The sequence below is a fragment of the Adiantum capillus-veneris genome, chromosome 15, assembly GCF_014529385.1.
Source record: "Adiantum capillus-veneris isolate H3 chromosome 15, ASM1452938v2, whole genome shotgun sequence".
In the NCBI taxonomy this organism is placed as follows: Eukaryota; Viridiplantae; Streptophyta; class Polypodiopsida; order Polypodiales; family Pteridaceae; genus Adiantum; species Adiantum capillus-veneris.
In genome coordinates, this window is record NC_140945.1 from 117,925,120 (window position 1) to 118,069,298 (window position 144,179).

A 144,179-nucleotide genomic window follows, 5' to 3' on the forward strand; every position below is an offset into this window, starting at 1 on the left:
ACAAACACATCCGTGTTCTTATATTGTTGAAAATAAATAAGTGGGATTGATTATCATTTGCATGCTACAATTATTTCCCATTTCTCTTTTTTGAACTTATATTATCGTGGTGTAAATAGCAGTCAATTATCTAAATCTACACTCTCTTCTCTTTGTTTTCCTCCTCTTAGAATTCTCTCATAGCCAAAGGCCCGGTGCCTAAAGGCATCAACTTGATTAAATTATCAAGCTTGCTTGATATTCATCCAAGGATCCTTTATGATGCTATGCATAAATTTGATGGTGATGTGGGATCTTCAAGCATTGTGGTAAGATATTGATATTTTATTAAGCTCTATGCATGACTTGTAGATGCCTTTTACCCTTGATGTGCTCTAGAGTAGTTTTTTAGAGCTATAGCTAGGTACTATGCTATAGCTTGGGTACTATGCCTAGTTTAAGCTATATAGTGTGAACATAATATGAAGCATGTATTGCAAGGTATTGTTAAGATTTCTAGCTCTATGCATGACTTATATAAGCCTTCTTTCCTATGTATGCTATTAGTAGCATGTATTTTTAAGAGGTCTAGCTCTATGCATGACTTATACAAACATTTTTTCCTATGTATGTTGTATAGTAGTGCGTTACCTATAGAAATCATCCCATGTCTATTGGAGATGTATATCATATGAAGAATAAGTTATATTTTTCTATCACATTAGTTTAACTAGTACATGCCACATAACACCCTGATTTTTCTATATAGAATATACTATGAGATATTGTTGAGAAGTATAGCCATGAGCGTAACTTATAATAGGCTCTTTCCCAGGCGTGCTATATAGTGTGCTATATAGTGATGTGCATGTTATACATCACATACAATCTGTTTTGTGTAACTTATATAGCTAGTGACATTACAATAACTTTTCTTTTACAATTGTACACACTACATGTTGGCTAGCGGTTATTTATACTATATAACATGGATGTAAGGTATTGTAGAGTTGTTTATTTGTATGCATGACTTTCCTAGGTGTGTTATATAGTACGTACTTAATTTAATATATGGATTAGCTATTAAGATCTATGTATGCCTTGTAGATGCTATGGAGTAGTTTTTCAGCTATATAGCTTAGTGACTATTCTAAGCTTACACTATATTGCTCCCACTATGAGTTCGTTTACATATATGACATAGTATATGTGCTACATAGTAAGTATTCCATCTATATAGCTTATTCAATCCATTTTGTTTGAGTTATACATCTTAATCATACCTATTTTATTTGTCTAATTGATAACTTTACATGGTTATACGTGCTACATGTCTATTGTTTGTGCTATATAATATGTGCTCCAAGGTTTTGTTTATAACATACTAGAAAATGTATTCTATTATAGTAATATAGCACACTAACACCTGCTTTTGTTTATAGACATAGTATTTTTTGAGGTCAAGAGACACTCATCAAGAAGTGGAGATTGGCTAGAAATCCTTTCAGAAGTTAAAACCATGGTTTGTGAGAAAGCTTAAAGATTGACACATGTTTCTCTATGTATTACATTCAACCATTTCTCTTCAAAGATGCATTCAATAAAAAGAACTTGGATGTTGTTGGCTTGCATGGGAGGTCATGTTTATGTTCTTGTGAGATTTTCAATTCATATAAGTGGTTTCTTGCAAATGTATAGCCTCAAATCACACTCTATCATATATAACACAATTGTGGGAATCATGTGTATGTGTAAAGAAGGAGGTTTATCTTTTCACTAATACAAATTTCTTATAGGCCAATGCCAAAGATGTAATGTCAAAAAGATCAGGCTCTATTACAAGGAGCAATTGGAGATAGCAAAGACAATCCTAGTTTAAGTGTATGAGGCTATTAGAGTCTAGAACAAACATGGACAGAGTAGGCAACAGAAAGTCTCCCTCAATAATTTGGTTGTCACTTTCCTAGGGATACCATCATATCACTTGTTGATTTTTCTAAGAACTACTCATTTGAGTAACAAAATGAAATACAACCCATGCATTGTCACATAGATTAGTGTACAATTCTAGTTCACATCACATATCATGAAAGCAACAAGGATGAGATCATAAGCAGAGAGATGCATTTTTATTGTTCTAATGAGAATCATTACGATACCCTTTTTGTCCAATATTGTTCCTTATGCATAATCAGTTGCTCAAAAATTAGGGTTTGAAATTAATAAGCACTAGGTATGGTTTGATGGAGCACCTTCACAAATAAAGCTACAAGGCCATTTCATTTTTTGGAAGATTTTACAAAATGATGTTGGGTTCCAATCCAAGTGGCCGGCCGGCCGCCCGCTCACCCATCTACTAACCCTGATCTTATTCTTTCTTATACAAAAGAATAAGGGGTAGTGAGTAGTTACTCACTCTTTACTCCACCAAAGACTGTGTTGGCTCTCCCTCTTCTCTTGCACACTCACACTCACGCTCTTGCACTTGCACTCTTAAACTTGTATCATATCTAGCGGGTGTCAATGCTAAACTAAGAGTAAAAGTAGATAAAAAAAAGAACAGTATTTCGCACCATAAAATTTGAAGATCATCAAAAGGCAAAAACGTGCAACAGGTTGGGTGGACACAAATTGGCTGTGGGCTTGCAACAGATCTGAGGCCCAACTTTTAGGACCTTGCTTGTCTCACATCACGTGACTCATCACCTGAGAGCTTTAACTCCACATCAGAAGCTATCTAGCACTTTTCTTGCCCAAGTTGCACTAGCAAGCTCCTTTCATCCTGGATATTGGCCATAGAGAGAGAAACAAAGCCAATTCGTTTATGCCTTCACATCAGATTATGCGCGTCTGTCGAACGTGTCAATGCAAGGGACTTGCCGATACACTGTGTGCGAGCCACAAATGGCTACAAGCACACAACCATACTAATATAGCAAGATCAAGAGAGCAAGGGTGTATCACTCACCGCCCTACGCTCGCCTTCGTGGAGGATTCCTTGCCGCGAAGAAGAAGGAGCTACCGCCGTGCCGCACTCAACCGCCTCACCGCCACCGTGCCATCTTGCAATGCTCGATCGCACTCTCTCTCTCTCCTCTCTCTCTCTCTCTCTCTCTCTCTCTCACACACACACACACACACACACACACATACACACATATACACACACACAAGGAGATGAAGAAAAAGAAGATGGAGATGGAGCAAGAGCACTCTTCAATTGCACAAATGAGAGAATGGATGGATTTTAGGTTTAGGTGACTTTTATATGAGCTCGACCCATTCACGCTTGGACGCCCATACTTAGCCAACTAACCCTTGAATGTTCCTGTTAGAGTGCACCTCTCATCAGCGATCACTCTTACTCTTTTCCTATTGGACCGACAAGCCCCGGAAAGGGTGCCAAAAATGTGTGCATCTGTCGCACGTGTCAATGCAAGGGACTTTTCGATACACTATGTGCGAGCCACAAATGGCTACAAGCACACAACCAGACTAATCTAGCAAGCTCAAGAGAGCAAGGGTGTGTCACTCAGCACCCGATGCTGGCCTTTGTGGAGGATTCCTTGCCGCGAAGAAGAAGGAGCTACCATCGTGCCACACTCAACCGCCTCGCCGCCGCTGCCATGCCGTCGTCGCAATGCTCTCTCTCTCTCTCTCTCTCTCTCTCTCTCTCTCTCTCACTCATACACACATACACGCACAAGGAGATGAAGAAGAAAAAGATGGAGATGGAGCAACAGCACTCTTCAATTGCACAAATGAGAGAACGAATGAATTTTAGGTTTAGGTGACTTTTATATGCGCTCGGGACCTCTTTGCTCGGAGCATCCATAAAGCAATCAAAACCTCGGGCCCCCGAATCAAGAAAGTTAGGGAGGCACACCTTCTGCATCTTACAACAGAGGTACATTTGCTTACCTCCAAAAAAGCCAAGGGGCTTGCTACTGAGGAAGAGCACAAACGATGGCTCGAAGCCAAATCTGACCTTGCTGATGAGCAGTTAGAAGATATCAGAAAGGCAAGGTTTTTCTCCAAGGAGACTGCCCTTCAACCTAAAGCCTCTAATCAAGTGCATTTTTTAAAGGCTTTAAAAATCAAGCATTAGGAAGGGAATGGGGTATAGGAGGGCCTCTTTATTTGACAGTTTAAGGAAATGCTTAAAGCTTAAGTCAAGTTTGACCAAGCATAAAAGAGAGGGCAAAAAGACCTATGCTGAGATTTAAAAAAAAACCATTTGTATATTTTGTATTTTGAAAATAAGCTACTTTAACACAAAAGAAAGGTGGGTAACTGAATTTTAAAATGTCTTTCCCCATCTCTCTCCTCTCTCTAACATATAAAACACACTCTCTCTCACTTAGTTTTCATTAAAAGAAGCACTTTTCAAACCCCCCCCCCCCCCCCCCTTTCCAAAAAAGAAGATTTTGCATATTCTCTCACTGCATTCTCTCTCCTAAAACGTGAGCCAACTCTTTCTCTTTCCCCTCCTTTTCTCTCTGGTCACTTCCACCTCCCAATCATCAAGAGGACATTCTATGCTGCCTACATCAGACAGAAAGTGCAGATCCTCCAAGGCTGCACATCTACTCTCTCTCACACTCTCTTCCTCTCTCTCTCTCTCTCTCTCTCTCTCTCTCTCTCTCTCTCTCTCCAGCTTCATGTGAGAGCAATGGAGAACTACATTACCCCTGTGTGCAATTACATTTATCTCTCTAAAGCCCTCATGATCAATATATTGAATTCAAAAGAGATTGAGCTACACTCCCTCTCTTTCTTCTCTCCACAACATAATCCTTCTCTACTATCTCTGAGTACCTTCCACTTTTTCCCTCCATAGCCAGATTTTCCTGCTTGCAGCAGTCACCATTACACATTTTCTCACTATTTTTCTTGATTAGCTAACAAACATGTCATTCAATCTCCCTCCACTGCAAGACATTACTAACAAGCAAAAACGATATCGATTAAATGCTGATTTGGAGCAGGAGTATGCTATTGTGCGACTTGGCACATTGAATCCCAATGCTGCAGATCAGCTACGAAGCATTGGGTACAAGGCAATCAACTTATGGGTTGATGGCCACATTTACCCAGGTGATCCAACGACTAATGCACCACTACCCTTTCGTAATGTCATTGAGCTTCTGCATTTTATTGGAGATGGAACAGGCGGACTGTTTGGCTACTGTTGGAGATTGTATTCAGCTTTTGTCAATGAAAGGGAAGTAAGTAAACATCTCTTGGCTGCCTATTTATCACTACAAGATAGGCCTGCAAAAGATCTATAGCAAGTTAGAGAGGAAGTCAACAAGAAGATGAAGCAACTGAACGATGAGATTGCGAATTTCAATGAAAAATTACAGCAACAAAAAAAAGAGTAGGAGCGTCAAGTAGACAATTATGTTCAACTACAACACACTTCACGCAATATGCGTCGGGAATCGATCATCTCACACACATTCCCCTCGGCTACCACATTCGTAAGCGCAAGAGACAAGCAATGTCCTTGCTATCCTCAAGTGGTGGAGCTCGAAAGAAACGTGTCCGTCAAACTCGGTAAGAATACTGATGCAAGATTCTGATTTCCTATATGTTCTATAGGTTTGTGTAACGGTAATTCAATATGCAGAAACTTGGCTCGAATGATGATAGGAATTGATCCTGATGCTCAAACAATCGGACGTGCTCTGCTGCAGCATATCATCAAGCCAAAGGAGTTGGTTGAGCTACTAGATGATGCATCCAACGCTGACATTGCTAATGTTTTGCGGTAGAAGTATTTCAGTGAGCTAAAGAACATTGTGTCGCCTCAAGAGATGATGAGGTGTGTGACAACGCAAGAATAAGTTTCAAGGCCTATGAAGCTTTGTATAAAAGTGTCACACTTGATCATCAAACAAAAGGTTTGTTTCGGTTTCTGCAAACGCCTTACAGTGTCAGTGTGCAAAAAAGTGTGCCAATAATGATGTTGCAAGCTTGTTGGACGGATTTCAGTATGTGAAGGATGACATGCCATTAGAAGACAACAAATTATTCCTCTACAACGAGTTTAACAATGTGTATGTTGACTTGTTGAAGCTCCAAGAGTCAATGATAAGATTTTATGGGTTGACACAAGAAGAGTGTGATGGGAAAGTGATATTTGCTATGAAGCTTGATGAGTGCCAAGTTGTTAAAGGTCAATGACTCGAAAGGGTAAGTGTTACGTTGATGAGCAGGGCCTTGGTGGGTGTCGATGTGGAGCTAAATGCCAATGAGAAGGGAAACACTTGTTTAGGTGTTCAGTTAGAGAAAAATATTTGGTGGTTGGGAGATTTTCATCTCCCACATGAGACACATGAGACTCTCGAATGGTATTTCAATCGCACAGCAATCGTTGATGTCATTCGACAACAACAAGAAGGACAAAGATTGCATGTTTCAGGTCTTAGAACGTTTCAAGTTGAGTGGCATTTGGCAGGAGACTTGAAAACACTCAAGTGTATGTTAGGGTTCAAGCAAGGTGCAATGACCCTCTTTCCATGCATTTATTGCTGCCACAATAAAGTCTCAATGGGAACTGATGGCAAGGGTGCAAAGGCCAGCAAGTCGAAAGGTGGTAAGGGTAAGGGAGGCAAAGTTACAGTCAACTCTGTAAAAGGTGTACACATTATACAAGCAGTGGGTAAAGCACTACAACAATGGTTTCAAGGTATCCTCAGTTGTGACCAGTAAGTACCCCTTAATCGAAACATGGATGATCCAAATTGGGATCCTATTCTTTCAATACCACTGATAAATGTGCATGTGTACACCCTTCATGCCCATCTATGAATTCTTGACAAGTTGCTTATGCTCCATATTAATTATATTTGGAATATGGAGCCTGCAGAAAGAAGAGAAGAGTGTATACGAGAACTAGAATCTATTCTATCGAGCGTTGGTTTACATAGGAATGCAGTTGAGCTACCAAAAGACAAGAAGACGTCTGGAAGTACACAAGATCGCCCTAATAAAGTTTGTACAGGTGGTAGTAAAGCTAGATATTTGCTTTCAAATTATTCAAACTCCCAAAGTCCCAATGAGTTTCAATTGTGGAGAAAGGTGTGTGACATTACCACCTACAAAGGTAATGAAGCAGCCTTAGGAATTAAGCGTGCTCGTGTGTGGCAGTCTACTGATGATATTTTTCGTCTTCTCGAAAAAGCAAAGCTAACCGATGATGAGATATCCACCCTAAAGTCATCAATAGTTTTACAAGACAAATAGTGGATGCTTGGGAGGAGACACACATAACACGTTGTCGAGAAATTTGCGGTCTTGCCAGGAAAGCACCGGGCTTATGGCTGTGAGAGTTTGTGAGAGAACTCGACAAAAACTATATGAAGGAGTTAAACCATAGATGCCATGAAGACTAGGGTTTGGAAAGAAGTGCAATCAAAGAAGACTCACCCTTTCTCTCTTGCACTCACACACACACAAAGAAAGAACGCAAAAGAGAATGTCAAAACAATACGAAGATGAAAACATCAAGGCTATGGTCATATCGTATCATGGGTAATATGAAAGGGTTAATGGATGAGTTAATGGCATTCAATCTTGGCTGACCAAATAGGCTACGAATTGTTCTTTGGAATTGTAGTTTTGTGCTTACCATAATATATATATTTTGTCTAGTGATTGGAATTAATTGTGTGTACAAATCCTCTTGGTTCATAGCAAGATAACTACGCTTACATCAAAAGAAAAATTATAGTCTATGAGAGGTAGTATGATGGGATCCGGTGATAGAAGTATTTCATTGAGCCTTTCAGGGCCAAAGAGAAACACTATACGTTGTTGAAAGTGTATTTTACGGCTAATCCATACGTTAATTCTAATAGATTGTACAGAGTGAAAGCGATAGAAATGATCATCATGTGGGTTATTCATCTAGGATAGTATGTGAGAAATGTAGATATGAGAGAAGTGAAGAGATGAGAAGTTTCCCTCCCAAGCCCTATTCTTGCCCGTAGGCAATAAGGATACTGCGGGGAGAGATGTACCTGTAGAAAAGAGAACCTAGAATTTGCAGAGAGGATGAATTACTAAGAATGAGAGAGATAGGTTTGCTTTAGGAGATGAGATTAGATACATATATATATGTTGGATTAGAGATGAAAAAGAAAACAACAACAAATCAAGAAAACATAAATGTAGAACACATCTTACTTGACAAACCCTTTGGCACCATTATTGATGGAGAGAGAAGAAGAGTGGATAATTCCACTTTGATTGATACACCAAGTGCAAGACCTTCTTTGATTAGAGTTGATCTTCCAAGGTTAGCTTGTTGCAAGAATGGCTAGTCTCCCTCTAGGAGAAAGTGTAGGCTTGGGCTTATGTTAATGGCTAAGTACAATTAGGCATTACTACTCGCTCCCTCGAGAATTCCTCTCATCAATGGCTTGAATGCTTGAGTTCCCTCCAAGGAAGAAGAGGTCCCCTTTTATAGGTGAAGGGAACCCACAAGGGTTTACACAAGAAGAGAGGAGCCAGTGTGAACAGGAATTGGAAAAGTTGGAAATGAGCTGTCCCTGCATGATGTGGACAGACTGGGGTCCAGTATTTTAATCATATCTCCTCAACCGTAGCTCCAAATAAAAAAGTAAAAATATGGACAGAAACTTCAGCTCATTGGCTACGATTTTCATTTTAAAATCATTCTCCAATTCGGATTGGAACCTTGTGTAAAAAATTCATCAAAATAGGGTCCATTTATGGCAGCAAAAGTCTTCATGTGGTCTCCTTAGCCTTGACTTTCATTTAATTCCCAAGGACACCTCATGCCATATGAAAGCATGACATTTCTCCTTGACAAAGTTTTGTAACCATGCTTGCAATAATGCATTAAAATAAGTGTATCTTTGAAATCATGCCACCTAGTGTCCCACTAGGACTTGATTCTCTCCTAATAGCTTATTTAAAAAGAAATATAAGAAAAGTATAAAAAATACATAGAATATATATATATTGGAGTTTACCCTAGATATAGGATCTAGATAGGGTGTGAGATGATAATGAAATAGTAGAAATAAAGAATCAATACTTTTTGCCCCAAGTTAAAGAGGCGGAGCTATTGACACTTTTCCCATAGTATTTTTTTATGGTAAAGTAAGAATATATTACCCTTGAGATAAATAATAAGATGAGATAGAAAGCTTATTTTTATACTTACATATGCATATGTACATTATAGGAAATATAATTATGTATTTAAAAAGTTACAAGATAACTCTTGTAGCATGTGTTCCCACTATGTACATGTCACAGCACGACAACGTTACATGGTGTGTTGAACATTTGATATTTTCAATCAAAATACATTTGTTGCGAAACTAAAGTTTGTTTTGTTTTCAACACGTTCTTTTTACACATAGTGCTTTTTTCCTCGACACTTATGATTCATTAGGCATTTGGAGAAGCCAAGGGATGGAACGCTCACACTATCAAGCAAAAGCAGTGTATTTTAAAAATCACGACATGGAGGTGGAAGAAAAAAGAGCAATGCCCTTCACGAGATGTTCAATTGGTTCTACAGAGTTTTAGCACGGAGAGAGAGAAAGAAGACAAGAGAACAAAGAAGTTTAAAATGTAAAATAGAAAAAGTGGTTAGCTTGAGGCGATCACAACCATATCATGCTTCGAGTGCAAAAGATCGATTCCGACGCTAGTTGGAGACAAGGCGGCGTGATTACAGGCGTTAGGTGGAAATTTAATTTCCTTTTGACACTAATCATTTTTATTGTAAACATGCATTGTCATGCAAATTGATTTGATGCAAAGTAATTTGTAAAGGCGACAATTATTAGTCCCATGGCTCAAGTTTCATCTATTTTAGAGTCTTTTTTAATGTTTAGTGATTTTATTGAGTTTTTAATTATTTTTTTAAAGTTTAAGTACTATATAAGTCAAAACTCACAACTTAAAGTTTATTTCTTGTTTGCACATTTTAGAAGATCCTCTCAAGCCCAAACATACACACACTCATATCTTGCACAACATGGACAATACACAAGAGCACACCACCACGCACAACGATGACACCACTGTCATTGACAACACTACAAATCTGCAACCAGTACCTCATACATAATCTACCGCTTCAAATCCACAGCCTCAACCACAAGAACCAGCTCCAAACACCCAACTGCTCCCCTAACCTTCAGCTACAGAGGATCAAAACACCATGCGACATATTTTTGGTGATCTCCAACCACTACAGCATGCGAATCGCACACCTCTACCAGAGCTCGGACCATTTGCAAGTATTAACAGACCAACACAGGAAATAGGACCTGGAGCTCATGCAACGGCAGCAACTGAAGATCAAGCAACGACAGCAATTGGAGATCAAGCAACAGAAACACCTGAAGATTAAGTAACTGCAACTATGCCGCGAAAATCACCCCCGCGAATCAAACAAAAGGTGATCAAAGTAATACTCGGTGATCATGTTTCAATAGCACGAGATGCCAAGAGGAGGAAGAGAATGAGAGAGTTAGAAAAGAAAGAGGCAGCAGATAGAAAAGCACAGAAATTGTATGAAGAACAAAGAAGGCAGAGAGAGCAGGAAGAATGACAGAGAGCCGAGGCTGAGAGAGCCCACTTGGCTAATTTACAAGCACGATCAAAGGCCAAGAAGAGAGCGGAAGAGGATAGGGCTCAGGCCGCCCAACAAGCAAAGGCTGGGAGCTCCAGACCTTCAAAAATTCCTTAGAGAGCAAAACAATGTGCGAAAAAGAAAAAAGACAAGCTCACACTTGAAGAGCAACAAGCCCAAGAAGAGAGGAGGAAGAAGTACAAAAATGACCCTCCTCAATGGGCCAAACAAGCGGCTCCTCCACCACCGCCAACAGCGCAGAAGAAAAGGCGATGAAAGCTTGGAACAGTTGCTCTACGTGAGATCTACAAATATCAAAAGAGCACGGAGCCAATAATACCAAAGGCAGCTTTTTCTCGAGTGGTAAGAGAAATTATGGACGAATATTCAGATTCAGTTACACGTATCCAGCGTACAGCTCTTTTGGCTTTAGAGAATCTCGCTGAGGACATTTTGGTGCAGTGTTCCCAGATGGTGTATCTTGTATGTTGCATGTCAAAAACACGATTAGGAATCGACACGCCCAAGCGAACCTGGGTTCGTGCGACCGCAACAAGCAAAAAAAAAATCTTGTGATTCTTGTGGTTCTTTCCTTGAGTGATACAGAACACTGCCAAAGCTCTGATACCAATGTTAAGTGCAACGAAATGAATGTCGTTTTTCTCAAGATGAGTGATCCATATTTACTCAAGGTTCCTTTTAGTTCTTATGGAAGGGAGAGCCTTCCGTTCTTAATGGAGAGTGCTATGATCACAAACAAAGTGAGTGGACATTGTGCGTGCAAGTGTATGAGACTGAGGGAAAGAGAGAAGAGAGATACGACACCCGAGAGGTTGTAAAACCCTCCTCCGAAGGCCCCACTCTCGTCGGCGAGAGTGGTCTCCTTATTGATTGCACAAAGTGGTACAATGATGATGCAATTTGGGACTATGCCGATGACGACGACGGTGATGATGACGATGACTTTAGGGCTGAAATCTATGGTCTTCTAATTGCTGAAATCTGCAAATCTTGGAGGCTGTTTTTGTTGGCTGAAAATGACTGTTTTGGCTGCGTTTTTTAGGGCTGAAAATGGGGTGTATCTGCAACCAACTAGGGCTGAATCTGCTGTTGTTCTTCACTGCTGAAAGCGTTGACTTTCTACTGCCAAAGGGACCGAAACCAAAACGCTGGCTGTTCTTCTAGCGTTAGTGAAAAACACTGGGCTATCTGAGTGCTGGCGATCATGAAATGATGCAAAGCTGTAGGATACTGTGGCGATCATAGAAGGCTGAAAAACGCCAAGTAATGGGAGTGTCTAGCGATGGTGAAGACCCAAACTGAAAACGCTAGACTCGTGGAGAGGAAAACGCCAGGCTTGGGGGGTACTGTGGATTCTTGCTGAGAAGATGCTTGTTGAGCATGTGCTCCTGCTGCCTCTTCTGCCATTGAGTGCTAATTTGGGTTTGCTTATATATTAACTTACCCAATTTGCCCTACTCAGTTCCCAACAAAAGTCACTTAATAATAAGTGAAAAATGTCAAAAATAGGCTAAAGTCACTTGAAAATTTTCCAAGCTGACTCTGATGGAATCTGATGTAAATGCTTATGCTTATGTTGTGTGCAACCAGAGGATATGAATCTACATTAAGTGACTGGGCATGCACGGTCTACGAATAGACTCACAAAAGTGCTAGATCACTTCTAATCTAGACTGACTGGACTTGACGGAAACCCTGTTATGGTGTGGCTTGTCCATGGACACATAGGGTTGGATGTGTCACATGACATTACAGGAGGTTTCTGGTCGGCCTTTTCCTTTGATTTTCCCTTCTCCATGCCCTCAAGCACAAGAAATACTTGAACCATGTCCCAAGACATGAATTGGGTGCCTATGCACCCCATGCTCAAGTCTATGAGGTCATCCTCATCCTCTGTCCTATAGTCCCGCTCAGTAAGCCCTTTTATAAACCTCAACAAGCGATAGCGAAAGTTTTTTTTGGCCGCATAGAATTGTTTGATCGCACTTCCCCCTTTGCAAATCCACATTGTTGGTGTCCTGTGAACACTCTACAGTCGAAAGATAATTACGAACACATGAAGGGACATAAACCAAGTTAGGGAAGCTTTATGGGAACCATAGGTGCACTCCATTTGCTGAATACACATCTGCCTCGATTCTCCTTTTGGTTGCTGTGATCAAGACACTATCAGACTTAGGTCATTCCATACTCTGCAAGGTTGGTGGATGAACCGAAGAAAGATTACCATACCTAGTTTGCCTAGGCGTTACATAAGTATAGTTATAAAAAAAATGTCCCTTGAGACAAGCCCCGCGGATGGACAACCCCCATAGAGCAGCTTGCCAAGGTCAACATGGATGGCCTCATAAGTTCCTGTGAAAGACTCTATTGGCTCCCACTCTACAAAATCGGATGGGAATACATCTGCAAACATGAACAAGCAATGAAAGCCTTATAGACATCAAAGTAAAATATACAACAGAAGTACAAAATATACAATCTAAAAACTTGACAAAGGAGTGAAATTACAGTTTGCAGGAAACCTCAATGGAGCCATTGTTGTCTCTAGCTTCAGTTGTGAAGCAACATACACATGTTGCACCTTTGCAAGACGCTTGCCGTCATGGGTTTGCTTGAACTCCATGATCCTTCCCTTCCAATGGTGTGCTTGAGAAGCCATGTGTCTCCTTGAGACCTTATGTGCACCTCTTGAGTTGGGTTGCATTGTCACCCACATCAATCGTTTGAACTCCATCGTCACCCAACATCCACTGTCGTCTTGTACATTGCTGCATGAAATGGAGTCAATGACACTCCTAGGTCGTTGAGTACCTGATGATGCCATGGAGAATAGTGGCACAACCTGCAAACAAACACTTATGATTAGAGATTGCACATCCATGTTCTCAGTTGTATAGAGCAAGATTCTTGATGGTACATCAAACGAAGGATGCCACTTACTGCTATACTGCTCCACCTGCTTGTTGGCTTAATAGGAAAGATAATGTTGCAAAGCTTGAGAGGAAAGTAGATCCTCTCTAGAGAGCACAATGAAGAAGGAGTAGGAAACTTGTCGAGGAAAGAAAGAGGGATGATCTAGCAGAAGAATATGTAGCAGATCTTCAGCTTCAGGTAGAGGTGTTTAGTGAGGCTCATGGAGAAATGGAGAACTTCAGCTTGAGAAGAGTGCAGTAAGCTTGAGGAGGGAAAGGAGGTTCAAACTTCTGTTGCAGAGCTTTTGGGAGGGAAAACTGAAAGGAAGGAAAGAGAAGCAACTCTTACAAGGTGAAGTGAAGAGAAGTGAGAGATGGTACAGTAGAGAGAGAGAGAGAGAGAGAGAGAGAGAGAGAGAGAGAGAGAGAATGATCAACACGTTTTTGGAGGGACCCCTTTTTAGGAGAGAGAGAGGGGGAGAAATTGATAGCCACTAGAGAGAGAAAGTATTGGTTTTTACTCAACTATTTAGAGAAAAGTTTATTTTTTTGAATTTATAAGAGATTTTCTCTTTGTATTTTATAAAAGAGCACAAGATTGACCACTTACTTTTAGGACCTGCCATACCCACCATTTCAGTCCACATGGCATCCACCCATTTGCCCCTTCCATAATCTCCGTTTTAATCCCATGGCAAATAAAGAGACCCCCTTAGACCCCATTCCCTTCCTAATGAAGAGTCGAGGCCACGTCCGCTTGCTCGGTGATGAGAAAGGGACAGCATTTCATAACCAGGATGAGGTGGCTAGTCTGATACTCAGCTATCTTAATCAAATCATTGGACGACCAGAGATCAAGTCCCAAGAAGTGGAATTACTTCAGAGTGTCAAGAAGAACATTCCCCACTCAGAAGCTAATTTCTTGGAAAGGGCATTTTTCGAAGATGAATGTTCACTAGCATTACGAGCCCTTGGCAAGGAAAAGTCCCCTGGTTGGGATGGGATGACGGTAGAATTCTATAGAGAATTTTGGGACAATCTCAAGGTCCCAATCACAAGGTTGGCCAATAAAGCCATTTTCGAAGGGTCGTTGGAGATAAATGTAAAGAGAGGGCTTATCAAACCCATCCCCAAACAGATCTGTTGTTCTCAACTGAAACAATGGTGCCCTATAACGATGATGTTGGTGGCCTACAAAATTATTGCTAAAGTTGTAGGCCTCAGATTAGTCCCCTTACTAACCAAGATCGTCTCTCCCCATTAGCATGGGTTCATCAAAGGAAGGTCCATTTACGATAACATCTTGGCAGCAATGGTGGGCATCGAGTACGCAACTGTCACGAAGCAAGTGTGTGTTGTTACAATTGCACCTGGATAAGGCTTATGACAGAATAACATGGACATATATAGAAGCCGTCATGGAAGCTTTGGGCTTTGGGCCACGCCTATGTCGTCTGGTAAGTGTACTGGGAGCTGGAAGCCAATCAGAGCTCCTATTCAACGATAGAATTGTGGGCTCTTTTGAGGTCAAAAGGTCTATTAAGCAGGAATGCCCTCTGACCCCCCTGCTTTTCGCCATAGGATCACATCCTTTAATCACGACGCTCGAAGCTAGTGTGGAACGAGGGGAGTTGCACGGCTTGGATTTGCCAGAAAATAGCCAACTCCTAGCAAAACTTTTTGCAGACAATTCTCTACTCTTCTTGAAGGCATGCCCCCAGGTCATCAGGAAAGATCTGGAGATTGTACAAATATTCTCAGTAGCTTCGGGGTCCCAATGTAATATACAGAAGTCAAGGCTGATCTCCCTATCGGAAAATGACTCATTTGACCCTTCTGACTGGTCAGGGGAGATTGTCACAAAAGGGAATATCTTCAGACATTTGGGAGCCCCCTTGGGGGTGGACGTAACTCACAAGCAAAGATTTGAGTGGGTGCTTGAAAAAATCAAAACAAAAATGAGTAGGTGGCAGTATGCTCTTCTCCCATTCCTAAGCCGGATAAAAGTGATAAATGCCTTTATGATTCCTTATATTGCCTTCACTAGCCCGCCTCTCAAGATGGCTAAGTGTCACTAGAAAGAGTTCTTAAAACTAGTGAAAAGGTTTTTATGGAAAAACAACACAAAATCCTCCAGGCCATGGCAATGGGCCCGTTGGGAATCAGTTGCTCGATTGGGGAATCAAGGAGGCCTCGGAATTCTGGACCTTGTGGCCCATGCAGAAGCTTGCTGTGCCAAATTTGTTGTTTCCTTGGCTAAACAGGATCAAGTTTGGGCTGTCATGATCAAAGATATGATAGAAGCAGCTCAACTTGGCTCGAAAGGTGGAAACTGGAGAGGGATGGAGGTTCATGACAAGTTGTTAGCCCCGACGTGGACTACCCTAAGACTAGGGGGCAGCTCAAGAGAATTGATAAGAAAATGCAGAGCAACAGGAGTCTTAAAGTGGGGGGGAAAAACTAGGTACTTCAAGAACTCATTTTGCATTGGCCCCCCTGGCTTTCCAAAGTTGTAGATCCGCCACAAATTCCCTATTGGATAGAGACAGCCAGGAAGCTGAATAATAAGGGTTTGAATCGACTGGGGCACTTCTGGGATAGTGACAACAAGAGTTGGAAAATCATTGATCTTCTCATTACCCAGTACCAACTGAATAGCTTGGAGGTCTTGCTGGTCCACAAAGTGAGGAAAGAGCTTGACAATATAATAATGCCTATCTATGATTCGGAGTTTGACTGGAACGCCTGGAAATGGCCTGGAAGCAGTCTCTTAGGGAAATCCCATCCTAAAGACATTTACCATACAATGATGCATAAGAAGAATTGGTCTAGTCCCCTTAACAAGATATGGAAAAAACAATGGCCGGAGGAAAGGTGGGAGCAAGTAATAAAGAACATCTGGAAGCCAAAGGTTCCGCAACACGTGAAGGTATTTTTATGGAAGGTAATTTGGGGTGCTCTACCGACGGGGGTGAAGACTTAGGAAAGAGGGATTGGGTCAGATCGATGCTTGGGGTGCAAGTTGGCTAGTGAAGATCTGGCCCACCTCTTCATGGATTTCCCAACTATCAAAGGCCTCGCAGGAAAAATATGCAAGTGGGTCCAAAGAACATGGAAAATTGGTTTTTACAAGAATGATCTATTCCTTGGAGGGAAGAATTCAGGTGGTTCAACCATCCTCATCAGCACTCAAATCGTCAGGTACTTCTTCTTGCATAATGTATGGCAGACAAGGAACGGCCGTGTGTTTGAAGGAGGTCTTGAGGTGGCAAGCTTCGCAGAAATTATACAAGAAAGCAAAGTGCTAATTAGGACGCTCGGACGCAAGCAACACTCGGAGGATTGGTCTAGGACTACTTGTGCCTTGTTGTCAGTAGAGGGTATGCCTAGGATGGGGAAAAATCTTGGCTATCGGTAATTAAAAGATCTCAGAAGAACATGATAATGGACCTTATGTATCAAGGATAAGGAGGCGAGTTGGTTGGGATGGCTGGCGATGTAATTATGGTCCCTGGATGATGTCATGGCTCAACACGAGCATGACAAGACCTTGTAATTTTTTCGGTTGATTAATATAATTCACTCACAATTGTGAGTTTTGCTATAAAAAAAATTGTAGCCTAAGTAGGAAGTACCCGATTACATTAAATCATAAATAATAGGAATCAAAGAAAGAAGAAGAAGAGAGTTTTAACGTCGTAAGAAACTATCCCAGGCGACCTTAAAGATCAAATAACCAATCTATCAAGCAACGATGGTCCTAAGAACAAGGCTGCGGGTAGACGAGGAGATGCACAGGACTGAGGACGGTGGTCGTGTGCACGAGGCTACGGGTAGACGAGGGGATGCGCGAGGAGATGAGCAAGACTGAGGCGGAGGTGATGCACAGAGAGGTGGACTTGCGAGCGCTTTTTTGTGGTGTCTGGCGCTACCAATCCGCAACAGCTTAGTCTGGCTGCTTGCTTGGTTACGGGAGACAAGCTGATAGAATACATAGCAATTGTGATGGGTTCGACTCTGCCTTGTCCCTTTTATGTCACGTCAAAAGCGGAATCAAGAGGTACGAGAGCCTTCGCCCGAGTGGTAAGAAACGGAATCAAGAAGAATCTTGGAAGTAATTGAATAAAGTTGTTAGATGCAGCGGAATGAATGTTTGAACTTTGCTCGAGATGAGTGCTCCGAACTGTGCTCAAGGTTCCTTTTTACTTACGGAAGGAAGAGCATTCCGTTCCTTTAGTGAGAAAGTGCAATGGACACAAACAAAGTGGACACTATGAATGGAAGTGCATGAGACTGAAGAGAATACGACACCAGAGACGTTGTAAAACACTCCTCCGAAGGCCCCACTCTCTATCGCGAGAGCCATCTACTTATGATTGCACAAATCTCTACAATGCTTGGACTTGCCGACGATGTCGACGACGACGAGATGGCTGAAATCTGAAAACTCTAAGGGTTGAAATCTGCAAATCTTTATCTGCTGAATTTTGACTCTATGTCGATGATGACGTTGCAACGACGACGCGTTGAAAACGCAGATGCTAAAATCTACGTTTTCCGGGCTGAAACTGCAAACTTCCATGGATCTGACCGTGTGGCGAGGATCTGCTGCGGGAAGGTGAGATCTGCGAGGTTTGGGAGTTCTACTGAAGAGTCTGACTGCTGAAAACTGAAAACGCTGGTCTATGGGCTAGTTCCCTCGCGGTAGATCTGCAAAACGTTGAAATGCCTGGCAAATGCAAAAACGCTAGGGCTGAAAATCTGACTTGCGATGGAAATTTGCTAACGCTAGGACTGTTCTACTGTCGTTGTGCAAATCTGCTAACGCTAGGAGTCTTCTGCTTCTTGCTATCGCCAAGTTGTTGCCAATGCAAAAATGTTGGCTGATCTGGTCCAAAAACGCCAGCCTTCTGCTGTGGTGCAAAAACGCTAGGCCTCTTGGGGGTTCTACTGAGAAGCTGTCTGTTGAACGTGTGCTCCTGCTACCTCTTCTACCCAAAAGCGCTAGCGCTAGGTTTCTATTTATACAAACTTAGTAAATTTTCCCTATGTACTTTCCAACAAAAGTCACTTAAAAATAATAAGTTAAAAAACGTCAAAAATAGGGAAAATAGGTCTATGCATTGTAAAAATGCTACTGATGGGATCTGACTGGAATCTGATGGTCATGCTGTGTGCAACTAGAGGATATGCATCTACACTAAGTGTCTGGACATGCACGATCTGTGAACAGACTCACAAAAATACCAGATCACTTCCTATTCTAGACTGACTGAACTGACGAAACCCTTGTTATAAAGTAGCTTGTCCACAGACACATAGGGTTGGATGTGTCACGTGACATCCCCTCCTTTTCAAAGTGAGGTACTGGTACCAAACTGTATGGCGTCGAGGGAGATCGCCAATAGTATCCAGAATCCTAGAAGGGACTCTTCGCCGGTCCACTTTGATGTGTGGGTGGTGCGGTACTTGAACTTCATAAAGGTCTGCAACGCTTGCTTCCTTGGGCCGCGCCGAAAGCGAGACAAAGTCTTCTGAGGCTCCTTCAATGGTTCAACTGCATCTAGAGTCATGCTTCTTTCTTCTTCAAGAATCTCCATGGCTGAAAATTCTTGAAACCACTTCCAACACAAAAACATGAACATACCTATTCCATATAAAGTGACTGGAAAAAATCTCGTCTTCTTTAAAGACTGTGCATGCAATGTAGATGAGCAAAGAGACGGAGTGCCAAACCGTTCACCACACATACGCAAACAATGAGATCGAATCTTGTCTTTTTTATCTAAATCAATCAACTGTGGCAATTCACAACAGAAATGCCCATGCTTGGTGCTCGTGCTCTTTCTACGACCGTGTCGTGCCAAGGAAGAGACATGGAATGTGACTCCCTTGAATGCATACTTTTCAGCTTTTCATGAATAATCTGCATACATATGTGCTCATTCATGAGTGAAACGTGCTCAACGTAAAATATGTCATGCCTAGGAAAAGGGATCACATAAAGACGCTGATGAAAATACAGGAAACGATCACGAATGAAACACTCGAACAATGCATGCTGACTAATCATGCGAACACATAGTACTTCCTGTAAGGGTTCTTTGGACCTAGGCTCGAGAGCCAAGATCGGTTCTTCCGAATGTATCGAATCTTCTATTGGAGGTTCTATAGACCTCAACTTGAAAGACAAGATCGGTTCTTCGTGAATGATCGAATCCGCAATGAGGTTAGCTCATTCATGAGTAAAACGTGCTCAACGTACAATATGTCATGCCTAGGAAAAGGGATCACATAAAGACGCTGACGAAAATACAGGAAACGATCACGAATGAAACACTCGAACAATGCGTGCTGACTAATCATGCCAACACATAGTACTTCCTGTAAGGGTTCTTTGGACCTAAGCTCGAGAGCCAAGATCGGTTCTTCCGAATGTATCGAATCTTCTATTGGGGGTTCTATAGACCTCAACTCGAAAGCCAAGATCGGTTCTTCGTGAATGATCGAATCTGCAATGAGGTTAGCTGCACTAGAGAAAGTATCAACTAACACATCATCCTTGTGAACACTCACATCATCTTCATGCAAATCATCATGCTTGCGAGAAATCCCATCTTGATCATCATGCAAATCATCATGCTTGGGAGAAATCACATCTTGATCATCATGTGAATCCTGTGTGTCATACTTTGGAGAAAAAGAGAATGAGAGTCTCCTTTTCCCGAATCTCTTGCATCTGCACCTGCACCTGAGAAAAGAGTCGCATCAAGGCGGCCTTCCTTTCGTTGTGCTCACGCTCTATGGCTGCCATTCTTTCTTCGTTTTCACGGGCTATGGCTGCCATTCTTTCTTCGTGTTCGCGGGCTATTTCTGCATCTCTTTCTTGGTGTTCGTGCTCCATTTCGGCTCTTCTTTCATTGTGCTTGCGATCCATTTCTGCTCTGCTTTCTTCGCGTTCTAACTTCTTGTCCATAAACAATTGCTTCAACTCCTCCATAGGAGTTAGTGCAATCCTTGGCGTAGATGGGGAAAGGGGAGGGTCGGAAAAACCTCCTAGTAGGGAAAATTCTTCTTCGCCTCTCTCATGCTCATCACTTCCAAGCGAAGTATCCATTCGGCTTCGAGTGATGACGATCCACTGAAGTCGGGGGTTCTTGTGGTCTTTGGTTCTTAAGTTCACGAGGAACTTGGGTTCGTGGGGATATTGGTTCTTGGGATTCTTGAGGGTCTTGGTTCTTGAGGTTCTTGAGTTCTTGAGGTTCTTCTTTCGCTTGCAATCTGCGTTAGAGAAGGATCTTCTCTTCACCCGAGTTTAGCTCTTTTCCGCGGGCGCACCCCTTGGCGGCCTTGCGCTCACACCAATGTTGCTTTTTCCCACCTCACGTCGAGTGGCCGGCCGCTAAGTGCACGGTCCGCTCTCAATGAGCGAAAAGAGGCACAAGGGAAGGTTGAAAAAACCCTTCTTTCTTGGGTTTCCTGTCATTCTTCAAAAACACGATTAGGAATTGACACGCCCAAGTGAACTTGGGTTACGTGCGACCGCAACAAGCAAAAAAAAATTATGTGGTTCTTGTGGTTCTTTCCTTGAGTGATATAGAACACTGCCAAAGCTCTGATACCAAAGTTAGATGTAGCGGAATGAATGTTTGAACTTTGCTCAAGATGAGTGCTCCGAACTGTGTTCAAGTTTCCTTTTTACTTACGGAAGAGAGAGCCTTCCGTTCCTTTAGTGAGAGAGTGCAATGGACACAAACAAAGTGAATGGAAGTGCATGAGAATGAGAGATAGAGAAGAGAATACAACACTAGAGACGTTGTAAAACCCTCCTCCGAAGGCCCCACTCTCTATGGTGAGAGCGGTCTACTTATGATTGCACAAATCTCTACAATGCTTGGACTTGCCGACGATGTCGACGACGATGAGGACGACGACGAGACGATTGAAATCTGAAAACTCTAAGGGCTGAAATCTGCAAATCTTTATCTGTTGAATTCTGACTCTATGTCGGTGACGACGATGCGACGACGACGCGCTGAAAACGCAGATGCTGAAATCTGCGTTTTCCGGGCTGAAACTGCACACTTCGATGGATCTGACCGTGCGGGGAGGATCTACTGTGGGAAGGTGAGATCTACGAAGTTTGGGAGTTCTACGACGGAGTCTGACTGCTGAAAACTGAAAACGCTGGTCTATGGGCTGTTTTCGTCACGGTAGATCTGCAAAACGCTGAAATGCCTGGCAGATGCAAAAATGTTGGGGCTGAAAATTTGACTTGCGGTGGAAATCTGCCAATGCTAGGGTTGATCTGCTGTCGTTGTGCAAATCTGCTAACGCTAGGAGTCTTCTGCTTCTTGTTGTCGCCAAGTTGTTGCCAATGCAAAAACGTTGGCTGATCTGGTCCAAAAACGCAAACCTTCTGCTGTGATGCAAAAACGCTAGGTCTCTTGGGGGTTCTGCTGAGAAGTTATCTATTGAGCGTGTGCTCCTGCTACCTCTTCTGCCAGAAAGTGCTAGCGCTAGGTTTCTATTTATACAAACTTAGTAAATTTGCCCTACCTACTTTCCAACAAAAGTCACTTAAAAATAATAAGTGAAAAATGTCAAAAATAGGAAAAATAGGTCTATGCACTGTAAAAATGCTACTGATGGGATCTGACTGGGATCTGATGGTCATGCTCTGTGCAACCAGAGGATATGCATCTACACTAAGTGTCTCGACATGCACGGTCTGCGAACAGACTCACAAAAGTACCATATCACTTCCTATTCTAAACTGACTGGACTGACGGAACCCTTGTTATGAAGTAGCTTGTCCACAGACACATAGGGTTGGATGTGTCACGTAACAAAAGCAATGAACTTTCCAGTAAGTAGGGGGTACCCATTGGAATAAATTCAAAAAATAGTGAGTATCTCATCGAGATACTTGGCTGGAAAGCAGAGCGTGGACGAAGGTGTTGAAAGTGAAGGAACTAGGCGATGTGTTGTTTGGGCAAAGGCAGCATACGTGTAGGTAGGTCACAAACGTCGCAGGAGCTGACAAGAGGTGGGCGTAGGTTGTTGATATGGCGGGGGCTTTATGGGCCTTTTTTTTTTGAGATATGAAAGTGATGTGTACAACGTCGTGGGCGCTCGTCATCGTGGTGTAGCCTAGCGCTCATTGAGTTCAATTCCTTCGATATGAAAGTGATGTGTACAACATCATGGACGCTCGTCATCGTGGTGTAGCCTGGCGCTCGTTGAATTCAATTCCTTCGCTGTCTGGGTTCGAATACAGTGAGCCTGCTATTTTGTGTCCTTAAATAGAAGCTCTCGGTGAAATAGTGCAAGCTACACTATTAACAGCGCTCTTGAACGGATTCGCCTGCAGTGTTAATCAGCCTGGTTCAGACGATAGCAGTCGTGCGTTGTCCATGCATTCATAAATCGATTGAGCTAAAAATAAGTCTTGCATTCCTTCCCAAAAAAAAACCGCATTGAACCCACCATCAGGTACTTTTCAGCGCCATTTGTAGGCGAGAAGGCTCAACCAACATGAGTCGAACTCGCATGTTTGCATAAAACTCCGTCTCTTGCGAACCGACAGGATGGAGGCAAGTAAAACTCTCCGATGTTGTCCACCGATTCGTCTGAGCCCAACCAAATACGTTAATCATCTCAGGGATTTTTTTAGCGCTATTTTTTATTTTAAATAAATTGGGGATACTAGAGAGAGAGAGAGAGAGAGAGAGAGAGAGAGAGAGAGAGAGAGAGAGAGAGAGAGAAAACCTTGGCTGCCCCGATTGCCCTCATCCTTGTTGCCCGCATCGCCCTCTCCCACATTGCCCATAGCCTCTGTCCTCATCATTGCATGCACCATAGCTGCTCGTGTATGGGCGTGCACGTACGCGCGCACACACACAGAGTAGCAGCTCCCCTTGTCTGGCCTACATCAATCACAGTTTCCAGATCAGCATTACTCCAGCCACCTGTAGGGAGCATGGTTTCCTCTGCCTTGCAAGCATTCTCCAAAACTTAGACGTTTCAAATGCATATAAATATACACATGAATGAGACATTTCCAATGTCTAGTTGAAGACCTAAAACATGGCCGCCCTCACAGTTTCCTAGCTTAATCTTTCAACCAACAAGAAGGGTACATCCCTTTGTATCATGTACTGCAGAATCTGCAATATATTCACAACCCATGACAGAGAAAATACCGTCTCCTAACTCGCTCTTCTGAGGATGTCAATCCTCTCTTCTCTTAACAAGGGCTTCACATAGCTCTATCCATCATACCCTTACAATCCAAGGTGCTACGTTAAGACCTCGAGTCTCTTTTGTCCCTGCTTCAAGTCTCAAAGGCCTTTGCTCTTCCTTGAGAGACCAGTCAATTGTCAGATGGTCAATGGACGAAGAGATCCAATACAGCCTTGCAAAGTGCTAAATCATATAAAAGCTACTACAAAGCCAGGGGTTTAAACAGGGAAGATATGACCACTGCCAATCTCAATTGACATCCTTATGCAGGCTTGTTGCGGGCTCTCTTCTCTTCTGAATAAAGTGGGTCCTCTTCCCTTGAAAATCAAACATTACATAAGCTATGGCATGGAGTTCATGGAATGGACTCCAGTTCTTTGAACAAAATATGATAGGGGAGAGAATGTGTGGAGTATAGCTCCTTCAGCAAGAAAGTCTACCAATAACTGCACCATCCAAGAAACACCACGCCCTAAGCTAAAAGAGGGGGAGTTGCACTAAGGAATTCATCCCATCAAGCCAAGCATGTCCATGAGTTAAATCTAAATGTTGGATCTAACACTTCCTGTCAAAGTGGCCAAACTCTAATTGTTGGATAAGAAGTAGATGAAAATCAACCGGGGAAGGAGAACATACAAGGCCTATACATCCATTCGCACAATGATTGCCCTTTGACTCACACTATCCTTACAACCAATGCCCATGATAAGAGACACACAATACTCTTTCTAAAAGCATTAAATTTCAGGTCTTTATTATCAAGCTCTCCTTCCTTCAGAAGGTTTTGGGTTCAAGTAACTCTGAGGAAAAAAGGCTATACTACATCAACAACCTTAAGATCACCATGTGAACTAAAAGGTCTATCAGCCATCATTAAACATAAAATCACACTATCTGAGTTTGACTCATGGCGGTCAAGGTTCACCTTCTGGGCAGTGCTTGTCACACACCCATGCAACTGCTGAATCAGCATATCGGATACGACTGAGCCTGAAATGTTCATAGATCAGCTTACTCGTTGTGCAACCGCAAGCAGAGAGGACTTTAAAAAGCCAGTGCTGGATGCTGCTTAAATCGATCCTGCAGCATGGTAACATTTTCACCCTTGAAATAAGTTCTCAACACAGTACTTTGAATCCAAAAGGTTGAAATAAGTACCTAGAGGAAGGATTCCCAACATCTGTGAAACCAGAGAATGGTTGTGAAGGGCCGAACTCTGGAGCATCTACAATATTTGCGAGTACTTCAGTGAAGTCAGGAATGAGATCATTACAGCCAACAGCCACATGGGCAGCAATCTTGGTTGCTGCATATGCAACCTTTAAGAATCCATGGATGTAAGGTAGACCACTCTTGACAAGCCCTTCATCGAGTGTTGTTATGCTTATGCCGCTCTGCCCATTCACCAAGTGGGCTCGTTCATTATGGCATTCGCACAGAAGCTCCAGACGCAACTTGTGAAGACCAGGAACCATTCTGCATACCACTCTGCGCACACGCCCCTCCTCTTCTGTCAAAACAAACATCCTTGGGAGCTTGCCTGCTTCTCCCTCCTTTGCAAAAGTGACCAGCTCATACAGTCTCAGCAGTACAGCACCACGCAGGTCTTCAACTTGCTGAGACAGCCGCTTCATGCCCGCCTTTCCCTCCTTTACATCCTTTCTTATTTCACGAGTCACTGCATAGTTGGCCTCCATCAAGTGGAACAAGGCTTTTATCTGCTTCTGGGATTCGGTGGTACCAAACTCGGGCCTCTTTTGCTTGCTGCTTTTCTTTTCAACAGATAGATCCAGGACATCTTTTGCAGTTTCTTTCAAGCTATTCATGTATGCTTCGATAATCTTGACGACTTCGGCTTCCCCCAACAGCATCACCACATTATCGTCTGCCAAGGGCTCCGTCTGCCAAGTGTAGATTATTCCATTTGGAGTACCATCAACTAGAAGCTTTGCCCCTTTCTTCTGTATATGTTCCCTCAGATTATCTCTCAAAATCTGTATGGGAACGGCTTGTCTTTGGCTTCATCCACAAGTCCTCTGATACAGGCTGGCTGTATCACAAAATGTGTGAGGTCAACTCCCGGAATTCCTCTGGGATCTGCAAACACCTTCATCATTTCAGCTATCACCTTCTCATGGACCCACTCCAGAGCTTCATCTGACGTGTGCCGAGAGCAAACCAAAATGTCTATAAAGTTTTCTCTTCCTTCCAATGCACAGAACTCCAAGAGAACTCTTGAACCAGCATCGGCAAACGCTAGGACGTCCTGCTCAAGTTCCACATTTACACCTCGAGTGGTGAGCATGTTGTGAAGTGTTACCTGCAAAACTTGAAATTCTTATTGAGAGAGACTTGTTGATCCAACAGCTCTCTCTCTCTCTCTCTCTCTCTCTCTCTCTCTCTCTCTCTCTCTCTCACACACACACACACAGAGTACACACACGCACAAACAGAAAAATAAGATCCTCATGAATTGCACCTGGAGCCGGGGAAAAATTCCTGGGGTAAGGAATGTGCGCTTGGAATCTCACATTCAGTCTCCTCCCCACATGTGATGCGTTGCGATCATTAAGCCTGAGATATTTACCTGGCAAAAGGCTCTCCCTAGCCTTCCCACAAAGACTTGCTGGAAGGAAAATGTCAGAGTCTTTTTGAGTATTATCTCTGGGGCAAGCTAATTGCAAACCGATTAGCAGCTTCACTAGATCGCTTCCAGCAACCTCTATAGATTCCTTGGAGTTGGGTGCATCCCTAAAATGTCAAGGTATAATTATAAATTATCATCTTCATGAACTATATAGGGGGAGACATTAAGAAATTGATACATGTACCTGGTCCTTGAAATCTCCACTTGCTACCCTGTCTCGAGATTATCAACTCCTCCTTTAAAAGCCTCTCCAGGTAATGGGGCGTGAAAAATCCGTTGGAGGAGTGTTGAGTAAATGAGCCAATAGACTTCACATCGAAGTGTAAGATATCTCCCATGATATTTTGGCAGAACCATTTTGTATCCATGACCACAAGCTCAAGGGTTGGCAAAAAAATCCATCCCCAGAACTGTTAAGAGAGCGTGCAACTGCCTCACACATCTCTTCATGAATGCCTAGCTTCTCCTGGGTTAGGCAAAAGAACCTCTCTTTTGTAATCAAAGGAGGGATCTTCCCTTTTCGAGTCCAACATGCAAAGAGGTTCCTTGCCTCATCACAAATACTGAAATCATCAATTGCCACCTCAAGGATAGCTTTTGTGCACTTTAACAGATGAGATCCTAGGATTGACACCTTATTGGGATTCATTGCATTCACCTGAAAGAACCCTTCCATGTCCAAATGGATATAGTCTTCAAACTCCACTCGTAGTGACTCAAAAATAGTATGTAACTCTACTTTCATGTCTGGGAGACCAAGGTCTTCCCTAGTCACAACAACCACCACATTGGGTTTGAGGACATTGGATTTGGGAGTCTTGGAAGCTAAAAACTTAAGCCAATACTTGAAATCGTCCCTGAAGTCGTTCGGGTGCTTCACAACGAATTTACCACCCACTGCATCTCGCAAAAATTCGCCTTGATCATTCATCTTGAAGGGATTCCAGATAAACAAGAACAAAGAGGGAATGGCAAGGTCACCAAGATCAGGAAGCATGCTGTCATGAAAAGAGTGATACTCCAACTGACCAGCCATGTCCCACACTGATATCCTCTGGCGATCTAGCTGGCTTTCAATGATGGTTACCTCAATACCACGCGTTCGATCAGATAATTTGGTACCTTTGAGGCGTGACCATATAGGAAGTGAGCCTTTGCTCCATTTGAAAAGTGACCGAGATATTGAAGTCTTTCCTACAAGACCGCATATGAAATGACAAAACGTGGTCATATGAACAAAGTGAAGTACACAAGGATGTTAAGAAGGAAGCATTGAGCAAGGCATGTCAAGCAAATAGATCCTTGTAGATACTTTGGGTGTGATGAATACCTGAGAGGGGAAGGCCACACAGATAGAGTCGAACGGTGGAACGGGGCACTAGTTTGAAACCCTCTGCCTTGAACAACTTGATTTGATCGGCATGTTCTGCGTTCTTCTTGAGTTGTGCAGCAATTACAGGGTCACCGTCTAGAGGTGGTGTGCCATCAAAGCTTACTTGGTGAAGAGTGCCATGTCGTCTGAGGCCATCAAGCACTGCCTTCAGGGAGTTATCAAGCGACTGATTACTATAGAACTTCTGGGACTGAAGTTCAAGGACTGGTATCCAGATTCATTCAACCTTTTGGTGGAGAGAAAAGACAAGGAAGTTAAGTGAGGGTTATTCTGGATCAAAGCAGAGCAGAAAAGTTTGGTGATAATTTTTAAGAACGAAGGCTGCGTCAGTCCGAAGAGAGTAAAGGAACTGAGGGAAGGGTGAGATGCAAGAGCTGTGGCTGGAGCTTCCCAGGCCAAATTTCCTGGGGAAAGAGTCACGCTCCCAATGAAGAGCGAGTGGAGCTTGGAAGTGCTGGTTTGAAAGGCCTCTTGTGTATCCATCTTCAGCGTACAATACGGATGATTAATCAGGGCTGTTGTTACAAAGAGATGAGTGAAGTTGCACGAGGCGAGTGAAACTTTGCAGAGATCTATTTCACCTGACAAAGCATTAGTGAAAGAGGAGAGGCAGAGAGCGGTAACAGGCGGAATGGTGGCGAGAAGGCGGAGGTTCACGATCTGCTCAAATTGAGCTTGGGAAAGGAAGAAAAACAGAGCATCGACGCCCCATTGGAGACTGGGATCCTCAACCGCATGGATAAGATTAGGTATGACTGCGTCGCCCCCATGAGTTCCCCATGATGAATACCCCCTTGCCCGGATGTAATCCACAGAATCAGGATTCCACCTTAGAGCTGAGAAAATAGTGCGTCCATCCGATCTCAAACTGGGCAAGAATGATGAGCTTAAATCGAGCAGAACTGGTAGCAGTACTACTACGAGAGAGAAGGGAAAAGAAGTCCAGCACAGCGGAGCAGTCATCCTCCCGCTTTAAGGCAGCCATTGACGCAGGTAATCGAAAGTGATGATTTCCTAGTATAGCTATTGCGACCTCTCTTGGATCCATGGAACCTGTACTGTACTTCTGAATCGGCCAGAGAGAGAGAGAGAGAGAGAGAAGGTGCAGGCTTTGCGGCAGGATCTCTACGCGTCAGGAATCAGCCGGCCAGCGAGCCCTTGTGTTCAGTATATTTACAAGAGAGTATATCACAAGAAGTTTTGGACAGATTCTCACAACAATTCCCACATTATGACTTAGGCTGGATACACACTGCCAATGCGGGTGCCCATCACTTTTGATGATGGGCGTTGATGATGGGCGGGCATGCATTACACACTGGCTACATTATTTTATCATAAAGCAAAATCATTTCCTGCAGCTGTGTCCATCGCATTGGTTCGTCGCCTGATTTTGGCTGACCTGGCAAAAGCTCAACCCCCGCCCGAGCTTGAGCAGGGGGTATCGTTTGTCCAAGACCTTGTCCTCTGCCCTTTCTGCTATGCGTATCAGCAAACGCCGCCTAGCCTCCACATTTGCGCGCCCAAGCTTGGGCACGCGGTGTGTAACCAGCCTTACCTCAACATCTTGACCTTTTGTGAGGGAGCCACATCATACCTAGCTAGGTACGATTGGGGGTAGGGGACCGCCAACCCGAGTGGGGGGCCGGTAATCCCCTGCCCACAATCATAACTAGCTAGGTATGCGGTGCCTCCCAAGTAGAAGCTCATGATTTTATGCATTGTATGAAAAACATTGAAAAAGGCTCCCTTTTCCTACATGAGAAAATTTCTAAATCTTCTTGTGGTAGGTCTAGGCACTAGACAATTCACATATAAGAAAAGGGAGCCTTTTTCAGTGTGTTTCATAAAATACACAACATCACGAGCTTCTGTTTGGGAGGCACGGCATACCTAGCTAGGTATGATTGGGGGCAAGGGACCGTCGGCCCACCCAATCGTACCTAGCTAGGTATGTCGTGCCTCTCGAACAGAAGCTCGTGATGTTGAGGTAAGTCATAATGTGGGAATTATTGTGAGAATCTATCCAAAACTTCTTGTGCAAGTTCTCATGAAGAGAAAAGAGGATAGAAATTCCATTTTTGCATATTCCACCACCCATTAGAAAACTCACTATGAATATCTAAGGCCCGTGTCACATACGGGCGCCTCACCATCTCAAAAGGGCATTTTGACCAATCAAAATATGCGCCTCAATTTTAAGCTGTCACACAGAGCGGTGGAAACTCGGGCAACAAACAGACATGGCTTGCCTCTTCATGGTCGCGATAAACTGCAGATCGTCCAAGGCGTCAAGCCCGCCTACGCGTGCACCTTTCGGAGTTGTCCAATGGTTTTCAAGCACAGCCAGCATTGCAATTCTTTTATGAAACTCCCACCATTGCGGTGCTCCACCATTACACTTGCTCGCATTGTGCAATCGACAAGAGACAAACAACACAACTCACAGGTAAACTCTCATCTACTCTTCTCCTCTCTCCTCTCTGTAGTCAATTTTAGGAAGTATGCAGTATTCTATTCCCTTCGTATTATTAGACCTGTTGCACTTCGAATTGTCCTATAACACTAATCATCTGGGAGTACGCTGAATTCTTATGTTCAACATTTAATCCCTGTCATGTTCAGCTCATGATGTTCAACAGAAAATCTGTGTGACGAATGGCAGCACTAGGCATTTTCATTCATGTTCATGCCCATATAGCATTTATGAGTGGCAAGAAGACTTGGGGGTGCTGGATTCTTGGGTTGTGGACAGCTCCACTTCTTCTTCTCCTGACCACTGCAAGGATAGGTTCCTGTTTATTGATCGATCAAGTTTTACCATACACTAACCATACACACAGCTGGGAAAGAATGTTTCTCCTCATAATTTTCTCGGCTTTGGTTAGTGCTTTATTTGTAATGAAGAAAAAATTGATTATGAAGATTGTATGCTTTATATGCTTGGACATCTTCGTAGGCGGCTGATGTTGATGCATGTCATGCGTCGGTTTTAGTGGATTGTGCAACTTCATTGATTGGAATGCAAGATTCAATATGAGTTTAATGAAAAGAGAAGTTGGTTGTTTTGTCTTGATGTCTTGCTGGAGTATTTAGGGTTTGTTTCTTGTAGGTCCTTGCCACTATGGACTCCCAAGCATTCTTCTAGCGTGACAATGAAGCTTATGTGGCGTCTCAGGGCGGACAAGATCAATCGTCATACTTCTTTGGGACACCTCCAAGCGCACCCATAGGAGGAATGGTACCTCTTGGAGAATATCACGTAATGTTGTCTTCACCTGGCTCCCCAATGTACCTCCAACCGCATTTTCCTCATGCTAGTCCAAGGGTGGGATGCTTATCCTCGTCAATGTCTACACAATCAGGCAAACTTCAAGCTACTCTCGGCACTCAGATACCAATTTCACACAGAGCCCCCCCTTCTCCTCTCCAAGCTAGCAAAACACAACAAGCTTCGACTCCAACACCTCCCCCTAGAGGTCCGCCATCGGTCCCGACAAAGCCACCCAAGCCTCGTAGAGCCTAAGTAAGACAAAGAAACCTGCTACTACTGGGGAGGAAAGGATGGTTCATTGCAAGGAGCTGCACCGAAGCGGGGCAAGAAGGTGCTAAATACAACCGATGATGGCGATTCGAATGAGGTGACGACTGCTAAGGATTCAAAGTCAAAGTGGCAAGACTATTGGGTCGAGCACTTGGTTCATATTAAAGTTGCCATGCACGAGGACTTCAACAAGCCATCTAAGCAGGGAGTCAACCTCTGGAGCAAGGTTGCCTTGAAGCTCGCCTCTATGTTCATTGACTTTGACAAGGACAGTGAAGCATGTAGAAAGAAGTGGGGACGTGTTTACGATGACTACAAGGCAGACAAGGCCCACAACAACATCTACGGTAATGATAGGCGGAGGACTTGTTAATGGTACGACATCGTTGATGAGTACATGCATAGCAGGGCTCACGTGTCTTGCATGAGCCACACATATGCTTTACCAAAAAATTCGAATGGTACAGGTGAAGAGCCTAATCTCACAAGCAATGAAGCGGGCTCCTCGTCGGCCTTACGCCCAGGCAGACTTCGGAAAGCTCCGGAAAACTCTTTGGTACAACTAGTTGAGTGTGGTAAGGACTTGGTCAAGGAGCTCGTACTGTCTAGGGAGAAGATGGAAGCAATTGAAACACGAAAGCTGGACATTTTTTCGGCATTGCAAAAGAATCTAGTGTTATGGAATGGATTCTGAGAAGTGAGATACTAACAATTATGGTCATGTGTGCGTGATGTAGCAGGTCAAGGTAGCTGAGTCGTGGGCAGGTGGCTGACAGCAGATAGCAGGACATGGAATAAGTCAATAAGAGTTTAGTTATTTCAATAAAGTCTTTATCCCCAAAGTGGAATGTAAATAGCCTCATTTCTTAGCTGTCCCTTTTTGGAAATAATATAAATACATGCCTAGAGGAAGCCAGCTCACTCTAGGCATGGGGGGATGATTACACCCATTGCAGCGTTCTCTCTCTCTCTCTCTCTCTCTCTCTCTCTCTCTCTCTCTCTCTCTCTCTCTCTCTCTCTCTCTCTCTATCGATCTATCTATCTATCTCAGCATGGCATCCTCATTTTAGAGGAGCATGCAAAGGCTTATCCAGTGTGTTCTCGGTATCACGACTTCCAACACCACAACAGTGGTATCAGAGCCAGTGGATACGCTCCAACCGATTTTCACACCATGGAAACTACGCATGCAAAGCTAAGTGAATTTTAAAGCTTAATTAGTATAAATGTGATTAGTTCTTATTTAATTATCATTAACAATATAACAATTGATTCATTAGTTTCTCTAAATTGTGAGTTTTGAAGAAGACAGAAGAATCATGACTTCCAATGGAATTCGAATTAGTTGTACTATGGAAGTGTGCACAAGCAAACAAGCAATGGAGCTACTCGCAACTACAGTCTTCACACGACATCATATTTGAAGATGCCGATGGCCAAACGTTGCACCTTACTGCGATCAAGGCAATGAGAAGTTGAACGACTACTTCGGCCAATGATAACACCACTCTTTGAATGGGCCACATAAGACTGCAATGCTGCAAGGAAGCGGGCACCACGCCACACACAGACGACACATCGAGAAGGCGAATACATCTCAACCGCCGCATACGATGCATACGACTGGTGTTGCCTTCCACTTTCCCTTCCTTGTATGGCTTTGGCAGCGCCACTCATTCCTTCTCTCTTGTCCTGGTCTCCGCCTTATTTTTCCCTTTTGCCACCTTGGCGCACACACACACGTACCTACTCCACTTTTCTCTTTCTCCCTCCCGTTTCCACTGGCCATGCCCCTACCACCCTTCCCCACTTGCTACAGTTCGCCGCCACCCCTTTCTAGATTGACTCCTAGCGCCGCCCGCCATGCAAACCTGTCCCGAGTTGTACTTGATGGCCCACTTGCTTCAACACAACCACCACACACACATGCTGCAACGTGAACTTCATGCGTCGGCCTCCTTCTCAGACTCCATGCACAGAACCATGTCCAGCTTGTGCTGAATTGGACGCAGCACTGGAGTGAAACCCCATCATTTCAATTCTTGATGCTATGTCAAATATGACCTATGGGACCAAAGTTACATGTGATGTAGTATGTGTATGGCTGACGAGTGACTCTCGATGCTCCAAAATTGTGGTGATGAGAGTTGCAATGGAGAGCCCACACTGTGGCTGGGAGAGGAAAGTGTGTAGGTCTACGTTATGGCTGAAAATGAGAAGCAAGTTCGGATGTGACCAAAAGCTGAGCACTCTAGTAGTGTGTGGTACTCAGACTCTCGAACTTGGAGTGAGCATAGTGTGCACATTTGATTTGACTCTTCTCCATTGCCCCAACGCCCTATCTCGCATCGAAAGAAATGGGAGCTAAGCCGAATGGCTGCGATAGTGCATATCGTTGACAAGGGAATAGGCTCAAGCATGTAAGTGTGAGTACAGTTTCCTCTCTCAGCGAAGAACATGGTTTTGTAGTTGGGGGCAATATGGGTGGTGTAATGTATGAAGCGTGACCCACCGGATTTCTCCCAAGCCGTAATACATTGGCGTTGTAGAAAAGCTTCATACACTTGGGAGTCAATTGAAGCATCATGTAGCAAGTGTAATGCATCCCATCTCCCAAACCACTTCTTTATGTCTTGCATCTATCCCGTGCTCAAGATCTTGCTTTTATGCGTCTTTTGAACTTTTTTGCTTGCTTCCCATGCAATTGTAGGAAGTCGATGTGAGGGGTTTTGACGCATCTTTATCATGTACTCCATAGCACAACCCTTTTCATGTCCATAACCTCAATTGGAAGAGATCCCGACTCAAGAAGTAGGAGCATATATGGTGTTTGTGTCTTAACTTAGAGAATGTTTGTAAGAAAACGCTTTTGGACATTCTCAAACTCTTTCCAAGTAGACTTTGAGATGCTCCCGCCCCACACTTCAACTCCATAAAGAAGAACCGGTGTCACCAATGCATCAAAAAGATACTTGTTGAGAACCCAACACTTGATGTTTCCCGCATCACACATGTTCTCAAATGCATAATATGCTCTCTTTCTCGCTTCCAAACGACGCATAGCACATTCATGCCACTTGTGATTGGACGGAACCTCAAGGCCAAGGTACTTAAAGCTCTCAACAACTTCAAGTGTCTCAATGTTGTACACAATGTATGGCTTCTCCTTATGGTTGGTTTTCACAAGCATAACCTTTGTTTTGGATTCATTTACAGACCACGTAGTCGAAAATGGCCTGCGCAGACCTTTGTCGAAGCCGAACGGTGGCAGAGATGACCTCAGAATGATTTGGGGCTCTCCCACAGGATTTGGGGCCGTGTCTTCGCCTGTCGAATTTCACTCCAATCTGAGATGGTGACTCTAGCCTCCTGCAGTGTTGCCCCGAGCCTCGATCTGAGCTCTGATACCAGTTGAAGGAGTACGAGCGGAAGTGCGACGCGAGAGAGAGTGAGAGAAGAAGAGCACAACGATATGGTGAACTCACTCTACTGTAATGTGTAGAGCATAGTGAGTTCTTATTAGGTTTTTACAAAAGAATATGTGTACATACCTGGCGGCCCGCCCACTTACTTGGGCGGTCGACCACATTGGGCTTTATACCCCAACAGTTTTCGGCAACCATGTCCATGTGAGGTGTTTTTTCTTGCTTCAAAGTCTTTTTTTTTCTTGAACGAGAGTTTTTTTAATAAGAAAATGACACCATAAGTAGTTGGGTGAGGCTACAAGCACACCATATACCTCACTTTGTTATGGATTCTACCTCAACCTCCAGCCTGCCAATGCAACCTTCCTCCATTGGCAATGACTCGCTTCTTGGAAGGCGTGCCTCCTCAAGTACTTCTTCGACCACTTTGCCTAGGGTAGAAACGACATCATCTACCCGGGTCAATAGCTTTGGAGCACCTTCTCCTTCAAGTTTGCTGCTTAATTCCCCACCATTTTCCCCTTCAAATCTTCCATTTTGGTGAACTCGAAGGGGGGATCACTATGTATAAATTGTGTGTATCGCGTATGTTCAAGGACTATTTTCCCCTTATCTGTGAATTTTTGACAAATAAAGTACACCCTTCTCCATTTTATGGTACCCTTCTATATGTGAAAATGTGAGAGAAAGTGAAACTTAATAACGTCTACTATTCCATTCACGTGATAACTGACCCCTAGGAATTAGTGAACTACCGGGTTTTGTTTCGAGAAAAATGTACTAAAACCTTTTTCCCTTATCAAAGGAGCTAGTTCTTTCGGTGCTTCTACCTTGTCTACAGCTTTTTTGAAAGAAGACCCTTTTTAGTCCCGAGAAGATACAAGGGCTTACTACACTCTTCCTTTTGAAGAGCTTGATTTCTCCATCAATTCTACTAATATAGCTAGCTATCTGAAAGCCACGGGTGGTTCACCCTAGGGGAATTCTCCCTCAACCACCCCTCATATGCCCTTCCTCATTTCAGTCCTCTCCTCCTCCTTTATAGGTGCCCTTTCTCCTTGTCCCTCCACCTTATTGTCCACCCCGTCTTTAACCATAATTCCTTCACCCTCTCCATCCAAACCCCCTATATTGCCCACCGAACCCATGGAGTTTGAAAAGATCATCACCCGCTCATTGGAGGAATTTAAAATGCTTAATCTCAATCTTGGCAAGGTTGTCCCACCTCCTTCATCTCCGAAGCCTTCAAGCCAACCAAAAAGCTCCTCTTAGACTTTGGATGAAACCTCATCATCTTGTAGTGAAGTTGTAGAGGCACAAGCACTTATCAAAGCTAAGCTTGTTGCTCTTAATATTCAATATCAAGTAGATTGCATCGATTTTTGCATTCAACCAAACACTCCTTGTCTCCAATCTTCAAAAAAAGTTTGATTCATACCATGATTGTGTAACAAAGGTTCTCCAATCTCACTAACAAGCTCTCTCCCGTTTCTATCCCAAGGGTTTTTCCTTCATTGAGGAAGAACCCATTGCTCATTTGCAAGAAGCCTCCCTACCCTCAACCAACAGTCGATTTCACCCATAGCGAGAAAGGCTAAGAGCCTTCTACACAACCTCCCTCCATGATTTTCATGACAACACTCAAAACTTAATCCTTTAAACCTACTTAGCCTCTTCCTTGGAATTGGAAGCGCAGAAGGCTAGGAAGAGGTCTCTAAAAGCTCCTTTGGAAGAGATAGAAACCATGTCAAAAGAAGAGATGGTAAGCAAGGTTGTCCAACATGAAGTCACGGTTCAAATGAGTAATCTCCTTTCCTCCCCACGTAAGGTTGTTTTTAGTCCCAAGGATCTACCATGTAGAGGCTTTGCAAAGCCACCTCCTTTGGGTGTAAAAGCTAAAAATACTATAGATAAAAGATCCCTTCAACTCTTTAAAAATCCCAAAATTTATCCCTCTTCATCCTCAACCTTGGCTTCTAATCCTTGTAACCCTCCTCTTACCTCCAATTCTAAAATCCTCACTAATTCCTAAGTAATGCCTCAATTGTTAAGAATGTCTAGCTACCCTCTTAACTCCCATTCCTATCCTCAGTCAAAATATCCCCTATCTAAGCCTTCCCCTAATCCTTCCCATACTCCAAAGTCTTTGGTTACCTGTTCGTCCCAAATTTAGTCTCTCTAAATATCCCAAAGCTTCCAAAAACTTGAAATGGAGGAAGAATTAGGCTGGGGGTACCCTTCTTCTTGGGTTCACTTGCACGTCACTAGACCGCCCCTCTTCCCTCACATGCGGATTGCTCCCAATTACCAATCTATACTCAATTAAGTCATGTTTATGGGAAAGCAATATGTTTTCTCTTTGGATCATAAGAAAAAATATTTTCCATAATCTCTTCCGAAAAGAAAATTTGTGGGTCATGGGCTTGATTAGATCCCTCCCCTTGCCCCTCCTCAACCTCCTTTATTGATTTTAGAGGCTTATTCTAAGTTGAAAAGAAGCTATGAACTCCAAATGATCAATTGGCGCAAGACAGTGGCCTTTTGGATCAGTAGCTCCCCCACTCCAGCATGGAGCCCAAACCCCGGCTTCAGATTGATCCCCCCTGGCACTGCGGTGCAATATTTGGGATGTCAGATCGGCCTGGATTTGTCACCCGAGCAGCAGGTTGCCCCTCTTCTTCTGAGCATTCAGAGGAAGCTACTCTATTGGAGCACCGCTCGGCTCTCTCTAGCAGGGTGGGTGGTGGTGGCAAACCAGGTTCTACTGGCGACTATGTGGTATATCACTTCTTGTTGGATTTTTTCTAGTTCTTGTATCAGCCAGGTCCAACGGCTAATCAGGAACTTTCTTTGGTCTGGGCGCGATGGACAGTCACGGCCCGGGCGAAGGTAGCCTGGACAGTTATTACCCTTCCCCTGGCCAAGGGAGGGTTAGGTATCATAGATCCAGTGGATCAGAGCAGAGAGCTGCTGGGAAAGCTTATTGTACATGGACTCCTTCCGGGCTCCGAGCCGTGGAAGGAATTGCTTTTCCAGAGGCTTCAGGCTCGAGCTCCCCTAGCAGGCGGCACTTGGGCCCCAGAGATCAGCTGGATTTTCACAGAGATGAGGAGGACAGGCTTGAGCAGAGGCTGGGAGGACCGTTTTTCATTGGGCATTCTTCGAGCTTGGGAGTTCCTCCGCCCTGGCTTATCTCAGCGCCCACCCTCATGCGACGAGGAGAGGGTGAGACAGCCCTTGATATGGAGTCCTGCAGTTCGCACAGGGCATGGGTATATGCTGGGCACGCGCCCTCGACTGGCATGGGGCCCCCTAGCAGCTGGCCCAGCACGCAGTTTTGGTGAGTGGCAGGCCTTCAGTAGTTTACCAGAGGAGCTACTTCTTGAGCAGCTGAGCCTAGTTAGAGGAGGATAGACTATGAGAGATGATATACAGGCTGCGCTCACGGAGGAGTGATATACGCCTTTTGCACCAGCGGCATCGCGTTGGATGGGAGCATTCACGCACCATGAGATCTTGATTACAGCTAGAGCATGCACAGAGGATGGTAGATGCCTCTACTTTGAGGTCCAGACAGAGGGCATACTATATAGGGTGATGGAGGAGTCCCCTCTGGTTGCTGATTGTATTTTCCAGCGCGTTCGGATCGTGGCAGCTGCTTCGCAGAAGTGGCACATTGACCCGGACCCTGCAGAGATTGACACAGACTGGCGCATCTAGGTTTATGGAGCTCGGCCCTTAGCGCCTCTTCAGTGGGACCCGGGGGAGTGGATATGGCATGATCCTTATGAGACAGATACCCCTGGATACTCTTTTTTCCAGTACACTGTCAAATTAGGCCGGCACATCTTGACAGTGAGGCATAGCTATCCCAGCAGCAGCTGCTGAGCACTGGCGATTGCAGGGATTGATGCATGAGTTCCTAGCAGATTTTTGGACCCGCCTTTGGGCTAGTCGTCAGGCTCGCAGGATATCTACATTTCAATGGCTAGTTGCACACAGGGGCTGTGCAGTGGGCAGTTGGCTGATCTACAATGGTTTTTCGCAGGTCTGCAGAGCGGCTGCGGACATCAGCTAGAGACACAGCGACACTACTTATGGGACTGTCCACAAGCACAGCAGATCTGGGTAAGGATTCTTCGCATCATGTCCTCTCTCTCACCGGAGGGGGTATACACCTGGGGAGCAGCAACTTGGTCCACCACCATGGGGCCTGCTCTGAGCTACGAGACGGAGCCCACTAGCCAGGCCATCCATTTCACACGGAGATAGCCTCGCAGGTTCCCTCCACCTGACTTCATGACAGCCGCATGGACACATGAGAGAGATTTATGCCGGGAGCTGCTGAGCAGTCTTACCTTATGGTTCATCTGGAGAGCTAAGTGCTTCAGATCTTTCGAGGGACGTCAGGAGCCCCCAGCAGGGACAGTTCGAGCTATTTGGCAGGAGATTATCCACACCCTGCGCGGTCAGTATGATCGCATACAGGGCGATTCTGAACGCGTGACTCTGCGCCGGCAGGCCTTTTATTCTACCTGGAGCAGGGGTCCTTTCTACACTCTACGTGCTGGACACCCCCATTGGCACTATAGGCCACGTGTATGGCCCCCCCCCCCCCCCCCCCCCCCCCAAGTGTATGATGTAGCCCTTCTTGTATCCGCTCAGCTTCACATTTTCACCAAGGGAGAGTCTCCCTTGCTACTATCTCTATTTGTAGACTCCTACACATAGGAGGATGTCCATTGTAGCCCTTTGGGCAATTTTTTCTCATAACTAATGAAAGGATCTTTTGTTGAAAAAAAAAAAAACTTCCACCCTTTGTTTCCCCTTTCTACATCACCAAACCCTCTTGGTCGCCTCCTTCTCTTTCCATAGAATTACGCAAATTTTTTGACCATCTCTCCTCTCTTGGAATCTCTTCTTCTCACCTCCTCTAGCTCTCTCTCCTTTCATCCTCAACCCCTGCTAACTAGTGCCCTTCAATCTCTCAAGAAGAATGGAAGCATTATTATTAAGTTGGTGGTCAAGAACCTTCGGCCCGGCATTCTCTCAAGGGATTGGTACATCAACAAAGCATATTGCCACCTCTAGGATTCTCTTACCTACTCTCCTATTATCGAGATATCACCTTTGAACCTCTCTCTTTTGTACAATCTCTCCTCACCTCTATCCTATCCAAGTTTCTATCCTTCCCACTGATGAAGAAAATCACCCCCAAAAGCAACCCCAAACCATGTCCTTTCTCCCAAGTAAGGCATTTCATTTTAGTAGCAGCTCAAGGCTAGAAAAATACATTTTTCCTAACCATTGAAAATAAGGGAAATTTTGAAACTCTCCCGATTTTGAGGTCGAAATAGAAAAATAAATTTTTCCTAGCGTGTGAAAATTAGGGAAAACTTGAAACTCTCTCAATTTTGAGGTCAAATTTTAAAGCTTTTGCCGATACTTACACTAAGACTTGTGAAAACTTCTCGGTTTTCTTAAAGGCAAGCTCAAAATCTAACAGAGATTTTACAATTTCAACCGGTTAAAATAGACTCGACCCTGGTTTTTTTCTAACACTATTTTCAACTTATGTGGCTTTTCCACATAATGACAAGAATGAAACTTGCTTTTTATATTTATGTTTCCTGTGGCCAATAAATATTTATTGGCCTTCTAAAGTTTTTATAAATTTTTTTTCTTAATTTCTCTGAATTTTGTAGGTTTTCTCATCTTCTAATTTAAAGTTTGGACATAGCTCTGAAATTTTTTGTGGGTGGGATTACACTAAATCTAGGTAGAGACTAATTAAAGGCTTTGAAGAGTAGGAAATTGTGTCCTTGAGAATTCATCATTGCACTAGGCTAAGACACTCTTTATTTGTTTCTTGTAAATTGTGGTTGTTTCCATTAAGATTGATGCGAAGTCGTATTTCCTTGCGTGGCTCTTGGAGCTTTCGGTTCTAGTTGTGGATTTAAGTGAGTTGTAGATTGTAAAAGAAACCTAGGTTTAGGTATTGAAGATAAATGTTCAAAAAACATTTTCTATAAAAATGTTTTGTAATGTGTTTTGATTTGATAAGTGAAGTTTTTCATGGTTGTTTATGAGCATACCATTATTTGTTATTTAGGGAAAAATCCATTTTATATGTGCGCCTTAATTCCATGTGGGAAACCTCCTGAGTAGGTGGCTAGTATCATTTGTTTTGAGATTAAGATTTTTATGAGTTTACAAGGGAAATGCTATTCATTTTTTGACAAATTACATTGAATTGATTGGTTTATTTTAATCTAGTATTCATTTTTATTTGTTGCTTTTCATGGTGGTTTGTTCTCTCAAATGAAAGCACACTACAATCTATACTTCTATTCATTTGCAATTCAACATGTATTTTCGCAAAAGCATGTGCATCTAAAATTGTCATGTTACTATTATACATAAAATAGTGGGCCATTACATTCCGTACGAAATCCGTATGAGGGGGGGTTGCTCATTGCAAGAATGTCCATATCTTATTCGTATGTAGGGGGTAGGTTAGCATGTAAGATAGCGTACATAGGGGAGTTTCTCTAATTTGGATGCACGCAGGTGACATACCCCCATTACTAATAGAGAATCCCTCGGGACTCAACCTCATCCTTGCTTTGGCCTCTCTTATCCTCAATCACCAATACATTTATTTCAATGGACAAGTTTGGCACCAAGTTAAAGGCACTGCAATGGGATCCAATTTTGCCGTTTGATAGTATAAACTTGAAGATGTTCCATCTCTTCTTTACTACAAGAGAATTTTGGATGATGCTTTCAATATTTGGAATGGATCTTACCACAACTTACTAAACCTCTTAGCTCATACCCACTTCAAGAGAACATTAAGATCACTTCAAATATATCAAACCAAGATGCCATTATCTTAGATATCCACTTCTTTAACGGGAATTCTATCTCTAGGCTTGTTATCCTTAACTCTCATTGCCACCAAAAACCTCTCAACTCTTACAATTACATACCTTGGCGATCTTCACACCACCCAACATGCTAAAAGATTTCCTTCATTATTTTGAAACTCAAGAGATACATTGTTAGAGAAATACCTCTCTTGATAGATATACAAAATCGATTCTTCTCTGGCTTGAGAGCTAAAGGATGTCCTTTATCCCTCCTAAAATCTTGTTTGGAGTTTGTGTCATATAACCCTAGGTCCTCTCTCCTTCTAAGAAAATCAACCACCAAACCCTACCCTAGCATTGTCAAAATACCCTTCACTCGTTGAGTTGGGATTATCACATTCATGACTATTGACCAAGCTCTTTCCTGAACGTACCTATCTCCATGGGACCTCCATAAGCCCACCATTTTTTGGATTAATGCTCCAAATTTGAGTATAATCCTCGCATCTAATATTTCCCCTTAATTCATACCACCCATCCCCCCCCCCCCAAAAAAAAAAAAAAATGTACCTCTCCTAATTTGTTCTCTAAATCTTCATGACAAAAGAAGATACCTCCCTGAACATGGTTGAGAACAACTTTGGTTTATGCTCCTTCTTTAGCTTTGTCTTCCTATATAACTAGACTTCATACAATGAGGGTAAGGGTTGACTTGGAAGCAGCCTTTGCTAAGCCACTTGGTTTTGCCACCATGAATGCCCTTTTGATGGAGTCTTGGAATTTGTAACAACGTAAGAATTTTTACCTTTGGGTAGCTCATTGTTTTGGTCCATCTTTCTTTCTTCTTCATATAAAGAGTCGATGATATCCTTCAATATTGGATGTGGAGCCTTCTCTTTGAGGATTGTGACAATTTGGTCATGCTATAGGAAGAGTACTCAATAGAACAACTTTATCTTCTTCATTAACTTGTGCTTGGAGGTAGAGAAGATGGTTGTTCAAACTCTTCAACCTATTGATGAGGCTTGAGGGACTCACCTTCCTCCATTTTGATTTCCTATGAGTTCATATTCAATGACACCTTAGAACTCCTGTGCTCCAGACTCCCTCTCTAGGATTGCCCATGCATTGTAGGTTGTGGTAGCTTCATCAAGAAAGTGGTCATAACTTTTATAAAAGGAGGTGACAAGAAGACCCAAACCTTATTCATCTTTTGCTTGGAATTGGGGAAAAGCTTCCCTAGGTGCAACACTATCCCTTTCTCGAGGTGTGGATCGAATGATGCCACATAAGCCCTTCCTCATAAGATAACCCTAAAAAACCTTGACTCGGCATGTGTGAAAACCATAGAATTGATCTTGTCAACAGCATGCTCTCATTGAGGGTGAGTGGGGAGGAGTCTAGCGAACTACAGAGCAAGATAATAGCATACATGGGATGGAGAGGGAATTGGTGAATAAAATGAGAGAATGGGACTGTATGACTGTGGAATGAGCTCTACATTTTTTTACATTACAAAGGGATATAGCCTATTCCCACTTGAAGGATTCTGCCTTTTCCAATTTTCTATTTCGAAGATTGAACAAAGTAACCACTATATTGTCGTGTTCTTTTGGCGTACTTTAAAGCAAGAGGACCTCTCTCTCAATCGTCACTAATTGCGTGAATTCAAGACAATTGTTCCAGCTCGCTCTTAAACTAACTTAGTTAATTAAAGAAGTAATGGACCTCGTGTTGAGCCGGCTTGACAATGATTCAAACTTGGCTCATTTTTCCCTGGAATTCTCCATGATTTCTATGCTGTATCTTTACCAGCCCCCTTTCTCGCACAAACAGAAACACAGACATACAAACACAATTATTGAACTTCTATGCTAAATGGGATTTACAACTTATGAAAGTAAAACCAGCAGGCAATGTAGCTATAAATAGATGTTCATTTAGATGTTAAGAAGCCACTCATTTTGCACCTTCATGAGTTAGTAGCAACAACATGATGTGTCATAAGTCCTTGAGCATGCTTCGCCTCGTTAGAGATGACTTTCTGAAGGTTGTGTAAATGACGCCGCCTAGTCATTTGGATTCTCTTAGCTGAGTAAAACATGTGGAGCTCCATTTTCTATCCCGACAGCATAAAATTTAGTAGCCCTCAATAATCATGGCTTCTCAGCAAGGAAGCACAAAATAATTGTACAACATGCTGACACCTAGATTTCAAGTTTTGTACAGTTAAAAAAGGGGAGTCCTGTGGCATGTCCAATTTCAAAGCTCCCAAATATAAGTCACTACTGCCAAAAATTTACATGAAAAGGGAAACTTGACAATTATGCATGTGTGCTTCATGAGCGCATCAAATCAAATGCCCAACTGAATGCCTCATTCACTAATATTCAGCACTGTCAACTTCCCTTATTGCCCGTATATTTGACAAGTTCGGATCAGCAACCCCGATGACATGATACGAAGTCACATGGGTGATGAAATATTTGAACTTTGAATTTGGACCGGCGTATACTCGGCGACAGAAGTTAAATAAGGGGCCAAAACTGCCAATTTGGACCAGTTGCTAATAGTTGCTTGTGTATTGTAGAATAAGAATGATTTTGGGTAATTAGGATTAGACCAAATGCAAGGTCTTAACTAACAATTGGGAAATAATTCAATGGTCATCCCAAATGCCGAGCTGCACAGTACCTTTGATAAGCCTCAATAACGTTTGTGATCCCAACCAGTTAGCATTTCTGCAGACGCTACCTCCGGAACTCAGCTTCTAGGCCCGTTCATATTTTCAACATTTTCTTTGTCTTCGTCCTGTGTGGTTGTTTGTACCAGGTGGTCTCTTGCTGAAACATCCCATGGTGTGGACTCTGCATTGTAGCAATCGGCTGACGTGTCATTGTACCGGTCAGCTGACGTGTCAGACATGATTGGGAGCGGTTCGACAGATTCAGAAATGACCTCTTTTCTTGATTTCTCTGTGATAGCTGGAGGTGTATCTTTATGTGCTTGTAGACCAGTAAACCGGGCAAGATCCACCCATTGCTGAAAGAGCAACAACCACACATTTCTTTTATAGCAATACTGTGCAAAACACTGGAAGCAACATGGACTAAAACTCCAAAGCAATTACCTGAGTGCCCCAATAGGAATTGGCTGTACGTGCCACAAATGACAATACATTCCCTGCAAGAGGGTTAGAGGCAAGGTAAAAGTCTGCAATCCAATGCTCCACAACTCCCGCGATAGCCTAAAGAAACAAGCTCCACTCAGTTCAGCTGCTGCTTCATCTCGCCAAATTTCAACACTCTTACAGGTACCAGCTTTACCTGATACCGTAGATTTGCCGAGGTTCCAAGAAAACAACTGTACACAAATGCTGTCTTAAGAATAGGGGATCTCTTGTTCTGCCTTTTCTGTAATTTATTTGGCTTCAAGCGCTGCCTTATGCCCAACACTGTATTCGTAAAAGCCACGGTCCCAATACTTGCAATAAAACCCACAGAAAAAAGCTTCATTCCGCTCACTACAACACCCAGTAATCTAGCTTGCAAATCCCATTTTGCATTAGCCGTCGGCCTTTGGAAGGCATTATCTGGCAGTGAACCTAGTAGTCCCTTCAATCCTTCAAGAACTCCTGATGCATGTGCTTGTGTGTCGGATGAACGAAATGATAATGTAGGGGCAGGCAGCCACACAGTAAAAAAGTCGACCACAGCACCCCTGACTGTGTCAGTTATGACGTAATCCAGTTCCTGAAAGAAACGTCCTTTCCTCCGTTCGTACTGAGCAATTAATGTTGTGGTTATTGATATAGCCTCTTCAATTCCAAGTCTTTGAAGAAAACGAGGATCTGCTAACCATCTTTCGCGCAAACCCTGCTCGAGTGGCAGTCACAATCTAAAGGATGAAAATTTTGAGCACCAACTCCAGAAGCAACCATATCAAAAGTTCACACTCATTAAATACTTTGCAGCAATCCCATGCATACACATCTGATGCACCTAAAGAACATCTTTTTATACAGTTAATACACCTAGTTGTGTGTTGAAAGTAACCTGGAAATGCTTAGTTAACTCTGCAATAAATGGCTGTTTGTCCAAATCAAAGAAGTCCTTCAGCACTTCCGGAGGAACCAGACCAAGATCTAATCCTGCTTGAAGGTCCTGCAAGTAGAATTTACTATTAGACATCTAATTGCAAGAGACTGGTTAATTTTGAATTAGAAAAGATGTGACACCTTTGGCAAAGCATCTCGTCTTCTCCCGGCTGCATCCATTACTCGGGCAATCTCAGCTCGGTCGAAGCAATTCCTGGAGCACTCTTTTGCAGCAGAATACCACAAGAAGTCAGCCTCAGGTAATTCTCCTTCTTTGCGAATTCGTTGCCTTTCGGGGTTAAGCAGAATAACTGCTTGTGTACGCTTTTGCAGATTTTTTGAAATTCTGGCAGGAACTCCAGTTCCTTTAGATCCAAACAAGACATGGGTGGCTCCAACCACCACAAGCAATATACCAACTGAGCCTCCATCCGCCATGCCTTGCAGAACTACTTGTGACATTGTATGATCCTCAACAACACGTGCTTGCGCAAAACGGTATGGACCAGGACCAAAGGGTGTTGAAGCATTCGGTAAGACATCATACAACGAAAGTTGTTGAACCATGGAGGCAGTATTCACACCGATTCCAGTTCCCATGGGAGGAACATACTTGCGTCTGTCAGCATCCTTCAGCCCTTGCACACCTTTGGCTTGGACTGTTCTCAACACCTGGTAAACAAAGAAAGCTGGTTGTTTTCTTTGCAAAGCCTTTGAGAATGCATGACAGAGACTACACAGCATGACTAAATCTGATTGGGCTGCTATAAAAAGGAAGAATTTCTTTGATGGAAAGTAGCAGTGTACATAAAGAATGGTGAGTCCTATAATTTTCCCTGCACCTAAGCGGTACTCCAGTCTATTTGCCAGATTTTTTTCCTTTTTTGGGTTCTGACTTCTCATTTATTATGGCGTGTCAGTTCCAGCAAGGGCAGGTTTGGCACATCAGAATTATTGAACGTTTGGCATTTGAATGATGTTAGAGAAAATAGTTAGAAAACCTTAGAAACATTTGGCACTCGGCACATGTGGCCTGGCAGCTTCTGTTCTGCTCAAACATCAGCCATCTTTTGCCTAGCCTCTCTACAAAGGCCACTATTTTCTCTACTCGGCACATGTGGCCTGGCAGCTTCTGTTCTGCTCAAACATCAGCCATCTTTTGCCTAGCCTCTCTACAAAGGCCACTATTTTCCATTATTTATTTTGGCTTTTACGTATTTATTTTACGTATGCAACTTATTGCCCCCATTGTACAAGTATCAGTTTTCATTGCCAGGGTTGATTGGTTCAGGAGACTCACTCTCTCGTTCTCTCTCGGATGATTTGGGCTAAGGCCTCGGCGCCACATGAGATTATTCGAGCCGCGCTAGCTGCCCCCCCTCTCGTGGTCGAGGAACTTACTAGATCAGTATCCTTCATGCATAGACCTCCCCAAAGACGGATATGCTCGACTAGCAGTATGGGCAGATGTCATCATGGTTTCAGCATGGATAGGCTGCCTCCGTTCCAATACTCCTTGGATGCACCCTCCCTATATCTCACACGGACAGAGATCTATAGACTCATACGTCAGGATTTCATTCAGCTTGATACCACAAGCACATGGATACAGCCGACACAGGAGTTGGGCACGAAGATGGCTTTCTATAGAGAGCATCTTCTCCAACTAGCCGAGGATGGATATGTGATCAGAGCGGCCTATATGGACACTCATTTATCCTATGGGAAACGATGTGCTATTGGTCTCATGCGCACATCATCGCATCGGCTAGAGATTGAGACTGGAAGATTTAGGAGAGTACCAGTAGAGGCCAGGATATGCCAGTTGTGTCATATATTGCCAGAGATAAGAGTTACATCACATTTGTCATTGTCCGGTATACTATGAGATACGAGGCTGCTTTCATTGTCTATTCAAAGAGGGCTTTGGACCGTTGGCTAGAGTCATGAGATATAAGGATCAGAGATGCCTCGGGTTGTTTTTGCGAGAGCTGCGCAGACACAGGGAGAGTCTCTTGAGGAGATCAGGCAGTGGGAGACATTCACAGAGGAAGATCACAATCTTCTTTAGAGCAGAGACTCGGCAGCCAGACGAACATGCTTCACAACAGACTTTAGAGCCCACCCATACCAGAGGTATATTAGTTGATAGAGTGAGCTCGGGCGAGCTAGACACCCACGTCTACAAGGGCGACCACGACATCGATGAAGGCTCCTTCAGAGGATCAGGACTATTCTAGCATGACATGGGAGACGTCCAGTACGACTATTTACAGAGGTGGACATTGACGAGGCTCTTCAGCGACCAATGTAATTCTTTCTCGTCGGACAACGCCCGATAATGAAATGCATCGTCGAGGCAGGGAATTATGTTGTTTATAGCGATGCGAGATTAATCATCGCAGAAAAGCGGAACATATGACGATGTATGAACTAAGGGACCATGCTAAGGTTTGCATTATGGAGACTTGTAGGAGAGAGTTTTTATCGATATAATGAAACCACAAATTTCTGGAATTCCAAACTTAAAGATAACTACCTCCTCTTATTTTATATCTAAAGCTTGTACCAACCAGGAACCGTTTTACATGGTAAGTCTTGAAAACAAAATGATATATAGCCACACTAGGTTCTGTTCACATAGAAGGCAAAGTAAAGGTGGAAATAAGGAAGGCCACAATAGTCTCGCTATGTATAAACATCACAAACCACCACCCTATCTTCTCTTTGCGAAATTAAATCAACACCCAAGAAATATTTATAAAATAACTCATCATACGATCAATGATATAACGATCCTGATAGTGCAATAAATCAGAAAAAAGGTGAAAATTTTGCAAAGGCGATTCAACACACCTCCAGGGGAGTTCCTCCAGCCATAAGTCGAACACCATTATTCCGACAATACTGCAGAAGTGGTAGGTACTCTTTCCACCGTTCATCAGACCAATGGGGAACCAAGGCTCTTAATTGCTTGTCAGAAAGCCTGCATTAATTTTACCAATGATTAAATCCACATTGCTCAACAGGTTTGTAGGATGAGTGAGATCCTTGTGACTAGCTGTGTGCTTGCATTGAGCTATGAGTACCTCAAAAGACTAAACGAACACATCAAATGCACCAATCAGTTTACATACCTTCATAAGTTCAGAATAGTCTGAACTCACAAATTATAAGAGGGAATAAAGCACTCATAAAACTATAAAAGCAAGGGACACAAGAAAAGAAAAGAAAAACCAAAAACAAACAAACAAGCAAACTTTGTTTGCTACGAAACAAAACATTATTAACTTAAAAATGTTTTTAGAAAAGGAATGCATAAACGCGACTTACTTGGCTTAAAACAAGTACTCAATTTTAAGCAAAAAAGATAAGACATCTTAAAAACTTAACCCTAGAAATCAAACTTCACACAACAACTTCTAAAGGAACACATTCTTAAATCCTCAGGTAAGCTAAATACGAAATCGAAAAATGAATACTACTACAAACCTACGAAGAGCAAAGATCCAAACTTGACAATATGTGACCTCAACGTCGCTGCTTGTCCAAACAGGAAGAATAAGATTATCACCTTTATCATGCATAGCTTGGTCAACAGCTATGACATCCCTACTCACGTCGTCAGTGCCCAAGAGTAGGTGCAGGTTTGTATAGAGGTCATTCATGCTTTGAACGTACTCTTCAAAACCAACGAGTTGAGTTTCTATCACCCTCCGGAGGTGATGGGCATACTCAGCCATGATAAAGGCTAGCATTTGTCAAGCTATAGTAAAAATACTAGAAGCGCTAGAGATCAAAACAACAACATAAGGTGTTATCAAGTCAAACAATAAGTGTGCTTTTTAGCTCCCCACTTCTATTGAATTTACTACTGATTATCTTGAACATTCCAAAGAAAGAAACATTAAAAATAAACTTACTACGATGCAAAAATGAACGAACGTTTTTCATAATTCTTTTGAATGAGTATCCTTTTTCAACTAGTAAAGAAATAAGATGGCAAGATTGAACACCAAAAGCAGATTTACTAGAACAAAGACAAGAAAATATAAATAGTTGAGAGCAAATGACACTGTACTTAGCTAAAAGAGAAATGTTCGAAGAAATGTGAGGCATACGGATGATATTTAGATTGGCATATTCTGGTTCAAGGCGCTTATCATAAATATCTACTTCTAATCCCAAGGGAGTCTGAAAAATCGTAAGGTCTAAAAAGGCACAACAATCACTATTAGTAGTACAGTTAAGTTCACAAAACTCCTTAGGATAAATTCCTCCGCCTACAGAACTTGAATTCAAGTACATAAAGTCTTGAAAAGAAGAAACGTCAAGAACAAAAAGATCATCTACAAAACGTCTTACATTGCAAGGACAAGACGCTCCATAAAATCGAACTCATAAGTAAAAAGATAGAAATTAGCAAGAAAAACAGCACAATTGGTGCCCATAGGGATACCAATTGTTTGCTTGAAAAGAGAGTCGCCGATGGTTATATATAAACTATCGAAAAGAAAATCTAACCAAGATATGATGTCAATATCATCTACAATCCTGGTGAATCTCTTTCTTCCTTTGTCTACCTCTACGTTCTTACTTTTCAGCCATAAGAAGTCAAAGTTCAAGGCTGACTTTTCTACTAGCAATGCCTTGTGCCTATCCTTCTCAAGCTTGTGCGCAAAAACTTTTGAAATAAGAGACTTGACTCTAAATTTAAGGTCCTCCAAATTTAGCTTCGTGTAAAGCGTTGTAAAGTCAAAAGTTTGGAGACATAAAGGAGAAGATTTCTCCGTAAGGCTTCTTGAAGAGTTCAAAAATAACAGGAATCACACCTACTGAATCATTTAAAATCCAACTTGAATCGGTAGGTACGTCTGCTTCCTTTAGCATATTTTTCCACAATTCATTTACGCTAGGTAAAATGGCTTTAAAACAATAACTAAGCCATTTGGAAACCTCGGTCAAAGAGGTGTTACAAGAAGCAGCTATAAATCTAGGCTTTGTAGGGTTCTTGTGGAACTTCCAAACGGTATATAAAAAAGGTAATTTAAGCTGGCTATCACGAGGACGTGGCAGTTATTAACCATGTCACAGAGATGTGGCAACTGCTAACCTTGGTTGTTGGTTTCTTTCCAATGGGGTTTATTTTATTTGTTTTGAGACTCTCTTTTTGAAGTAGCAAACGGTCGGACATTGTATGGCCAATGTGAACGGTAGATTCACCCGCAGACGGGAAGTGGTCGGCACTGGAATTCGTATGGTAAGAGGATGTCTAGGCTCAGAGCAAGATCATATAGGTCCCCCCGTCGCACTTAGCAAGTTGGTGGATACTAAGAAGTGAACTCAATTAAGGCGTAAAGTCAAGGTGGGACTACCAACAAAAAGTATCCGACAGTTGGGCCACATTGCACTTTTGGATGCGGTCCCAATGAGGATAGATGGTCACAAGACCAGTGGGAGCCCAACGGAAGCATCTCCTAAAATTTAGGGAACTGCTATTTTGGGCCGTGAAATGTGTTCGCGTCATTACCTCCGGTATGACTAGGGGAACATTTTATAACTCTGCCGCGAAGTCAACTGGGCAACCGGTCAGGATATTTTTAAGCGGCGAACCCGAAACGGGCAAATGCTTGTAAATGCGCCAAGTGTCGAATTTTCATGCACTTTCCTCTTGCAGAAGAAGTGGCGCTGAATTTTATGCTGGGAGAGGCCTCATTTCAGCTTTTGTCACAGGTTAAGAGCTATGGAGTGCTTCCTTTCCCTCTCATGTACAATGTGGTGCTAGGAGTGATGCCCTGCACACTACACACTTCTCTCTCTCTCCCCTACGTGCAGTTATGTGATGCCCCACAAGAGGGCTACTCATTTGACTGATGTACAGTTGTGTGGGTTCATGCTTTTGTGCTGAGGCAAGAGCCTCCTTGAGCAGGAACAGGGGTAGCTAGCTGCTACTCCAAAGCAGGCACTGGTGAGGGTCATAACCTCACCGTACAGGTGCAAAATCAGCGCTGTGTATGCGCTGTAATTTTACTGTTTTTCAGCCATACGGATGCCAGGACCATTGGGAATCGTGCCCCACTGGCAGAGGACAGTTAGGGGACTGTTTGGGGCTGAAAACAGGGCAAAAACCAGTAAATACAGCGTGCTGAATTTACTGTTTGTGGACAGGAATCAGAGGGTATACGCCAGTAGAAGCGAGTTCCAGCAGGGGAATTGGTTTCGCGCAAGTTTTGGGGCTGTTTTGCTACCGAAATTTGGCCAAAACAAGCGGTATCTAGTGGGATACAGTCAAAGGATTCCCAGGACTCTTCTTTGTACTTTACCCTCCTAAAGAATAAAGAAATACCGAAAGGGGCGCCAATTTTGGGACCTACAGGTTGTCGGCGTCTACTCGGAGCATTCTAGCTTCTGAGCCGTGTGTGTAATTAAGTGTTAATTCCCGTTACAGGTCTCCTTTGCAAAGTGCTCTGTGTGTGTGTTTAAAGTAAAGAATTTCAGGCGAAAGCCAACGCCTACCGCCCTACGGGCCGGTTTCACTGGCACTTGAAACCAAAAGACTTACAAAAGTCTTGAAGTTTCAAGATAACCTCTTGCATCGAAAGATCACAATCATTGTAAGTCTGAGAGTTTACTTCACCTAACAAGCATTCTAAATAGAACTTTTTGCACGTAACAACAAAGTTATTAGAGCACTTATCTACGTAAGAGATTACAAAATCACGATGAAATTTCCTAAGAGCATCACAATCAGAAGAAGATAAGCTATTCCTTCCCGAAGAAACGTTCCTAGAGCAAGATGCTAATTTCAAAGAAGTTTTCTTGAGGACTACAGACTTCCAATGGGTAAAAACACCCTGAACTCCTAAAGACTCAAACTTTACTACGAAACTAGAAATTCCTTTCTCTATGGCTTTGAGAAGGAAAGAGTCATTTGAGGAAGGGAGCCTATATTTAGTACCTCTTGAGAAAAGATCTTTCAAGGAATCAGAAGGAAGAATAGAACAATCGACAGTAACTACATGACCCAAAGCTCCATTTACGTATGAAGAAAAGGCACTTTTACTACGAGGGCAATCAATATTTGAGATTGCTAGCCTTTCTTGCTTTTTAAGATTACGTCCGATGTCACTATAGTTGAAAGCTTTTTGTCCTAAAGTTTTCACATATTTGAAAGCTACGATGGGATGGTTCCATACCTTTCTCACACAAGGAGGGAGAGCATCCAAAGCTTCTTGAGATCGCAAAATAGAGCTTAATCCAATCTTGTCTAAGTCAGGGGAGGTAAAGATAGTTATCAATAAATCTTTCTTTCCAACCAAGGGATTTTTCAGACTAGGACACTTGGACTTCAGAAATTTGCCTAAGAGTACTCGAAGTTGAGTACTATGAGACTCTCTTAGCTCCAAATCTTCATAAGAGTAGTTCTAAGGGTATACAAGAGCTTAAATAGGATCCTTATATTATACCTTTCAAATAATTTATAGGAAAAAGAACCCAACTCCATGGCTCTAGATAGGTAAATCAATCTCCGTTTGAAATCCCTATAAGCAAAAATTATATGGTTAGAAGGGCCATCACTCTCAATTTTAGAGATTGAAGCCCTAGGGAGACCTTGTACTCTACTAGAAATAGTGTTGTGCAAGACAACTGGATTGATTTCAGGGATAGAAGGTGGATCTGAACAAGAACCTTTATGAATCTAAGTTCTTTTAAACTGACTTGAAGGGATTGGGATGCCTTCGGCAAAGCATAGGTTTCTTATGGTAAATTGTCTTATTTTTATGTAAAGAAGACTTTCTTTCCAAGTTGAAACCTTTAGGGAAAAAAGTATGCAAAGTTCTCATCCAAAACAACTCGAGGCCACGCTGATTTATAGAACTCTTTAGAGTTTCTAAAATTACCCTCTATGTGCTCAATGGGAAAACAACGGAAAGACTCAAAGCCATGTTTTTCTATTGCCGCATACAAGGGTTTCACACTTTCACGTACGGTGCTCTTACTTTGAACTTTTCTCGCTTCTCTTACATGTTTCTGAAAACGGACAAAAGCTGTTCGAAAGGTTTGGTCAACATACATCATAGAATTGGTATGAACCGGACTTAAAGGACCACAATATGTTTTTTCCTTAAACGCCTCAACGATTGAGGGCTTTTATGGAAGAACTTGTGTAATGAGTACTAACTAAGACATTCTTGAAAGAAGCCCAACGAATAGGACCATCACCAAAAACATGCAGATTCTTCAAATTCGACTTAGCTAAAAACTTAAATCTTTCTTGATACAGATTATAACTACTTCTAGATACTGAAAAGAAAGAAGGGTCGAAAAGACGTACCTGAGAGTCATCAACATTGCTGGTTGAAGTTGAAGAAGAAGTAAAAGTGTTTTTCATTTTTGTAGTAAGGTCAGTATTTCAAATCAACGCCCGCCTCAAGGCTAAAAATCCTAAGGCTAATCCAAAGAAGTTTGGCAAATCCAAAGAGACTAAGTTTCCTCCGTGCCACCATTATGCAGTATCTGGTTTGCACAGCAGATTTTAGCTGGCTACAAATTTGGGCATCTGCACATCTAGTGGAATTGCAGAAAATCTATAAAATGTAAGCGAAGTCCTTCCCTTCACCATACCATCTAGACATGGCTCATAACTGCTTCGATAAAGATGTGTCATATGTACTTTAACACAGTAGTCTGACATCTCTGATGATTTTAAGCCCCAAGTGTGTTGATAGACTCCCCTCCCTGTAAGAATATCTATTTCCCAGCCAGTCACCCGCTTTGTAACCACTTATGTCACACCCCGGTAAGAACATCTATCAATGCTTAACTTGAGCCACATTATCTTGCATCAATATCACCGTGCACAACACGACCCGATATGTCTATCCTCTTTTAGCACTACCTTGCCCATGGGAGTGTACCTCCGCCACACACTCTCTCTCTTTCTAGAGTCATGAGATACCAGGATCAGAGATGCCTCGGATTATACTTACTAGAGATTCGCAAACACAGAGAGGACCTCTTGAAGAGGGGCACAATGAGAGAGATCCAGCGACAGCGAAAGATTACAGATTTCTTTCAGTCACAGACAGAGGAGTCCGAGAAGCCCCCACAGCATAACAACACCAGAGGCAACAGAGGCATACTGCTTGATCGGGCGATAGAGTTGGGGCCGTCCCGTTGCCCACGGATGAGGGGGCCCTCTCGATATCGACGCAGATTGCGACAGAGGATCCATAGCATACTGGCGCGACATAGGAGCCGTCCCGGATACTGATGTATATGTATACGATACCTCGATTGTCAGAGAGCTCCATTGTATCAGCTAACCCTTTATATTTCCAATTCCCTTTGTATTAGCTTTCACCCCACCCCTACCCACTATTTTCTTTTCAATTCTTTGTACTTTTTGTACCCAGACCTGGTATTAGATTCACCACATGTAACCTTTTGGTCTCATAGGTCATTTTGGCCTTTTGAAGACGTTAATATTACATTTCTGTGTGTGTGTGTGTGTGTGTGTGTGTGTGTGTGGAGGATACAGATTGTTGCACGGGACCCACAGGCCCATTACCTTTGGATCCACTTTGAGCTATCACGGGACAGAATCATCTACACTGCCCTTTGCTACTTCGCCCCCTCACGCTCCAGATTTGCTACTGCAGAGACGGAGAGGGATGGGGAGGAGAGACCATCCCCATACACATGCTTGTCAGATGAGATTATGGAGTACTCTATCATGCCCTTTTGTCGATGACCATCTCTTTTCGGTTTAATGTAGCACACACTCCATGGGTAGCAGCACCTACTCGCTACACGTTCACGCGGGAGACGCGGACTCTGTATATATAGATGGGATCTACAGAAGTCTATGCACTGAGGAGCTAGGGCGACCTCTTGAGGAGCTTACTACTACATTGACACATACATTACATGAGGCAGCAACAGAGGCATACCCACACACTCAGCCTGAGCAACGACGCTTCATCTTTGTACACAGTTCCTGGACAGCCGCCCCTTCCCGACCCCCCCGATCCATGCCCACAAGCATGTGCTTTTTTCACCGCTGAGATGGTAAAGAAGGCCATTGACAGGATGAGGACTGGGAGAGCATATGATCATGATGGCTTAGTGGTTGAGCATTTCGTGCATGCCAGAGATATACTAGCAAAGCTTCTAGCAATTATGTTTAACCGTGCCATGTGTGAAGACTTGTGATACTTGGAACCTATCTACTATTATACCTATCTTCAAGTCAGGAGACCCTATGGAGCCTGGGAATTATCGCACTATCATGATTGGACACACATTGGCAAGGTTGTACGCATCCATTCTTGAACAGCAGCTCAGTAGATGGGCAGAGAGGAAGAGGATACGCACAGCCAGGCAAGCAGGGTTCAAGAGAGGCTTTTCTACTCTTGATCATATCTTGACACTAAGAGCCATCATTCAGGAGGGCAGATCACATGGGAGACAGATCTACTGTAGCTTTGTGGACTTCCGCAAAGCATTTGACACAGTACCCAGTGTCACAAACGGGAGCGCATAGCAATATAAAATATATTCGGATAAATAAAATTTATCACTTAATATTGAAGCCAGAGGATATAGAGAGAAATAGTGTCACCAGCGTGTGACTACTATCTATCCTTTTTGTTGATTTCTTTCTTATTATCTATTTACTTTCACTTTTTGGAAACACCCCTCAGGAAATCTAACTGCCCTGCATTGCATAGCTAGTGTGGAACTGTCCAGAGGGAGTCCAGGCCTGAGGGCAAGAGAGCACTACGGTTGGACAAGGACTATGGTTAGCCAAGTGGGGTCATTGACTAGCCAAAGTGGAATCCTTTGCTACAAAGGCTATATTCAGTTCTGGATGTGGCCGTAGTGTACAAAGAGGGTCGGATGACCTAGAAAGATACAATGGCAGCATCTCCTAAAATTTAGGGAACTGCTATTTTGGGACCTGAAAATGTGTTGGCGTCATTACCTCCGGAATGACAAAGGGAACATTTTCTTACTCTGCCGTGAAGTCAACTGGGCAACCGGCTGGGATATTTTTAGGCGGCAACCCCGAAACGGGAAAATGCTTGTAAATGTGCCAAGTGGCACCTTCTGGTGCACTTGCCTCATGCAACAAGAAGTGGCGCTGAATTTGAAGAGGAGAGAGCCTCATTTTCAGTTTTGTCACAGGTTAAGAGCTATGGAGTGCTTGCTTTCCCTCTTATGCACAGTGCGGTGCCAGGAGTGATGCCCTGCACGCTACGCACTGCCCTCTCTCTCCCCTTTGGCAGTATGTTATGCCCCTCTAGTGGGCTCTTCATTTGACCAATGTACAGTTGTGTGGGTTCATGCGCGATTGCCGAGGCAAGAGCCTCTTGCACAGGTACTGGATTAGCTAGCGGCTAATCCCCCCGCAGGTACAGGTGAATTCGGAGAGGTTTCACGCCAGAAATCTCGTCCGATTCAAAGGGCAAGTAGCCCTACAGGTGCGGGAGCTCGAGGACTTGCTAAGGATGCGACCGGCACGCGAAACGGAGCCCGAAACAGTGAATTACAGCCTGCTGTGTATTTTTGCAGGTTTAGGGTTTTGGCCCTAAACGGACCCTAATACCCCCAGGAGGTTCGGGGACGCAAGGGGACCGCTGTACAGGTGATCTGGCGCATTTTCAGGGCTGAAAACAGAATTCAGCGTGCTGCAGATTCTCGCCAGGTTTTGCAAAGTGCCCGTATGCGTCGGGAAAGTCAGTCAATGCGTGGGAATACTGACTGTGAAGGGTTCTAGTACAATTATGCTGTCAAAATCGCGCTGGAACAGTGGAAATTCAGCCGAGTTTGTGCGGGGCAGCTTGTAGGAACCACATCGTTTATTCCTTCTTTTGAACAATAAAGAAATACCGAAAGGGGCGCCTAAGTTAGGGGCCAATCTGGTGTCTGTCTACTCATACAGGTGCAATCTAGCAGCTTGTATCCCTCTCCCCCTTTGTTGTGTCTTGAAAGTACAGGTAAAATAGACGACTAATAATGGGTGAAAGCTAAATCAAGGTTTGAAGTAAAGTCTACCGCCCTTTTCGGATTGAACAGGCCGGTTTCATGGTTCCATCGACGGGATTAAATCACTTTTTCCCATAGAAGTGAGCCTTGGTCAGTTTTGGGCTTGAAGACACAGGGGATCATAGACCAGACACAGGAAATTGCAATTATGGCTGACAGACCAGATGATGTGACTGAAGAGGTTTCCTCTTCATAGGGTCAACAGACACAGGAAGTGGGTGAGTCCTCAAGACCACCACAGACAGATGACGATATATTCAGGACCCAGTTGGCTACTGCTGTGGCTATGTTCACACAAGTAATGCAGAATCCAAGGTTTTTAGCCTTTCTGCAACCTCTTGTTCCATCTCAGCAAGTTGGGTCACTGGATCATATTCAAAAGCCTATTAAGGCTCGAGCACAGGTGATTCATACCGCACAGTCAATGGAAACACCTGTACACTTGACGGAGAACATGCAGTCTCCACAACCTATGCCTAAGGTGCAAGAACAGGTGGTTGAGATGCCAGTCTTTCAAGCTGTACCAGTTCAGCCCGCCACCTTTCAGCGGCCCATAGCTGGTTCTAATGGGCAGGGAAGCAACCTACAGGCTATGCAACAGGTCTTCCCACCACCTTCAGTACACCCTGGCTATTTTGGAGGTGGATCGGTATTCCAGAGCATGGCTGGTCATGCACCTGGAAATCAGTTTTACACGCCAGGAACAGTGTTCGGGGGTGCTCAAACGATGATGCCTAACCCCATGTATGGTGTCACGGGCATGCTACCAGGGTTTCAGAGCACTCAGGGCCAATTTGGGATGCCACAGGCAAATTTTGGTATGGCTGGAATTACAAATCAGCAGCCAAATATGGCATTTCCAGGTCAAGTTAATAGCGGCCAAGGAACACAGATGAACCCTAATAGTGTTCCCATGTTTCAGTCACTTCCATATGACAATTTGACGCCGCTGGAGAGGCCAACTCCGTACAAAGAAGGTGGCAAAGGTGTGTCATTCACGACCTTTACAGGGTTTGATGACAGGAAGAAGGCTCTCTCATTCCTCCTGCAGTTTGACAAGGCCTATGCAGGGGGAAACTTTACAGAGGCTTCAAAGGTCCGCAAGGCAGCCACTTTCTTGACAGGGAATGCGGGACAATGGTGGACAACTTTATTGCTTCAAGGGCAAGCTCCGTCCACATGGATTTACTTCAAGCAGATTTTTGCAGCAGCATGGTTATCTGATGATTTCGAAGCAGATGTCATGACAGAATGGCACCAGCTAAATGCTGCCACTTGCAGAAATCTGGATGATTACAATCGGAAGTTTTGGAAAGCTCTACTTCCAGTAACTTCCTATAGGTTTGTGCCATTGACAGAACAGATTGAAAAATACTGTTGTGGCCTACCCAAAGGATTGAGAAAATACTGCACGAAGACAAAAGTCACTACTTTGACGCAGCTCATCGAGGTAGCAAACACTGGCAATGGTTTGCTCAAGGGAGAAGATTGTGAATTTAACACTGGCGTCAAGGCAGGATCAGGCAAGAAAAATTCAGCCAAGAAGCACGTTCCCAATGAGGCTCCTAAAGGGACTCAGGAGTCAGCCAACGCAGGGAAAGACAAAGCTACGGCTGAATCAAAAAAAGGACCAGCAAAGAAATGGAAAAGATGTTTTCCTCGCAAGTCAGAAGAGCAAAAGAAGGTCCTGAGGACAGAAAACAAATGCTTTATATGTGAGCAGCCTGGCCACATTGCTTACAACTGTCCTACAAAGAAAAGGCCAGCTGATTTTGATGACAAGGAGGACAGGAAAGGAAAGAAGCCCATGGCTGGTCTAGTGCCAGATATGGTGGGCGACAAGCCAAATTCAGATGCAAGTGAGCTTTGCAGAGCATGGGGAAAGGTCAGGGATCAAACAGTGCTTATCTTCTTTGATCCAGGTGCCAAAGCCAACTTCATTTCCCCAGAATTGGCTTCAAAGTTGGGAATCAGACTTGAAGAGATGGGGTATACAGCAGAGGCAGGTTTGGCATGTCCTGGCCATACAGAGGCTGTGACACCCATCATTGGAAAGTTGCGTCTACATATCCAGTCCTATGTAGATGCTGAAGAATTTTACATCATGCCACTGGACGGATGTGATGTGTTGTTAGGTATTCCTTGGTTGTTTCGTGTACAGGGAATCCTGGATGCCTACAACAAAAAGATCACTGTACAGAGCAGGGGAAAGACTCACATTCTGGATGTAAAGCTTAAAGGGGAGTCTATTCCTACTGTATCAGCTTCTGCTATTACTTCTGTAATGAAAAAGCATCTTTCTGCGCACTTGGTTTTTGCACGTGAAGTGTCAGATTGTGATGAATCAAATTTATCAGTGCTAGATAAAGAAAGGTCAATGTTTTTACAACAGTATAGTGACTGTTTTTCTGATTCATTACCGTCTCAATTACCGCCAGAGAGACCCGAGGACCATGCGATAGATTTGGTGCCAGGCAGTAGCCCACCAAATAAGCCTCCGTACAGGGTTAGTGCGGCTCAGCAGAAAGAGATAATGGGCCAAGTACAGGAGTTGTTAGAAAAGGGGCTGATTCAGCCCAGTTCATCTCCATTCTGTTCTCCAGTGTTGTTGGTGCAGAAAAAGGATGGCTCATGGCGTATGTGCATCGACTACCGTGCACTGAACAAGAATACCATCAAGAATAGGTTCCCTATACCTAGAATTGATGATATTATGGACAAATTAGAAGGAGCAGCTATGTTTAGCAGGATAGATCTAAAGAGTGGGTACCATCAGATCCGCATTAGATCAGAGGATGTGCACAAGACTGCTTTTAGAACGACGTTTGGCCTTTACGAATTTTTAGTGATGCCCTTTGGTCTCACAAATGCTCTTGCTACGTTCAATAGGATGATGGACAGAATTTTCCGTCCACACCAGCAGTTTGTTGGTACATTCTTTGATGACATGATAGTCTACTCAAAGAATGAAGAGGAGCATAGGCATCACTTGGCCATTGTGTTCAAAGAGCTACGCAGTCATAGGTTGCTCATCAATGCAAAGAAAGTGAGTTTTTTCTGGAAGAGATTCACTTTCTGGGACACATTGTCTCAAAGGATGGTGTCAGAATGGATCCTGCAAAAGTTGAAGCGATCAAGTCATGGCCAAATTTGAAGACGGTGCATGATGTCCGAAGCTTTTTGGGACTATGTTCCTATTACAGAAGGTTTATCCGAAATTTCGCTGAGATTGCTTCACCTTTACATGCTCTTCAAAAGAAAGCAGTCACTTTTAGATGGACACAAAAAGAGATTTCAGCTTTTAATCTCTTAAAGGAAAAGATGACTTCAGATACAGTCATTGTGTTGCCAGATCTTAGGAAGTCATTTGTGGTCCAGTGTGACGCCTGCGGTAGTAGCATTGGTGCAGTGCTAATGCAAGATGGCAGGGTAGTAGCCTATGAGAGCAGAATTTTGCAAGGGCCAGAGATGACCATGCAGGTCTATGAGAAAGAGTTACTGGCTGTGATTCATGCGCTCTTAAGTTGGAAACACTACCTGCTAGGTGCAGACTTTGTTGTCCAAACGGACCATCAGACCTTGCGATACTTCTTGACACAGACAAAGTTATCTGAGAAGCATATGCGATGGGCAAATATCTTGTCCATGTTCCATTTTCAGATTGTGCATGTGGAAGGCAAGAAGAACGTTGTGGCTGATGCCTTGTCAAGGAAGCCACAAATTTCAGCTGTGTCGATTCCTTATCATCATGAGCTTGATGATATGAGAGAACAGTATGCAAATGATGAAGATTTTGCAAGGGTCTTCGAGCAACTAATGGATGGACAACGTCATGAACACTATCTTCTCAAAGATGGGTTCATGATGATGCATGGCAGATTGTGTGTCACAAAGCCATTGCGACGCAAAGTTATGGAAGAGAGTCATGTCCCACCGTATGCAGGGCATCGTGGTATCGATGCTACAGTTAAAGCGGTTGAGACATTCTTCTATTGGCCTACATTGAGAAGGGATGTGGATGCCTTTGTGCGAGAATGCCTAATATGCCAAAAGGTCAAGTTTGACAGGCAAAAGGCACCAGGGTTATTGCAACCACTACCTATTCCAGATAAACCATGGGAAAGTATTGCTATGGATTTTATCTTTGATCTTCCGAGAACGCAGACAGGAAACGATGGTATTTGGACCATTATTTGCAGATTCAGCAAACAGGCTCATTTTATTCCTGTCAGGAAGAAGATAAAGCCAGATCAGATGGCACGCTTGTTTATGAGCAATATTTTCAAGTATCATGGCATGCCACAGTCGATTGTTAGCGACCGTGATCCACGCATGACAAGTTTGTTCTGGAGAGGCTTGTTTGAGAATATGGGCACAACGCTCAAATTCTCTTCGTCATTTCATCCTCAAACAGATGGGCAGTCAGAAGAGGCAAATTCTACTGTCCTAGATCTACCGAAGTGCTATGTGTCAGAGCATAAAGGAAAGTGGGAGCAGTGTTTGCCATTGGTGGAGTATGCATACAATAATACAGTGCATTCATCAACTGGCAAGGCACCCTTTGAGATAGTTGAAGGTGGCAAGAAAGTTCCTCCCATACTGCATACAAAGGACAAGATATTTGAAGCAGATAAGTATGTTCAGGACATGGATGAAATGTACAAGAAGGTCAAAGTGGCCTTAGAAAGGACTCAGGCAAAACAAAAGAAAGCAGCTGATCGTCACCGTCGTGAAGTGGTATATTCACTTGGTGATTGGGTGCTTTTACGCTTTGAAAAGGCAAGGTTAAAGAAGATGAAGGGCAAGGAAAGACTGTTTCCAAAGCTCAGCATGCGTTACTATGGGCCTTTTCAAGTGTGCGACATAATCAGTGATGTTGCATATAGGCTGAAATTGCCTGACAGTTGGAAGATTCACAATGCGTTTCATGTGAGTCTTCTCAGACCCTATGTGGGTGATGTGCTAGAAGATATGCCAGTTGAAGATCAGCCGGAAGTCGAGGAACTTGACGAGATCTTGGTCCCTGAACAGATTTTGGCACACAAAGAAAGGAAAGTGAAAGGCAAGGTTGCTAGGCGTTACTTGGTAAAGTTCAGAAACTATCCACCAATGGATGCTAAGTGGATGGAAGAAGGTGAACTTGCAGAGTCACCAACTGTGTTATCACTTTACCTTGAAGCCTTCGATTTGCAACCTACCTTGACCCCTTGAGTTTCAAAGCTACATGGATTGTCAATGTGACAATGGCTTCTGAAACAAATGATGTACATGGTATTTAAAGTGAGCTCAAATGAAATACCTGTTACATGAATGTTAGAGCTGTACAGATTGTCAGTTTGGCAATTGCTCTTATGGAATGTCCAAAAGTTTGGTTAGTGCTATAGAAGTGAGTATTTCTTGTCAGTTTGTCAAGGATACAGTGATTGCTTCTATTGAAGAGTACATGTGTAACTGCATTCTTAAACTGTCGGTTTGGGTATGCTCGAAAGTGTTAGGGGATCCAACGTGTACTATAAGACAGTGGCAAAATGTGCAGCTACCATTTTGTCATTGGAAAGTTAGTGACTCAAAGCAATGGCAGAGTGTGCAGCTACCACTATGTCATTGGGACAGGGTTCACACGCAGGCAATACATGAGTCGACGAGGTGTTGAATACACCAGGGTTGACAATGAGCATGTATGTGTCGTACATGTGTCGACAGGTGTTGAATACATCAGTGTTGACTAGGAGCATGAACGACATAGATGCAAACGAGGACGTTTGAGATTTCAAGAGGGGGGCATGTCACCAGCGTGTGACTACTATCTATCCTTTTTGTTGATTTCTTTCTTATTATCTATTTACTTTCACTTTTTGGAAACACCCCTCTGGAAATCTAACTGCCCTGCATTGCATAGCTAGTGTGGAACTGTCCAGAGGGAGTCTAGGCCTGAGGGCAAGAGAGCACTAAGGTTGGACAAGGACTATGGTTAGCCAAGTGGGGTCATTGACTAGCCAAAGTGGAATCCTTTGCTACAAAGGCTACATTTCAGTTCTGGATGTGGCCGTAGTGTACAAAGAGGGTCGGATGACCTAGAAAGATACAATGGCAGCATCTCCTAAAATTTAGGGAACTGCTATTTTGGGACCTGAAAATGTGTTGGCGTCATTACCTCCGGAATGACAAAGGGAACATTTTCTTACTCTGCCGTGAAGTCAACTGGGCAACCGGTTGGGATATTTTTAGGCGGCAACCCCGAAACGGGAAAATGCTTGTAAATGTGCCAAGTGGCACCTTCTGGTGCACTTGCCTCATGCAACAAGAAGTGGCGCTGAATTTGAAGAGGAGAGAGCCTCATTTTCAGTTTTGTCACAGGTTAAGAGCTATGGAGTGCTTGCTTTCCCTCTTATGCACAGTGCGGTGCCAGGAGTGATGCCCTGCACGCTACGCACTGCCCTCTCTCTCCCCATTGGCAGTATGTTATGCCCCTCTAGTGGGCTCTTCATTTGACCAATGTACAGTTGTGTGGGTTCATGCGCGATTGCCGAGGCAAGAGCCTCTTGCACAGGTACTGGATTAGCTAGCGGCTAATCCCCCCGTAGGTACAGGTGAATTCGGAGAGGTTTCACGCCAGAAATCTCGTCCGATTCAAAGGGCAAGTAGCCCTACAGGTGCGGGAGCTCGAGGACTTGCTAAGGATGCGACCGGCACGCGAAACGGAGCCCAAAACAGTGAATTACAGCCTGCTGTGTATTTTTGCAGGTTTAGGGTTTTGGCCCTAAACGGACCCTAATACCCCCAGGAGGTTCGGGGACGCAAGGGGACCGCTGTACAGGTGATCTGGCGCATTTTCAGGGCTGAAAACAGAATTCAGCGTGCTGCAGATTCTCGCCAGGTTTTGCAAAGTGCCCGTATGCGTCGGGAAAGTCAGTCAATGCGTGGGAATACTGACTGTGAAGGGTTCTAGTACAGTTATGCTGTCAAAATCGCGCCGGAACAGTGGAAATTCAGCCGAGTTTGTGCGGGGCAGCTTGTAGGAACCACATCGTTTATTCCCTCTTTTGAACAATAAAGAAATACCGAAAGGGGCGCCTAAGTTAGGGGCCAATCTGGTGTCTGTCTACTCATACAGGTGCAATCTAGCAGCCTATATCCCTCTCCCCCTATGTTGTGTCTTGAAAGTACAGGTAAAATAGACGACTAATAATGGGTGAAAGCTAAATCAAGGTTTGAAGTAAAGTCTACCGCCCTTTTCGGATTGAACAGGCCGGTTTCAAATAGATAGAGAGAGACAAAGATAGAGTGAGAAGATCGACACAGTATTGGGGACCAAAAGATGGGCTGGTCCCCCCCCTTAAAGAGAATCCTTTATTAGGGAGAATCTTTTTTTACAAGCACAAGAACCGCAGAAAACCCCTCCGTTCTAATTCTCTGACTCGATGGTCGTTCCTTCCCGTAAGGGAAATCCAAGAGACGAGCTCTCAATCCTTTTTTCGTTTGTACTCGGAGTCGAGACTCCGCAGGCAATTTCCGAATTCCGTTTCCGAAATTCCCAAGCGTAGGCCGAAGCGTTCTCGCTTCTCCTTCACGATGAAGTACCTGCAAACACACACACAAACACGCGACAACAATTCGTATGGCGAATCCACAATAGATACCTGTCGCTCTTGCGCGGGAAAAGCGACTTCCGTACTTCGCAGTCTCGCGATCTCTTGCGTCTTCTGGCGGCAGAGTCTTCTCTTGCTGGTGCTGGCAACTCCTTCTCTGAGTCAGGGCATGTGGTGCCTTTATAGCTCTTGGCCACGGCACAAATAGCTACTCGCGTAGGGATCGCGGACGTTTTTTTCTTTTTTCTTTTTGCGTTGTTCTGCCAGAAAAAGAGAGAGAGAGAGAGAGAGAGAGAGAGAGAGAGAGAGAGAGAGAGAGAGAGAGAGAGAGAGAGAGAGAGAGAGAGAGAACGCTAGCTGATTTGTTGCCTTATTTATCAGATAGCTACCCACTTATTAAGTGGACGGCCGACATATTTTAAAAATAGTCTAAATCTGCCCAAAAACTCAATAAAACCTTATAAGTTAAAAACAATGCTTTTCACAGCACTTCCCAGGCGTCCCTGGATGCAACCACATGTACAAATGCAATGCAGACATAGATTCCTCACGGGAAAGCGTTTGCTCTACCCGGAAAACTCGTTAAAATATTCAGCTTTTTAAGAAAAGCTTCTCAGAACCCATCTTTATTCTTGTGATTGCATCTTTATGCGTATTCCTCTTTCCAGTTCGGATTTCCTCTCGACTATGGATATCCCTTTTCCGATGCACCCGTCACCCACCTTGTGACGCATCATGAATACCCATCACATAGTCCTTTCCTACCGAACTTACGGTACAATCCCCTTCACGATGCTCTATGTCACCCATCCTATGACGCATCAGAGATGTCCGTTCCCGGATGGTCGGATACTTCTTACTGATGTTCCCTGTCACCCATCTGTTGTGACGCATCAGAAGTACCCGTTCCTGGTGGCCTTACAGATATTCCCTTTCACAGTGCTCCTGTCATTACTTTGAATGACGCACTAGGGATACTCTGTACTCGGATGTCTCCAGTGAGAAAAACCCTCTCACTTAAAATTCCAATAATTCATTTATAATTATTTTTCTTGGTGTTCCAAGCGAGAAAACTCTCTCACTTATAATCCAATAATTCATTTATTTTTATGTCAGATAAAGCCAATTTAGCAACACCCAGAGCTAGATTGATACGCACACTACAGGAGATGGTAGTATCCACAGAGCTCATTTGTCACGTAACACATTGTCACGAGGACGTGGCAACTGCTAACCTTAGTTGTTGGTTTCTTTCCAATGATTTTTGTTTAATTTTTGAGACCCTCTTTTTGAAGTTGCAAATGGTCAGACATTGTATGGCCAATGTGAACGGTAGTTTCACCCGCAAACGGGAAGTTGGTAGGCATTGAAACCCGTAAAGTAAAAGGATGTCTAGGCTCAATTCAAGATCATGTAGGTCCCCCCGTCGCACTTAGCAAGTTGGTGGATACTAGGAAATGAACTCGATAAAGGCATAAAGTCAAGGTGGGATCACCAACAGAAAGTATCCGACAGTTGGGCCACATTGCACTTTTGGATGCGGTCCCAATGAGGATTGATGGTCAAAAGACCAGTGAGAGCCCAACGGAAGCATCTCCTAAAATTTAGGGAACTGCTATTTTGAGCCATGAAATCTATTCGCGTCATTGCCTTCAGAATGACAAGGGGAACATTTTATTATTCTGCTGCAAAGTCAACTCATGCACCAGTTGTTGAGAGATTTTTAAGCAAGAAGCCCAATGCGGAGAAATTGCATGCATGAGTGCCAAGTGGCACTTTTTGGTCAATTTACCAAGTTTGGGAGAACAGAACTCGTAACTGACTTTTTGGAGCAGTTTTGGAGGCTGTTAACTCTGATTTTCAGCCATTTCTCTCTATTTTTGAGCTTCCCATGACTTTGCCTAGATCCAAGGAGCTCATTTTCAGCATCGGAAGGCATCACATGCGTGTTTACAGGGCTGTTTTGCTGCATTTTCAGCGATACGCAGGTTTTGGCAGCCATGGAAATCTTCTCCTTTTGCATCTAATTGTTCACAAATGCATTACAGGTCAAGCGCAGAAGAGGAGGCGCTCGATTTATGCTGGGGGGATGCTTCATTGAGAACCTGTCCCAGGTTAAGAGCTATGGAGTGCTTTCTTTCCCTCTCATGTACAGTGTGGTGCCAGGAGTGATGCCCTGCACGCTACACACTGCTCTCTCTCTCCCCTATGTGCAGTTATGTGATGTCCCACAAGAGGGCTCCTCATTTGACTGATGTATAGTTGTGTGCGTTGCATGCTTTTGTGCTGAGGCAAGAGCCTCCTTGAGCAGGAACAGGGGTAGATGACTGCTACTCCAAAGCAGGCACCGGTGAGGGTCATAACCTCACCGTACAGGTGCGTTTTCAGCGTTGTGTATGCGCTGCAAATTGACTGTTTTTCAGCCATACAGACGCCAAAACTATTGGGAATAGTGCCCCATTGGCAGAGGACAGTTAGGGGACTGTTTGGGGCTGAAAACAGGGCAAAAACTAGTAAATACAGCGTGCTGAATTTACTGTGTTTGGGCAGAAATCAGAGGGTTTATGCCAGTGGAAGTGAGTTCCAGCAGGGAATTGGTTTCGCGCAAGTTTTGGGGCTGTTATGCTGCCAAAATTTGGCCAAATCAAGTGGTATCTAGTTGGATATAGACAAAGGATTCCCAGGACTCTACTTTGTAAATTTACCCTCTCAAAGAATAAAGAAATACCGAAAGGGGAGCCAATTTTGGGGCCTACAGCTTGTCGGCGTCTGCTCGGGGCATTCTAGCTTCCGAGCCATGTGTGTATTCAAGTGTTAATTCCCATCGTAGGTTTCCTTTGCAAAGTGCTATGTGTGTGTGTGTCTAAAGTAAAGAATTTCGGGTGAAAGCCAACGCCTACCGCCCCACCACGGGCCGGTTTCAATGTTCCATTGCCGGGACATCAATCACTTTTTCCTCAAAGAGTGAGCCTCGGTTGTTTGGGGTAAAGACACAGAGTGCAGGAACGCAGGATTACACTATGGCGGACAAAGGGAAGGGCATTATAGAAGAGGGTTCCTCTTCACAGGACATACAGGAAATTTTGCATGTTCGCCTTGCCAAAAAGTGGTCAAATTAGGGTTGATTTTCTGCTGCGTTTTAGGGTTTGCAAGTATGAACCAAGATGAGATAGGGAGAGGTCTCATGGTGGTAGATTGGCCACTTGATCTCCTGTGGGAGTGATGTGGGTCTGCCAGGTGACACGCTGCTTGCCGATTCTTTGAGGCGATTGCTTGGATTCTATGACGCATTGGTAAATCATCCTGAAATTTGAGCTTACTTGGTCGTGGGTAGTACGCTACAATGTTGTGGAATTATGTTCGTTTGCAGAGACGAGACTCTTGCACACGTAAAAAGTTAAAGGGACAGGTTGCAAGATGCTATGTGGTGAAGTTCAAGAACTATCCACCAATGGATGCAAAGTGGATGGAAGAGCATGAAGTGTTAAGAGTCACCAAATGTATTGCAGCTTTACCTTGTGTCACAGAGTGATGACGTGGCTACGGATAGCAAAAACCCTAATTTCTGCCAAAAACCCTAAAATTCCTGCAAACCCTAATTTTTGACAAAAACCCTAATTTCCGGAAATTGCGGAGGCTGGAAAAAAAAATAATAAATAAATTTTAAAAAAAAGACGAGCGACGCAAATTTCGCTTTTTCCTCTACGCAATGAGAAAGAGAGAGAATTTGCTTTTGCTTCAAAAGCTCTCTGTGAGAGAGGGAAAAGAGCTTTTGCTTTCAGGCTTTTGTTTTCAAGCTTTTGGGGCTCTGCTTTTGGGCATCCCTTGTAACCTTTAAATTAGTGGTGAGGGCCTCACTTCTCAGAGCATCTAGACGCGGAGTCTGAGAGTGAAACCCTAACCGCTCTCTTGTACTTTGATGATTGATTAATACAAAAAGAAATACCGGAAGGGGCGCCAGTCTTTGGGGCCAATATCTCTAGGCACGGAACTCTGCCAGGCCAGTGTAAAATCTATTGTGATCTGTGAATTGTTTGAAGTGGTTATTTGGGGCTGTCATGATTGATTCTTGACTTGGAGTGTCCAAGTCTGTTAACAGTGGTATCAGAGCACGACCGATTTCTCTTCTACGGGAAATCCGATCTCCAATTATTTTTTTTCCGTGGCACTTATGGCTTCACACAAGGATCAGTCGACTCCCTCTGCATCTGGAGATGCCCGCGGCACCTATGGCTTCACACAAGGATCAGTCGACTCCCTCTGCATCTGGAGATGTGGGCTGGGATCACAACGAAGATTCAGGCAGAGAGTATGGCCCGCCTCGGCCTACTCAAGCGGAGAGACAAGAGATGGAGCGTCGTCAATTGATCGGAGATGCAACAAAGATGATGCTCAATTTTGCGAAGGATCCCAAATTTGCAAAATATATGAGCGAGACTTCTTTTCAGGAAGTGCATGAGCAGTGTGGCAGAAAACCACTACACCACCCCCGAAATCTGCTTTCAAGAAACCTTATGATCCCAAACAATATTCAGAGAAGGAACTAGAAGAGGTGGTTGATGCACAAATTGCTCAGCTTTTTGGCGCACAGAAGAAAGCCAAAAAGCATGGCAAAAAGCAAAAGAAAAGCACTGACTTTCCAGGTTATTTGGGTCGTCAGTCGACATTTGACAAGGCAAAGAAACAGAAGAAGCGTGTTTGATTTGAAGGAGTACCCAGTTCTTCTTCTTCTTCTTCTTCTGACAGTTCTTCTAGCTCCTTGGATTCGAGCGAAGAAGACAGAAAAGGTAAAAAACGAAGCAAGAAGCAACGCTTCGGAAAGGGCAAGAGAAAGGCAAAGAAGTCTAAATCTCGCCCAGAGACTGACAGTTCTACTGAGGACTCGTCTACAGACAGCTCAGATTCTGATGACGGAAACTTCTATGCGAACAAGAAGAATTTTTATAAAGCCAACCAGTATGACTTTCTCGAAGATAAAAGCAAGAAAGTCCAAGAGTTTAAGGAAGGTGGACAGTCAATTAAATTTGACACTTTCTCAGGATACTCAGATGCTTCGAAGGCTTTGTCTTTTATACAGCAGTTTGACATCGCTTTCGCGGGAGGACGCTACTCAGAGCACTCCAAGATTCGCAGAGCTGCCTCTTGCTTTAAGGGGAATGCTCGCACTTGGTGGTCCACTCTTCTCTTAAACAAGACTACGCCAGTTAAATGGCTGAAATTTAAGAAGCTTTTTATTTCTTCTTGGTTGACGCAAGAGTATGAACGAGATATACGAGCTGCTTGGAACCATCTTCGGATGACCAAGAAAGATACAATCAATGCTTATTGTGAAAGATTCTGGAGCTCTTTTCTACCCGCCTCTTCATTTAAGAAGATCTCGTTCAAAGAACAGATTGAGCGGTTTGCCTTGGGTCTACCTACAGAGATCCGAGATCACTGCTTGGAACAGAAGTCAGCTTCTATTCAGGAGTTGATAAGTCATGCGAAGCGGGGCTTTGCCATTCACTCTGGCAGTCTGACCTACCCCACAGATGAGGCCATGACACAACGAGCCGAACAGACTTCTGGGAATGAAAGTAGAAAGAAAAGAGCAAACAAGAGAAAAAGGATGCACGACCCAAGCTTACACTTGAGGAGAGAGCTCGCTTCATCAGAGAGGGGAAGTGCTTTGGATGCGGGGAACATGGACATATCTCCGCGAGGTGCCCTAAACAGGCACCAAAAGAACAGAATGATAAGAACGACGACACGCCTGAGAGTTCGAGAGCAGCTGAGGAACGTGGCAGAAAAGGCAGATAAAAAGCAAAACTGGTACCACATGGCGTGGGACCTGAACTGAATTAAATGAATGAAAGTACAAACTTTGCCACTTTTGGGGCGAAGTGAAGGATCAGGAAGCTCTTTTGAAGGAGCCAAGGCCAACTTCTTTACAATTGGAAATGGCGGCTCGATTTGGAATTACGCCCGACAGACTGACGCCACAGGTGGAGGTAGTTCGACTGGCACCCGGATGGGATGTTGCCATTACACCAAGCATTCGCAAACTTCGTTTGCAATGATAGGGGTGTTCAAGGCATGCGAGTGACGTTCTACTCGGAATCCCTTGGTACCACCAAAACTACGCCGTGGTTGACTACCGGGCCGAGAAAGCGATTTTGACAAATGAAGGGCTCAGAGATTGTACTTGATGAACTTCAATTTCTTTACTCATTCTTTTGGGAGAACTGAACGATGGATAAAGGTTGAATAATGTTTGACCTGAACAAAAGAACGCCAAGATTTTTCTCCACACTCATGCCGGTTGCTTTTTAGAGGGCCTGAAGATCAGACCATTGACCTAATACCTGGAAGCACGTCACCGAACCAGCCACCTTACCGTGTGAGCCGAGTACAGATTGAAAAGATTATGAACCAAGTGAAAGACCTCTTGGAAAAGGGTCTTGTCCAACCTAGTACTTCACCGTATTGCTCTCCACTGTTGTTGGATTTGAAGAAAGACGGATCTTGGAGAATGTGCATCGATTATAGACCTCTCAACAAAATCACCATCAAGAACAGATTTCCGATTCCTAGGATCAATGATATACTCGATAGGTTACAGGGATCCTCGTGCTTTACGAGGATTGACCTGAAGAGTGGATATCATTACATCCGAATCGCGCCGGAAGACGTCTACAAGACAGCTTTTTGAACGACTTTTGGGTTATTTGAGTTTTTGGTGATGCCTTTTGGTTTAACCAATGCTCCTGCGACATTTAACCGGATGATGGATAGGATTTTTCGAGAGCACAGTCTATTTGTTGGCACTTTCTTTGATGATATCATTGTTTTCTCCAAGAATGAGGCAGAACACAGAGATCATCTGCTTCAGAGATACACTTTTTGGGACACTTTGTCTCAGCAGCAGGAGTGCAAGTGGATTCGGCCAAGATATAGACTATACGTGATTGGCTTGATTAGAAGAATGTCCATGAAGTTGGAAGCTTCTTGGGACTGTGTTCGTACTACATGCGGTATATACGAAAGTTTGCAGAGGTTGCTTCCCCTTTGCATATCTTGATACAGAAAGGAGTCTCTTTCTCATGGGGATCCACAGAGGTGACTGCCTTTCAAAAATTGAAAGAGAAATTGACTATGGGACCAGTTTTGACTTTGCCGGACTTGCAGAAGTCATTTGAAGTATATTGTGATGCTTGTGGTCGTAGTCTGGGTGCGGTCTTGATGCAAGAAGGCCATGTCATTGCTTACAAGAGCCGATTGTTCTCTAGGCCGGAGATGACAACACAGATATATGAGAAAGAGCTTTTGGCAGTGATCCATACTCTTACTCAGTGGCAACATTACCTACTCAGAGCGGATTTTACGGTCTTTACAGACCATCAGAGTTTGTTCTACTTCTTGTCACAGAAGCAGTTTTCGGAAAAGCAGATGCGGTGGGCGAACATCTTGTCACAGTTTCACTTCCAGATTGTTCACGTGCAGGGACAGAAGAATGTGGTGGCAGATGCTTTGTCTCGGAAGCCGTTGGTTCTGGCTATTTCCGCAATACATCATAGGAGCTTCGAGGATATGGTCGATCAATCTGCCACAGATACAGATTTTGCAGATATTATCACACGGATACGGGATGGGGAGACAGTAGCTAGATACTCCCTTCAGGAAGGCTACTTGATGAGAAAGACTATGTTGTGTGTTACACAGCCGTTGAGGGAAAAGGTTATGACTGAATGCCACAGTCCACCTTTTACACGTCACCGCGGCATTGCTACCACCATGAAGGGGGTAGAGAGATACTTCTTTTGGCCGATACTCAAAAAGGATGTGGAAGAGTTGTGCGCAGTATGCCAGAAGGTCAAGTTTGACGGGCATAAGGCATAGGGATCGTTAAAGCCTTTACCCATACCCACCCGCCCCTGGGAAAGTATTGAAATGGATTTCATTTTTGATCTCCCGAGAACACAGAATGATCACGATGATTTTCCGATTAGATGGCACGTCTGAGACGATTGTCTCCGACAGAGACCCCAGATTTATGAGTTTGTTTGGAAGGCAATTTGGGAGAACATTGGCACGCGGTTGCAGTTTTCGTCATCGTTCCACTTGCAGACTGACGGGCAATCTGAGATTGCCAATTCATTGATTTTAGATTTATTGAAGTCTTGTATCTCGGATCAGAAGACTCAATGGGAAAAGAACTTACCTTTTTAACACGATACACTCTTCGACGGGGAAGACGCCATGTGAAATTGTTGAAAGTGCTGCGAAGGTTCCATCCTTCCTAAGCACGAAAGATTAGATATTTAAAGCGGATGAATATTCGCGAGATTTGGATACGGCTTTTGCCAAGGTTCGCGAGACTTTGCAGGAGTCTCAAGAACGACAGAAAAAGGAAGCGGATCGCCATCGTCGCGATTTGAAATTGAAGGAGGATGATTGGGTGCTCTTACGTTTTGAGAAGTCACGCCTACGAAAGAAAAAGGGAAAGGAGAGGCTTTTTTTTTCCAAAGCTTAGTATGCGATACTACGGACCTTTCCAGATCACTGACAAGATAATGATGTCTCCTTCCGGTTGAAACTGCCAGATACTTGGAGGATTCACAATGCATTGCATGTGAGTCTCTTGAAACCTGTTAAGGGTGATGTGCCTGATGATGGGGAGCCTGATGAGCAACCCAAAGTGGAAGAGAACAAGGAGATCCTTGTTCCTGAACAAATTTTGACACATAACGATACAAAGAAAGGTAAAGTCCGAAGGCGGTTCTTGGTTAACTTCAAGAACTTTCCTGCATTTGATGCGAAGTGGATGGAGGAGGAGGACCTAGCAGATACTCCTTAGATTGTGAAACTTTACCTCGATGTTTTGGTTTAGCATAGTCTACTCCAAACGGAACCCAGAATTCAGCTTGGCCGGAGATCTGGTGCAGTGGGATGCACAAGAGGGGAGTCACTCCGCTCCATTGTCAACAGATGCCTCGATTTTGATACTAAAGTCACTGATGTCTCTTTGAGCTTCAGGGATACTGATAGCTGACAGTATTCTGCTGGATGACTTTATGAAATGGAATTCCTAATAATGATACTCATTTGTTCTTGACTTCTTTTGAGTGCAGGAACTGATAGCCGAAATGATTGCAGCATTTTGGTCTACTTGATCTCGAACAGACATGGTTGCAATAGGGGTTAGTCAATCGGACATCGATGAGGTCCCGATTGGACCTAGATGTGATTGCTAGCTACCTTGCCGATAAATCATGGTCTAAGATCCGAATGAATGTTGAATGTCATGTGATGTCCTGTGATGTCTAGTGATGTCATGTGATGTCGTGTGATGTGACTGTCGATTTGGAACATGTGCTAGATGTGTGTTCCTAGTACGTAGGTACTAACAGTCAATGTCTGCTAAGACGGTCTATGGCTTTTGTCGATTTTGTAGGCGTAATCGCGGTCGATTACAATGCTTTCAAGAGGGGGGTATGTCTGTCACAAAACGGGAGCGTACACGAGCACTTCGAAATCTGAAAAAAAAAAAATACTTTGCAAAAGTGAGAGAAGGGAGAAGATCGACACAGTATTGGGGACCAGAAGATGGGCTGGTCCCCCCCCCCCCCGTCAAGAGTATTCTTTATTCAGGGAGAATTCTTATACAAGCACGAGAACCCGAGGAAACCCCTCCGTTCTGTAATCTTAGACCCGAAAGTCATGCTTTCCCGTAAAGGGCTTGGGCACGAGGCCGTTCCTTCCCGTAAGGGACTTAGGCGTGAAGCCGTACTTCCCCTGAGGGACTTTCCCGTAAGACGGGAGATTCCTGCAAAACAAACCACACAAAGCAATAATTCTCAATGCGTACCAACACCTTATACCTGTCGCTCCTTGCTCGGAAAAGCGACCTCCGTACTCAGTCGTCACACGAACACTTGCAATTTCCGTCGCCAACACTTGCTCCAGAATCCCCGCGCTAGCTCCTTCTGCTGCTTTCGGCGTGTGTATAAAACTGGAACGCTGGCTGCTACTTTATAGGGCCTGGCACCCGGCGGGAATAGAGCCGAAAAGCAAGACCCAGGTGAGAGAGAGAGAGATCGCTGAATCTGCGTTTTCTAGAGAGAGAAGAGAGAGAGATCGCTGATTTTCAGCCTGCATAGCTTATTAGCGCTGGATTTTTAGAGAGCCTTGCTTTTATTTTATTAATAAAAGGGCTGGTCACTTAAAAGTGACCGGCCACTTTTTAAGTGACCAGCCACTTTATAAAATAAAGTGTGAACCTGTTCAAACTTTAAAAACTCACTCAGTTAGTGAAAACAATGCTACACAAACACATTCCAGGCGTCCCCGGGTGCAGAACACGGAACAGATGCAATGCAGACACAGACTCCTCGCGGGCAAGCATCTGCCCTCCCGCGAATGTTCCTGCTTTTCGTAAAAAGCTTCATTGAACCCATCTTTATTCTTGTGCTTGCGTTCTTACACGTATTTTCTTACTCAGTTCAGATTTCCTCCTTAGCCTACAGAATGCCCCCTTTCTGATGCACCTGTCACCCATCCTGTGACGTATCAGAGGCACCCGTAACCCGGCCCTTTCCACCGAACTTACGGAAACTCCTTCGCGATGTTTACCGTCACCCATCAAATGACACATCGGAGTTGTCCGTTCTTGATGGCAGTTCCTGTAGCTACAATCTTTTAACAGTTCTTAGTGCACACAATAAAATATCCTAAAAAAGAGATTAATCATTAAAAATAAGAAAATAGTCCAATTAGCAACATCCCTCTGGCTTCTAAACAGTTGACCTCAACTGTAGTGCTTGGACGTATACCTCCAGTATCTCGGGATAAGCTGCTAATTCCTCCTGTGTCATCCATTGAGCATCAAGATTCGAATAGTTCTTAAACTTAACCAAATACTTCCGTGTTATTTTTCCAGACTTAAGAGGCCGCTCCTGATGACTTACTATCTGCTCCGGTTGGAGTATTTCTTCTGTTTCCTCAACCTCAGGAGGTTCCTCAGCACTAGGCTGACTCGGAGGCGGTCCCACATACGGCCGGAGTAAACTGACATGGAAAGCATTATGCATCTTCCAATTAGGCGGTAGCTCTAATCGGAAGGTGACATCATTCACTCGCTCAGTGATCTTAAACGGCCCATAATAACGGGTAGAAAGTTTTACCACCTTCCCCTTATGAGACGCTTGTTTCTTAAGTCTTGCCTTCTCAAACTTGAGTAAGACTAACTGTCCGATTGTTAAGTCTAGATTCCTCTTGTGCTTGTCTGCAGCTTTCTTATGCTTTTCCTGAGAGCGTAGAATAGCTCTCCTAACTTGCCCGTAGGCTGTGTCCAAATCCCGGATAAATTCATCTGCTGCAAAGATCTTATCCTTAGTTAAAAGGATCGCTGGAAGCAAAGGCTTAGAGAATCTCAAAAGGTGCTTTCCCCGTCGATGAGTGTATGGTATTGTTATACGCATACTCGACAAGAGGCAAATATTTCTCCCAGTTAGATTGCCGGTCTGACACATAAGATTTTAACATATCCAATACTGTGGAATTGGCTATCTCACTTTGCCCGTCCGTTTGAGGATGGTAGGCAGATGAAAAATTCAACTTCGTACCAAGATTATCCATCAAGGCACGCCAAAAATTTCCTGTCATGCGAGGATCTCGATCACTCACAATAGACTTAGGCATTCCATGATGCTTAAAGATCTGTGCCAGAAAAACCCTAGCCATATGATCTGCTTTGATCGTTTTCTTGACTGGTATAAAGTGTGCTTCTTGCTTGCTAAACCTGTCCACAATGGTCCAGATCGTGTCATTTCCAGTCTGATTTCTAGGGAGGTCCATGATGAAATCCATGGCAATACTTTCCCAAGGTTCATTAGGCACAGGCAATGGTTGTAGCAACCCAGGCGTCTTATGCCGATCATACTTCACTTTTTGGCAAACCAAGCATTCCCTGACATACCTATCAATGTCTGCTGTAAGGCTAGGCCAAAAGAAATATCTTTCCATTGCTAAGTTCGTAGGGAGAATACCCCGATGACCCGCATAAGGCGAAGCGTGTGCTTCATCCATGATCTTCTTTCTTAATGGTTCCGCCACACATATGGCCTGATGGTGGTAGAGATAACCGTCCCGAATGGAATAGGGAAACTCATTCTCTCCACGATGTAGCTTTCCCCAAACGGTGGAGAAGTCTGGATCATTCGGATACAAATCCGGTAGTGCTTCTAATTCTTGATGATACACCGAAGTGATAGCGTTCACCCTTGGCCGCCTAGACAATGCGTCCGCGACCACATTCTTACTCCCAGCCGTGTGAAGGATCTGGAAGTGAAACATAGACAAAAAGTTTGCCCATCTCATCTGCTTCTCAGATAGTTTCCTTTGCGTAAGAAAATACCGCAAACTCTGGTGATCAGTCTTGATCACAAAATCCGCTCCTAGAAGATAGTGCTTCCAGTTGGATAAGGCGTGAATCACTGCCGTAAGTTCCTTTTCGTAGATTGATGCATGCAACTCTGCATCCTTAAGCCGTCTGCTTTCGTAGGCATGGCCTTCTTGGTTTAACACTGCTCCGATGCAATCGCCTGAAGCATCGCAGTGAACCTCAAATGGTTTCCTTCAGTCAGGCACTATCAAAATAGGTCCATGGCTTAGCAAGTACTTGAGCCAATCAAAAGCTCCTTGTTGTCTCGATTCCCATCTGAAAGGAATCTTCTTCTTTGTCAAATCATGAAGTGGTCCTGCTACATGAGCAAATCCTCGGACAAACTTCGATAATACGAACATAATCCCAGGAAGCTACGTACATCATGTACCGTAGTGGGAATAGGCCAATCCTCTACCACTCGGATCTTGGCAGGATCCATACTCACTTGATTGTGAGAGACTACATGGCCGAGATAGTGCATCTCTGAGAGGAAGAACTCGCTCTTCTTTGCATTCACATGCAACTCATGCTTTCGCAATTCTTGAAACACTAAGTCCAAGTGCTTCCGATGTTCCTCTTCTGACTTAGAGAAGATGAGTATGTCGTCAAAGAATACTCCCGTAAAAGCTCGATACGGGCTGAAAATGCAGTCCATCATGCGATTGAACGTCGCAGGAGCATTGGTCAAGCCGAAAGGCATTACCAAAAATTCATATAGTCCAAAGGTTGTGCGGAAAGCAGTCTTATGGAAATCCTCAGGGGCGATCCGTATCTAATGATACCCACTCTTTAAGTCTATGCGACTAAAGACACTTGCACCCTGCAACTTATCAAGTATATCATCAATCCGAGGGATCGGAAAGCGATTCTTGACCGTGATCTTGTTTAAAGACCTATAGTCTATGCACATTCGAAACGTGCCATTTTTCTTCTGCACGAGTAGAACTGGAGAGCAGTAGGGTGAAGCACTTGGCCGTACTAACCCTTTCTCTAGAAGCTCGTTGACTTGCTTCAAAATTTCCTCTTGCTGAGCAAGACTCACCCGATAAGGGGGTTGATTGGGAGGCGAGCTACCCGGTATAAGATCTATGCGGTGATCTTCCGGGCGTACCGACGGTAGTTCATCAGGGAGTGTTTCTGTGAAACAATCTTTGTACTTTTCAATAAATTGAAAACGCTTAATTTCCAGACTAGAGAGTGAATCCCCACTAGTTTTATCCTTCTCACGTGCAAAAATCAAGTAAGCAGAAACACACTTCTTCATTTCTTTCTTAATGGAGATATGGCTTACAATTGGGAACTGGCAATCTCCTTCATCAGCATGAATCTTTATTTTCTTACCCCCATGATCAAAAGTGAGGGTCTTTTCCACATAATCGGGAATAGGTGTCATGTGGAAGTGCCATGGCATACCCAAGATGATATCACATCCCTCGATGGGTGCCATCAAAAATGATTTGCGGTCCTTGTACTCGCCAATCCGAAGATTGAGCTGTCCTTGCACGGGAGTTGCATTGGTTGTCAACCCCTCGAATGCCGATCTGGATGTAACTGGTGTGCCAAGCTGAGCCGGTGTGAGGCACAATCGTTCCGCAGTATCCAAGGAGATGAAGTTATCCGTGGATCCTGGATCATAAAGAATCAGTACTCGCTGGTTGTTCAAAGACCCCCAGCCCTTCAGAAGTTGACGCTTCCCTTTCTCCGTTTCTGTGTTTCCTTGAACATCTGGAATTGAGTTCGAGCTTGGTGGTGCGGGTTCCTTCCTTGCTTTCTCTTGCCTCGTAGAAGCTTGTTCTTGCCGTTGCTGCTTTAGCGGGCAATCCGGTTTCATATGTCCTTTCTCGCCACAGTAGAAGCATCTTCCTTCCTCTCTGAAAGTTTGAAGTTGAGTAGGAGAAAGATACTTAGTTCGCTTTCCATTGCCCTCTGGCTTCTTAGAATGATCATAGTCCCTAGATGGAGGACGTTTTCTTCCTTGGCCCCCTTGGTCATCGTAGACCCCTCTTTGTCTTGCACGGTAAGTGCTATGCTCCATTTTTCTGGGCGTCCCACTTGAGTGCAAATCCTCAGCAATGATTGCTGACTCCATCATCCTCTGAAGAGTATCATGCGGATACACTTTCATACTCTTTCGAAGCTGCGGTTGAAGACCCGCTTCGAACTTTCGTTTCTTTTCCTCGTCGGCAATCTTCATGAACGGAGTGACCTTCAGAAGAACCGACCAATACTTGTCCACATAGGTCGTTACTCTTTCATGTTCCTTCTGGGCAAGCCAGTCCCATTCCTTCCGTATGTCCTGCTCGAAGTCAGGTGGAAGAAATTGTTCATAAAATTCAAATTTGAAGCTCTCCCAAGTTCTGGCCTGAGAACCTTCCAGAATCTTGGCTAACCACCAATTACTTGCCGTTTCCTTGAGGTGCATCCCCACATGGCGTAATTTGGATCTTTCTGTGAAGTGCCCATTGGTAAAGGCGACGTCAAACTGTCCGATGAAGGATAGTGCTTTGGAGATGTCTCTCCGTCCGTTGTAGGTTTCGAACTTGATGTCCTTGTCGCCCGATTTGAAGACTCTCATGCGATGTTGAGACTTGCGACCATGCTTCTTGAATCGAGGCTTGTCTTTAGGTTGATGTAGGGTAGTCGTAGTAGCGGCTTCTTTCTTCTGACGAGATGATCGAGAAGTAGAAGTATAATCAAGAGAGTAGGATGGAGATGAGATAGAGATGTCCTTGCTCTCATGCGATGTTGAGACTTGCGACCATGCTTCTTGAATCGAGGCTTGTCTTTAGGTTGATGTAGGGTAGTCGTAGTAGCGGCTTCTTTCTTCTGACGAGATGATCGAGAAGTAGAAGTATAATCAAGAGAGTAGGATGGAGATGAGATAGAGATGTCCTTGCTCTCGTCTAGCAAAGAGAGCGCTTTTTCCTAGCCTTTCCTTGGAGTAGGCCGTTCATTCCGATCCGAAGATCCTTTGTGCACCTCGGCACATTCTTCTTCTCTTTCCTCCTGTGGTCTCACGCCAACAGTGTGGTCTGGATGCCTCACTGCATCGGTTTCATTCGTTTTCTTCATTCCACCCAGGAGCTTTTGGACATCTGGCAATAGTAAGATTTGTTGCAAATCCGCAAGCTGAGCTTTCACTTCTTGAAGCTCCTCTTCAACGCTTCTCCCTTGGCCCGACATGGTTCTTCCCATTCTTCCCGGAATCGCCCTTCTTTGCAGAGAAAGAGAGGAGTCCAAGCTCTAATACCACTGTCACAAAACAGGAGCGTACACGAGCACTTAGAAATCTGAAAAAAAAAAACTTTGCAAAAGTGAGAGAAGGGAGAAGATCGACACAGTATTGGGGACCAGAAGATGGGCTGGTCCCCCCCCCCCCCGTCAAGAGTATTCTTTATTCAGGGAGAATTCTTATACAAGCACGAGAACCCGAGGAAACCCCTCCGTTCTGTAATCTTAGACCCAAAGGTCGTGCTTTCCCGTAAAGGGCTTGGGCACGAGGCCGTTCCTTCCCGTAAGGGACTTAGGCGTGAAGCCGTACTTCCCGTGAGGGACTTTCCCGTAAGACGGGAGATTCTTGCAAAACAAACCACACAAAGCAATAATTCTCAATGCGTACCAACACCTTATACCTGTAGCTCCTTGCTCGGAAAAGCGACCTCCGTACTCAGTCGTCACACGAACACTTGCAATTTCCGTCGCCAACACTTGCTCCAGAATCCCAGCGCTAGCTCCTTCTGCTGCTTCCGGCGCGTGTATAAAACTGGAACGCTGGCTGCTACTTTATAGGGCCTCGCACCCGGCGGGAATAGAGCCGAAAAGCAAGACCCTGGCGCCCGTGGAGAGAGGAGAGAGAGAGATCGCTGAATCTGCGTTTTCTAGAGAGAGGAGAGAGAGAGATCGCTGATTTTCAGCCTGCATAGCTTATTAGCGCTGGATTTTTAGAGAGCCTTGCTTTTATTTTATTAATAAAAGGGCTGGTCACTTAAAAGTGACCGGCCACTTTATAAAATAAAGTGTGAGCCTGTTCAAACTTTAAAAACTCACTCAGTTAGTGAAAACAATGCTACACAAACACATTCCAGGCGTCCCCAGGTGCAGAACACGGAACAGATGCAATGCAGACACAGACTCCTCGCGGGAAAGCATCTGCCCTCCCGCGAATGTTCCTTCTTTTCGTAAAAAGCTTCATTGAACCCATCTTTATTCTTGTGCTTGCGTTCTTACGCGTATTTTCTTACTCAGTTCGGATTTCCTCCTTAGCCTACGGAATGCCCCCTTTCTGATGCACCCGTCACCCATCCTGTGACGTATCAGAGGCACCCGTAACCCGGCCCTTTCCATCGAACTTACCGAAACTCCTTCGCGATGTTTACCGTCACCCATCAAATGACACATCGGAGTTGTCCGTTCTTGATGGCAGTTCCTGTAGCTACAATCTTTTAACAGTTCTTAGTGCACACAATAAAATATCCTAAAAAAGAGATTAATCATTAAAAATAAGAAAATAGTCCAATTAGCAACAATGTTACAAAGTGATGACGTGGCTACGGACAGCAGAAACCCTAATTTCTGCCAGAAACCCTAAAATTCTTGCAAACCCTAATTTTTGACAAAAACCCTAATTTCCGGAAATTGCGGAGGCTAGAAAAAAAAAAGAATTAAAAGATGAGCGACGCAAATTTCGCTTTTTCTCTACGCAATGAGAAAGAGAGAGAGAATTTGCTTTTGCTTTCAGAAGCTCTCGATAAAGAGCTTTTGCTTTCAGGCTTTTGGGACTCTGCTTTTGGGCATCCCTTGAAACCTTTAAATTAGTGGTGAGGGCCTCACTTCTCAGAGCATCTGGACGTAGAGTCTGGGAGTGAAACTCTAACCGCTCTCTTGTACTTTGATGATTGATTAATACAAAAGGAAATACCGAAAAGGGCGCCAGTCTTTGGGGCCAATATCTCTAGGCACGGAACTCCGTCGGGCCAGTGTAAAATCTAATGTGATCTGTGAATTGTTTGAAGTGGTTATTTGGTGCTGTCGTCATTGATTCTTGACTTGGAGTGTCCAAGTCTGTTACACCTTGAGGCCTTTGGGTTACAGCCTACTTATGTCCCAACCCAACGTGTGCAAAGGAGGGGTAATAATAGAGCTAGCACATCAAATGTACTCATGGATTCAGTGCAATAGCAGTGTACAGTTTGACAAAAGTATGAAGGTCTCCTTAAGTCATTTGTACACATGTTTTGACAGTCTTTCTTGCAGATACATGCGATGATAAAAGGGTGCTTACAACACAAGATCATCAGTGACATGTATTTATGGTATGCAATCGAGGACGTCTGCGATTTCAAGAGGGACGTATGTCACGAGGACGTGGCACCTGCTAACCTTAGTTGTTGGTTTCTTTCCAATGATTTTTGTTTAATTTTTGAGACCCTCTTTTTGAAGTTGCAAATGGTCGGACATTGTATGGCCAATGTGAACAGTAGTTTCACCCGCAAACGGGAAGTTGGTCGGCACTGAAACCCGTAAAGTAAAAGGATGTCTAAGCTCAATTCAAGATCATGTAGGTCCCCCGTCGCACTTAGCAAGTTGGTGGATACTAGGAAGTGAACTCAATAAAGGCATAAAATCAAGGTGGGATCACCAACAGAAAGTATCCGACAGTTGGGCCACATTGCACTTTTGGATGCGGTCCCAATGAGGATTGATGGTCAAAAGGCCACTGAGAGCCCAACGGAAGCATCTCCTAAAATTTAGGGAACTGCTATTTTGGGCCACGAAATCTATTCGCGTCATTGCCTTCAGAATGACAAGGGGAACATTTTATTATTCTGCTGCAAAGTCAACTGATGCACCAGTTGAGAGATTTTTAAGCAGGAAGCCCAATGCGGGGAAATTGCATGCATGAGTACCAAGTGGCACTTTTTGGTCAATTTACAAAGTCTGGGAGAAAAGAACTCGTAACTGACTTTTTGGAGCAATTTTGGAGGCTGTTAACTCTGATTTTCAGCCATTTCTCTCCATTTTTGAGCTTCCCATGACTTTGCCTAGGTCCAAGGAGCTCATTTTCAGCATTGGAAGGCATCAGATGCGTGTTTACACGGCTGTTTTGCTGCATTTTCAGCGATACGCAGGTTTTGGCAGCCATGGAAATCTTCTCCTTTTGCATCTATTTGTTCACAGATGCATTGCAGGTCAAGCGCAGAAGAGGGGGCGCTCGATTTATGCTGGGGGGATGCTTCATTGAGAACCTGTCCCAGGTTAAGAGCTATGGAGTGCTTTCTTTCCCTCTCATGTACAGTGTGGTGCTAGGAGTGATGCCCTGCACGCTACACACTGCTCTCTCTCTCCCCTATGTGCAGTTATGTGATGCCCCACAAGAGGGCTCCTCATTTGACTGATGTACAGTTGTGTGGGTTCATGCTTTTCTGCTGAGGCAAGAGCCTCCTTGAGCAGGAACAGGGGTAGCTGACTGCTACTCCAAAGCAAGCACCGGTGAGGGTCATAACCTCACCGTACAGGTGCGTTTTCAGCGCTGTGTATGCGCTGTAAATTGACTGTTTTTCAGCAATATGGACGCCAGAACTATTGGGAATAGTGCCCCACTGGGAGAGAACAGTTAGGGGATTGTTTGGGGCTGAAAACAGGGCAAAACCAGTAAATACAGCGTACTGAATTTACTGTTTTTGGGCAGGAATCAAAGGGTTTATGCCAGTGGAAGTGAGTTCCAGCAAGGGAATTGGTTTCGCGCAAGTTTTGGGGCTGTTATGCTGCCAAAATTTGGCCAAATCAAGTGGTATCTAGTTGGATATAGACAAAGGATTCCCAGGACTCTACTTTGTAAATTTACCCTCTCAAAGAATAAAGAAATACCGAAAGGGGTGCCAATTTTGGGGCCTACAGGTTGTCGGCGTCTGCTCGGGGCATTCTAGCTTCCGAGCCGTGAGTGTATTCAAGTGTTAATTCCTGTCGGGTTTCCTTTGCAAAGTGCTCTGTGTGTGTGTCTAAAGTAAAGAATTTCGGGTGAAAGCCAACGCCTACCGCCCCACCACGGGCCGGTTTCATACATCCAACCCTATGTGTGCGTGGACAAGCTACAACATGAACAGGGTTCAATCAGTCTAGAATAGGAAGTGATCTGGCACTTTTGTGAGTCTGTTCGCAGACCGTGCATGTCCAAACACTTAGTGTAGATGCATATCCTCTGGTTGCACACAACATGATCATAAACATTCCCATCAGAATCCTTCAGGGGAATTTTCCAGTGCATTTAGCCTATTTTCCCTATTTTTGACATTTTTCACTTGTTATTTTGAGTGACTTTTGTTGGGAACTAAGTAGGGCAAACTGGGTAAGTTAATATATAAGCAAACCAAAGTTGGCACTTTCTGGCAGAAGAGGCAACAGGAGCACCTTGCTCAACATGCAACTTCTCAACAACAAGACACCCCATCTCAGCAAGGCTAGCATTTTTGCATCTGCAAGGACCTAGCGTTTTCACCTAAAGGCAGCCCAGCGTTTGTTGCACAGCAGATCAGCCCCGGCAGCAACAAGACCCAACAAGAAGCCTAGTGTTTTGCAGTTGCAGGACATCCAGCAGCAGCAGGACCATTTTCAGCCCTAGCGTTTTTGCATCTGCCAAGCATTTTAGCGTTTTGCAGATCTACCGCGACGGAACCATCAAGTATACCAGCGTTTTCAGTTTTCAGCATTCAATACCCGTAAAACAAGTCCCGAACCTCGCAGATCTCACCTTCTCGCAGCAGATCCTCGCCGCACGGTTAGATCCAGTGAAGTTTGCAGATTCAGCCCAGCAAAAGCAGATTTCAACATCTGCGTTTTAAGCACGTCGTCATTGAATCGTCGTCATCGACATCGTCACCGACATAGAGTCAGAATTCAGCAAATAAAGATTTGCAGATCTCAGCCCTTTCCAGATCTCACCCCATCTCGTCGTCATCCTCATCGTCATCGACATCGTCGGCAAGTCCAAGCATTGTAGAGATTTGTGCAATCATAAGTAGACCGCTCTCGCCATAGAGAGTGGGGCCTTGGAGGAGGGTTTGACAACTTCCCGGTGTCATATTCTCTTCTCTCTCTATCTCTCAGTCTCAACACCTTCACGCACAATGTCCATTCACTTTCTTTGTGTCCATTGCACTCTCTCATTAAAGAACGGAAGGCTCTACCTTCCCTAAGTAAAAGGAACCTTGAGCACAGTTCGGAGCACTCATCTTGAGCAAAGTTTAACATTCATTCCGTTGCACCTAACATTGGTATCAGAGCTTTGGCAGTGTTTTGTATCACTCAAGGAAAGAACCACAAGAACCACATATTTTTTTGCTTGTTGAGGTCGCACGAACCCAAGTCCTCTTGGGCGTGTCGATTCCTAATCTTGTTTTTGAAGAGTGACAGGAAACCCAAGAAAGAAGGGCTTCTCTAGCCTCCCCTTGTGCCTCTTTTCACTCATTGAGAGCAGACCGTGCACTTGGTGTGAGCGCAAGGCCGCCAAGGGGTGCGCTTGCGGAAAAGAGCAGAACTCGGGTGAAGAGAAGATCCTTCTCTAACACAGATTGCAAGCAAAAGAAGAACCTCAAGAATCTCAAGACCCTCAAGAACCTCAAGAACTCAAGACCCCCAAGAACCCAAGAACCCAAGACCCACAAGAACCCAAGTTCCTCGTGAACTTAAGAACCTAAGACTTCAGTGGATGGTCATCACTCGAAGCGGAATGGATACTTCGCTTAGAGGTGATGAGCATGAAAGAGGCAAAGAAGAATTTTCCCCACCAGGAGGTTTTTCCGACCCTCCCCCTTCCCCATCTACGCCAAGGATTGCACTAACTACTTTGAGGCTTTCGACAAGATGGTGATGGACATGAAGTTAGAACGCGAAGCACGAAAAGCACAAAGAGAAGCAGAAAGAAAGGCCTACAAAGAACAAAGAGCAGCCATAGATCGTGAATACGAAGAAGGAATGGCAGCCATAAGGCGTGAAGACAAAGAAAAACAAGCGGAATTTGATCGCGAGAACAAAGCAAGAAAAGAGAAGAGCGACCAACACATGAAAGAGTTCTTGTGACTCTTTTCAATTGTGCAGGAGCAGTGCGAACAGAATCAGGAGAAGAAGACTCTCCCAATCTCGTCTTCTCCAAAGCATGATACACATGATTTGCATGATGATCAGCATGATGATTTGAATGATAATGATGAGCATGATGATTTGGATGCCAATGACAAGCATGATGATTTGCATGATCAAGATGTGATTTCTCACAAGTATGATGATTTGCATGAAGATGATGTGATTGTTCACAAGGATGATGTGTTAGTTGATGACTCACAAAAGTGTCAGATCACTTCCTATTCTAGACTGACTGAACCCTGTTCATGGTGTAGCTTGTCCACGTACACATAGGGTTGGATGTGTCACGTGACATCCCCTCCTTTTCACGTCAGTAGTGGGGCATTTACGCACCTCAGAGGGTCTATCTACACCGGTTCACTCCATATTGGGGTGAAGCAGGGCTGCCCGCTCTCTCCTACTCTGCCATGATCCCCCAAATCAACTCTTTGGCAACCTCCATCTCTTGCAGTCAGCGCATCAATCTAGCTCTGGGCATTGTATCGAAGGCTTTGCGGAAGTCCACAAAGCAACAATAGAGCCGTCTCCCACATGATCTCCCCTCCTCAATAATGGCTCTGAGTGTCAGAATATGATCATGAGTAGAGAAACCTCTCCTGAAACCCGCATGTCCTGCTGCCCGTACACCCTCTCTCTCTACCCATCTACTCAACTGCTACTCAAGGCGTACAACCGTACCAATGTGTGTCCAATCATGATAGTGTGGTAGTTCCCAAGCTCCATAGGGTCCCTGTTTCTTCTTTGCATAAAACATGTGATCGTCGGAGTCCGAAGTATCTCAGGATGAGTCCTCGGTAGAACTGTCAGAAACTGGGCGAAATCTAGGCTTCTTGCCCTTTCTGAAGCTTTGCTTGTCCATGTCTTTCTGCGAGTAAAGGTTCTGCTTTTCTGCACTCGTCTGTCTTTTCGGCTTTACTCCCTTCCTGAGAGTAAAAGCAATGGCCACACCCCATCTCGAGTAAATCGCATCAATCGGGTAATTCTTCAGGTGTATTACCAATCTCGGGTTCCTGGAGTACTTAATCAATCTGTTCACACATATACCAATCTGCAGTTGACGTTTGTACTCCTTTTCTAGCAAACTTGTCCGAAAAAAATTTGCCCAAATCTTTATTCTTTTCTTCAATTCCCGCACCAGATCATCAACTTTCTTTGCCTTCCCACTGAGAGGTGTCATCTCTGTCAGATTCTTCACCAGAATCCATGTGTAATCTGGGATTTTTGATGGCTTTATGCCCTGTAAGACAGAGCGATGAAGACGGGAGTGCGCCCGATGCGCGATCTATGAAGGGTGGGAGTGGCTAATAAGTCCGCGGTCGGGACACGAAGATTCTTTCCCAAGAAGCTGTGTGCGTTGTAAAAAGAATCGGATCCTCCATAGAAGAAGAATCTTTTTGCGCTCTCATACCACTGTAACAAACTTGGACTCTCCAAGTCAAGATTCTACCGTGACACAGCACATTCACTTCAAAACAGTTCACAATTGATTGGACACGGCCAAGCGGAGTTCTGTGCCAAGAGGTATTGGCCCCAAAGACTGGCGCCGCGGGTGCTCTCTCTCAGACTCTGCGTCCAGATGCTCTGCAGAGGGAGCCCCCTTGGGTTCTTAATAAAGGTTACAAGGGTTGCTAAAAGCAGAGCCCCAAAAGCTGCCAGCTTTTAAAACAAAGGCTTAAAATAAAGCTAAGCCCAAAAGCTTGTAATTTTCAGCTTGTGTAGGATTTTTCCCAACGCAAAAGCAAACTGCCATACTGTTTGCAGCGTGAAAAGGAGGATCCGTACAGCCAGCCACGTCAGCCCTGTCTCAACGGATTTTCCGCCGCAAATCACAGAGGACCGTACACTGCAGCCACGTCAGCATTTGTTGCACGTTTTTCCCGGCCTACAGCTCTGGGAGTGTGTTGCCACGTCACTAGTTTGTGACACACATTGCTTTTATATAGCTTGACTCAAACATTGTCCTCCGGCTTGCACAATTGGATGACATTTGTACACAATTATCAGGTCGGTAGTGTAGTTCAGTTTTTATAATTTGTTTATGCTTTTTTATTTTTGAGTTTGTCAAAGCTTCCTTAAGTTTAGCTTAGCCATATGTTTTTCTCACGAGTGCATGCTCAATTTCGATCATCGTATCTATATATCAGATAGACATGCATTTCTTTTCTCACAGTTTGGCAGTTCAACCTATATATTGAAATGAAGGAAAATTGATTACGCTTGATTGAGAATACAATGGGTGTCTCAAAGATGGTTCCACGATTTAGAGACTAAATGGTCGATATTACTAGGTTGAATGGTACAATCTGCAAACAACTACCAAAGTAGGTTAAGTTGCAACCCTTTTGCCTGAATTAATTACCCTCTTTAGTAGCCCTTTCTCGTTTATGGAGCACTGTGGGACACAACTTGCTTCTTCCCAATGCTCATTAAGTCCCAAGCAGAGCTATTATTAGAGCCTATCAATTGGTTCTACTCATTTTTCTCGTGTCACCACAAAAAAACCCAAGGCGACAACAATCACAACTAACTAACAAAGTAACCAGTTGCGCTCCAAAATCTATCAGATTATGTACGGAAAAGGCCCACCAAGCAAGACTAGTTTCCTTTCTTTGCGTCCTCGATCCACTTTTCAGCTTTATCAACCTTCTATTGTGTTTTGAATAGGTGCTCCGCCCATGAAGAGGTGGTTCGTGCCTTTTGCTCTTCCTCTTCTCGTAGAGTTTTACCTACTCCTTAATGCTTTCGAGCTCCTTGATCATTGAGGGTTGATTTTCTGCCTCCTTTGTGGGGTATTTTTGCAAGCTGCAAGGTGTCCCTTAAGTGCTTCAATCAATGCATCCTTTGCATTCATGCGTTCTTCCATTTTTTATTTCCAGGATTCAAACATAGCAAGTGTATCCTCTAATCTTTTCTGCATCATACATTCCATTACATTCACTTCTGCCCTCACAATCGTCTACATTTCGACCTTCAATGATGTGTACATCTCGTCACGCTTGCTAAGCATCTCTTTGTCCAACTCTTTCCTCATACCTGCATACATAGCTTTTTTGTAAGTCTCTACATTTGCATACATCTCTTTTTCAATGTCACCTCTCAAAAGGCTCAGCTCCGCTTTGATCATCACCTGTACCTTCTCATACATTAAGTCATCTTTGACTCTAGACACCCCTGCTCTCACAGAACCTGGCGATATGCGCTCTCTCAAAACCTCTGCCTAAATGTCGCTTTCGATTTAGGAGGGGTTTCATAAATATCATCGTCCCCGGGGTCAGCTGATTGGTCCAACCTCAAACCCTGCTCAGTGCTGCAGCACCTGCTCGCGCTCATGAAGAAACCTGCTCGCACTCAAAACCTGCAGCTCGACAATAAGTACCTCATGAAAGAACCAGCAACTCTCCTCGACGAAACCACCTCAGGTTGTTGAGCTGATTGCTTGCGCTCAAAAGCTCAGAACCTGCTCGCGCAGAAGCTTAGAGCTTGCTAGCGCTCAATGTTGCAGAACCTACTCGCGCAATCAGAGCCTACTGACGCTCAGTGCTGCAAAGCCTGCTCCCGTAGTAAACCTACTCGCGCTCAACGATTATCAGCACTTGCTGACGCTCAAAACCTGCTCGCTCAGAACCTGCTTGCGTAATGAGCCTACTCACTTAGACCCTGCTTGCACAGAACCTCCTCGCTCAGAACCATAGCACTCAGGACCTTAGCGAGCTCAGCGAGAGAGAGAGAGAGAGAGAGAGAGAGAGAGAGAGAGAGACTGTTTTTTCCAACTAAAAAGAGGGGGTCATTTTTTTATCTACCAGAATAGAGGAAAAATGGGCACGTTTTTGGTTTCTTTTTTTACAAGTGGTTGCCCACTTATAAGTTGGTGTCACAAATGGGAGCTTAATAGCTAAAAATAAATAGAGAGAAGACAGAAGATCGACACAGTGTTGGGGACCACAAGATGGTTGGTCCCCCCCTTAAAGAGAATCTTTATTATGTTGCTAAATTGACTATTTTTTTACTTTCTGAGTAATTTCTATTTAATAAAATCAGGATATTTGTTGTTCCAAAAGTTCGGTAGGAGAGACCGGATAATGGATATTCCTGATACATCACAAGATGGGTGACACTGGTATCAGAGCTTGGTCACCTCTCTTTTCTACAAAGGACGACAATTGTAACAAGGAACCGGAAGGACCATGCCGAGTCAAGGAAGAACCGTTGAAGAACAACTTTTTTTTTTCGACACACCAGAGGGCCCACAGGGGGAGGTGCTTATCCCTTCCAAATATTAGCCATGTTACATGGTCGGGCAAGGGCCGCGTACCATCGGGCAAGAGCCACGCGTAGGCATCACCATGGCCACCTAATTGATGCACCACATGCTGGGAACGACGGAGAGAACTCGTAGCAACCAGCTAGGAACCTCCTCTTTAGCAAGTACGAGTTCAACTTGCCAAATTGCAGAAACTCCTTTGTTGCCAAATATCCAGAAGGTTTTGGACGGACTCGAGAAACCGCAAGGAATAGACGCCAATGGGCGTCAACAAAACACTGTCGGTGGTAACAACCTGCAAGAGGCAAGGAAAAAGAACTTTCTCTGTTGAATGACGGTAAAGATCTCTCTCTCTTCCCCGTCATACTGTCACAAATTGTTGACGTGTCAACTTTCAAGCCACTAAAGACTAGAGTCAACTTACACATCCCGGCCAAGGGGCCTAAACGCTAGAAGGAGTAGAAGAAGCAAAAGTTCTTACCAACTCACAATTCTCGCCAAGTGGACCAAGCATCTAAAGACTTTCCAGTTACCAACTTATGGGACCCCCATCCAATGGGACCTAGGTAACCCAAGTATCCAAATTAAAGCAAAGACACACATACACAATATTTTGCGTAAAGACTTGCTGACGTGGCACCTGTACGGACTGCCCGTAAACTGCGCTCACAGGCTATACGGACGCCGTGTTCTGCGCTAACTGCTGACGTGGCACCTGTACGGAATTCCGTATATTTCCTAGACTGATTACAAAGCCGGCTTTTGGGCCGGATGCATTTGGGGGTTGTAGCTTTTCATGAACTACTTTTGAGAGGCCAAGGGCCTTTAAATATGTGCCATGGGTGTAGCAGACTTGGACAATGGACACTCCAAGTCGAGAATCTACCGTGACAGCACAAATAATCACTTCAAAACAGTTCACAATTGATTCGACACTGGCCCGTCCGGCGGAGTTCTGTGCCTAGAGATATTGGCCCCAAAGACTGGCGCCCCTTTCACTGTTTCTTTTTGTATTAATCTGTGTTCAAAGTACAAGTGTGCGGGCAGGCGCTCACACTCAGACTCTACGTCCAGATGCTCTGAGTTGTGAGTGGCCTACCCACATATTTAAAGAGTTTACAAGGGATGCTAAAAGTAGAGCCCCAAAAGCTGGTAAAATCAAAAGCTAGTTCTCTCTCTCTCTCACAAGCTCTCTTGAGCCAATAGAAATAAAGCAAGAAGTTTCTCTCTCTCTCTCCCATGCTACATTGCGTAGAAAAAGCAATGCCCAAAAGCAGTGCCAAATCTGCCACAAAAAGCGCCGGAAATCACGGAATTCCGTACGGCCTGGCACGTGTCATATTTTCTGCAATTTGTGGAACTGCCGTACAGCCAGCAGCGTCAGCATTTCAGCGTGTGCATTTCCCAGGGCTTGTCCATGCAGGTGTGTGTATACTGGGCAGCCACGTCACCAGTTTGTGACATATGTGTGTATACTGGCCAGCCACGTCACCGGTTTGTGATATACCCCCCTCTTGAAAGCATTGTAATCGCCCTCGATTACACCTGCAAAACAGACAGAAGCCATAAACTGTCTTAACAGACACTGACTGTTAGTACCTATGCACTAGGAACACACATCTAGCACATTTACCAATCGACAGTCACATCACACGACATCACAGGACATCACATGACATTCAACATTCATTCGGATCTTAGACCATGATTTATCGGCAATGCAGCTAGCAATCACATCTAGATCCACTCAGGACCTCATAGATGCCCGATTGACTAACCCCTATTGCAACCATGTCTATTCGAGATCATTCAGACCAAAATGTTGCAGTCATTTCGTCTATTAGTTCCTACACTTAACAAGTCAAGAACAAATCAGTTTCATGTTATTCGGAATTCTATTTCATAAAGTCATACAGCAGAATATTGTCAACTCTCAGTATCCCTAAAGCTCAAAGAGACATCAGTGACTAGTATTCTAAAATCGAGGCATCTGTTGACAAAGGAGCGCAGTAACTCCCCTCTTGAGCAAACCCACTGCACCAGATCTCCGGCCAAGCTCAATGAATTATGGGTTCCATTTGGAATAGACTATGCGAAACCAAAAGCTTCAAGGTAAAGGTTCACAATCTGAGGAGTATCTCCTAGGTCCTCCTCCTCCATCCACTTCGCATCCAATGCAGTATAGTTCTTGAATTTAACCAAGAACCACCTTCTCACTTTACCCTTATTCTTTCTATCCTTATGCACAAAAATCTGTTCAGGAACACGGATCTCCTCGTTTTCTTCCACTTCGGGTTGTTCATCAGGCTCCCCATCTTCAGGCACATCACCTTTAAAATGTTTCAAGAGACTCACATGAAATGCATTGTGAATCCTCCAAGTGTCAGGCAGTTTCAGTCGGAAGGAGACATCATTGATCTTTTCGGAGATCTCGAAAGGTCCGTAGTATCTCATACTAAGCTTTGGAAAAAGCCTCTCCTTTCCCTTCTTCTTTCTCAGGCGTGCTTTCTCAAAACGTAAGAGCACGCAATCATCCTCCTTCAATTTCAAATCGCGACGATGGCGATCTGCTGCCTTTTTTTGTCTTTCCTGAGATTTCTGCAAAGCCTCACGGACCTTGGCAAAAGCCGTGTCCAAGTCGCGTGCGTACTCATCAGATAAAATCTTATCTTTTGTGCTTAGGAAGGGTGGAACCTTCACAGCACCTTCAATAATCTCAAATGGCCTCTTCCCCGTCGAAGAGTGTATCGTGTTGTTGTAGGCAAATTCCACCAAAGGTAGATACTTTTTCCATTGAGTCTTCTGATCCGAGATGTAAGACTTCAATAAATCTAAAACCACTGAATTGGCAATCTCAGATTGCCCGTCAATCTGCAAGTGGAAAGATGACGAGAACTGCAACCGCGTGCCAATGTTCTCCCAAATTGCCTTCCAAAACAAACTCGTGAATCTGGGGTCCCTGTCGGAGACAATCGTCTCGGGCATGCCATGTAATCTGAAAATCTGGGCCACAAACAGTCTCACTAAATAATCCGGCTTGACTGTTTTCTTCACTCGAATGAAATGAGCCTGCTTGCTAAATTTGTCAATAACACTCCAAATACCGAGATCGAAAATGAAATCCATCGCAATACTTTCCCAGGGGCGGGAGAGTATGGGCAAAGGCTGTAACAATCCCTGTGCTTTATGCCTGTCAAACTTGACCTTCTGGCATACCAAGCAACTGCGCACAAACTAGTCCACATCCTTCTTGAGTCTCGGCCAAAAGAAGTATCTCTCTACTCCTTTCAAGGTGGTAGCAATGCCGCGGTGACTCGTAAAAGGTGGACAGTGGCATTCAGTCATAACCTTTTCCCTCAACGGCTTTGTAACGCACAACATGGTTTTTCTCATCAAGTAGCCATCCCGAATGGGATATCCCACTACGGTCTCCCCATCCCGTATCCGTGTGAAAATGTCTGCAAAACCTGTATCTGTGGCATACTGATCGACCATATTCTCGAAGTTTCTATGATGTATCGCGGGAATAGCTAGAACCAACAGCTTCCGAAACAAATCATCTGCCACCAAATTCTTCTGTCCCTGAACATGGACAATCTGGAAGTGAAACTGTGACATTATGTTCGCCCACCGCATCTGCTTTTCCGATAGCTGCTTCTGTGACAAGAAGTAGTGTAAACTCCGATGGTCTGTAAAGACAGTAAAATCCGCTCCGAGCAGGTAGTGCCGCCACTGAGTAAGAGCATGGATAACCGCCAAAAGCTCTTTCTCATAAATATGTGCTGTCAATTCCGGCCTTGAGAACAATCGGCTCTTGTAAGCAATGGCATGGCCTTCTTGCATTAAGACCGCACCCAGACTACAACCACAAGCATCACAATATACTTCAAATGACTTCTGCAAGTTCGGCAAAGTCAAAATTGGTCCCGTAGTCAATTTCTCTTTCATTGTCTGAAAGGCAGTCATCTCAGTGGGTCCCCACGAGAAAGGGACTCCTTTCTGTGGCAAGATATGCAAAGGGGAAGCAACCTCTGCAAACTTTCTAATGAACCGCCTGTAGTACGAGCAATCCAAAAAGCTTCTAACTTCATGGACATTCTTCAAATCGGGCCAATCACTGATAGTCTCTATCTTGGCCGGATCCCTCTGCACTCCTGCTGATGACACGTGTCCCAAAAAGTATATCTCTGGTAGGAAAAATTCACTTTTCTTTGCATTAATCACTAACTTGTGATCTCGTAATGTCTGAAAGGCTTGAAGCAAATGGTCTCTATGTTCTGCCTCATCCTTGGAGAAAACAATGATGTCGTCAAAGAAAGTGCCAACAAATAGTCTGTACTCTCGAAAAATCATGTCCATCATCCGATTAAATGTCGCAGGAGCATTGGTTAGGCCAAAAGGCATCACCAAAAGACAGCCTAGAGTTCGTAGAAAGAATGAGCTTCTAAGAGTGAGAGATATTTGTGAGAGTGTGAAGATATGGCTACTCACCTTGTGCATTAGTATATCTCCCCAAGAAGATTTTTGACGTATTTTTGTAGCTTGAATGTCTTTAACGATTAGGACACAAGAGACATAGAGATAGGGATAGAGATAGAAGTAGAAGTAGAGATAGAGTTAAGAGTGGATGTACAATTAAAAGTAAGTTAAGGAATAAATCAGGAGATAGAGATAGAGGTAAGGGTTGAGCTAGAGATGAAAAGAAAAACATCAAGAAACCAACAAAATCACAAATCAGAACACACCTTGTTTGATAAAACCTTCGAGAGTTATTTTCCAATTTGATAGAGAGAGAAAGAGAGGGAAGACTTCAAGCCTTCATTCATGCACCAAAATCAAGTCCTTCTTTGGTTAGATTTGATCTTCCATGGAATGCTTACAAGATTGGCGAGTCTTTCTCAAGGAGCAAGTATAGAGCTTAAGTTTAAGTTTATGGCTAAGTACACTTAGGTGCTAATTCTCTCATCCTCTCTTGAATGGTTTTCAAGGAAGAAGAGCCTTAGCAGCAAGCTAACTCGGATAATATTTTTTGAAGCTTTTATTGTAAAAACACTTATTATTCTGATGAATTGGGAATTTTGTAACTCCTACTTTCCAAATAAACAGTATAATTGATGAGTCGGGGCTACAAACTTCCAGATTGTATCAACATGTCTTTAGTTAGAGTTCCCAAATTATTAGTTTTGACCACAACGTGAGAAACACAGCGTGAGCTAATGGCATTCACTTCTCTCCTTCTTGTGCTTCCTACTCCCTTCCCGGCTATCACATTGCAGTGATGTCTATTGCTTTACAACTGCAGGTAAGAGCTCTACGCATTGACGTAAGCATTTCATGGTAATCCGTAGCTTTTGATGTCGCCAACCCGCGGCCTAATTTCATCATAAGTAAAAATTTAAGCTTCAAAATCATAAAATAAGTATAGACGGGGTATTGGGACATCATTGCTAAGCATTTAGATGCACTCTGGGTTGAAAACAATTAGGTCAAAAACTCACTGCTGTTAATAATAGTGATTTTTGCACTTGATCTATAGTGAGATTTGAGACCATAAGCATGTGTGCTTAGCTCTTATAAACATGTCCTAAAAGTTTTGTAACGTTTGGATGTTGTTTGATGCTGTAATGGTTGTGATTTGTTTGTCGATGAGCGATTAGCTTTTGGTGATTTCTGTCACTTGAGTGTAGCCTGACTTCGATACGAGTTGTTTGTTGTTTTCCAAGAGATTGACAACCTCTTGTAGCCTCTTGCACTAGTTGAGTCAGCTTCGTCTCATGGATTGACAATTATATTCGTAGTTCTCGCTATGTTTGCAATGAGATACGAGTGAGGTTAAACACCCATCCCACATTTGGCGCTGCTGCTGGGGATTGAAGAGACCTAAACTAGGGGAAAACACGAACGTCTTGTGAAGTTATCCTTCAACTTCCTCTAGGATCACCTAGAGTCAAAACTTTCTTTTTAAAACCGCATAGCTTAAGATTGTTATCTTTTGTTGTGTAGAGGTAGCTTGGAAGTAGGTTGTACTTGCTAAGTACCTTTTAGGATTGTAGAACTGTAGGATTAGATTAGGATTTTGAGAATGATTGATGAACGAGACAAGTCTTAAGATCAAAGCTCAAAAACAATAAAAAAACAATAAAACGAGTGTTTGTGGACACTTTCCACAACCCCATTGCAGTAGAACCTAGGAGTAGGGTAAGTAGAATCTAAGGTGGATCTCAAAACATTGCTTGATCCAAAAGAATCAACTGTGAGTTGCTTATGTGAGGTTGCAGAATTTCAGTTCTACGACTAAAAATAGCACCAGAAGATTGACCACCATTCAATCCGACTGGAGATTATGCTTTAAAAGTTTTATGAACCAGTCTGTAAGCTTAAGGAAGCATTTGAGGTAAAATTTCAAGAGTTTGCAAAAACTCAAATTATTTACTTTTTCTTGACAGTTTAGGCCAAATTAAGTTTTGACTTGACTCAGAGGCTTAACATAGATCATAAAAAGATTGTCCACTAAAAAAGTTGAAAAAAGTGCTCATTTTAGGCCAAAAGTAAATAATCATGATTATTTATTTTCAGCTCAAAAGTGACCAGAGACTCTACGCATGTGTACAAACATCTTTTGTAAAGGTAGGGGGGCAAAGGGCGAGCACTGGGAGCACCAACACTGAAAAAATCCCTAGGAGACATCCTACGCGTAGGATGTCTCAAGGGAACTTTTTGGCACAAACTCCAATATTTTTTGTCATGCACATGTTCTGAATGACATTTACAAGCCATGCACCAAGTTTCATCACATTTGGACCAAGTTTGACCTCATATGCATGGAAAAACGCAAAGTTATGGCATAGAGGCAATAATGGGCCAAAGACCTACCAAATCTTGTTCAAATCCCATGAAACTTGCACAACACAATCACCAACACATCAGCAAACAATCTGTGTGGTCAGGGAGAAAAAAATGATGAAATGGACATCCTACGCGTAGGATGTCTAATGGACCTTTTTGGCTTTCAAAGGATGTTTCATCATTCCAGATCCAATTACCTTATCATCAAGAGCCCATATGTCAAGTCTGAAGAAATTATAATCACTTTTGACCCCCAACACCTTCAAGATACACTTTTTGAGCCCTAAAACACCTCACAGATCCCTACAAGCATCAAATCTTGTCCAAATTCAAATCCAAGAACATGGCCATGTTCCATAGGCCAAGGACAACCCACATAACAAGTTTCATGTCATTTTGATGAAAAAGACATCCTACGCGGCGCGATTCGGATCTGATAATATCCACTTTTCAAGTCGTCCAAAAGGCTGTCTTGTAGACATCTCCCGGCGCGATTCGGATCTGATGATATCCACTTTTCAAGTCGATCCTGCTAAAGCACGAGAATCCCTGAAGTCGGTCAAGTATATCATCGATTTTAGGAATCGAAAATCTGTTCTTGATGGTGATTTTGTTGAGAGCTCTATAATCAATGCACATTCTCCAAGATCAATCTTTCTTCAAAACCAGCAACACAGGAGAGCAGTACGGTGAAGTACTAGGCTGGACAAGACCCTTTTCCAAGAGGTCTTTCACTTGGTTCATAATCTCTTCGTTCTGGGCTCGGCTCACACGGTAAGGTGGCCAGTTCGGTGGTGTGCTTCTAGGTATCAAATCAATGGTATGATCTTCAGGACGAGCAGGTGGTAACTCACCTGGCAGGCCCTCTGAGAAGCAATCGGCATGAGCGTGGAGAAAATCTTGGCGTTCTTTATCAAGTTCGGACATATTTGTGCTATCCTCATCACTCAACGATTTCAAAAAGATCGAGTAAACAAACAGACTGGATTTCATTAATTTAGAAATGGCCGAAGCCGATACAATAGGGACAGACTCGCCCTTGAGTTTTATATTGAGTACAATGGTTCTGCCCTTCTCTGTGGTCAATGTCGCTTTCCTCGCCCGATAGCCAACCACAGCGTTGTTCTTGTTGTACTAGGGAATTCCCCAGAGAACAACACAATCTTCCAAAGGCATTATGTAAAAGTCCTCATGCCCCAAATATCCCTGACAATGCAACCGAAGTTTGGCAATGACAGGTGTAATGGCTACGTCCCTGCCGGGTGCCGTAAGAACTGCCTCCGCAAGTGGTCCCATCCGATCGGGTGTGATCTCGAGCCGCGCCACCAATTTCAGTGATATGAAGTTGGCCTTGGCTCCTCCATCAAAGAAGATCAAAGCTTCTTGATCTTTCACTTTGCCCCAAGCTCGGTAAAGTTCTGTACTCTCATCCATCGTGCTGGCATCAGTACCCATGTAATCTGGAACCAGTCCTGTTTTCATCTTGCTTTTTCTTCCACGGTCCTCAGCTGCTCTCGAACTCTTAGGTCTCTCGTCGTCCTTGTCATTCTGTTCATTTTGTGCCTTTTTAGGGCACTTCGCGGAGATATGCCCAGTTTTCCGCATCCAAAGCACTTCCCCTCCTTGATGTAGCGAGCCCTCTCTTGAGAAGTAAGCTTGGGTCATGCATCCTTGTCTTTCTGTTCTGGGTTGCTCTTTCTTTTCCTACTTTCATTTTTCGAAGTCAGTTCGGCTCTTTGCGTCATGATCTCATTTGTGGGGTAGGTCAGACTGCCAAAGTGAATGGCAAAACCCCGTTTCGCATGACTCATCAACTCCTGAATGGAAGCTGACTTTTGTTCCGAGTAGTGATCTCGGATCTCTGTGGGAAGACCCAAGGTAAACCGCTCAATCTGTTCCTTGAACGAGATCTTCTTAAATGAAGAGGCGGGTAGAAAAGAGCTCTAGAATCTCTCGCAATAAGCGTCCACTGTATCTTTCTTGGTCATCCGAAGATGGTTCCAAGCAGTTCGGATATCGCGTTCATACTCTCGAGTCAGCCAACAAGAAATAAAAAGCCTTTTGAATTTCAACCATTTAAATGGCGCCGTCTTGTTTAATAGAAGCGTGGACCACCAAGTTCGAGCATTCCCCTTCAAGTAAGAGGCAGCCCTCCGAATCTTAGAGTGCTCTGAGTAACGCCCTCCAGAGAAAGCGATGTCAAACTGCTGTATAAAGACAAAGCCTTCGAAGCATCTCTATAACTAGAAAAAGTGTCAAATTTTATTGACTTTCCACCTTCCTTAAACTCTCGGACTTTCTTACTTTTGTCTTCCAGAAAGTCATACTCGTTGGCTTTATAAAAATTCTTCTTCTTTGCGTAAAAGCTGTTGTCGTCAGAGCCCCAACTATCTGAAGACGAGTCCTCTATAGAACTGTCAACCACGGGGCGAGATTTAGACATCTTTGCCTTTTCCTTGCCCTTTCCGAAGCTTTGCTTTTTGCTTCGCTTTTTGCCTTTTCTGTCTTCTTCACTCGAGTCAGAGGAGCTAGAAGAACTTGAAGAAGAAGAAGAAGAAGAACTGGGTACTCCTTCAAATCGAACACTCTTCTTCTGCTTTTTGTCGTACTTTTTAGCTTTGTTTTGCATGTCAAAAAGCTTAGCAATTCGTGCATCAACCACCTCTTCTAATTCTTGCTCTATGTACATCCTTGGCGTAGGAGGTTTCTTGAGAGCCGGTTTGAGGGGTGGCTCTGTGGTCCTCTTCCACTGTGAGTGCACCTCATCAAAAGAGGTCTCGCTCATATATTTTGCAAATTTTGGGTCCTTCGCAAAATTGAGCATCATCTTTGTTGCATCGCCGATCAATCGTCAACGCTCCATCTCTTCGAGCTCCGCCTGAGTAGGCCGAGGCGGGCCATACTCCTCGCGTGAATCTTCGTTGTGATCTCTTCCCGCATCGTCAGATGTAGAGGAAGTCGACCAATCTCTGTCTGAAGCCATAGGTGCCGCATAAAAAGGATCGAATTTCCCGTAATAACAGACTTGGAAACTCCACGTCGAGAATCTTCCGCGACAACACAAATAATCACTTCAAAACAATTCACAGTTGATTCGACACTTGCCCGGCAGAGTTCCGTGCCTAGAGATATTGGCCCCAAAGATTGGCGCCCCTTTCGGAATTTCTTTTTGTATTAATCTGTGTTCAAAGTACAAGAGTGCGGGAAGGCGCTCACACTCAGACTCTGCGTCTAGATGCTCTGAGTTGTGAGTGGCCTACCCACATATTTAAAGAGTTTACAAGGGATGCTAAAAGCAAAGCCCCAAAAGCTGGTAAACTCAAAAGCTTGTTCTCTCTCTCTCTCTCTCACAAGCTCTCTCTTGAGCCAATAGAAATAAAGCAAGAAGCTTCTCTCTCTCTCCCATGCTACATTGCGTAGAAAAAGCAATGCCCAAAAGCAACACCAAATCTGCCGCAAAAAGCGCCGGAAATCACGGAATTTCGTACAGCCTGCCACGTGTCATATTTTTCGCAATTTGCGGGGCTGCCGTACAGCCAGCAGCGTCAGCATTTCAGCGTGTCTGCATTTCCTCGGGCTTGTCCATGCAGGTGTGTGTATACTGGGCAGCCACATCACCAGTTTGTGACATGGGCTCAGTCTCTGGTGGCACGTCTCTGAGTGGGAGTGCAAAGGACAAAGTACCGGCTTGAACTGAGTTGAAGCAATGTAAAGAAACACCGAACGAGGACGCCAAGTTTTGGGGAAAGTGCTCTCTCGGGATGGAATTCCACCACTCCCACTCTTGTGTGTTGTGCATCTCTTTTAGTTCAGTTGTTTTGACGCGTCTAAAGTATGCTCAGTCTATTCTTGTCCGTGGACACATGGTGCCCATCCCGTTACACATACTCTCCTAATTATAGTGCCTCTACTTCTCATACAGTTATTAAGCCCTCTTCTGAGAGGAAAACGCCTACTACCACTTTACATAACCCTAAAGAGAAGCTCAAGTTCAAAAAGGAATGTCACGTGCACATGGCTCTGTGTGCCACATGAACATGCTCAACTTCGAGAGCCAATTTTGCAATTGTTCCTGGATAGGAGTGTCTAGAATCCTATGAGGATTAGTACCGGCACTTTTGTGAGCCTGTTCACAGGACCTGCATGTCCGGACGTGTCCCTTAGATTAAGTTTTCCAGTTTTGGAATCCTCTTGCATAAATGGTTTGTGCAAGCGTTTTGACAGATATTACACTACGGTGGGCATCTGGCATGAGGTGCATGTAGTTTTAGGTTAGAGGAATCCAACGAGCCATTCCCCGCGTCAATTGAAACCTAGGTGGACAAATGTGCGACCAGAAACTTAACCGAAGTTAAGTTTATTAATAAATCATTTCAATGATTTATATTTATAACTTTGTCTTCAACTTTTGGCCTATCTAAGCCTTAAAAAGTTCTTAACCAGTATGCTAGCCTATAAAGGGAGCAAGGGAGCCAGCGATTTGGACAATTGAGACAGTGCTAGCAAAAAGCAGCCCTAGCATTTTGCATTAGCCAACATTTTGCTCCCAAGAATCAGATCAGCCCAGCATTTTGCATCAGCAGCAAATTCAGCCCAGCGTTTTCAGTTTTCAGCCCTTCCCCTCGCCGGTTGCGGCTCGGATCTGCTAAGACTAGCCTCTCCGTTGCAGCTCGGCACTTCAGCAACCCATTGAGCCTCTTCTCGGCTATTCTCTCGCCGCATCGAGTGCTCCCCTTGTTGTCCATCATTAGCATCATCATCATTTGCGTTTTCATCCCTGATTTGCACATCAAATCTACTGCGTTTTGCATTCAAGATTTGCGTTTTTGCAGCCAGCTTTCAGCCCTTGAATCCTCTCACATGGGGACCGCAAATCAATCCCAGTTCTACCCCTTGGTGGCCATCAGCAACCCCTCCTCAAGCGAGATCTAAAGGTACATCAAATGAGCCCCAGAGGCGCTTCATTTTGAAGAGTTACCATGGCGACATTCCCCATTCGAGTCAATAGAGTTTGCATTGAGGTATTGCATGTCTGTACATTCCATTTACACAATCAAAAGCAAATACCACATCGGCAACGGTGTGGGGGCCCTTGAGAGGGTGGGTCGGGACCCCATCGGGTGTCATTCTCTTCCGATTGTTGTTAATTCCTAGTTGATCGATAATAAAGAATCGACTCAAGTACTTCGTGAAGTTTATTTTGTTCTATTGCAATCATATGAAGTTGCGTCATTGACTTCCCATTGGCGCATGGTGCCAACCGGTTAGAGTCGGTGTGCATGTGGTAGATATGCTACCCCAAGGACTAGCCGCTGCTTTTGCTGAGATCTATTAACCACACATCTCCACATATTGCCTTTATTGACACCTCTAATGACGTTTTTGCACTTTCTAATCATCTCCATCAGTTGTCTGCCAATTCAATTAAGAGTTTTGCACAAAACAGTGGAAATCAAAGACAGATGACGATTGTGGACAATAGCACCAATGATATGTAGTTCAAACTTCAAGGAAGACGCCCATTCGCAAGCACTAAACGTGTTGCATGGGTTGTCCTTTGTACTAGGCCTATCATGTCTAAAACACACGAACTTGGTCAAACAATCTACAAAAATGATAATCTCAAATTGTTGCAGTACCTAACAATGAAAAATCCAAAGTCCATGAATTGCCCAAAACACTAACCTTTTGCTCATATAAGCATTTAATTGAGGTTGTAAGGTGCATGGAACTGCTTCGAGTGCCAGTGACACAGGGCGCTTCTGCTCAAAACATTTGTCCCTGATTGTTTTGACTATCTCTAACTCAAGAACCTAAAGAATCAAAAAATTCAATGGCTTTATAAGAGATATAGATCAAAACAACAGTTGATGAAGAGCAGAAACTATTGCCTTATCATCAGGATCTGGAACTCTCTCAGACTCTCCAAGATAGACAACACGGGCTGCCAGTACTTTTTGCCAGACGCGTCCTTTGTCTTTACCTACAGCAAATGGTTCACCAAGAACGGAAGCATCATAAATTCTCGAGCCGCTAGGTTTTTCTACCGATGCGGGAGCACTGACTCCATCAGGGGAGGCCTCCTTCATTCCAGCTGGCACTGGTGCTACTGCCGCAAGCGTTTTTCTTGTTTGAAAGGAAACTGTCATTGCTAAGCCGGACAGCAGAGTTCCTGTCAGAAGCTCTCTTCTAGTCCGCGCTCCTGTAAGGGATGTTTCTTCATGTGCGCAAGGCTCCTTGGTAAGGCCAGGCTCCTCCAGATTCCTCTCGTTTCTACCAAAGACAAAATCTGGATCAATTTCATATGAGGCTATATGCAGATCGTCAACGTGTTCTGTTACATCCTGGCACCCTCCACTCGCAATTGCCTGCCTCTTATTTGCATTTGCATAAGTAATCAGCCTGTCAGATATGCTACCTGCTGTGTATACATCCATCTTCCGCGGCCTAGATTTTTGTAAACAATGATGAGTTTTACATCCCTTAGACCATAGCTGAGAATCTGCTCTCACCTTGAATTGTCTTCGGCAAGGCCAGCTTCGTTTGAATTGCCTTCTGCTGCTGCAGGAAGCAACTATATCTTTGGTTCCAAAGCATCTCTCCCGGCAATTGGCGGACGCAATGAAGTGAGAAGCAGCAGCCATGAAACAAGAGACGCTTAGAGAAGGTTCTTAGCTACAAGACGACGTCCTCACGAAGTAGAGAATTGCCCTGCACAGAAAGACGCTGGATATGTCACACGTGAGGAAGGTAGCAAAATCTCTATGAAACGTGACTGTATGTGAGATGTAGACATGCGCGCTCGCGCGCGCGAGTGAGAGGGAGGGAGTGTGTGCGCGCGCGCGCTCCCACGCCGACCAGACTATGGGATCGATGTATGGATGATTCGTTCACTAAGGTAGCTTTGCCACTTGCCAAGACAAAGGAGACTCCCCATAAAGTCCTGGCATGCGTGGCAAACCTTTCTCCACTCTTCCACGTGGCTGGATAATGTCTGGTCGCTCCATAAAATGCAAAAGTGCACACCATTTTTCATTTGGCTGCTTGACACAACTTTTGGCCTGCCAAAAGCCACCACTACCTTTAAAGGAGGTTTTGCACGGACCCAACTGAACCACTGCAACTCTGCCTCGCACTGCTCGCAAATTTAGATTGACATGGAATATTGCAAAAAAATTCAGAGCAAGCGTCTCAAGTTAAAATTTGGGACATTGATTATCATCGCTTCAAGTAGATGTTTAGCTATTCGCTTTTTGTCGCATCAATGTCCTCCAAATTCAAGTTCATCATGGTTGTGCAAGAGGAAGAAGTCATTACTAGGCTAGTATAGCAAATTTTGCTACTTTGTCATTGCAATTTGAGAAGGCACCGTTTGAACTTCATGTTGACATGGGGCTTTCAGCATCAACCTTCGTCCCACCAAAACCCTCAATTCCAAGGTTGCAAGAATATGGAAAACATACATGTGCGAACGGGCGCCACCCATCTCTATATTTGATGGCAATGGGAGGCCCAAAAAGTATGAAAAGCCATTAGCTAAAAGTTGGGTCTCACTTTGCTTTACTGATATTAGTGGACTTAGTGTGTAAATCTACTATGTAGGTGCCCACTAGTCCTTCAGCCAAAGAATCTATTGGTTGCCCTAAAGTTAGCTTCCTTTAAAAGGATGTGTAATGTGGAAGTCAATTCTCATTGGTTAGATGTCCTATACAAGGGGTAATACAAAGAAAAACTCAAGGATGAAGTTGTGGATCTTGTCTACTAAATACTACTAATATCAAAGCAACCCAATGTGATTAGAGTCCAGTTCCCCATGCAATCAAGAGTATTAGTGTTGTTTTCTTTCATGAGTGGTCTTACACGAGAATCGAAATGTGAAGTAAAACAACATACATTAGCGCTAAATGTGGATGTTAAGGCAAGTCATGGGTCACTTCTTCTTTCTTTAAAAAGAGCCCTAGAATTTTGCGCTCTTTTCCATTTGTTAGCATTCTTATTTGTTTTCGAAATGCAAGCAAAAAAGGCTTGTATTTAGAAGATTCCTATTTTAAAGAAGTTGTCTCCTTAAACTATTTAATATACAAAACACTATGGGTGACTACTCAGCAAAGGGATCGTATTAAAATCACTAATTGTGGTGCTAATGTGCTGTGAGACTCAGCTCTTAGTAGTGAGTAAAATGAAGCTAATATTGTCTGCCAAAAAATCTAGTATTTATCTATAGATTTTCTTATAGAAAATCTAGTATTATAGGGCTTTACTAATGGCTTCAGAAAAAATATATTCACTACCTACATAACAAAAGGACACTCCAAAGAGAAGAAAATGCTAAAAAATAAATAAAGCACAAGAAAAACACAATTGTACCAATTTGCACTTGGTCACCTGACACGAAAAGTCTTTTGAATTTCCACCTTCATGGGTCTTTTCATTTCCTGAACTCGCCTTTCACTTAAAGTCTTTTGAATTTCCACCTTCATGGGTCTTTTCATTTCTTGAATTCACCCTTCACTTATGCACTTTAGATGTTTTGAAAGGCTTTTTATTTTTTGGAGATTGGGGAGGCCTAATAGATTCAATGGAATTAAAATATGAAAGGAGAGAGTTTTCCCTTAAGAGGATTCTTTAGATGAGACACGAGATTGTGTTGGGTTGATTTCATTGCACATTTACACATAAGAACATTAAATCATACACATAACTCAAAGACAATAACACAATTAAAATTGCCAACTTGACGGATTTGATTGGAATCGGTCCCCCCTCCAAGAGGACTTTGTATTATAATTCTCTCAAAGAGAGCTTTAGTTACAATACAAGCTTGTGCTCTTGCAGAGCTTTCCTGATCAACTTCATGATTCCATGTATAACCCTCCTTCCCAAGCCCTAAACACCCCCAATGCGGAGAAAGAACTACGAGAAAAGAGGTAGATGAGGGTGATGAGAAGTATTTCTTAAGCAAAAGAAGTACTAACTTGTGTATGCTTACTCCATGTGCAAGCTCTTAGCATAGCTTAGTATAATAGAGTAGGAGGAGAAGAAAATGATAAGCTTTCTTGTTTGGATTTGCATCCATAGCCAAATGCTTGAGCATAGAAACCACCTCTTGAGCTCCCATGGAGTGGGAGTGGGAGTGAGAGTGAGTAATTCCTTAGGCTCAATGTAGCACTTGAGAAAAAAATCAAAGAGAATGCTAGCCAACCTACTTGATATTTACTAGCTCCACTCACTTTATTAGTATGAATCTTTTGAGATTTGCTCCTCTCCTCTTTTATGAAAGCAAAAGTGTTTTCCATGCACACTCTGCAACCCCTGGGGCTTGGACTACTCTACCTTTCTTGACTGTCCTGCACAAGAATAGCACCCTACCCTACCTTGCTCCCACATCCGCCAGCCCTTTCGTGCCGCCTTGGTTCAGTGCAGCCTCCTCTACTACACCAGTGCCTGCTCCCACATCCGCCAGCCCTTTCGTGCCGCCTTGGTTCAGTGCAGCCTCCTCTACTACACCAGTGCCTCTTGCCCTCAGCTCCAACAGCATTGCCTACTACCATATTCAACCTCGCATGTTAGATTTGGTTGCTCCTCCAACCCATAAAGTGTTGCCTAAGAGAGAAGAGCCTTGCTTGTGATTCTATCTGCGCTCCTCACATTCTTCCCTCCTCACAATCATAACTCTATCATCAACCTACCACCTCCCGCTTACTCCAAAACCCCGTGATCCACCTTGAGTTGCTATCCATCGCTCTTTATGGAAAGCTTTCATGGCCGGCTCCAACTGAAGCAACCCATTAGGAAATTTCGAAGGTCATTTGGAGAGCCTTCTAAGAAAAATAGAATTTTGACTTTCTCTCTCTAGAAAATAGGTGTGGTAAAAGCAATTGTAAACTTGGAATAACCATTCAAAAAGTGTACTTACAAGTAGATTCTTGCCACAGCATCATAACGGCCGTGATAATTGAAGAATAAATCGTTTTCAACTGCATTTAATGAACGTCGTAGAATTGGAGGGAGTTTCCTGTACGTGGAATGTATGACTAAAGGAAAAAATACGAATCCTTCCAAACCTGCTCTCTCCTTACTCTCTCACTGTTTGTGCGCTGACCTCAAAGAAATACTCCCTTTCTTGCATTGTTGCATACATAGCTTCTTCTTCCACCCCACAAATTTCCTCCTTAAAAGACCCCTCTATCATCTACACATTGACCTGGATCCCCAATATACGCCACTGTGTAAGCGAGGCAAAACTAATATCAAAGTGATACCGATCATGACAAAGAGACTCAGAGCAGAGAGAGCAAAACACTTAGATATTTGGACAAAAGGCTCACTCTATCCATTGAATCCCATGACCAATGTTGTCCCTGCATTTGCAAATCCCACCAACTTACTGACCTTTGCAGATAATGGAGAGAATCGATTGCTTGGCTACTGTAAAGCTCTAAACAGCCAATCAGAAACTTATAAAGACATGGTGAAGCACCAAGCAGATGAGATTCAGAGACTTTCTAACTTGCATTATGAGGACCAAAAGACTGTAATGCAGCGCACACAAGAATCACAGGTCTTGCGAACAAAGGTACGGACATTACAAAACAAAGAGACAACGCCAGGCACTCGTGTGCGAAAGAAGAAACTACAAAATCTTGAAACGTTGAAGGTAGGCTCTGGCAGCCTTTGTTGGAATTAGGGTTGCAGAGAAACACACACAGCTTGGAGAAGACGAAGGAAGCTCAAGGCACACAATAGAGAGTCTATTACTTAGTGTGCAATGGAAAGATAGATAACCCTAGAGTGATGGGCGTATATACAATGCACGGGGGAAAAAACCTCCTAAAGAGGGAAAAAATGCCCCGGCGGTCCTAGTGTGTTCACACACATCACTACCACATGTATATGGTAACAAATCCCCCCTGGAGTGATGCGGTGAACGAGAGCTGGCACATGAGTAAAGGGAAGTGCCATGCCCTGAGGACAGGATCAGTCCACAAAGGGGAGTAAGCCCAAAGCTTTGCGGAAAGCTTCAAGCTTCTCACGAGACAATGCCTTTGTGAAAAGATCTGCAAGGTTGTCCTGTGTTGGCACATAAGCCAAGCTGATCTCTCCTGCTGAGAGCCTCTCCCTGACATAGTGGTAATGCACCTCAATGTGCTTTGTGCGAGCATGAAAAACTGGGTTCCTCGCAACTGCCAATGCGCTCTGACTGTCAGTGTAGATAGTGTTGGCAGTGTCCTGTCCAACACCCAAGTCAGCCATAAGGCGTCTGAGCCATACACACTCAACCGTAGCTGTGAAGACTGCCCTGTACTCAGCCTCACAACTCGAAGTGGCCACAGTAGGTTGCTTCTTGCTCAACCATGATATACATGAACTGCCAAGCATGAAACAAAAACCACTTGTGGACACTCGCGTGTCAAAACAACCAGCCCAATCTGAGTCCGAAAAAGCATGTAAGTCTGGCGGCAATGATCCCCCCTTGGGATAAAACAAGCCAAGATGTAAAGTGCCACTAAGGTAGCGTAAAATCCTCTTGACAGCCTGCCAATGCTTAGACCTTGGGCTATGCATAAATCTGCTGACCTGCGAGACTGCAAACTGAATATCTGGCCTCGTGTTGCATACATAAATGAGGCAGCCAACAGCAGTTTGGTAAAGAGTGACATCAGCAGGATCGCCAGCATCATGTAGACTCAACTTCAAACCTGTTTCCATGGGAGTGGCAATAGGTTTGCAATCCTCAAGTCCAAACTTACATAGCAATGTCTCTATGTAACTTTTCTGACACAAGGCAATACCACCATCACACTGCTTAAACTGTATACCCAAGTAATGATGCAACAGCCCCAAATCTTTCATCTTGAAAGTAGCATTCAAATCAGCCTTAAATTCAGCAATATGTCTCTCATTTGGTCCAGTGATCAGCAAATCATCAACATAAAGAACCACAATGAGAAATACATCATCCTCACGCTTTACATACAATGTGCTTTCTGTTGGACTGTTACGAAAGCCTCGTTTAACCAAATGAGTGTCAGCTTTCTCATACCAAGCACGAGGAGATTGCTTCAACCCATACAAAGCCTTCTTACATTTGCACACTTTGTCCTCTTGTCCTTTTATGACAAAACCGCGAGGCTGCGTTACATAAACTTCCTCAAATATGTCACCATTCAAGAAAGCAGTAACAATGTCTGATTGATGTACATCCCAACCAAAATGAGCTGCCAATGCACATAGAAAACGCACAGTAGTCATACGACAAGTGGGAGCAAAAGTCTCTTCATAATCTATGCCTTTTTGTTGTGCATAACCCTTTGCAACAAGTCGAGCCTTATGGCGATCGATCTCACCATCCGGCTTGCGTTTCAACTTGTAAACCCACTTCGTACCAATGGCCTTTTTTCCAGGAGGCAAATCACATAAAGTCCATGTGTCATTCTCTATAAGTGCATCATATTCTGATTTCATGGCAGCAATGCAATTTTCTGAATTCTGTGCTTCATCAAAAGACAGAGGCTCCTCAACATCATGTAAACTAGACACAGCCAAAGCATAACAATCTGATGCATAAGATGCATGGCGAGAGCCTGAGCGAGTACGACTAGATAAAGGTGCATCCAATTTACTATCACGCAAAGTGTGCACCAGCCATTTTGGCATACCTCTAGCCTGCTCATTTTCAGCCCTTTCCTCATCAAGTACATCATGTACATCTGCATCAGTAATAGGCTGTTCTAAAACATTTTCAGAAACCCCCATAGGCTGTACATTTGCCTCATTGGAACTTACATTCGTATTTCCACCACTGAAAAGAGGCAACAAAGTGTCATAAATGTCCTGTGAGCTTACATTACTGTCTCTAGTACATGACAGCAAGGGTTGAACAGAATCTTCCACAAACACTACATCCCGTGAAACCAGAATACGTTTTGTTTGCGGATGATACAACCTGTAACCTTTGCTTTCAGCACTATAACCAACAAAAATACATTCGACAGCCTTATCATCCAATTTTCTGCGCTGCACTTGTGGCACCAAAGCATATGCCAAACAGCCAAAAACACGCATGTGCTCAATAGAAGGTTTTCTATCATGCCATGCTTCATATGGAGTAATAGACTGCAAAGCTTTCGTAGGACACCTGTTAAGTACATAAGTGGCACACATGATGGCCTCAAGTCAAAAAGAATGCGGCAAAGCTTGACTTTTGACCATACATCGTGCCATTTCCGTTAGTAACCTGTTTTTCCTCTCAGCAACACCATTTTGCTGAGGTGTATAAGGCACTGTACATTGGTGTTTTATCCCACGACTAGCCAGAAATGCATTAAATTCATGAGACATATACTCCCCCCCTCGATCGGAACGGAGGGTGCCCATAGTACATTTTGAGACATTTTCAGCCATAGCCAAAAATTGTTTGAAGCACATAAAAACTTCGGACTTTGCTTTAAGCGGAAATACCCATGCATGCCTGGAGTAATCATCAATGAAAGTCACGAAGTACAGGTAATTGCCCAAGGACGGAGTTTGCATGGGCCCACAAACATCACTATGCACAAGCTGCAACCTGCATGTGGCCCTAACTGAACCATCCTTTGGAAACTTAGAACGCTGCATTTTACCCAGAATACAGCCTTCACAAACATGTTTGATAGGTGCTTCAAGAGGCGGCAAAGAAGCAACCATATCAGATTTCTGCAAACGCAGCAAACTGGCAAAATTCAGATGACCAAAACGTGCATGCCAAAGTTTTGCATCTGAAATAGCCCTTGAATCTGCAACAGCATTTGCAAAATTTTGTCCACACTTGTCATACAAAGTGAGCTTATACAGCCCACGGCACAAAAGCCCAGATGCAACAATTTCATCACCAAAACTGAGATCATGAACTGTACATCTGTCATCCACAAATTTGACTACAAGTCCAAGTCTAGCAAGTGCGGATACAGACAATAGATTCTTCTTGATCCCAGGTACATAAAGTGCATCAACAAGTGTGAAGGAACTGCCATTAGCAGCAGTGAGCACAATCTTTCCAACTCCCTGAACTGGATAAGAGGCGTTGTTGGCACAAGTGACTGAATTCCCATGAGGGACAGACTCGAGAGAGGTAAACAATTCACGATGTGAGGTAATGTGCTTTGTAGCACCACTGTCGAAATACCACACATGTGAATCTGCAGCAACTGACAAGCATGCATCATGGACAGCAGGATTGTAAGTGCACTCTGCGCTAAAAGCCCATTCTGCATTAACATCAGCATCACAATCTCCTTTCACAGAAGACTCAACAATGGCTGCATTTGTAGTGGAACCAGCATTTGCAGTGGAACCACCCTCTTTCTTCTTAGCCTCTTTGGCCTTCAACTTAGGACACGGCTTGATCAAGTGATCATTGGCTTTACAATAATGGCAACGCATCTTCTTTTTGCCCTTATCACTAGAATTGCCAGACGAAGTGCTGCCAGCAGAAGCATTAGGAACAGAATTTTTGCCACTCGCAGCAGAACCATAAGAAGTGGCTGCATTACTGTTACCACCCTTTCTTTGAGAAGCAATAAAAGCCTGTTCAACTGCACGCTGCCTAGTCCTGTTTTTTCTAGAAAGTGACTCTTGCAACAGCAATGTGCATAATGCATCAAACTTGACAACTTCAGGATTTCCTTGGGTCATCAGTCTCCAAGTACTAGCAAAAGTCTGGTAGGAATCTGGTAAGGCATCAAGAACAGTCTGCACAAGGGAACTGTCAGAAATGACTTCACCTGCAGAAATGAGTTGCTCATTGATATCCTTGACACTAGAAAGGAAAGTGTCCATATCATCTTCCTCATGCATAATCTTCGACTCTAGCTCTTTACGCAGCAAAGCAATTTTAGCCTCATTGCGGCTTGCATAAAGACCTGCTAGAATATCCCAAGCCTGTTTTGCAGATTTTGCTGAACGGATGTGAGGAATAATGGTGCGCTTCACAGATAACACAATCAATGCATGAGCCTGCGCATCCTTAACATCCCAACGAGCTTGTTCTGCTGTAGGCAAAACAACTCTAAAAGCTGCAATCCTTGCAGCAAGACCTGCAACATCCTCAATATCGCCTACATCTTCAGAACCAGGACGTACATCAATGCCTTGCACAATGTTCCAGACACCTTTTGACACAAGAACGTGTTGCATCATATAAGCCCACATAGGGTAGTTGTCCCCATCCAACCTGTCCTCAGCAGCAAACATCTTGAACACATCTGTGTTGTTGTTGTCAGCCATGGTAAATGCTGCACCTGATGTGAAAACTGCCCGAAAATAGGAGAAATGGAGCGGGAACAACTTGTGCTATATAGCACAAACCGTAGAAGACTATAAGGCACCTGTTATGCAGAAAACGGCACTGACAGAAAATCTGCACAAAATGACGAAATAGCCTGTGCAGTACTACCCGTAGTGGAAACGAAGGCCGAAATGAGCCCAAATCAAAATTCTGAGCAGACCTGCGAACGCTTGCCAAAGCTCACTGAAATCGGAGAAAGTGAGCAGGCGTGTGTTGGAGCAGCTGGCGACTAAGCCCGGGAGGACGTGACCTGCTCTGATACCAATTGTTGGAATTAGGGTTGCAGAGAAACACACACAGCTTGGAGAAGACGAAGGAAGCTCAAGGCACACAATAGAGAGTCTATTACTTAGTGTGCAATGGAAAGATAGATAGCCCTAGAGTGATGGGCGTATATACAATGCACGGGGGAAAAAACCTCCTAAAGAGGGAAAAAATGCCCCGGCGGTCCTAGTGTGTTCACACACATCACTACCACATGTATATGGTAACAGCCTTAAGAAAAGAATCCAAGCATTGAGGTGAGCATTGTAAACTGTCTAATTAATTTAAACTAATCTAAGTTTTTGCTTATGTTAGTTATGCTTTCTTTGTGGAGATTCTATCTATCCAAACAAAGAAAACATAGACCCGAAGGCCAATGTAGGAAAGCAGTTAAAGCCATTGATAACTAGTGGTCTTGCAAAGGATATAATGCATGACAAAAAGTTTAAGGTTTTCCAATGGGATGTCGTTGTGACAGATTCATTTCAAAGAATGCAGGGCCTCCCAAGCAAATACATGGTACATTGGACTCCCTTGGCGTTAGTAAAAGAGGTTACTCACCTATTCAACAGTCTATCTCTTCCATGTTTGTGAAGAAGGGAATAAATTCTAAGCTTTTACCAACAGTTGCAAGTGTTTAGAGGGAAAGACTCAGCTCAATAATGAGCAGACCAACTTCATTGGATGTCCATTTCATATTCAAGATATTTATAGCTCACAGGGAACTACTGTCACTTATGATGAGTACAACAATATCTTCATGGACCTGACTTTGTTGCAAACTAGAATGGTAGAGTTCTACAATATCACATTCAAAGAGACGGGTGGCGTTCTACATTTTGTTTTGAAGCTAGATGAGTGTGAAATTCTTAAAGAGAAGAAGCTAGAGCGAGTTACAATCAAATTAATGAATAGGGTTCTTTCCAAATGTCCCACTGATAATCCTTCATACTTAAGTGTTCAATCAGAAACAAACATATGCTGGCTTGGTGCATTTTAGGTAATCCAATTATTTCCAATTTTGCAGCTTTAGCAAGCCCTCTATTGCACCTAAATTTTAGATTTATTTTTCATATCTCATAAGGATTAATCTTGCAGGTAAAGAAAGAAGACCATGAAATTTTATTTTGGGTGTTCCATCAAACCCCTATTCCAGATATCATTGATAGGCAAATGAATCGAGGAGAGGTACTTGCTGTAGATGGGAGAGGAGACTTTCAAGTTCAATGGCATCTTGCATGTGACTATCACTACAAGAGGCTCTTCATATTAGCGACGCTCACACAGCGACGCTCAAAAAAAAAATTCCCGACGTCGCTATGAGCGTCGCAAATTTACAGATAAATTTGCGACGCTCATAGCGACGCTCATAGCGACGCCGACTGGGGTAAAAAAATAACCGAGCGCGCCCAAAAACTCAGATCTCAGATCTGAGTTTTTCGGCGCCCTCAAGCAAGGAGCAGGTAACGCTCTCCCTCACTCTCTCTCTCTCTCTCTCTCTCTCTCTCTTTCTTCTCCACACACACACACACACACACACACACACACACACGAGGAGAGGAAGGAGAGCCAGGTATGCTCCTTCCCTCTCCTCATTCTCATGTTCCCTTCCCCTCTTTCTCTCTCCCTCTCTCTCTCTCTCACACACACACATACACACACACATAGTGTTTTTGAGAGAGAGAGAGAGAGAGAGAGAGAGAGAGAGAGAGAGAGAGTACAAACAAAAACAAAAACGCACACACACATACATAAACAAAGAATGCACACACACATTGAGAGAGAAAAAGAGAGAGAGAGCATGCATAAACAAAAAACGCACGCATTGAGAGAGGAAAAGAGAGAGAGAACATGCATAAACAAAAAACGCACACATTGAGAGAGGAAAAGAGAGAGAAAACATGCATACGATCCAAAAAAACGCACACACATTGAGAGAGAAAGAGAGAGAAACTAATTTAACGTCGTAGGAAACTAATTAAAATTAAAAGACCTAAAGATCTAGCCGACGAGGAGTTGAACTCAAGACCTATTATTCAAGAGGGAAATGGCATAATCAATCTATCATACTTGGCATGGGTGATAGAAAGGTTATACCATTTATCTCTTTTTATTGGCACACACATCCACACACGCGCACACACACAAGAAGAAGAGATTTATAACGTCGTAGGAAACTATCTTAAAAGAAGTTAAAGATTAGGTTATATGTAGACTTACATTAAATTAGATTTAGGTTTATTTTTAACTAGATTTACGTTTATTTAAGCTAGATTTAGATTTACGTTATATTAGATTAGATTTAGGTCTCCATAGACTGCGATGCCTGCATGAAGCGGGTGAAGAAAGCCCTCAATGGAATATAGGGTATTGCTGCCTTCACTCATGGTGGGCTCCGTCGATCCAAAAGTACTGGTGAAATGTCTTCAGAAGATAGGGAAGAAGGTGGATCTTCAGGGCGGCAAGAGTCACTACATCCCCGACACAATGACCATCTAGACAACCTCTAGTCATTAGACTTACGTTAAATTAGATTTAGCTTTATTTTTAGTTAGATTTACGTTTATTTAGATTTACGCTTATTTACGTTAGATCGAGTCCACACAAGAATTACTTACGGTTAGGGTTTAGAGTTAGACGAACAGTGAAAAGATCTACTGTGAAAAGATGTTAAGATGAAGTGAAGTGCTACAGCTAGAGAAGAGGCAAAGGGGTTTTGTCCACTACATGCAGTATCATGTAGACGTGGGTGTGTAGATTTCTTGTACCCACAAATATAGGTATTGACCAATAAAGACGAGATTATAACCCGGTGGTTCTGATCTCCGTGCACCTCCGGCGATATAAAGTGGGGAATATGGATGTGTATCTTCGTCCACTATTGGAAGAGCTACAACAATTGTGGATTGGCATAGAGGTGGTGGATATGAGCCGACACACAGGACGACGGAATGCCTTGATCAGAGGCATTCTAATGTGGACCATGCATGACTATCCCGGGCTAACAGAATGCTCAGGTGATCTATTGACACTCCTCACTCAGACACTGTAAATCTTGTTTTTTCCCATAGTTGATCTATTATCATGTGTATACATGCAGGGCTTCAAACAAGCGGATACAGAGCATGTGTCACATGTGGACCTAGACTGAATGCACGTAGGGCACCCTCACTGAAGAAGCAAATCTACGAAGGTCATCAAGCGTATCTTCCAGAGAATCATGTGTTACGCGACGGCTTTTTGGGAAGAGAGCCACCAAGGATGTCTGCACAAGCATGGTTAGAGCAGAAGGAGATGTGCGATGACGGATTGCCTCCAGGGATGAAGAGACTATCTCTATGGTACGAGTTACCATACTGGCCCCGACTCATGATCAATCACTTGCTCGATCCAATGCACATATTCAAGAATGTGGGTAATCTACTATGGGACCATTTGACCGGCAAGAAAGATACTTTGGGAGCCAGAGTTGACCTTAGAAATGTGGATCGTATGGAGCAATATTGGCCGCAAACAGCGTCTGATGGATCGATAAAACTCCCTAAAGCACCATGGATTTTCGCAGGAGCCCAAGAACGCAAATTAAAAGAGACCATTCGATCTTTGCGGACCCCCACTGGCGTAATGCACTCGCTCCGAACGTGTTTTACTAAAGAAGGAAAGCTTACCGGTTTGAAGTCACACAATTGGCATAAAATGTGTCAGGTACGTTCATAGTGGACTTTAATATCATTGCATAAAATGTGGATCTTAATATCATTGCTGCACATACTTTACAGTTTATTTTATCGGTTGCCATTGAGGGATGTTTGTCTCTCGACATCCGTAACACAATCTACAAACTTGCAAAGCTGGTGCAATGGATCTCACAAAAGGAGATCAACGTAGACTCTATACCATTCGCCAAACTAAATGCTGCGGAGCTTGTGTGCATGTTTGAGAAACATTTTCCTACTACAATGCTAACCATTCAGGTGCATCTTCTTGTTCACATAGTTGATGAGGTGGAAATAGCTGGCACAGTTCATTCCAGATGGATGTTCTTCTTAGAGCGTTTCATGAAAACGCTTAAGGGATATGTGCGTCAAAAGGCACGTCCGGACGGTAGCATGGCAGAAAGTTGGTTGGTATCAGAGTCCCTAGTGTACATTGGAGAGTGGCTAGATGGATTTGATAAATCCCGGGACACGCTATGGCGAACCATAGATGATGAGCGCATATCTGGGATTGTCATGTGCAATCTCGGTGTTGAGAAGAAGATGACGGAAGATCTAGAGGCTAAAATCAACCGATTTTGCATGCTTCACAATCCAGTGATGCAAAAGTGGATTTCACAATATGAGGATGCAAATCAAGAGCGACAAAGGGCACGAATCGAGTGGAGATGGGGAAGACGACCACCGATGCACTATCCAGCGGTTCTGGAGAGTCTACCAACCTTCATGAGCTTAAGATGGTTGCACAACCAATTGAAAAGCGTACAACAATGCGGTGACGAAGTGACTGAAGAAGAGTGGGAGTACTCTCGGGGTTACGCGACCAAGGTAAGTTTGCAATGTACGACTAGCAAGTGACTTTATTTATAAACGTTTGAACGGCCACTCATAACCTTTGTTCGTTGTAGTATAAGTCATACACAGCAGCATGGTGTAAAGGTCGACATTTTAGGATGGAACGAATCGACAAAAAGCGTTTTACTCAAGATTGTGGAATCATGGCAAAATTTGAACAGTCTAGTCGACGACGTTCCTCTGATGCAGATCCTGTGGTGGCGGAACTCACTTACTTCGGCACGCTGCAAGAGATTTTGAGGATCGATTACAGAGGATTTTTTGTCGACTTGTTCGACGTGCAATGGTTCAAGATAATCATGGAGGGTCGCAACGCTACTGTGCGTAGAGGAGAGTCTCGTTTTCTTGAGGTGGATTCTACTAAGAAATGGACTGACCTAAGAGACACTTTCGTACTACCCGAGCATTGTGAACAAGTAAGTATGTAAATAGTTAACATCCCCCTTTTACAAGTTATGTGCTTGAAAGCTCTCATGTAAGTTATGTGGCTATGGCAGGTAATATTTCATCCTACAAAGTCTACATCAAACTGGTGGTACGTCATAGAGGTAGCCCCTCGTAGTGCAAGGACGTATGAAGGCTACCATGTGCCAATCACAACGACATCAATGGAGGAGATCAGAGAAGATGCTCAATCAGAAGCCGCTGCGGTGCTGCCAGACGAGCATCAAGATGCTACTACTCTATATGGGGTGCATGCTGAGGAGCTACAAAATAAAACAGAGGATATGTGTTTAAACGGAGAGCTCTATATAGATATAGGAAGTTATGCTGAGTTATGCGAGGATGAGAGAGAGATCTTTTAAAGCCACAAATATTGTATTTGAACAATTTTGCTCCGTGTTGTAAAAGCTCTGGCTCTCTAAGTACCTTCCATGGTGTATAACGCTCTTTTCTACTCGCGCTCACATCTTTTGATTGAAAATTCTGAGTTTTCGACTTGCCTCTTCTATCACTCAATTCATTGCGTCATTGTATTTATATGCGTCATTACGTCATTGTATTTAATGGTCTTTGCGTCATTGTCTACTCTATTCATTCAATATTAAGTTTAAATATTCGTGTGTTTAATGCAGGTATGGATGATGAGGAGTTTCTTTCTTCTTTGTCACCGCAGCAGAGACAGTGGTACGTGGAGCGTCATCGCTCTGGCGCATCATCGCGTGTTCCTACTCCATCCGCATCTCCCTCTCTTTCGGAGCATTCGGCGCGCTCCGAAGCTTCGGCGTCGACGAGACGAGCTTCACACTCGTCTAGACACCGGCGCTCTAGTGGTGGCGGTGGCGGTTGTTGTGGGGATTCCGCCACCGATGCCTCCACACCGCCTCGTGTTCGACGAGGCTCTTTACCCTCCCCTTCTTTGCCCGCCCCCACACCAGCCAGAGCATCACCATCTACGCCAGGTTTTGCACGGCTGACTGTTCCTAGAAGCTACACACCTCTACCTACTCCGCCAGGAGCCACCCCACTCGACACTCCTCGCTTCGGGGCCCAGACGCCGGTGGAGACACCTGACATCCGTACCCCCATCGACACGCCGCTAGAGACCCCTGCCGGGACACCTAGGTTCACGCGTCACCGTCCAGAGGGCTTGCCTTACTCCGTCGACATCAGCGGCGGCATCATCATGGATGATGATGGCAAGAAGGTGATCTCGCGCATGCGTGGTCTTTGCTCTCAGCTGTTTAGACACTACATACTAAACAAATGGAGTGAAGTACCAAGTGATTTAAAAAACAGAGTCATCAGCATACTTCATGATGAGTTTCCCGTTCCAACACGGGATCAGCGCTTCAATGAAGACCTGATGAAGATTCGAATGCGCGAATACTGCAAACACAAGCGTTCCGAAGTGCAAAAAGCAATCAAGAATGGGTGGAACAGGCCAGATTGGCTGGCCAAAGAAGATTGGAAGAATGCGAAGAAAGCAGCGCGCGAGAATCCCGACAAGTGGAAGCAACAAAAGGATGCAGCCAGAGCGCGAGTAGAGGCAGGGAGATCGCACCACTTGGGGAGCGGTGGATGGGCATCATTTGAGGCCGATTTTGTAAGTGTTTTCACATTGCTCTTTATGCATGTTCGATAGTTTAGGGTTTATGAGTTTTTTAGTTCTAACATAATGAAATCTTTGTATGTTTTGACAGTGGTCGATGACAGGACGTGATCCCACACCGTACGAGCGCGAGTACGCAGGCAGGAAGGGCTTAAACGCCCTGATGGACATTCTCAGTTCTCGCGGTGGCATGGTTAGTATTAGGGTTTACTCTTTTTTATTTTTTGTATTGTTTTATAAATGTCGTTATATGTTTATACTTACTGAAAGCTGTCTTATTGTCTTTTTTTGCAGAATCCGACAGATACGCTGCTTGGACGCGATGAGACGTCTGACTAGACGACGTCAGTTTAGCCGTAGCTAGATAGCATTAGTTTAGGGTTTCTCATAGCTTATGTATCATGAGACGGATTTTATACGTCTTTTTGAACCATGTATATTATTACATTTGTCACCGCAGTTCCTTTTGCTAATCAATTCTTTATGCCTATGATGTTGTACAATTGTCATTATTACATTTGCCAATCAATTCATTTTGCCTATGATGTGTACAATTGTCAATTTTGCAAACAATGCGTCTTGTGGGTGACTATTTTGGGTCTATTATCTACCTTTGCACTTTTTTAAAAAAGTGAATCAAGTACAATATGGTTGATGGGTGGCAGGGCATTCAATGACCTGCCACCAAAAAAAAATTCTCTCGGGCGTCACTATAAGCGTCGCTATTTATGGCTCTGTAGCGTCGCTATGAGCGCCGCTATAGTCTTCTGTGTAAACATCGCTATATGCATCGCTATATGCGTCGCTATATAGCGACGCCTATAGCGACGCTCTTAGCGACGGTTTTAGCAACGCCGGGGGTTATAAAAACCTAGTGTATTTCCGTCGCTAACAGCGTCACGAGAGCACAAAACCTCTTGTAGTGTATGGAATGGGTGCCATGCCAAATTCTCCATGCTTGTATTGCATGGAGCCTACAAAGGTGATGGACCCAAAGTGGTGGAGAAAGGCTCCTACTTATCACAATCAAGACTCTAATTTTCGACCAGTTCTGGATATATACCACTTGTTAATGTCCACATTTGTACAATGCATAGTCTTTGCCGAATTGTAGAGAAATTGGTATATCTATACATTGGGTTTGCTTGGAAAATCAAAAAGTCAGCTGAATGACAGGTCGCTCGAGAGGCTTTGGAACTAGTTTTGTCAGATATTGGTCTACATGGGGGCAATGTGAAAATCCAACGGGACGAAAAACGGTTAACCAATGAGAAAGATGTACCTTGCAAACCATCCATAGGTGGGGTCAAGGCACATCGTTTTCTATCTAAACCTCAAGGTATGAAAGATGTGAAGCTAACAAAGCGAGGGAGAGTATATGTTACCATATACATGTGGTAGTGATGTGTTGAACACACTAGGACCGTCGGGGCATTTTTTCCCTCTTTAGGAGGTTTTTTCCCCCGTGCATTGCATATACGCCCATCACTCTAGGGCTATCTATCTTTCTATTGCACACTAAGTAACACACTCTCCATTGTGTGCCTTGAGCTTCCTTCGTCTTCTCCAAGCTGTGTGCATTTCTCTACAACCCTAATTCCAACAATTGGTATCATAGCAAGTTGCATCCTCTCGGGCTTAGTCGCTAGCAGCTCTAGCACTCGCCTGCTCACTTTCTCCGATTTCTGTGAGCTTCGGCTACCGTTCGCAGGTCAACAAAAGATCACTTGATCAAGCAGTGTCCTAAGTTGAAGGCCAAAGAGGCTAAGAAGAAAGAGGGTGGTTCCAATGCAAATGCTCATTCCACTACAAATGCAGCCATTGTTGAGTCTTCTGTGAAAGGAGACTATGTTGCTGATATTGATGCAGAATGGGCTTTTAGTGCAGAGTGCACTTACAATCCTGTTGTCCATGATGCATGCTTGTCAGTTGCTGCAGATTCACATGTGTGGTATTTCGACAGTGATGCTACAAAGCACATTACCTCACATCGTGAATTGTTCACCTCTCTTGAGTATGTCCCTCATGGGAATTCAGTCCCTTGTGTCAACAATGCCTCTTATCCGGTTCAGGGAGTTGGAAAGATTGTGCTTACTATTGCAAATGGCAGTTCTTTCACACTTGTTGATGCACTTTATGTATCTGGGATCAAAAAGAATCTTTTGTCTGGATCTGCACTTGCTAGACTTGGACTTGAAGTCAAATTTGTGGATGACAGATGTACAATTTATGATCTCACTTTTGGTGATGAAATTGTTGCGTCTGGCTTGTGTCGTGGGTTGTATAAGCTCACTTTGTATAACAAGTGTGGACAAATTTTTGCGAATGCAGTTGTAGATTCAAGGGCTATTTCAGATGCAAAACTTTGACATGCACGTTTTGGTCATCTCAATTTTGCCAGTTTGCTGCGTTTGCAAAAATCTGATATGGTTGCTTCTTTGCCGCATCTTGAAGCACCCGTCAAACATGTTTGTGAAGGCTGTATCTTGGGTAAAATGTAGCGTTCTAAGTTTTCAAAGGATGGTTGAGTTAGGGCCACATGCAGGTTGCAACTTGTGCATAGTGATGTTTGTGGGCCCATGCAAACTCCGTCCTTGGGCAATTACCTGCACTTCGTGACTTTCATTGATGATTACTCTAGGCATGCATGGGTATTTCCGCTTAAAGCGAAGTCATAGGTTTTTATGTGCTTCAAATAATTTTTGGCTATGGCTGAAAATGTATCGAAATGTACTATGGGCACCCTCCGTTCCGATCGAGGGGGGGAGTATATGTCTCATGAATTTAATGCATTTCTGGCTAGTCGTGGGATAAAACACCAATGTACAGTGCCGTATACACCTCAGCAAAATGGTGTTGCTGAGAGGAAAAACAGGTCTCTTACATAAATGGCAAGATGTATGGTCAATAGTCAAGCTTTACCACATTCGTTTTGGCTCGAGGATGTCATGTGTGCCACTTATGTACTCAACAGGTGTCCTATGAAAGTGTTGCAGTCTATGAATCCATATGAAGCATGGCATGATAGAAAGCCATCTATTGAGCACATGCGTGTTTTTGGATGTTTGGCTTATGGTTTAGTGCCACAAGTGCAGCGCAGAAAATTGGATGATAAGGCTATCAAATGGGTTTTTGTTGGTTATAGTGCTGAAAGAAAAGGTTACAGGTTGTGTCATCCGCAAACAAAGCGTATTTTGGTTTCACAAGATGTAGTGTTTGTGGAAGATTCTGTTCAGTCCTTGCTGTCATGTACTAGAGACAGTAATGTAAGCTCACGAGACATTTATGATACTTTGTTGCCTCTTTTCAGTGGTGGAAGTTTGAATGTAAATTCCAATGAGGCAAATGTACAGCCTATGGGGGTTTCCAAAAATGTTACAGTTCGGCCTATTATTGATGCAGATGTACATGATGTACTTGTTGAGGAAAAGGCTGAAAATGAGCAGGCTAGAGGTATGCCAAAATGGATGGTGCACACTTTGCGCGACAGTAAATTGGATGCACCTTTGTCTAGTTGTACTTGTTCAAGCTCTCGCCATGCATCTTATGCATCAGATTGTTATGCTTTGGCTGTGTCTAGCTTACATGATGTTGAGGAACCTCTGTCTTTTGATGAAGCACAAAATTCAAAAAATTGGATGGCTGCCATGCAATTAGAATATGATGCACTTATAGAAAATGACACATGGACTTTATGTGATTTGCCTCCTGGCAAAAAGGCCATTGGTACGAAGTGGGTTTACAAGTTGAAACGTAAGCCGAATGGTGAGATCGATCGCCATAAGGCTCGCCTTGTTGCAAAGGGTTATGCACAACAAAAAGGCATAGATTATGAAGAAACTTTTGCTCCCACTTGTCGTATGACTATTGTTTTTTTTCTATGTGCATTGGCAGCTCATTTTGGTTGGGATGTACATCAATCAGACATTGTTACTTCTTTCTTGAATGGTGACATATTTGAGGAAGTTTATGTAACGCAGCCTCGCGGTTTTGTCAAGAAAGGACAAGAGGACAAAGTGTGCAAATGTAACAAGGCTTTGTATGGGTTGAAGCAATCTCCTCGTGCTTGGTATGAGAAAGCTGACACTCATTTGGTCAAACAAGGCTTTCGAAACAGTCCAACAGAAAGCACATTGTATGTCAAGCGTGAGGGTGATGTACTTCTCATTGTTGTACTTTATGTGGATGATTTGCTGATCAATGGTCCCGATGAGGCACATATTGTTGAATTTAAGGCTGATTTGAATGATACTTTCAAGATAAAAGATTTGGGGCTGTTGCATCATTACTTGGGGATACATTTTAAGCAGTGTGATGGTGATATTGCCTTGTGTCAGAGAAGTTACATAGAGACTTTGCTATGAAAGTTTGGACTTGAGGATTGCAAACCTATTGGTACTCCTATGGAATCAGGTTTTAAATTGAGTCTTCATGACGCTAGTGATCCTGCTGATGTCACTCTTTACCAAACTGTTGTTGGCTGCCTCATTTATGTATGCAACATGAGGCCGGATATTCAGTTTGCAGTCTCACAAGTCAGCAAATTTATGCATAGCCAAGGGTCTAAGCATTGGCAGGTTGTCAAGAGGATTTTTCGCTACCTTAGTGGCACTTTACATCTTGGCTTGTTTTATCCCAAGGGGGGATCATTGCCGCCAAACTTACATTGGCAGGCTGTCAAGAGGATTTTTCGCTACCTTAGTGGCACTTTACATCTTGGCTTGTTTTATCCCAAGGGGGGATCATTTCCGCCAGACTTACATGCTTTTTCGGACTCAGATTGGACTCAGATTGGGCTGGTTGTTTGGACACGCGAGTGTCCACAAGTGGTTTTTGTTTCATGCTTGGCAACTCATGTATATCATGGTTGAGCAAGAAGCAACCTACTGTGGCCACTTCGAGTTGTGAGGCTGAGTACAAGTCAGTCTTCACAGCTAAAATTGAGTGTGCATGGCCCACACGCCTTATGGATGATTTGGGTGTTGGACAGGACACTGCCAGCACTATCTACACTGACAGTCAAAGCGCATTGCTAGTTGCAAGGAACCTAGTTTTTCATGCTCGCACAAAGCAAATTGAGGTGCATTACCACTATGTCAGGGAGAGGCTCTCAGCAGGAGAGATCAGCTTGGCTTATGTGCCAACACAGGACAACCTTGCAGATCTTTTCAGGAAGGCATTGTCTCGTGAGAAGCTTGAAGATTTCCGCAAAGCTTTGGGCTTACTCTCCTTTGTGGACTGATCATGTCCTTAGGGCATGGCACTTCCCTTCACTCATGTGCCAGCTCTTGTTCACCGCATCACTCTAGGGGAGATTTGTTACCATATACATGTGGTAGTGATGTGTGTGAACACACTAGGATCGCCGGGGCATTTTTTCCCTCTTTAGGAGGTTTTTCCCCCCCGTGCATTGTATATACGCCCATCACTCTAGGGCTATCTATCTTTCCATTGCACAATAAGTAACACACTCTCCATTGTGTGCCTTGAGCTTCCTTCGTCTTCTCCAAGCTGTGTGTTTCTCTGCAACCCTAATTCCAATAGTATATCACTCTACCTACATTAGCAAAGTTGAGTATATGCACTGAAAAAAACTTCATTTAGCAGTGAAAGACCAAGAGCCAACAACTCGCAATGCAAAGGGTGATGTGTGGTGTTCCATTGACATGTTATTTCAAATGTGTGAGAATGATGATTTTCAAGACAGCATGGATTGACACTCAAATCACTCATTACGTGGTAAATTCAAAGCACCTCAGATAGTCAAAGTACTAAGTTTGTGTTTAAATTCTAAATAAATTTCTTATTTTGCAGCACATTATTTTTAATCATTTTCCATACTTCATCCAAAAGTATGGAATCCAGGTATATGGAACACCCAGGGCTAATTGGAGAAGTCTCATTACATGGCTAGAAATGCCTACTTCAGACACACACACAACAGAGGCTCTCGATATAAGGCAAAGCAGTCTGAAGGAGTTTTTTCAGTGGTTTTATCGCATAATCATTCACCGCATGCAAAAAAAGCAAGTATTGGCCTCTTCAGCAACCGTACAGACAATCAGGCATTTGCAACTTCAAAAAGAAAGCGAGCAGACGCATTCAAAAACTCAAGTGCTCTTGAAAGTCAAATGAGGTGGAGGGAGACAATGCAATATGCCAATCATCGGTGGAACAAGAGAATTAGAGTTTAGATGATCGGATGTACCACAAATGCTTGTAGAATTAAATTCAGTATGTACCGCAACTATTTCAAACTTTTGATGATTTGCAAATATCATTTGGAACCTCGCCCTTGTATATGATCATTAAATGTTTGCCATACTCTAAGAGTTCAATAGGGTTTTCTTTCCCTAAAGATAATGCCATTTTTGTGTATGTGTAGTAATATGCTTCACGGTCCCCAATATATCCTGGCGAGTAACCAAAACATTCTCTCCCTAAAACCTTGTCGATGAGGATAACTTTGTCTGCATTTTGTGGCAGCATTGGACCACCTAAGAAGCGAGATAATGTCTTGAAAGCATAGGTTGTAGTATTCCCCTCTTGTGACATTCCGTTGTGGAAGATTAGGATGGGTGCCTCACATAGACTAGGAAGATATTGTCCTAGAGCTGCATCCCTACCACGGACCTGTCTTCTTCGACGACGAAGAAAGTCGTCCTTTTCAGCAATCCATGAATGCTAACAAAAGAAGCGCGTGTGTGTGAGAGAGAGAGAGAGGGGGGGGGGGGGGGGGGGAGGGGGAGGGGGAGGGGGAGGGGAGGATATTATACCATGAAACTCTTATCTTACAAAAAAATCTCATTCTTCCATAGGTTGAATGATCGGGTTGACTCATGTGCGGGTCGCTTAAACCGATCCTCCATATCTTGATTACTAGTTGATGGCTTGAGATTCTTTCGAATAGTTTGAAATGTGGCTTCATTAGGATGGATTTCTTAATACTTTTTTGCCTTTTCAAAGCACAGTTTAAGGCAGTCCAGTGGGTTACTGGAGATCTCCATTGCCTCGTCATCACTATTGTCATCTGAAACAAATCCATTCCTCTCCTCCTGATACTTGGAGATAGTGGCCAGTGCAAAGTCCTCCCGCCGCCGCTCATTGAAACTTGACACATCTAGAGGTAGCTTGATATCTGAGGTTTTCACTGAGAGAAGTTTGCTTCGTTCCACCTCTTTTGCTTCTTCTTCAAGATCAATGGACTCCTCTATCTTTGCCACTTTAATGTATTCCTCATCCTTATCCTCTTTTTCATCTGTTGGTATATCGTGTTCCTCCATGACCTCCTTAGAATCTTTCATCAGACTTGTAAAATAATCCATTTTAAAATATTAGAAATCCAAAGGATTCTTGAACCAACTTGCACTCCCGTTCATTTAAGCTGCACCAATGGGGTCTCTACATAAGAGGCAGTCGATTGTACTTCTTGTAAGACTGTCTTTTATAATCACAGTCTTTTAAATGGACTACCACCATTTCACCAACATTAACCCTACCCTTTTGAGTAAGAAGCTCAAACTTCTCTTGTTCCAGCTTCAAGTGTTCACTCTGTTCAGCTATAAACATGTCAAGATTAAATGGAGCATTAAAAATGCAGGAGACCAAGTCAAACTTATCACCAGCCCCAGAAGAAATAGCAAAATCTAAAATCCTTTCATCAATCACTGTAGGGTCTTCATAAATAACTGCCTCTTTTTTTGGGATTGTTGCAACACATTGGGCACTCTGCAAAGTAGGTGTTGAAAAATCCACCTCTCTCTTAAGTGAGTTCAGTAAAGTAAATTTTGGAGTAGAAGGGATCTCCATCTTGACAGATGGATCAGTATCACGCTTCTCCAAACTCATGGCAGGCTCTGCACAAGATATATCAATAGGTTCTATGAAGTCTATATTCCTCTTTATAGAAGTTTTTAACAGCTCCGGAAGTCTTCTCGGAACGTTTCCTTGGCCAACGATGCGCTCGGGATCTATTTTCCGCCTCTTCCTCCTATGAGATCTTAATCCTGCCATTTATTTCATACTGAGAAATAAAAGTTTCTTCAAGCATAAATAAAAAGAAGAGCACCACATGATCATATAAGTTTTCAGCAAACAATAGCTAGGTATCTCACAATTATTTCCTACTGATCATATAGACAATAACACAAGATGATTAGCATATGTGCATCTTTTGATGGTTTGTGTGAAGGGTCACTAAACTTTTGCCCTGCATAATGATTGATCAAGTGCAAAATTGCTTTATAGTTGTTAAGGGCAAAAGACAATCATGCGGGCAAGGTAAGGCCTCCTGCAATTTTCATGCCTGATCTAGAAACGGAAATCGAAGGAAAGCACCAAAAACAAGTAGTAATTAATAACCATATACATATTTATTATACAATACCTGCTTTTTACACAATAATAGCTACCAAAACATCAAAGAATTCTATACTCTAGAAAAAAAAACCTTGTACACTTTAAAAAGTGGATCATGGCGCACGGAGTACATAAACAAAACTCCACAAAACTACTGGCGCGTCGTGATTAGCATATGTGCATGTTTTGATGGTTTGTGTTAAGGGCCGCTAAACTTTTGCCCTGCATAATGATTGATCAAACGCAAAATTGCTTTATAGTTGTGAAGATCAAAAGCCAATCATTCGAGCAAGGTAAGGCCTCTTGTGATCTAGAAACGACAATCGAAGGAAAGCACCAAAAGCAAGCAGTAATTAATAATCATATACATATTTATAATACATACCTACTTTTTACACAATAATAGCTACCACAACATCAAAGAATTTTATACTCTAGAAAAAAAAACCTTGTACACTTTAAAAAGTGGATCATGGCGTGCAGAGTACATAAACAAAACTCCACAAAGTGCAGTACTGCCTGTAGTGGAAACGGAGGTCGAAATGAGCCCAATCAAAATTCTGAGCAGCGCCAGCTCTTCGAGCTTCCCAAAATATTTGTTGACCTGTGAACGCTTGCCAAGGCTCACTGAAATCGGAGAAAGTGAGCAGGCGTGTGCTGGAGCAGCTGGCGACTAAGCCCGGGAGGACGTGACCTGCTCTGATACCAATTGTTGGAATTAGGGTTGCAGAGAAACATGTACAGCTTGGAGAAGATGAAGGCACACAATAGAGAGTGTATAACTTAGTGTGCAATGGAAAGATAGATAGCCCTAGAGTGATGGGCGTATATACAATGCACGGGGAAAAAAACCTCCTAAAGAGGGAAAAAATGCCCCGGCGGTCCTAGTGTGTTCACACACATCACTACCACATGTATATGGTAACAGTCACTTGTGCCAACAATGCCTCTTATCCAATCAAGGGAGTAGGAGAGAATGTGTTGACTGCTGCAAATGGAAATTCTTTCACACTTGTTGATGCTCCTTACGTACCTCGGATAAAAAATAACCTTTTGTCTATATCTTCACTTCCTATACTTAGTCTTTTTGTGAAATTTGTGGATGATAGGTGTACAGTTTATGATCTCAATTTTGGTGATAAAATTATTGTATCTTGCATTTTGTGCTGTGGGTTGTATAAGCTCACTTTGTATGACAAGTGTGGGCAAAATTTTGCAAATGCAATTGTGGATTCAAAGGCTATTTTAGATGCAAAACTTTGGCATGCACGTTTTGGGCATTTGAATTTTTCGAGTTTGCTATGTTTATAGAAATTTGATATGGTTGCTTATTTGCCACCTCTCGAAGCACCTGTGAAGCATGTTTGTGAAGGCTGTATTTTGGGTAAGATGCATCATTCAAAGTTTCTAGGTTGCAACTTGTGCATAGTGATGTTTATGGGCCTATGCAAACTCCATACCTAGGCAATTACCTGTACTTTGTGACTTTATTGATGATTATTCCAAGCATGCATGGGAATATCTGCTTAAAGCTATGTCAAAGTGTTCATGTGCTTCAAGCAATTTCTGACGATGGCTAAAAATGTCTCTAAATGTACTATGGGCACCCTCCATTCAGACTGAGGGTCGCAAACTGAGGGCCGGGGGAGTATAAGTCTCATGATTTTAATGCATTTTTGGCTAGTCATCGGATAAAAAACCAATATATAGTGCCGTATACACCTCAGCAAAATGGAGTTGCTGAGAGGAAAAACAGGTCGCTTACGGAGGTGGCACAATTTATGGTCAAGAGTCAAGCTTTGCCACTTTTGTTTTGGCTTGAGGCTATTATGTACTTAACAGGTGTCCTAAAAAAACTTTTCAGTCTATGACTCCTTATGATGCATGGCATGATAAAAAGCGATCTATTGATCACATGCACCTTTTTGGTTGTTTAGCTTCTGCTTTGGTGCCAGAAACACAACGCAAAAAATTGGATGTTAAGGCTGCTGAATGATTTTTTTTTTGTTATAGTACTGAAAGCAAAGGTTACAAGTTATACCATCCGCAAACGAAACGTATCTTGGTTTCATGAGATGTCGTGTTTGTGGAAGATTTTGTTTAGCCTTTGTTGTCATGTACTAGAGACATTAATGTAAGCTCACAAGACATTTATGATAATTTTTTGCCTCTTTTTAATGGTGGAAACTTGAATGTAAATTCCAACGAGGCGAATGTAAAACCTATGGGGGTTTCTCAAAATGCTACGTATCGGCCTATTTATGATGCAGATATACATGGTGTACTTGATGTCGAAAGGGTTGAGAATGAGTAGGCTAGAGGTATGCCAAAATGGCTGGTACATACTTTACGTGATAGTAAAGTGGATGCACCTATGTCTAGTCGTACTTGTTTAGGTTCTCGCGATGTATCTTATGCATCAGATTATTATGCTTTGGTTGTTTCTAGTTTATGTTATGTAGAGGAACCTCTATCTTTTGATGAAGCACACAATTCAAAAAATTGGATGGTGCCATGCAATTAGAATATGATGCGATGCACTTAAAAAAATTGGCACATGGACTTTATGTAATTTGCCTCCTAGCAAAAAGGCCATTGGTACAAAGTGGGTTTACAAGTTGAAATGTAAGCCAGATTGTAAGATTGATTACTGGGTTAAAGCATGGGTTGGTGGTGAAAAAAGTAGTGTCCTTGACATTTCTTGTGAGGCACTCTTGGATGGTGTTTTGTTGGCAATTTTCAAAATCCAAAAGATAAATATTCAATATTTCTAAAGGCGTTATGCCAACCACTTTAACGGTTCTTGATTTAGTCAAAGGCAAGACTCTCTACCTACCCCTTTAGCAGTCTACGAGCTCCCTCTCTCTCTCTCTCTCTCTCTCTCTCTCTCTCTCTCTCTCTCTCTCTCTCTCTCTCTCTCTCTCTCTCTCCTTGCAAGAAGAGGGAAAATTGCATCAGGAAGTTGTAGAAGGACCTTGCGGAGAATTTCCATAAGGTGTGGAGACTATGGTCCAGGAGATTGGGATGGAGATGTTGCAACAGGAGATTGGCCAACAGGTTGTGTCGAAGCAACAACCTCCACTCAATCGTCACCTTTTGTGGAATGTCGATTTCAACAGTTTGGGAGACCACGTTCCACACCAGCAACAACCTCCACACAATTGCCATGTTGAATGACCGGCCATTGCTTGTGGTGTTGGATGTACCTCCAAGTACATTGCACGACTCTGAGTAATTTCAGTAGCATGCGCGATACAATCCACTTCATGATGACATGCCTCACAATTAACACAGGGAAGACTCAGTCACAATTCACAATGAAGGTAACCATCGGATGCGAGAATATTGGTATGTGATGAAAAGAGAGAGCCGTAGGAGACAATGAAAAGTGATACATCAGGTTCAAGGTCAACAACATATGTGAATTAGGTTTGCATGAAAGTATCAAAATGCTAGCAGGAAGCAAGAAAAGGCATGACTTGTGATGCTAAGAAAACCGCCTTTCAATGTCTTCTAGGACTGCTAGATTTTAGACGTTTGCATCATGCATCTCAGAAGCCAATACTATCCAACATTCGAGGCACAATTACTAAAGTCAAAGCATCCATGTATGAAGAGGAGCTTAAGATTAAAAGATCTATCTCCATGATGTTGGTGAATAGTGAAGGAGATCCATCAAGGTCTATTAGCAACTCCAAGATGGCCAGATTTACTAGATTGCATCAATGGAAACTTTGCAGCAGCCAATTTGTGGTTAAAACAGGTTGAGGCTGGTGCATTTACTTTGCAGTTATGTAGTCGTCAACTACCTCAAAGTTCCACCATCACACAGGCGACAAAAGACCTTGTTTTTTCCTTTTGGCAGACAGAGACAAGAGTGTCGCCAAACAAAAAAGATGTGTGTCAAAAACGATTGGGAAAAAAATCCTACATAAAGCATCCAATACATTTGCTTGATGATTCATAGGTATGCTTCTAAAGTTTCACAGCAGGTATGAACTTTGGATGTAGAGAAAAGTCATAGAGTTCCTTTCAAAGGTAGTCATGGAAGTACCATGATAGTAAAAAGGCTCTTTAGGTACTCTGGATCTTTGAAAGAGTCTAGAATACCTCGCAAAGGTAGCCTTGAAAGTCATAGAGTTCCTTTCAAAGGTAGTCATGGAAGTACCATGATAGTAAAAAGGCTCTTTAGGTACTCTGGATCTTTGAAAGAGCCTAGAATACCTCGCAAAGGTAGCCTTGAAAGTACCATGCGAGTCTAAATGGGTTCTTTGGGTACTTTGGAGGTAGAAAAAGTTCATAGAGTTCCTTTCAAAGGTAGTCATGGAAGTACCGTGACAGTAAAGAGGCTCTTTAGGTACTCTGGATCTTTGAAAGAGTCTAGAATATCTCGCAAAGTTAGTCTTGTAAGTACCATAGAGTTATTTTCAAAGGTAGTTATTTACCATGAGAGTGAAGAGGTTCTCTAGCTGGAACTTTGGAGGTAGATAAAAGTCATAGAGTTCCTTTCAAAGGTAATCATGGAAGTACCATGATAGTATAAAGGCTCTATAGGTACTCTGGATCTTTGAAAGAGTCTATAATACCTTGCAAAGGTAGTCTTGAAAGTACCATGCGAGTTTAAATGGGTTCTCTAGGTACTTTGGAAGTAGAAAAAGTTCATAGAGTTGCTTTCAAAGGTAGTCATGGAAGTACTATGACAGTAAAGAGGCTCTTTAGGTACTCTGAATCTTTAAAAGAGTCTAGAATACGTTGCAAAGGTAGCCTTGAAAGTACCATAGACTTCTTTTCAAAGGTAGTCATGGAAGTACCGTGACAGTAAAGAGGTTCTCTAGGTACTTTGGAGGTAGAAAAAAGTCATTGAATACCTCATAGAGCTTCTACTTTGATGGGTTTTACTTTGAAAAAAGTATGAGCCTCTGATGAGTTTTATTTTTTCTTGCATAGGGAGAGCTTTACAGGAGGTTCCAAATGAAATATTCACACATCAAGATCTCATCAGATGTTTTAAGAGATTGAAACCTTGGTTTATTCTTAAATTGAAGGACCATTACACATGCTGCTGTATTGCTGATATTTAGATGATATATCTCAAGGAAGCATTCAACCACATGAGACACAATAAGACAGGCATGCACGACGACGGGAGTGGCTGCATGTGTGCTATATGCTTGCCAAAAGAGGCTCCAAGTAAGTGTGAAGCTTCCACGTACACATACACTAGCGTAAGCACATTGACTGAAAGTGTGTTATGTGCAAAACCAATGCACTCTGCATTTCATAAGTTGCCTTGCTTGAAGGGAGAATGTCCTCAATTTGGGTCAAAGAGATTAATGCTTTGTCCAATCGAAACACTTGAAAGTGCAGTCCAAATTTTTGTTAAGGTGTTTAAAGACGTTGCCTCAACCCATTCTCAAGGCAAGAAGCACAAGGATCTTCTGGTGAAGGAAATGGGATGCAAGGAGTTCACATCTTTTCTTCAAAAGCATCTGACCACTTACATCCGACACAATTTTATTGCCCGGTGGCAATCTCAGCAGGTTCAAAGATTGCATTCATAAGGTTCCCAGAGATGTAGTGGTCACTGTTATTGACTTTGTGGAAAATTACTCATTTAAGGAGCAAAATGAAATCTAGTCAATGCATTGGTACTCTTCACAAGTCACCATCTTGGTGCACATTACATACATCCGAGACGAGAAAGATCAGGTGTTAAAATATACACATTTTTACATTTTTGATGACAAAGATCATGACACGCTCTTTGTGCAACATTGCTTGCAACCGCATAGTGTTTGGTTTCAAAATCCGAGATTCAACTTCTTGAAGCGGCATTGGGTGTGGTCAGATGGATATGCTGCTCAATTCAAGTCATATAGACCGTTCTTCTTCGTGTCAAGGTACACCATGTTTTATTCCACCTCTGATGAAAAGTTTCCTTTTTTTTTTTTGCCCAACATTGAAGGTGGGTCATTGTTTTAGGTACTACGGTTTGACTGGCATTGAAATTCTGTGGAGTTTCTTTGCCTTGGGCCATGTCAAAGGGGAGTATGATGGGGCAAGGGCAGTTGTTGAGAGGGATTTAACACATGAGCAGTTAAAGCCCAATGCATGGCACATGAAGTGTGCCAAGGATGTCGTTGCCTTCTTGAAGCATAAATTTAATGATGAAAGTGGTCACATAGGGGTGAATGGGATTTTTTGGGAGGTCCAAGCAACTGAGGTCCCAAGGGAGAAGAAGTGGAATTGCAAGCGAATTGAAGGCTCACGATCAATATATTGTGTCAATGGATACTCCAAGAGTGACAAGAGTGCACTCCGTTGCACTTCTCTCTTGTTGTTGTGAATTGTGTATGTCCCAGTGTTGGAGGGGACGCTTGAACAACACACATGTTGAGAACTCGAAGTATCTAACCCTTGAGGCATTGGATGGTGACAATGCAAAAAGTGAAGATTTTAGCGATGACGAAGGATTAGATCTGCCGATGTATGGTGGGCACCATAACACAATTAGTGATGCTCTATGCATCGATGATACCTTTGCCACCAATGCCAATGAAGATGGACCCGACTTCTACCAATGCCAATGAAGATGGACCTAACTTCTACCTTTTGAGGTGCTCAGAGGAGAAATACAAAACAACAAGAGCCTTGAGTGATTCCTGGGAAAACATGCTTTCTGCAAGGAGCTATTTGGTTGAGGGGTACTATTACGAGCTAGTGGAAGGTGCCTAGCGTATCTATTACATGCCTGCTAGTCAACCAAAAGTGCTTCTGGCATCACACTTGGTTAGATCGATTAAGATACCCTTGGAACCCTTAGAAGGAGAGCCACATAAGTTCAAACTTGCTGCAGAGGTATACAAAAATGTGTAAAACAGTATGCCAATAGCGATATAGGTTGCTGCCCAAGTAACTTGTAGAAGTACCAATAATTAGCTTCAAAGTACCATGCAACTATTCCACAGGTGGTTTTTGTAGGAGCCTATCATAGGTTTCAAAACCTCTTGCAGGCTAGTCCAAACAAGCACTTGTAAACGTTTTTGTCTACTTGAATAAAAAAAATAGCATTTAGATTTTGGAACACAAAGTACTAGTCTTCCAGCCTAAAGTACCTTACCGATAATTCACAAGCACTTTTATTAAAGTATGTAGGAAACAAGAACTTCTAAAAGTTTATCTACCAGTCCAAAGTACCTTTAAGGCAGTCCTCAGGCGGTTTCTGTATGTTAAGATATGTAGGTATCACGCACTTGTAAAACTTTTTGCATGCCATCCCAAAGTAACTCATAGGTACTTTATAGGTCTCTCAACACAAAGTACCTTAACACTAGGTTGGTAACCTAACAGGACATAAAGTGTCCTTTCAGGGTTTTGAAAAAAACCTCCAAAACCATAGTAGATCCACTCATTTTGTAAAATCGTTTCATGAGGTTATAGTTAAAGGCCTACTACACATGGAAAAAATAAGAGACTTGTAAAATTTCACATCTTTTGGTCACACCAAGCCTCCAAAGTTGATGGACCAGTACATTTTCATCAAAACAGTCATTTCTTACATTTTTTTGTATAAAAATAAGATTAGGGATTTTTGTAGGACTTGAGATAAATTCCCTAGTTAACTTCAATGGGTTGGTGATCAGAACATATGATTGCTTCTCACTCACTATTTTTTGTTTTGCCAAAAGAAATAGGTACAAAAAAGTTGAATTTTTACCATTCTGCAAACCTATCATCAAATTTTCTATAGCCACGCTGAATACAAATAATATATGCATGTTTTCTTAGTTCCCTATTGTCCTTTAGGTTCATAAGGAGCCATGGAGCATGTAAAAAGAAGAATACATCTCTTACCAAGGGGAATCTTGGGGACAAAGATGAAGTGCTAAATACAGCAAACATGAAAAAACTGGGTTCAACATTATGATTTGTAGAATCCCATAGAAACTATTGAATATCTAGCCAAATTTGATCCTTATGACTAGATATGGTTACTACCTACAAAATACATATAGTTGTCACAAGAAACTAGCAATATTGCAAAAGCTATACTTGATATACTAGAATGTTTCGTTTTCTTCTATAATAGAAAAAATCAACCATCATTGTGTACTATGAAAAATAGGGTATTAGGTACCCCAAAACTCAAGGAATATTAGCTTCATGTTACAATATGGGACATAGAAAATCAAAACTACATTTGGATATCATGAAAGCTATTAAAAAAATCATAGAAGAGCTAAAATTGGCTAAAAAGCAGGATTTGTCAATTTTTGTAATTTGGTCATAACTTACAACTTTAACATTTATTTCTCCCTAGAAGCATCAGGACATGTTGAGGAGTACTAAAGATAGTTCTCTAGCATTATAGACCTCACAAACATGAATTCTAGAGTGGTATAGTAGCAAAAAGTTTAAAAAAGCCAAAAACAGGACCCGTTTTTTCACACAGTTTAGGTTGTGAAATGTTGTGCAAGGACAAGGTTAAAGATGGAATTGATATTCCAAAAAAATGTCAAGTTTTTTTCAGCTCATGAGACAACTTTCTAGATAGACAGCACCTCAAAATCCATTTTGAAACTCTTGATATAATTCAAGGAAAATGGTCACTTAACAGGACATAAAAGTGTCCCAGGACATAAAAGTGTCCCATTACCAACCTAGTGTTAAAGAAAGTCTACAGGTGGTTTCTGTAGGAAACTATCTGTGAAATTATGAAGGAAAGTGGCACATCTAAAAGTTTTTTGTATGCCAACCCAAAGTACCTTATAGGTAGTCCTCAGGTGGTTTCTGTAGGAAACTATCTGTTAAAATATGTAGAAAACAAGCACTTGAAAAAGTTTTGGCCTGCCAGCCCAAAGTATCTTATAGGTACTTTACAGGTCTGCCAGCACAAAGTACCTTACATGTAGTTCACAGGTGGAAACTATCTTAAACTATGTAGGAAACAAGGACTTGTAAAAGCTTTTGTATGCTAGCCCAAAGTACCTTATAGGTAGTCCTCAGGTGGTTTCTGTACATAACAATCTGTTAAGTTTTTGTATTCCAACCCAAAGTACCTTCCAAGTAGTCCACAAGTGGTTTCGGTAGGAAACTGTCTTAAACTGGGAAACAATAATAGAATTAAAATAATAACACTTCAATGCTAGGACACTTCAACAGTCTTAAACTACTTGAATTAGAAAAATAAAAATTCAATGCTGGGACACAAAGACAACGCATCCAACCAAAAGGAATATATTACATCTTCATCAATTTAACATCAAGTCATTACATGAGTTATAATGGCAATCAAAATGAAGCCAAAAAATTGGTTTCCACACGGAAAGTAGATATAAATACACAAGGTTCTGCCCCGCATTTAGTTTAGTTACAAAAGGTACATAAAGGATCTACCGTCCAAAAAAAAGCAAGGGACGTCATCGTCGCAAGTAGAAAAGTACCCTAGACACTACCACCATAACAGAAAACTGCCATTCCATTGAAAAAATCAAGGCAAAGGCTATTACCATAACAGGAAAGACTGTCATGATAAAAAAGTCACTATGACAAAAAACAAAGTACAATGACAGGTACCTTGGGCACTACATAATAATCAGCAATGACCCTACAACCACTGTGGTAGAAAAAACTACCTTTACAAGTACCTTGGTCACAAACACCATAGCAAACAAACTTCCTTAAAGAAACAATCAACCATAGCAGAAAAAACCATGAAAAAGTACCTTGGGCACTGCCACCATAACAGAGATGGCTTTCCAAAATACCTGTAAGTTGATGACATATACCATGGAAAGTAGAAAAGTACCTTGGGCACTATAACCATAGCAAAAGAAAAGTACCATAACAGGAAATACTGCCATGAAAAAAACACAACCATGATCAAAAGAAGTACCATGACATGCATTTTGGCCATTACATGATACCTGGAAAAAAAACCATGACCCCTGCACCTGTCATGGTATAAAAAACTACCACGACAAGTACCACAATAGCAGACAAACTTCCATGGAAAAAACAAACACCCATAGCAAACAAAACCACCATGGAAAAGTACTTGGTCAATGTCACCCTAACAAAAAGAGAGCCATGTTAAAAGAAACTACCATACCAAGTACCTTGGGCACTATTACTATGATAGAACTAAACAGGAGTGCAAAACCAAAGTATAAAAAAAGAAAAAACTACCATGTAAAGTACCTTGGATTCTACCACCTATCAGAAAAATAGCCATGTCACAAAAGAACCCCACAATAAAACAAACTACCTTGTCAGGTAGGTTGGGCACTTACCACCATAAGAGAAATAACTGGCATGACAAAAACAATCACCTAAATAGAAAAGAGTACCATGTTAAGTACCTAGGGCATTACCACATTAACAAAAATAGCTAGCACGACAAAAAAAACCACCTAAATAGAAGAGAGTACCATGTCAAGTACTTAGGGCATTACCACATAAACAAAAATCCTTCGTTGCCTTGGTCGACACATACCTTGAGATGATCCACCTCATCTCTTATGTTTGAGCTGCTTGCATTAGCCCCAAGAGCTGTGAATGCACTAGTTAGTGCAGCCATCTTGCCTTCAATCACCAAAAAATCAGGGTCAGTATCGACAACTCCCTTCATGTTGGATCGTAATATCTAGAGCTCCTGCAATTGCCCCTAAAGCACTGCCGCCGCTGAAGATGTCCCTTGTATCTTCCACATATTTTGGTTCCTCTTTTGTAGCTCTACTTTCACATTATCCAGTGTTTTGTTCAAAACCTTTAATACATCCCTTTTTGCATCCAGAATCTTCTCCACCTGTGCTTTTACTTGCTAGCTTATGAAGAAGGAGGCACTAACTAGAGAAGTGCTGCCAGAAAAGAGAGCATTTTTTCCACTTTTCTGACTTGCCCCGACTTTGTCAAGACGAAGGGGCTGAAGTGATGTCCCCTCATTGTTCTTAGCCAATTCTTTACTTTCTTGTCAATGCCACTCGGAAGCTTCTTGCAATGGTCCAAAATCTGTTCACCAAAAGCAGCCCATGCAACCTTTCGACTTGCAGGATCTTGTCGAGCAGCTAGGCATCGCTCGTACACAAACAACATTGCAAACTTGTGTGTGATGTCTTTGTTGGTGGCTGGCATGCTTTGGTAGACTTTGTGAAACAATAACCTGCATTCGTCTACAAACTCAAGTCGCATCATATGCAGAAAGATTTTAGAGCCCTTATCCCTTTTCTTCATGAAGACCGACAATCAATCTTGATCTGTGGCATCAGCCTCACCGAGGTGCTGGTAGAGCTTGCCCTCCAAGCTTAATCCATAATCCTCATGCAACTCCTCTCGTGTGTAGCAAAATCGAGTTTGCTTGGGATATTGAATATTCCAGGAAGATCTTGCTCCAAACCACATTTGACAGAGTAAACAAACATTGAAAAGAACATTTCTACAATTGAAGAGAGAGAGTTGATATGTACCATTGCTTTTGTCGCCAATAATTTTAGACTTCATGCCCAATGTTGTGGAGCTCCTAGGCTTGCTACTGGTGGATGAAAGCACGCTAGAGCTGAACCACCAATAGCTGCTGCCATGGTGCACTTTCGCGGTGGAGTCTTCATATCACGGTACAAACAAAAAAATACAATCCACGATTCACAATGTCCTCAAACAAACACATTGCTCAACTACAACAAAAGAGAGAGAGAGAGAGAGAGAGAGAGAGAGAGAGAGAGAGAGAGAGAGAGAGAGAGAGAGAGAGAGAGAGAGAGAGAGAGAGAGAGAGAGAGAGAGAGAGGGGGGGGGGGGGGGGGGGGGGGGGATTATAGTACCCGATGCAGATTGAGGTCGCACAAAGATGGTAGGCATCCATAGTTCTTCCTCACTTTGTTCACGCAGGGTGCATGAAGATGGAGTAGCGCATGGGTAGCTTCTTACTGTGTAGACTGGCATGCAACAAAAGTCACAGTCACCCTCTATCGTAAACGATGTTCAAAAAATGATGGCATTATTGAAGTGGTGAAATTTTCCATTTCTTGAAAATTTTCACGTCCCCGATAAATTATTTGAAGGGAACAAATAAAACCTGAGAACTACTTCAAAAACCACCTAGAAAAGCCCTTAAAATTGGCCACCCTTTCATGCTTTCAGCCTGCTACTAGGCTCGACTTGTTGCAAAAGGTTATGCACAAAAAAAGCCTTAGATTACAAAGAAACTTTTTCTCCCACTTGTCATATGACTTATATTAATTTTCTATGTGCATTGGCAACTCATTTTCGATGGGATGTACATCAACCGAACATTGCTACTGCTTTCTTGAATAGTGATATAGTTGAGGAAGTTTATGTAACGCAGCCTTGTGGTTTTGTCAAGAAAGGACATGAAGATAAAGTGTGAAATGTAAGAACCTCCTCATGCTTGGTATGAAAAAGTTGACACTCAGTGGGTTAAACGAGGCTTTCATAAACAGTCCAACAAAAAGCACTTTGTATGTAAAACATGAGGGTGTGTATTTCTCATCGTCGTCCTTTATATTGATGATTTGATAATCATTAAACCAAATGAGACACATATTTTTGAATTTAAGGCTCATTTGAATGCTACGTTCAAGATATAATACTTGGGGCTTTTGCATCATTACTTGAGCATCTGGTTTAAGCAGTGTGATGGTGGTATTGCCTTGTGTCAAACATGCTACATAGAGGCATTGCTATGTAAGTTTGGACTTGAGGACTATAAATCTATTGCTACTCCCATGGAAACATGTTTGAAGTTAAGTTTTCATGATGTTGGTGATCCTACCAATGTCACTCTTTACCAAACTGTTGTTGGATACCTTATTTATGTATGCAATACGAGGCCCAATATTTAGTTTTAATCTCACAGGTTAGCGTATTTATGCATAGACTAGGGTCTAAGCAGTGGCAGACTGTCAAGATTATTTTTTGCTACGTGAGTGGCACTTTATATCTTGGCTTGTTTTAGCCCAAGGGGGGATCATTGCCGCTATATTTACATGCTTTTTCAGACTCAAATTGGGCTGGTTGTTATGACATGTGAGTGTCCACTAATGGTTTTTGTTTCATACTCGGTAGTTCATGCATATCATGGTTGATCAAGAAGCAACCTATTTTGGCCACTTTTAGTTGTGAAGCTAAGTACAAGGCGGTATTCATAGCTACGGTTGAGTGTGTATGGATAAAAGGCCTTATGGATGATTTGGGTGTTGGACATGACACTACCAACATCATCTACTATCAAAGCACATTGAAAGTTGCAAGAAACCCAGATTTTCATGCTTGCACAAAGCACATTGAGATGCATTATCACTATGTTAGAGAGAGCCTATGTAAGGAGAGATCAAATTGGCTTATGTGCCGACATAGGAAAAACTTGCAGATCTTTTCACAAAGGCATTGCCTCATGAGAAGTTCGAGGATTTTTATAAATCCTTGGACTTATTCTCCTTTGCAGATTGATCATGTCCTCACAGCATGGCACGTCTCTATACACTGTGTGCCAGCTCTCGTTTGTCGCATCACTCCCATGGGGGATTTTCCTACCATACATTTGTGGTAGTGATGTGTGTGAACACACTTAGGACCGCTGGAACAGTTTTTCCCTCACTAGGAGGTTTTTTTCCCCCGTGCATTGTATATACGCCCATTCACTCTAGGGCTAACTTATCATTTCCATTCTACACTAAGTAATAGACTCTCTGTTGTGTGCTTTGAGATTCTTCATCTTTTCCAAGTTGTGTGTGTTTCCTTGTAACCCTATTTCAAACATGTACAAGGCTTTGTAATCTTTAAAACTTATTCCTACATTGTCATCTACCTCCATCGTTTCTTGATGCAACACAATGTTCTTCAATTCAGTACTTATTGCGCAAAAGTTTGGCAATGTTACCATTGTATAAGGTCATCCAATAGCTCACAAGCTCCTTTGGCTTGACGATGTGTTGCAATAGAATGCACCCTGTTACTTGAGCATCAAAATCGATTCCTATCATCATGCTTTCAAGTTGAAAAAAAAATTCAGTAGTGTACAAAAATTATAGAGCACATGTTGAAAGCATGTATCCTTGCCTATACTTGGTTTGATGGATACATTTTTCTCATGGTCCACCACTTGAATATAGCACAGACATTGCTTGTCAGTGAGGTCCCCACCCCGTCGTATCAAACAACGGATTTGATGGTAAACCTGGTGGCCACTAGATCTATAGCGGAAGCAAACAAAATGGTTCAGGGTTCAACTAGCGGACGATCTCTCATCACAAAGTGAGTCGAGTTCGAGCCTACTAGCAACGAGATCTAGCTCCACCTCGCAGGGGAAGCGTACTTAACTATCTAGCGATCCTAAGACCCACCTTCCAAGAGGAGAGAAACCCCGAGTGCCTTTTTCCCCATGTTTCAGAGGCACGTACTCTCGAGATTTCACCGCTCTAGGTGCAATGAGTATTACTAATATCGAAGTAAGCACTATGGGGACAGAGAGTTCCCGACCAATCGGGACCACCCATCTCGTAGGCTTTGGCAACCCGAGCCAAGCCCCCACTTTCCACCCCCACACTCACACTTCCTCGTGTGACCTAATTACTACCACAAAGGTTGTTCAACATAAATATTCCTTGTTTAATTCCGAATCACATGGTTCGTTAAAACAGTCCTTCAACCAGTATTGAAAACAACACCAAGACAGAATTCTAGTAAAAATTCTACTCAAACTTATTCATAAAAATTCCAATGTTCTTGAGGTACAACATCCCCCCTCCAGCGAGAGTTCACTCCTCCCATTGTCGCCTAGCTGTCCATACAACCAGGTATGTCCACCGCATAGAAAGCACGTCATGGACACTCCCACCGCATAGAAAGCAAGACGTGGGTTCCCACCGCATAGAAAGCAAGTCGTGGGTATCCACCGCATAGAAAGCATGTCATGGACATTCCCACCGCATAGAAAGCAAGACGTGGGTTCCCACCGCATAACGAGGAACCCATAATGAGGAACTCTGCCCCCTGTGATCAGTAGGGGGGTCAGGACTGATTCAACATTGGAAATAAAATGAACATGTCGAGCTAAATTTTCCTTAGCAAACATTCTTTCCTCTTGCAAACAGCATATCCATCAGACATTACCTTCCTACTTTAGAACTTAATGTACAATGATTTCAATGCCGAGGTTTCCGTCGGATTTCTCCCACATGTTTGGGGATATGAGCATTCCTAACTAGCGTATGCAATGTTAATTTAAACAAATTGAATAAAAATATGATCTACCTCTTCCACTTCTTCATCGATGGCCCATGAGATGGCCGGTATTTGTTCCTCCATGGGAGCCTTCCCCTTCCCGTTGACATTGCTCGTTCCTGCTTCGCGATCATGGGCACCACCGAAGCGCGTCCTCTTAACCGGGGCCATTTCTCACTACTTTAAATGATTAGCTTGGAGAAAGAGCTAAGGTTCACAAGCATCATAACAGTCCAATGGGTAGATTAGTGACATCAATTAATCCCTCCTATATGAGAGTCTAGATTTCTTTCATAAAGCA

At 43.3% G+C, this 144,179-nt stretch overlaps 1 protein-coding gene and 1 pseudogene across 3 annotated transcripts; both read right to left on the reverse strand.

The window, feature by feature from the left end:
* Window positions 1–12,828: 12,828 nt before the first annotated feature.
* LOC147441355 (protein TORNADO 1-like) lies at window positions 12,829–28,950 on the reverse strand (annotated as a pseudogene). Its single transcript, XR_015184315.1, has 10 exons — window positions 28,406–28,950; window positions 27,762–27,824; window positions 26,616–27,625; window positions 26,264–26,535; window positions 24,943–26,104; window positions 24,710–24,864; window positions 23,311–23,463; window positions 23,029–23,171; window positions 13,136–13,469; window positions 12,829–13,030 (listed from the first exon to the last, which is right to left on the reverse strand). The product of XR_015184315.1 is annotated as a protein TORNADO 1-like (transcript).
* A 14,845-nt stretch (window positions 28,951–43,795) lies between these two features.
* Window positions 43,796–104,959, reverse strand: LOC147441356 (protein RETICULATA-RELATED 5, chloroplastic-like). 2 transcript variants are annotated; one of them, XM_086483014.1, is made up of 9 exons: window positions 104,583–104,722; window positions 103,962–104,517; window positions 103,756–103,883; window positions 48,618–48,747; window positions 45,903–46,433; window positions 45,721–45,828; window positions 44,992–45,540; window positions 44,796–44,912; window positions 43,796–44,707 (listed from the first exon to the last, which is right to left on the reverse strand). In XM_086483014.1, exons 2-9 carry the CDS (start codon window positions 104,505–104,507, stop codon window positions 44,429–44,431), a joined length of 2,388 nt encoding a protein of 795 aa, XP_086339140.1. In that variant the 5' UTR covers window positions 104,508–104,517; window positions 104,583–104,722; the 3' UTR covers window positions 43,796–44,428. The 2 variants fall into 2 exon arrangements, with proteins under 2 accessions (XP_086339140.1, XP_086339139.1); XM_086483013.1 differs by having other exon boundaries at window positions 103,962–104,959.
* Window positions 104,960–144,179: the final 39,220 nt, after the last annotated feature.

What these genes read in the sequence shown, in the direction of transcription:
- LOC147441356 (XM_086483013.1), bottom strand. Translation starts at nt 104,714, where the DNA reads ATGGCTGCTGCTTCTCACTTCATTGCGTCCGCCAATTGCCGGGAGAGA. An exon ending in CTGGAGGAACTCCCCTGGAG is followed by an intron (nt 46,434 to 48,617) that starts GTGTGTTGAATC and finishes TTTGTTTACCAG; the next exon opens with GTGTTGAGAACAGTCCAAGC. An exon ending in ATTCCTATTGGGGCACTCAG is followed by an intron (nt 44,708 to 44,795) that starts GTAATTGCTTTG and finishes TTGCTCTTTCAG; the next exon opens with CAATGGGTGGATCTTGCCCG.